General features: G+C 43.3%; 1 protein-coding gene across 2 annotated transcripts; it reads right to left on the bottom strand.

The window, feature by feature from the left end:
• Nucleotides 1-5,940: 5,940 nt before the first annotated feature.
• On the bottom strand, nt 5,941-78,716 carry CD8A (CD8 subunit alpha). 2 transcript variants are annotated; one of them, XM_056554228.1, is made up of 6 exons: nt 78,548-78,716; nt 22,307-22,651; nt 21,537-21,617; nt 20,034-20,153; nt 18,030-18,063; nt 5,941-7,555 (listed from the first exon to the last, which is right to left on the bottom strand). In XM_056554228.1, exons 1-6 carry the CDS (start codon nt 78,618-78,620, stop codon nt 7,504-7,506), a joined length of 705 nt encoding a protein of 234 aa, XP_056410203.1. In that variant the 5' UTR covers nt 78,621-78,716; the 3' UTR covers nt 5,941-7,503. The 2 variants fall into 2 exon arrangements, with proteins under 2 accessions (XP_056410203.1, XP_056410204.1); XM_056554229.1 differs by lacking the exon at nt 78,548-78,716 and adding an exon at nt 28,134-28,227.
• Nucleotides 78,717-102,979: the final 24,263 nt, after the last annotated feature.

The following is a 102,979-nucleotide window of genomic DNA, read 5'->3' as shown; positions in this document are numbered from 1 at the left end:
TCCTTAAATGGGTGATGTCGGAGGGGGACCGCTATTCTGAGGCATCTGGGTCCAAGATAAACCAGGATAAATGCGAGAGTCTCTGACTGGGAGGGGGAGACCCTGCTTTTGATCTTCCAAATGCGCATCTCCAGTTCTTGGGATCGAATTTGGCTAAGGGGATTACCCCAAACAAAGCTGGGACAGCAGGCTTAAGATGGCCACTCAGAAGGTGGATCAGTGGAAGGGTTGGTCTTTCACCCTCCAGGAAAGTGTAAACCTGATGAAAACATTCCTGCTCCCTTTGCTGATATATCTGGGCAGTGTATGCATGTTGCCAGAACCTCTCTGGACCCGGGTCTACAGTGTGTTCTTCCAAATGTTATGGGGGGAATAGACTGAACCTAGTGAAGAGGGAGGTTACTTACCGTATGAGGAGACAAGGGTTGTGTATGGTCAACCCCGTGGTATTTCTAGTGAATACCTTTAAGACCAATATTGCAAACCTCTGGAAAAGGTCTCCTCCTGTAGGGGATGGTTTCGGCCTTTCTTCCAGGAATGGGAGACAGGAGGACAAGTGAAGGATCTTCGCACACCACACGGGCATCTCCCGGCTTATGCTACCCTGGTTCTGAAGGTTATTTGCCGGTGGGGTTTTGGGGATGTGGGAAATTATGACTGTTAAGGAAATTCTTTTGACAAGCGGGTTCTGTGGACTTTTTTTATTTTTTTAAAGGGCATTGGCACTCAAGGATCTGGAGGTTGATGTTGGGCTTTTGAATTCTTTCAGCATCTTAAAGATTTGGGACTTGGCTTATGTCCGATATGCATTGCTGTCTATAGAGAATGGTCCTAGCCTGCTGTCTATCTCTAGCAGTGTGAATGGGCCCTTAGCCTAACAGGTTGTAGACAGCAGATTGCAGGGACCTCGTAGGCAAGATTTTAGAATTTACAGCTGTTTTTCTGGGGTAAGGAGTGATTTTTGGTAAATAAAATTATTTACAAATATTAGGAATTAATTATTTAGGAATTACAACACATAGAGGGAAGCTGTTTGAAACAACTGTTACAATTCAAATCTACTTTAAACTCTTATTGTTGTTAAGCAGTTGCTGTCTCCATTCTCCGATGCTGTCTCCATTCTCCAACAGTGTGCAGACATCAGCTGTGCTGGCTTAAATAGGTGCTGTTTCTTTAAAAAGTTTTGATTGGTCGGGGTCTTGGTGTTCAGGCCCCCCCCCCCCCCCCCCCCCCCCCCCCACTGATTGCTGGAACTAGTGATTGACTCTGCACATCAATCCAGGAGGGGCTGGTAGGTGAGGACAAGCCAGGAAGTGTGCCCGACTGTGGCACTTGAGTAGCTCAGCACCGCCTTCTTGACACTTGGCTGAGAAGTAAAAAGGTGATTTTATGAGTTCGACGACCCCCATATCAGCTCCAGGAAAAGTATAGTTTACATTTATATCCTAACAGCTATCCAGTGGTGTTTACAGCTATTAGCAGCAAATATAGCTGACAGATTTCTTTTAAGTCCAAGCTGTATAAATATACCCACATTATGAGGTGATAGGTACTTATAACCGCAGGTTAACAGTTGTCTTATTTTTAGAAGCAATGTCCTTCCTTTCTGGTATACAGCATAGTTCTGTAGTTATATCAGCTTGTTCACTTCAGTGTCTTACATCAGCTTCTTACATGGTTGGATGGAAAATCAAGAAAGATACGTTTTCTTTCTTCATGGTAGAATTTTCATGTAGAATTCCAATGTAATGCTGCAGCAGAGTCCTATTGAATCTGCAAACTTCTGGTGTGGAAATTCCAATTCCGCTGTCTGTAGGAAGAATGAACATGCCCATTCTTTCTGTGCACTCCACATGAAATGCATAGCAGTCTATGAGATGGTGCATTCCCGTGCAGTCTGCAGAATGTCCACGTGGAGATTTTCCGTGCAGACATTCTGTTGTGTGAACCCGGCCTTTCTCTTACGTTGTACCTCTCTCTCTTCCACTTGTTTTTTCTGGTATTCAGTTTTGGTGTTTTTTCGTTTAGCATTTTTCAACTTTTTTTTTTTTTCATGAAAAGTCATATAATTCTTTTGTCATGTGACTCAAGGATTTTTCTTGAGGGAAATATAATATTTTTTTTTCTATGCCATTTATTCGCTTCCATAGACTTCTATAGTAGAGAAACGTCAAGATTTTGTTCAAAATAACCTGCCATAGTTTTAACATGCTGCGATTTTGGAAAGCTGCTACTGAGACCAAAACCACAGAAAAATGCCAAAAAAAAAAAAAAGGAAAAAACGCAAAGCGGGGTTGATGTTTCATAAATCCCTATTGATTTTCAGCTAACATCTAATCGCAGTTTTTGTAGCAAAAGCAAAACAAGTGGAAACTCAGCCGTAAGAAAGTAAATGAGTTTACTGGGTGGTGAATGTTACCCGCAGCCAATATTTTTAATTCTTACTCGATCTTAAAGGGGTCATGATGTCACTACCTTCTGTAACAACCTTTAAAGGGTTACCCCCTTGTTGGGGAAAACCCTTTACTAGAACCCCCCCTTAAAAACACTTTATTGATTATTATTTAAAATTTCCCCTTATACCACCTAACAGCCCCCCCGACGTTTCGCTGAGCGAAGCAGCTTTGTCAAGGGTAGCGAGGCTACCCTTGACAAAGCTGATTCGCTCAGCGAAACGTCGGGGAGGCTATTCGTTAGGTGGTTTTAACACAGTGACTATATGGGGATCGGTATAAGATAGGAGCCTACCTATGGACCAGTAGCTAAGGTGTGCTGTAAATTAAGCACGCAGTAACAAGTGTATATCTGGACCATAGAGTCTGTGGAAGGAGGCGTGGCATCACTAGGGGCGTGGCAGTGACGTCACAACGCCCGCACCCGCTTCCGAACGCTGGGGCAGTGGAGTCCCCCTTTAAGGGAGCATCAAGCCCAAAGTGTATATCATCCTTTTTTGGTGCAATTCACTACAGTCTGTTCTTTTTTACCGGAAATTTTAATGGAAAGTAAGAAAGTGAGTGAAAGAGGAAAAAAAAATTTTTTTTTTAATCAGGCTGATGAATAACAGGAAATTCTGATGTCTATATTTGGAGGTGTGAATGCAGGAAAAAGCTATAAAAAAAAGTGAGAATTGCAGGGTGACCAGTGACCTACTGACTTCAATGAATTGTTAGAACGTAGCAAGATGCGGCGCTCATCTCTAGCACTACCTTCACCGGAGACCCTTCTATTACCATAACACTGCGCATGATCATTACCAGGCACTACTCCACCTAACAATATGTATGTCCATGCCTCACTCAGAAACAAGAACAGACCATAAGGGACCTTTTAAACATCAGAATAAAGAGAATAGAATCCAAATATCAATGATATGAAGGAGAATAGACAAAGCACTCACCTAATAGCAAGTCAAACGAACATTGGCTTTAATGAATAATTCAAAGTGAACAAAACAGGACGTAAGCCCTGGGCAGGGAGAGGGAGCTATTCCTACTAGTGCATGTCCAAGGGCTTCACCTATGTAATCTGGTTGACTACATGTTTGCCAGCATTCTAGGTGCCAAAATTGGGACATTTAAACCCAGCCAGGGAATGACCAGAAATGCCCCTAAATGGTCACTTTTACAAAAATCAGGACCTAGGGACATTCACTGAAAGGGTCTGTTGAGAAAAGTTAAATTAGAGGCGGGGGTGGTGGACTTTTCAAAAATTTTCTATGGAGCCTAGCATTTTCTAGCTGCAACCCTGGCAGCCACTATTTATTTGACTTGTGTGCCAGTAGAACCCACCTTAGGCTGGGTTCACATACTTTATATATGGCAATCCGGCTCAGTGACCCCAGCCTAATACTGATCCCAAGTGATGTCACCACTGATGACAAAGGTAAATGGTGGCCTCCCGACTCACCGGAGATAACTCTGCTGCCTGCACCTACTGGGGAGGGGGGCTCTAACTCTGCTGCCTGCACCTACTGGGGAGGGGGGCTCTAACTCTGCTGCCTACACCTACTGTGGGGGAACTCTGCTGCCTACACCTACTATGGGGGAACTCTGCTGCTGCCTACACCTAATGTGAGGGAACTCTGCTGCCTACACCTTATGTGACGGACTATCTACTGTGTTCCTGCCTAGCTAATAAGGGGACAAACTACTAAACTAATAGGAGGGCTACCTACTACCTGCATAGAGGGTTTTTATAGTGCCCCTCCCGAGACTAGATTCTGGATCCCCCACTGGGTGGAGGGGGTGCTGGCTACCTACTTGACTAACACCCTTGCTACCTAACTTTGTACCTGGATGCCTAACTACTTACCTACATACCTGGCTGCCTAAATACCTACCTACATATCTTGCTACGTACCTGACTACCTAACTATGTACATACCTGGCCTTCATAAATGACTGCCTAACTACCTAGCTAGCAACCTACCTGGCTAGTCACCTACCTACATATCTGGCTTCCTGATCTACCTACCTACCTGCCCTTTTACTGTGCAGGACACCAAGGAGGGCATTATTACAGTTTGTGGGCCTATGGATGGGCAGATTTTGCAGAGGAGGGGAAGACACTGGAAAAAGTCTGACAAGTTTTTCCTGCAGATGTTAAGAGATGGACATGGCGGTCTGATCCGGACGGAGAAGAAAAGTAGGGGGCCCTACTTATTTTGGTCCGGGGGCCCTGAGTGTTGCCAGTCCGCCCCTGCCGTAGAGGAAACATGAATGTGAGGATTGTTCGTTATTTGTATGAGGACATCAGGAGAGAAAACTGTTGACCAAACAAACATTCGGCTAAAAGTGTATGGCCACCCTAAGGGAGACACTGGATTGACTGTCATCAAAAATGACACAAACTTAAAGGGGTACTCCAGTGCAAACTTTTTTTTTTAATCAACTGGTGCCAGAATGTTAAACAGATTTGTAAATGACTTCTATAAAAAAAAAATCTTTACCCTTCCAGTATTTTTTAGCAGCTGTATGCTACAGAGGAAATTCTTTTCTTTTTGAATTTCTTTTGTCTTTTCCACAATGTTCTCTGCTGACACCTGATGCCCGTATCAGGAACTGTCCAGAGCAGGAGAAAATCTCCATATCAAACCTATCCTGCTCTGGACGGTTCCTCACACTGTGGACAAGACAAAAAAGAAATTCAAAAATAAAAGAATTGCCTCTGTAGCATACAGCTGCTAAAAAGTATTGGAAGGGTAAAGATTTTTTTAATAGAAGTAATTTACAAATCTGTTTAACTTTATGGCACCAGTTGATTTCCACCAGAGTACCCCTTTAAGTGGAGAGGACCACGCTCATATAGGGTCACCTCTCCGATATGTCTCCGATCTCCGATGATGACTCCCATCAAAAGTTTTCCATGGGGCCTCCACTATCCTTAATCTGTGAACCACGTCTGTCACTTATATACATCATTTCAGCCCAGAAAAAAAAACATTAAGAAGAAGAAATAACCAACCAACAATTATAATATCAGCCATTTGGAATATGAAGTGCAGCCTGTACACACAGGTGCAATAGCATGACACAGTTTTATAAGCCACAGCAAGAGGCAGCCGTTACATACACCCGTATAGCATTGTATCACTGGCAAGAAATCTGGTCGAAATTATGTCAACTGATGCAAATGGAAATAAAAAACATAGATACTGAAGGTAAAGTGTAGTTGTTATAGGATGTTTATCATCACGCTTTTAAAACAGTAGTCTTTAAAGGGGTACTCCACTGGCCAGCGTTCAGAAGTAAATGTTCCGAACACTGGTTTAGAGCCACGGGGGGGGGTCGGACACGCCCATTGTGATGTCATGGTCACTCCCCCTCAATGCAAGTCTATGGGAGGGGGCGTGACGGCAGTCACGCCCCCTCCCATAGACTTGCATTGAGGGGGCATGACATCACAAGGGTCATGGCCGCCCCCCCCCCCCCCCGTGGCCCGGAAACTGCGTTCGGAACATTCACTTCCAAATGCTAGAGAGTGGAGTACCCCTTTAAACTGTGGCCAATAGCTGTCCATGCATGCTAGGAGCTGAATACCCCTTTTAAAGGCGTTTGCTGACACTGCATAATCCCTTATTATTAGGAGGGACCACAATGACTATCTGTAGTCTGTGAGAAAACCTCATTCTAAGGCTAGGTTCAGACTACGGAATTTCCGCCTGCAATTCTGCTTTGAAATTGTAGGCGGAAATTCCGCTTGCTAAAATGTACTGTATAGTGAATGGGTTTCCGTTCGCAAATTCACACTTCGGAATTTGTGAACGGAAAATCCTCTTGGAAATTTCCGCCTGAAGAAAGGGGTTGCTCTTTCTTCAGGCGGAAATCGGCGCGGAACACATTGTAGTCTATTAGAGACTGCAGTGTCCGTGCGGTCCTAGCGCCGACTGATTCAGTCAGCGCCGGCCCCACTCAGAATCTACGGGCAGAAATTTTCTGCCCGGAGATTCTGTAGTCTGAACCTAGCCTTAAGTGTTCAGTCTCCCTGCAGCGCCACTAGAGGAGAAACTAAGCATTACACAAGGTCCATTCAAATCAATGAGTTGTCTGTGTGAGGCTTCATTCCCATTCATCTGGAATATTTACCATCCAGCCTGCCGTTGCTGGTGTACTGAAGTTTTCTACATCCCGGCATCTGATTGGCTAAGCCAACGTCACATCAAGGCTGGCCAGGACAAAGAAATGGGCAAGGTGGATGGTCTGGCTGAGAGTGTTCTAAAGCAAGTAGGGATGGCATAGAGTGGGCAGGGAGCTGTTCTGGCCCGGGCAGAGATAATTCAGATTGGGTCAGACTGAGCCGGTAAAGGGTGTACCGCTGATACAGCCAATCAGATGCCGGTGGTCCAATGTTGTGTCCCATTTCAGCCTATGGAGCAACGGGTGGGATGTGGTATACATAAGATCCAGCTTGTGGCATCCAGCCTTGTCACCCATTCCCATTAGGTATCGCCGGACAAATGTGAACCCAGCCTTATGCAGGATAGGATGGGTCTAGTTGGAACCATTCTTAACTTTGACCGAAAGATGAAGAACTTGAACAGAAGAGTTCCCCTTTATTAACTCAGAATTCTCTCAGAGAGGATATAACATGGAGATAATCTTTAAAAAAATTAAGCCTATTTACATATCAATACTTTATGAGACCCACAGGAATACGGGGAGGACGTATTCCATTCATGTAAAAACCAGCTTTAGCCAACAGGGTTGCTGGTTGCACCATGACGGTCTACTAAAGAATAGACCGGTTGTGTCCCTTTCTATCTCAAAAATGTCACCTAGACTTCAAAGAACCCAAGAACAATTCTATAAATAAATCTTTCCATAGGTCGGTGAAATCCTAATGCACGATGCTGCATCCAGAAATAGATATTTGATGCTCTAAGCGGTTTATTCCTAGGTCATGATGTAGAGGCAGCAGTACAAGTCTGTAGAGTACAAGGAGGATCTTCTATGACGTGCTTGTGGCATCAACGGCAAGCAGAAAGTCTACAGAGAAGGCGACACGTTAAATCTGTCTTTTTTGCGCAATCAGATTACCATTATTCTCCTCCATGGACCTGTAAAAACAGAATGGTTACAAATGAGGGTTAAATATCCATCAATGGCACCAATGGGTTCTGCTGCAAATATAGAGGTAGATTGATTAATACAATGTGGTAGGGTGCATTAATTTACAGGATGGCACAAATGGGCAAATTGTGCCAAATTTATTAAAGTAGCGTCCATGATGAGGGCATGGCTGACATACTTTTACATTTATTTATTTTATTTTTTTAAATACCGCATTTTTCGGCGCATAAGGCGACTGAGCGTAGAAGACGACCCCCAACTTTTACAGTTAAAATGTAGAGTTTGGATATACTCGCTGTATAAGACTACCCCTCTACCGCAATGTACGGTACCTTACCAGTGATTGACTGGTTGTTGTATACACAGCCTACTTGGATTGGTCAGCTCTCCCTGTCTGCCCAGCCCTCCCTGTCTCCAAGACGATCAAAGCGGTACATGCCTCTTTCACCCGTCTGGCCCACCCTTGTATCCTATTACCGTACCTCCTTCTCTGCCTCTCAGATCTCACACATGCGCCACCCTTGTATCCCATTAACATACCTCCTTCTCCGCCTCTGATCTCGCAAATGCACACCAGCGCCGCCTGTCAGATTTTGCACATGAGCACCTGCGCCGCCTCTGAGATCTTACACATTCACGCCTGTGCCGCCTCAGATCTCACACATGCACACCGTTTCCCTGCAGTCCTCAGGAGCGAGATCTGAGAGGCAGAGAAAGAGGTACGGTAATAGGATACATACAAGGGCGGGACGGACAGTTGGAAAATGTGTGTTCTTCTGGGCTCAGCGCTGCTCTCTATCCCTACCCCGGGCGTCCCAGCAGACTGCAGCACCCACCCTATAAGATGACAACCAACTTTTGAGAACATTTTTCTGGGTTAAAAAGTAGTCTTATACGCCAGAAAATACAGTACATTTTTTTATTCTGACAGCTATACCTGCATGGTCCTTGTGCTGACCTATTCGGCGCCGGTAGCATTCTGAATCTCCGGACAGAATTTTTCCGTTTTACCGTCTTGATAACGCCCCTACAATGCCTGGGCATGCTCCTGATGAGGTGGTGGATGGTCTCCTGAGGGATGTCCTCCCAGACCTGGACTAAAGCATCCGCCAACTCCTGGACAGTCTGTGGTGCAATGTGGCGTTGGTGGATGGAGCGAGACATGATGTCCCAGATGTGCTCAATCGGATTCAGGTCTGGGGAACGGGCGGGCCAGTCCATAGCATCAATGCCTTCCTCTCGCAGGAACTGCTGATACACTCCAGCTACATGAGGTCTAGCATTGTCTTGCATTAGGAGGAACCCAGGGCCAACCGCACCAGCATATGGTCTCACAAGGGGTCTGAGGATCTCATCTCGGTACCTAATGGCAGCTAGGCTACCTCTGACAAGCACATGGAGGGCTGTACGGCCCCCAAAGAAATGCCACCCCACACCATTACTAACCCACCTCCAAACCGGTCAAGCTGGAGGATGTTGCAGGCAGCAGAACATTCTCCACGGCGTCTCCAGACTCTGGCACATCTGCCACATGTGCTCAGTGTGAACCTGCTTTCATCTGTGAAGAGCACAGGGCGCCAGTGGCGAATTTGCCAATCTTGGTGTTCTCTGGAAAATGCCAAACGTCCTGCACGGTGTTGGGCTGTAAGCACAACCCCCACCTGTGGATGTTGGGCCCTCATACCACCCTCATGGAGTCTGTTTCTGACTGTTTGAGTGGACACATTTGTGGCCTGCTGGAGGTTATTTTGCAGGGCTCTGGCAGTGTTCCTCCTGCTCCTCCTTGCACAAAGGTGGAGGTAACGGTCCTGCTGCTGGGTTGTTGCCCTCCTACGGCCTCCTCCATGTCTCCTGATGTACTGGCCTGTCTCCTGGTAGTGCCTCCATGCTCTGGACACTACGATGGCATCCAAATTGTCCCCATTAACATGTGGTAGCTGTACATGAGCATGACCCTACATCAGTTTATTCCAATTAGGGTACCACCGGCTGTTGCAAAACTACCAGCATGCCCGGACAGCCTTACTTATCAGCTGCTGTATGCTCCAAAGGAAGTTGAGTTGTTCTTTCCAGTCTGACCACAGTGCTCTCTGCTGACACCTCTGTCCATGTCAGGAACTGTCCTGAGCAGGAGAAGTTTGCTATGGGGATTTGTTCCTGACAGGAAAAGAGGTAGCAACAGAATGCACTGTGGTCATACTGGAAGAAAATACACAACTTCCTAGTATACAGCAGCTGGATAAGTACTGGAAGGATTAAGATTTTTATATAGAAGTAATTTACAAATCTGTTCAACTTTGTCACTAGTTGATTTAAAAAAAATAGTAATAATAATTTCTACCCGGGTACCCCTTTAAAAAAAAAAAGTCAACTTTTTTTTTTTACCATAGACGAGCCTTACAAGTTTCCCACAAACGTGACCCCTCACAATGTTGTTGTCTTACATTAAAGGGGTACTCCCGTTGTAAATTACTTCTATTAAAAAATCTTAATCCTTCCAGTACTTATTAGCTGCTGAATACTACAGAGGAAATGGTTTTCTTTTTGGAACACAGAGCTCTCTGCTGAATCACGAGCACAGTGCTCTCTGCTGACATCTCTGTCCATTTTAAGAACTGTCCAAAGTTGGAGAAAATCCCCATAGCAAACATATGCTACTCTGGACAGTTCCTAAAATGGACAGAGATGTCAGCAGAGAGCACTGTGGTCATGATGTCAGCAGAGAGCTCTGTGTTCCAAAAAGAAAACCATTTCCTTTATAGTATACGGACCCTAAAAAGTACTGGAAGGATTAATATTTTATAATAGAAGTAATTTACAAATCTGTTTAACTTTCTGGCACCAGTTGATTAAAAAAAAAAAAAAAAAGTTTTCTTCGGTAGTACCCCTTTAACCCCTTAAGGACCCAGGACGTACTAGAACGTCCTGGCACCCTGGGCTTTAAGGACCCAGGACGTACTAGTACGTCCTGGTGTTTCTCCGGTCTCTGCCGCGCCCCGGGCAGAGATCGGAAGCGGATGCCTGCTGAAATCCTTCAGCAGGCATCCAGGGCAAACGCCGAGGGGGGCCATGTAGGCCCCCCATGTCGGCGATCGCCGAAAATCGCAAGGGAAATCGCCCTTGCGATCTGCGGCGATACCGGGCTGATCGGGTCTCTGGGACCCGACCGCCCGGTAATTTCGCATGATCCCGGCTGTCACAGACAGCCAGGACCATGCTAACGTATAGGAGCGAGGTGGCAAACCTGCCACCTCCTCCTATACCCTGCGATCTGTCGGTTAACTAACCGACCAATCGCAGGAGGGGGGGGCGGTTACTTCCTCCCGTCCTGCCCGGCCCCTGAAAGTCCGGAGAGGACGGGAGGAAGACCGGAGGACGCGGCGGGGGACGGGGGAGTGCTGGGGACCGGCCCCGGTACTTACCTCGTCCCTGAAGACCCGGATCCCGGCGAGGAAGAAGGCGGCGGCGGCGACAGGTGAGTTGATCTTCAGCCGCGGTCGGGCCCTTTACAGCAATGCACGTCGCCGTAAAGCGACATGCATTGCTGTAATGGGACCCTGTAAACTACAACTCCCAGCATGCCCAGACAGCCCTTGGCGTCTGGGCATGCTGGGAGTTGCAGTTTTGCAACATCTGGAGGTCCACAGTTTGGAGACCACTGTGCCCTTCCAGATGTTGCAAAACTACACATCCTCAGCATGCCCTTACTGTCCAGGCATGCTGGGAGTTGTAGTTCTGTAACATCTGGCCCTTCAGATGTTGCAGAACTACAACTCCCAGCATGCCTGGACAGTTTTGGCATACTGGGAGTTGTAGTTTTGCAACATCTGGAGGGCTGCAGCTTGGACACCACTACACAGTGGTCCCCAAACTGTTCTCCTCCAGCTGTTACGTAACCACTACTCCCAATATGCCCTTCGGCTGCCTGGGCATGCTGGGAGTTGTGGTTTTGCAACAACTGGAGGCACACTGGTTGGGAAACATTGTCTGTTTCCTAACTCAGTGTTTCCCAACCCGTGTGCCTCCAGCTGTTGCAAAACTATAACTGCCAGCATGCACTGATAGACTGTGCATGCTGGGAGTTGTAGTTTTGCACCAGCTGGAGGTCCCCCCCCCCTGTGAATGTACAGGGTACATTCACATGGGCAGGGGGCTTACAGTGAGTATCAGGCTTCAAGTTTGCGATGCAGCAAATTTTGCGCGGCAGCTCAAACTCGCTGTAACCCCCCGCCCGCGTGACTGTCCCCTAAAAACACTACACTACACTAACACAAAATAAAATAAAAAGTAAAAAACACTACATATACACATACCCCTACACAGCCCCCCTCCCCTCCCCAATAAAAATGAAAAACGTCTGGTACGCCACTGTTTCCAAAATGGAGCCTCCAGCTGTTGCAAAACAACAACTCCCAGTATTGCCGGACAGCCGTTGACTGTCCAAGCATGCTGGGAGTTTTGCAACAGCTGGAGGCACCCTGTTTGGGAATCACTGGCGTAGAATACCCCTATGTCCACACCTATGCAAATCCCTAATTCAGGCCTCAAATGCGCATGGCGCTCTCACTTCGGAGCCCTGTCGTATTTCAAGGAAACAGTTTAGGGTCACATATGGGGTATCGCCGTACTCGGGAGAAATTGCCTAACAAATTTTGGGGGGCTTTTTCTCCTTTCACCCCTTATGAAAAGGGGAAGTTGGGGTCTACACCAGCATGTTGGTGTAAAAAAAAAAAAATTTTTTACACTAACATGCTGGTGTTGCCCTATACTTTTCATTTTGACAAGAGGTAAAGGGGAAAAAAGCCCCCCAAAATTTGTAATGCAGTTTCTCCTGACTACGGAGATACCACATAAGTGGGCGCAAAGTGCTCTGGGGGCGCACAACAAGGCCCAGAAGGGATAGTGCGCCATGTACATTTGAGGTGATTTGCACAGGGGTGGCTGATTGTTACAGCGGTTTTGACAAACGCAAAAAAGAAAAAAAAAAACACGTGACCCCATTTCGGAAACTACACCCCTCACGGAATGTAATGAGGGGTGCAGTGAGAATTTACACCCCACAGGTGTCTGACGGATCTTTGGAACAATGGGCTGTGCAAATAAAAAATTTTGTACAGCCCACTGTTCCAAAGATCTGACAGACACCAGTGGGGGGTAAATGCTCACTGTACCCCTTGTTACATTCCTCAAGGGGTCTAGTTTCCAAAATAGTATGCCATGTGGGGGTTATTTTGCTGTCCTGGCACCATAGGGGCTTCCTAAATGCGACATGCCCCCGAGCAAAATTTGCTCTCAAAAAGCCAAATATGACTCCTTCTCTTCTGAGCATTGTAGTTCGCCCGTAATGCACTTCATGCCAACTTATGGGATACCTCCATACTCAGAAGAGACGGGGTTACAAATTTTGGGGGGTATTTTCTGCTATTAACCCTTGCAAAAATGTGAAATTTGGGGGGAAACACACATTTTAGTGAAAATTTATTTTTATTTTTTTACATATGCAAAAGTCGTGAAACACCTGTGGGGTATTAAGGCTCACTTAATTCCTTGTTACGTTCCTCATGGGGTCTAGTTTCCAAAATGGTATGGCATGTGTTTTTTTTTGCTGTTCTGGCACCATAGGGGCTTCCTAAATGCAACATGCCCCCCAAAAACCATTTCAGAAAAACGTACTCTCCAAAATCCCCTTGTCGCTCCTTCGCTTCTGAGCCCTCTACTGCGCCCGCCGAACACTTTTCATGGACATATGAGGTATGTCCTTACTCGAGAGAAATTGGGTTTCAAATACAAGTATAAATTTTCTCCTTTTACCCCTTGTAAAAATTCAAAAATTGGGTCTACAAGAAAATGCAAGTGTAAAAAAATGAAGATTGTGAATTTTCTCCTTCACTTTGCTGCTATTCCTGTGAAACACCTAAAGGGTTAAAACGCTGACTGAATGTCATTTTGAATACTTTGGGGGGTGCGGTTTTTATAATGGGGTCATTTGTGGGGTATTTCTAATATGAAGACCCTTCAAATCCACTTCAAACCTGAACTGGTCCCTGAAAAATAGTGAGTTTGAAAATTTTGTGAAAAATTGGAAAATTGCTGCTGAACTTTGAAGCCCTCTGATGTCTTCCAAAAGTAAAAACTTGTCAATTTTATGATGCAAACATAAAGTAGACATATTGTATATGTGAATAAAATAAAATAAATATTTGGAATATCCATTTTCCTTACAAGCAGAGAGCTTCAAAGTTAGAAAAATGCTAAATTTTCAAATTTTTCATCAAATTTTGAGATTTTTCACCAAGAAAGGATGCAAGTTACCACAAAATTTTACCACTATGTTAAAGTAGAATATGTCACGAAAAAACAATCTCGGAATCAGATTGATAAGTAAAAGCATTCCAGAGTTATTAATGTTTAAAGTGACAGTGGTCAGATGTTCAAAAAATGGCCGGGTCCTAAGGTGTAAAATGGCTGGGTCCTTAAGGGGTTAAATTATAATAATGGAGGTCTGTAGATGACAATGGCCATTATGCTACAGTTTCATTTCTCTCCTCTTTGTGAGTCGTCAGGAGGTGCATTATGAAAAGCAATGTCCGAAAAATGTAAAAAGGGAAAAAATGAAACTTTTCTGTAGTTATGTTTTTGAAGGAAATGAAACGTATCTGTGGTTTAGTTGTTTTTTCTTACTGTCTGTGGCGCGGCTAGAATCCACAATGCACAGCGGCCGTGATACTGTACTGACCACAGTGCTCGTGTCGTCATAATGAACTTTCCACTATTGACAAGCTTGTATATTGGTGTTCCCCAACCAGAGCGCCTCCAGCTGTTGCAAAACTACAACTCCCAGCATGCCCGGACAGCCTTCGGCTGTCCGGGCATGCTGGGAGTTGTAGTTTTGCAACAGCTGGAGGCGCTCTGGTTGGGGAACACTGTTTTTATATAATCTCATGTCCCAGCATCTGTTATTTTATAGTTAAATTTTCTCTTTTTAACCTGATATTAGTCTATTACTCTATGTGGACACAATGGGGGAAGTTTATCAAAACCTGTGTTGAGTAAAAGTTGACCAGTTGCCCCTAGCAACCAATCAGATTGCTTCTTTCAGTTTTCTTTTTAAAAGTGAAAGAAGCGACCTGATTGGTTGCTATGGACAACTGGTCAGCTTTTCCTCTGCACAAATTTGATAACTCTTCCCCAATATGGCGCCAAGTTAGCGCTATGCGCCTCTATCTGAGCACTGCATTATGTGGGCAAAGACCCTTGCCGACGCTCTATGGGCATTGTATGGCACTATGTGGACACCTTTTAGCAGTATGCGGGCACAGTGGGGGAGAGTGGTACAGTTGCCCATAGCAACCAATCAGATTACTTCTTTCATTTTGTCACAGGCCTTTATAAAAATGAAAGAAGCGATCTGATTGGTTGCTATGGACAACTGCACCACCCTTCCTCTGCACAGGTTTTGATAAATCTCCCCAAATGTGTGCAATATGCGTGCACTTGCGGGGAAAGCATTGTTCCGGAACTTTCGCCGTACTATATGAAGATATAGGTTGAGTATGCAAAGCCTTAAAGGGGTACTCCGGTGGAAAACTTTTTCTTTTTTTTTAAATCAACTGGTGCCAGAAAGTTAAACAGATTTGTAAATTACTTCTATTAAAAAAAAAAATTCTGAATCCTTCCAGTACTTATTAGCTGCTGAATACTACAGAGGAAATCTCTTTCTTTTTGGAACACAGAGCTCTCTGCTGACATCATGAGCACAGTGCTCTCTGCTGACATCTCTGTCCATTTTAAGAACTGTCCAGAGTAGGAGAAAATCCCCATAGAAAAAACATATACTGCTCTGGACAGTTCCTAAAATGGACAGAGATGTCAGCAGAGAGCACTGAGCTCGTGATGTCAGCAGAGAGCACTGTGTTCCAAAAAGAAAATAATTTCCTCTGTAGTATTCAGCAGCTAATAACTACTGGAAGGATTAAGATTTTTTAATATAAGTAATTTACAAATTTGTTTAACTTTCTGGCACCAGTTGATTTAAAAAAAAAAAAAAAAAAAAAAAAAAGGTTTCCGCCGGAGTACCCCTTTAAATTTCCTTACATAAAATGTCCTGCAGATTGGAAAATGACTACAAATACTATAAGGTCTACCAATATTAACAGATAGCGGACACCCTTTACCTGATATGATAACCCTGCACCTTCATGCAACTTTGTATCAAAGTATAACTCTGTTTTTTTTTTTTTTTACAATGCATAAATGTTTGTGACCTTAATCATTCCGGGTTTTCCGGGCCAGCTCCTGCCTGTTTGCAGCAGCTGGAGGTGGTCGGGAAAGCCGAAAGCAGCTGAGGAGGAAAAGTTACGCAATTTGCGGAAACTCCCACTGACTTTAATGGAAGATACACAAACGGCGTAGCCCCTGCGCCCCACTGTTTACGTATTTTTCAGAGTTAGGTAAACAGTAGGAGTAGCCCGCTTTAAATCAAAGTAGGAGTAGCCCGCTTTAAAGTCAATGGAAGTAACACAAATTGTGTAAATTTCCCGCCTTGGCTCTGTAAAACCCGGAATGAGGTGGGGGCAACCCCTTTAATATGTTAACTAACTAGGAATACACACATACACCTCTAGGCAACTTTGCCTCAAAGTTAATGTTGGGGGGGGGGGGGGTGGACAGTTCTACGTAGGGAGCATAATAGAATTGTATCATGGTCATGTTCAGTGGTCCAGTCATGTTGGGAGGTTATAGTAATTTATGTATAGAGTAGAATAGAGTAATATTATGGTCATGTTTAGCAGTCCAATCATGTTGGGTGTTGTAGTGTTCTACGTATAGCAGTGGTGGATCCAGGGAGATTAATTTGCCCCTTCACATTCAGGACATCCCTGTGTCCCGAGAATGTCCTGGTTACCTTTCTGCGGCCCGCATTAACTTTAAAAACACAGGGGCCGCCAGGAGGTGTCGCACACAGGGACGTCACTGACGTCCCGTGCGTGCGCCCATAGGAACAGAGCAGAGCGGAGCAGCGAGTAGTAGTATAGAATTATATTATGGTCATATCCAGTGGTCCAGTCATGTCGGGTATAGTAGTGTTCTATTTATAGAGTAGTATAGAATTATATTATGGTCATGTCCAGTGGTCCAGTCATGTCGGGGGCAGTAGTGTTCTATGTATAAAGCAGTATAGAATTATATTATGGTAATTTCCAGTGGTCCAGTCATGTCGGGGGCAGTAGTGTTCTATTTATAGAGTAGTATAGAATTATATTATGGCCATGTCCAGTGGTCCAGTCATGTCGGGGGCAGTAGTGTTCTATTTATAGAGTAGTATAGAATTATATTATGGTCATGTCCAGTGGTCCAGTCATGTCGGGGGCAGTAGTGTTCTATTTATAGAGTAGTATAGAATTATATTATGGTAATTTCCAGTGGTCCAGTCATGTCGGGGGCAGTAGTGTTCTATTTATAGAGTAGTATAGAATTATATTATGGCCATGTCCAGTGGTCCAGTCATGTCGGGGGCAGTAGTGTTCTATTTATAGAGTAGTATAGAATTATATTATGGTCATGTCCAGTGGTCCAGTCATGTCGGGGGCAGTAGTGTTCTATTTATAGAGTAGTATAGAATTATATTATGGTAATTTCCAGTGGTCCAGTCATGTCGGGGGCAGTAGTGTTCTATTTATAGAGTAGTATAGAATTATATTATGGTAATTTCCAGTGGTCCAGTCATGTCGGGGGCAGTAGTGTTCTATTTATAGAGTAGTATAGAATTATATTATGGCCATGTCCAGTGGTCCAGTCATGTCGGGGGCAGTAGTGTTCTATTTATAGAGTAGTATAGAATTATATTATGGTCATGTCCAGTGGTCCAGTCATGTTGGGTGCAGTAGTGTTCTATGTATAAAGCAGTATAGAATTATATTATGGTCATGTCCAGTGGTCCAGTCATGTCGGGGGCAGTAGTGTTCTATTTATAGAGTAGTGTAGAATTATATTATGGTAATGTCCAGTGGTCCAGTCATGTTGGGTATAGTAGTGTTCTATTTATAGAGTAGTATAGAATTATATTATGGTCATGTCCAGTGGTCCAGTCATGTTGGGTGGAGTAGTGTTCTATGTAGTGTTCATAAACTAGTGTATCATAATCATGTTTACAAGTCAGGTGGCGTTGGGGTTGTAGTGCTCTATGTAAACTACATAATAGATTGTATCCTCGTTATGTTTAGAGGTCAGGTCATGTTGGGAGATGTGGTTCTTCTATGACTGTAGAATGTTTTATAAAATGAAAAAATTGCTAACAAGAAAGAGCTAACAGGAAGAACCAAAACCCTAGTCTTTCAAGTTTGTTATGTTTATTTTATACCGATTTATATTTAGAATGAATAATTCTGCTGTTGCTATGGTGGTCTGAGGAGCAGTGCCATCTTGAAGCTGAACATTGACCTGTTTATGAGATGATCTTACCTAGGTTTACACCGACATCGCCGTCTTCTTGTTCCTATAACAAAGGAAAAACAGAATATAAATACATGGGCATCTACTATTTGAATCCATGCGGAAAATGAACGATCCGGAAGTTACATGGTTTGTAGGTTCCCTAGTATCCGCAAGTGGCATGATAGAAACTGAGTTATAGGGCTTGGGATGAAGTTTGCTGTAATAGTTTTATCATGTATTATGTGTTTTAGACACTTTTATGTGTGCAGTCTACATACGTAATACTGGATTATTCATGAAGTCTATATATGAAGTCTATACTTTTATTCAAGACTTTTGACTGAGAATTCCTATGTGTTCTATAAGTAAAGTCTGGGAACCCTTAGCTAAAAAAAAAAATAATAATATTAATGAAAAAAATAAATATATGACTATATTACACAATCTGATTCACATAATTTCTCTTTGATGGCACTAGATAAAACTTTCCGAATTTCTCACCCACGGGCTTATAGATGGTCACAAATGTCATAGAAGTCACTAGTTAAAGTTACCCACTGCATGCTAGATGCAAGATTTTAAGTCTATAGAATTATCACACGTTTTCTTACACCCCATCCCGGAAATCTAGACCTATGCTTTTGACCTGATTATATATTTGAGAAGTACGCTGTGTCCTTGTAATATCTTTATCTTTAGTGTATATCTTTATTATACTATTTCTCAAATATTGTGCTTTACATATATAAACGCTTACATGGTCACTGTCATATCAAACAACTTCCCTCCATGTCACAGCCAATGTGATTCCTAACATATTTGTAAATCATTTCATTTTCCTGAAAAAATACTATTTACCCTAGAAAAAAAAAAGCCCTACAGTCTTGTCCACTAGGTGTCTCACTTCTCTGCAATCTGCTGTTCACTGTCTATTGTCAGGAGATTTCTGTCTCTATTATCAGAGAGAACACAGGAAGAAGGTATGGAAATTAGCATGTTCTCTGTGTAGGAAATAGAGAGAGTCTGAGAGAAGGTGGACTGTCTGAACCAGTCTGTCTGCTGAAGATGACCCACAAAGGTAAATAAAGACTTTCCTCTAATCTTTGACCACCCATATAAAGATCAGGGCAGCTTTCCCTTGTGTAAATGACAGGTCACCTGTCCCTGTAATACCCCCCTTTATTTCGCATCTCAGCAGCTGTAGCTTGTGTAACCCTTTCATTGCTATTACTGTTTCTTTTGTTTGTGCTCAGCACCTTGCAAACCCAATAAGTCAGTAACCTTTCTCCTGAAATGTAGAGAATGAGAAAGAGCTGTGAACCACGGAAGGGACTGTCAGGTGCTCAGTAACAGTACTGAGAGCATTAAAATCATCTTGTCACTACTCTGAAGGGTTAATCTAACAATACCAGGTAGGTTTTAAAAAATCTTTTGAAATTACAGTATTATATTACACTATGCTCTCGTGAGACAGCCCAGTTAAATGGCCTCTTATGTTCATGTTTCATTGAGGTGTTTTCAGTGTAAGGCAAATTCCCTGACTGCAAAAAAGTTCCACATTTATTATTGTTTAGCAGAGAATCGGAGGTGAAATGACTGGCCAATGAACTGTTAGCATATAGGAAGCTACAAAATTATCTATTCTAATAGTGCTAAGCAGGAACGGAAACCATAAAAATATTCATGAGCAACAATTTTGATGAAATTCAGGACAGGAGATAGATAGATATGAGATAGATATGAGATAGATAGATAGATAAATAGATAGATATGAGATGGATAAATAGGAAATATGAGATGATAGATGTAAAGAAGATAGACACATGAATAAATAAATAAATACTTAAGAAATAAATATATATCTATAAGATGGATAGGAGATGATAGATAGTTGGATAGATAGATAGAGGATACATAGATAAATACTAAATAGATAGATATAGGATAAATAAATATGAGATATATATATATATATATATATATAGATAGATAGATAGATAGATAGATAGATAGATATGTAAAATATCTTACGGCAGCAGAGCATTATGGAAGTTATCAGAAGACAGATCAGAAAAACCCCACATAGTCCTGCCAGAGGAGCCCATACATACTGGTCGCATGATAAACCCAGTGGTTCAGGGTCTTTATTTGCTAAATAAAAGAAAAAAATATATATAATTAAAAACTCCATTCATATACTAATTGAATTACAGTAGTATCTAGAAATATTTCCACAGAATCCAGAAGGTCAGGTCTGATTTACAATTTACTTAAAAGGCTAAATCAGTGTAAAGAATAGGACAATTTTAGTGACTCAACATACACTTATTGAGGCGAGCTGCATGCCATTTATAACATATGTAGCATCTGGTCTTTGACTGTACATTGTGGTTAATGTATATTTGAAGCTGTCACCTTATATTCAATAAGTTTAACATAGGCATGAAGTTATATATGAATAAACATGGTGCTTGCAGTGTTCTGTAGTCAGGTGCAGGGAGACATCCAGCCCCACAGCTGATGCAACCATACTTAAAGGGAATTATTTAGCTCTATTTTGTATCATGCTTGCATTTCAAGTGCCAATTAGCCACAGCATGCATGCCTTCTCCCTCCTCCACCCCTCTTAGCCTTGAATGATTGACATACAGGGCTCAGTGCTAAAAGCTAAGGTCTGTATCAATCATGCAGGGCAGGGAGGGATGGGGGAGGGAGGATGCTTGCATGATGCAGTTCTACAATGCCTCCTTGACACTTGAGCTCAGAGAATAATATACAGATGTCAAATTATCTTGAGAACTATTCTCATAGTAAACGAAGGGATCAGTTTTGTCACTAGTTTACCTTGTGTGTGTACTAGGCCGAAGGAGATCATAATGAGAGGGCTGAACAGACATGAACGATAACTAACATGGACAGGTCACAAGATCAACGCACTTATATCCTGTAGCTGTCATCATTTCTGTGACCTGATTGAGTTACTTTATGACATTTCTCTTGTTATGTAAGTGGACAGGTCACTGCGTCCCACAACCTCAACACACCCACCCTTGCTTCTCAGAATATCTCATCATTTTTTCCACTCGTTTTAAAGTATATAACACAGGATAAAACAAACTATAACTAAAATTACTTCGGCCTGACACAAATATATCACAAAAGAGGCAAAGTATAAACAACTTACAAAATATAGAAAAACGACTGTATACTAAAGGATTGCTATGGGTTATGCAAAGTATATAGAGCAATGCATACTGTATACAAGTATAATTCATTTTAAATATGCATAATATAGCAATCTCTAATGGAACAAATATTTGATCAGGTCCAAGACTATACTATTCGAAGACGAAAGTCTTCAATTTGCTGCTCAATTTCTTAATACCCTAACCAAGGTAAAGTGGCTTTTTTTTCCCAAACCTCTCCCATGTGCACATCACCCAGGGCACATAGGGAACAAGACCTCCCCCTCCAACCCCCAGCTATGCCCATACCAGTTATATAAAAAAACCAAGAGAACCTTGCAGCACATACCTGGGGGACAATTACAAGGATCTCCTGCATCTGTCGTTCTAGCAGGAGGCGGTTTTGTTAATTTTGGTTTGGGTGATGTCACTTTAAAAAAATAATTAAAAAGTATGTAGGCATAAATTCGCAATAATATTTTTGAAAATAAAATAAAAAGACACTATATGCTGTAAATATAAAAAATGAATGCAAATAAAACCTAAAAATATTTTGGAAAAAAAGCAAAAATATATTCATAAAAAATGTTTAATACATTTAATAATAATAATAATAATAATTATAAGACAAAAAAAACAACAACAACAATAATAATAAAAATATATTATTATTATATTAATAATATTTAATACATTAATTAAATAATTGTCAGTCTACAAAAAGATAATGTTACATTAATAAGGAACAAAAACATTCAAAGTGTCATTTCTAAAAACATTTGACATGTCATGCCGACATGTCAAAAGTTTTGATTGGTTGGGGTCCTGGTGCGGAGACCCCCTGTGATCATAAGATATAGCGGGGAGAAGTGCGTGGCAGTGTGCTTCACTTCTGGCTCGTCGGTCAATCTGTCAGGTTGCAGGTGACGGGCTCCTCAGACCGGCCATATCTAATGACCCGACCATATCTATTAACACTAACGCCTTAACCTATCTTATCTTAACTAATCTTTTTTAATGTATTCATTAGTGATAACTATGTATGTGATACCGGCAGACAAGACAAATCTATGAACTGAGCGAAGGGTCATTACTCTTATAAAAGTCATATAACTTTACCTTCAGGGTAGATGAGCTGAAGACCTGGGCTGATATAAAGCACTGAATTTTTATTGATCATACAGTAGTAAGTTCCTTGGTCCTTCTCACCGAATTTGTTTGTCGTCAGAGTAAAGTGAAATCCTGATATCTCTGCTTTGAAATCTTGGTTGGAATCTCTGTATGTTTCTCTCCCTGTGGAGCTGAGATGTACAATAGATTCTGGAGATGTGGCCCCTTTCTTGTGACGGAACCAGAAGACCCCATAATCTTTGGATTCTCCGGTATCGAGTAGACATTCTATCTTGACAGACCTTGAGCTGCCTCTTTGCAGAGGATTGCTGGTTATCCTCAGCTGATGAGTACCTAAAAAAACACATGAAAAAAAAACAAAAAAAAAAAAAAACATAAAGAATCATAGCGCAATGAAGCACGCAAAATCTATTTATTATTATTATCTGTAGGTTATTGTTTTTTTTTTTGGTTATTATTATTGGCAAGACACATGAAGAGTATGCTTGGTATGAGCGGCAGCCAGTAGCCAAACCACAGCAATGTCTATAGCTTCCTCTAATGGCACGCATGAATGGGGCACCTAAGGTAGAATGGGGGTCTCCATGGCAGCGAATTGAAGGACCACAGTGCTGTCTTAACAATTGTCTCTGTACTACATAGACCGTACGCTAATAGACCAATATAGAATATTGTGAAAAAGTTTTTACCCTCTTCCCAATTTCTTCTCTTTGTTGACCTTGAATGTTTCAGATCATCGCACTACTTTAAAATGAATGGGGTCCCTGCCAGACCTGTGTTGTACCCCATTCATTTTAATGAGCAGAACGGAGTCAGCTAGTTACTCTAGTTGGCTTATTTTTGAACAGTATCAGTTTTTGTTGCCAGATTGAAACTGCAGCAGACCATGGTTTTTAGTCCCGCAACAAAAACTGGTTCGGTCGGTCAAAAAATGAGCCAACTGGAGTCACTAGCTGACTTCATCCGGCTCATTAAAATGAAAAGGGTATGGCACTGGTCCGGCAAGGGTACGGCAGCAGCCGTTTTTTCAATTCTCTTGCCGTATAGGGCTGCCATATGCCTAAAACGTGGTGTGAATAAAGTTATATTAACAATAAGGTTCAGCCACCCCAGGATGATTTCTGCCGGAACTGTTTTATCTATATGTCCCTTATATTGAAGGTGCGTGACAATTTAAAGCAGCAGGACAGTCTCTAAAAGCAGCACATGATGCCATATTCTAAAGAGATTCACATATAAATGCCAAAGAGAGAACACAAAATAACTCAGATAAAGACCTATTAAAATTTTTTTTATTAAAGTATTGGAAATGAAGTAAAATATCATGTTATAACACAACAATTTTGGTTATCAATACAACAGATAAAAAAAAGGCTCCAGTAGAGTGACTTGGCTCAAAGGCCTTTATTGTGAACATTATGGCCAAAAATGAAGGCCTAGAGTGGACAGGGTAGGCACAAAATAAACATAAAAAACATAAGAACAAACAAAAAAGTCATAACATGCAGAAGAGACCAAAGGTCCTAAACAGAACACCATAGTGATATAAACAGTGCAGATAGTAATACAATTAAAGAGGGTTTTAGAATGTATCCCCTATCCATAGGATAGGGGATAAGTGTCTGATCACTGGGTGTCCAACTGCTGGGACCCCCTGCGATCTTCAGAACTGTGCCCTTCTTTTACCTCAAAGCAGCTGCCCGCCATCTTCCAAGACAAACTGATCTCAGGAGTGACAATCAGTCACTCCCAGTCACTAAGCAGGCTGTCACTCCCGAGACCACTGATCAGACATTTATCCCTTTTACTTTGGATAGATAATACGTTTTAATAACCGGTCAACAAAAAACAAAGACATAGCTGTCTTTTCATCTTGTTTGTTTGACAGGGACACCAGGAATCAGGGCATTAACTATTTTTCCTCCTACTACTTCGTTGAAACCTCTTTGAAATGACCACCCAAAATTACAGTGAAAACCTTTATTTTATGGGAATAGTCTTCTCAAAGACAGCCCCAATATGCAAAGTCACAGAAAACGAGGTCTGGATATGGAGTGGTTTTCACAGAGGTGATCTTCCCTGTATATGAAAAAATGGTCAGCTTTGTACAATTGTCTTGCAAAAAAACAAGGGCTCATACAGCTACAGTATGTTGACCGCATATAGTTATGGGTGCCAGAATGTAAAGAGACACAATCACTAAGCGTTGGTCTTCAAGCCAGTATGTCAGGGGTAGGAGACCAAACATATATTTGGCATCATTACTATTGTGGAGATCAGTAAAATTAGTATTACTGTACCATTCACAGAGAAGCGGTAAACCTTGTGCATTTTGCAAATTTTTCGACCAGTGAATTTCCTATTTTGAAGCTGTATTTTTCCCACAGAAGACTAGAGATGGATAACCCTTGTCTTTATGCCCTGTTTAGACATATGTATGACATAGAGGAGGAAACCTCTTCTTATGTGCCTAGATGGATGGAAAGGTGCCTGTACACCTTCAATACCTTCAATTCGTTCAGCCAAATGTTCATGTATGGTAGATGGGGGTAGGGAAAGCATGCTGCTACCAGACAGCTCTTGTGATGGCCTAACTTCCAGAAAACAGAAGGGTAGGGCAGTTGAAATCCAACATGTCTGACCATTCTCTTTCCGCATGTCTGATTCATAAGAGAGTCAGCCAGTCCCACCAAAATTAGTGGGGTCAGATGACTTTTCACTAAAGTATATGGGACATTAATAGCAGCGCCTACTCTTGCAGACCTGACCATGGCATACATAATGTAGCATAACATGACAACCACTTAAAATGTATGGCCAGATGTGAATTTTTCCTGTAATATTAGCAGATCACCATACAAAAGAGAAGTCAGACCCACCAACTCTTCTTTAAAAAGGGGTTGCAGCTCTCGTCATCGTGTCCCTGTTGGCCCTTGTAAAATGGCTTTTAGGTCAACACTGACACATGTTTTTCTTGTGCTATATTATTTCATCAGAATGACCAGATTTTTTAAAAATGTTTTTAAATTAGATTTTTTTCAAAACATTAAAAAACAAAAACAAATCTAACCACTGTGTTCTTGTTCAAAATGTTTAGCGTACAACCATTCATTGCGTACAATTTACTGTAGTTTTATTTTTTTGATTGAGATCATGCATCTCGGGTATTTGGATACCTTTTTTGACATTATATTGAATAATTCTTTATTCCTTATGTACCTGGGAAAAATGCTTCCAAATACCAGAGTTGCATAATCTCAATGGAAAAAAAAAATTGCCAGAAAACGTTTCACAGAGAAGAGAACAAACTTTGGGTTTCCTGGAAGCAATTCGAGAACAAAATAAAGAAACATACGAACTTCACCTCACAGTGCATTAAAACAAACTTTGCATACTGTTATTTTTTCCCCCATGACCTAACTAAAGAATATGATCGAAGATTTGTCAGTGACCAAAACATTTTTCAGTATTTTATCTATTAAATTGTAGTCAATAGTGGGGTGTATTTTTAAACCGTGGGAGGGAATTTCCATTGGGGGAAAGCCTATATCTAAATATCTTATAATTTGATGCACATAAAAACACAAAACTCAAAAACTTCATTATTATTGAGAGGATTTCTTTCTTCCTTTTTTTTTTTTTTTATGTCCAATATTGCCTCAGAATGGTGTAAAAAAAGATCCCAAATGGACTACTACAGACTATAGTACTTAAAGTTGTTACACCTATAATAAGCATAAAAGAAGCATCCACAGTGTCAATATTATACATTCCATAGAGATAACCCATGTAGCTGCTGGTGCTGTTAGACCCCTAGAAAGTCGGGTTGACTGCATCCCTTATAATGGTGGGTGGTGAGAACCTGTGCATGCTCTCTCCACAGTTCCTACAATTATAACATACAAGGATGTGGGGTATTAAATGGGCGCACGTTAAAAGCTTTGAACGGTCTGGGTCTGAGTGTTCAGACCTTGATCGATTGCTAGAATGGGCAAGTAGAAGAGTGTGCTAACCAGACAAATTTACATTGTTGGTCTATGGGATTGTCTCGGTCAGTGCGCGATACTCTCCATACCCATTCTAGTGATCGATGGGGATCTGAGCACCCTGACCGATCAAAACCTTTGATATGCCTCTAGGACATGCGAAAAGTTTTTTTTAAAGTGACAGGTACACTTTTACTCAAAAATCATAGAAAGAAAATTGGGGGCAAACAAACACCAAGACCTCTGGTCCCAAGGGTTTATGTTATGCATCAAAAACTGAACCCCATTATTATATTTGCTCTGGGAACCTCTTATCTTTATGTACACCCTTGACTATGCCAACAGTACCAACCAGTGGAAAGTACATTAAACTGACCATAACAGCAGTTTAGAGATATCCTAAGTAGAAATAGGTAATACTATTTATCATTATATGAGAAATTCAGTGATATACCCATATATTACCAATCCTTCATAGCCATTAACATCTCCCAAGACAACGTTTTGCTGAAGTCGGTCATATTCTTCATATAGCTGTCGGACAATTAGCTATTTGTTCATACCCCACCATTACCAAGCAGGCTTAGTTTGGTTTAGCATGAATTTCTTTTTCACGGTGGAAGGGGACCTAACATGTCTAGTCCATCTTTTCCCCCAATATTTACCATCAGGGGACAGTCATAAACATTATTTAAAGATCAACCACTTCACCTCACAAGCATGGGAATGATGGGCACTGCCAGGATCCGATAGTATATAGATATAAAATGTATTAAATAAATACGTACAACGAGTTTTGGCAGAAACATGGTACGTTTGGCTACTATCTAATGTGTATGACAAGCTTAAATTCTTCATGTAATGCTCTCTTTTGGAACCACACAGTTGTATATTTCTCATGATGAAACTTTTATATGATACATAATTGAAAAACTAATTTAAAAAACAAAGAAAAACTTAAAAAAGGTATAATTTTTTATCATGTTGAACCCTGAAACATATGTCTATAAACCCAATAGGATCAGTAAGCAGTCAAATGTTTCAAGGTTTTCTGACTGTCTCCCTAAGGTTTGTTAGTTTTTTCACTGCTCCACCATTAAGATAAGATGTGATAAAGATCACAAAGATATATCAAATAGTTATATTGACTAATATCAAATATAGAAAAAATATTCATAATCATCATCTTCACGGTTTTGTGGATCCATCGAGTAAATAAGAAATAAAATTATTAAACGATAGATTGAAAAGATGAGCCACTTTTAAAAATGTTCTTTCCTGCAGTAATAGCAATAATAATTTATGTAAATAATAAAAAATAAAAATAATTGCTAAATATTCATATAAAATACATCATTCCCAATGCTGCCTTAAAAATAAAAATAAAGTTCCCGTTGAATTATACCTCTATAATAGATAGTTGAAGGGTAGCTGTACACAGTGGCGTTTTTGGGTTGTGTCTATAACTATATAATATATTTTTTGGTAAAAATATATATAAATATAAAAAAATATATAAGATAAAAATATATATATTTTTTGATATCCACAACAATTGATGATTTTTTGAAGTATGTAATAATGATAGTAGCAATAATAATGACAACAAAATAAAAAAAAATTAGAGAAAATGAAAGTAATTAAAAAAATTTCACAATGTAAAAAAAGATTTAAAAAATGAAAATACAATTAAAAAAATTCCAAAAATAAAAACAGAACGGAACAAAAACCAATTATAAATTACTACAAAATAACTAGGGAACACGAACACTTGTGATAAGAAATAAATTGCATTTAATTATGATTATTATTTGATAATTATAACTTACATAAGAAGAGGCAGAGAAGAATCGTAAGGGAGGAGATGGTGAACATAGTGTGAGAGACCATGACGGGGCTGCAGTCCTCGCTGACTGGCAGCACAGGACGTGAATCACACTCCTGGAGTCTCAACACCAGAAAGGATGTGATGTCAGACTCATATATTAAAAATGCTGAAAAAAAAAGTATAACATAATACAGAGGGTATATAAATAGAATTGTATTAATGACGGTAGACCTGAAGATAATGCAGAGGGGTATAGGCTTCCAAAGAGATGGACCATTCTCATGATCGGTGGGGGTCCTAAAGGTTGGACCAATAACAATCATAATCTGATGGCATATCCTAGAGCAGGGCTGGGAAACCTCTTTTGTGTCGAGGGCCATTTCGAGATCTATTAAATCATTTGCGTTAGCTACTGCTATGTGCAGAGGAGGAGAGCCTGGGCTGTGTACTTGTAATCTGATAGCATGTCTTCCCTTTTCAGAGGGTCCACACTGTCCAGAAAAGGTAAATCAAGGCTTCCCACTCATCTCAGGAGCAGTTTCAGCACCTAAGTCTTTCTTCCTTTCTTTTTTTTTATGTCCAATATTGCCTCAGAATGGTGTAAAAAAAGATCCTAAATGGACTACTACAGACTATAGTAATTAAAGTTGTTACACCTATGATAAGCCATAAAAGAAGCATCCACAGTGTCAATATTATACATTCCATAGAGATAACCCATGTAGCTGCTGGTGCTGTTAGACCCCTAGAAAGTCGGGTTGACTGCATCCCTTATAATGGTGGGTGGTGAGAACCTGTGCATGCTCTCTCCACAGTTCCTACAATTATAGCATGCAAGGATGTGGGGAATTAAATGGGCACACGGTAAAAGCTTTGAACGGTCTGGGTCTGAGTGTTCAGACCCTGATTGATTGCTGGAATAAGCCGGTAGAAGAGTGTGCTAACCAGACAAATTTACATTGTTGGTCTATGGGATTGTCTCGGTCAGTGCGTGCTTCTTTCCATGTCCATTCTAGTGATCGATGGGGATCTGAGCATCCTGACCGATCAAAACCTTTGATATGCCTCTAGGACATGCGAACAGGTACACTTTTACTCAAAAATCATAAAAAGAAAATTGGGGGTAAACAACAAGACCTCTGGTCCCAAGCGTTTATGTTATGCATCAAAAAGTAAACCCCATTATTATATTTGCTCTGGGATCCTCTTATCTTTATGTACACCCTTGACCATGCCAACAGTACCAACCAGTGGAAACTACATTAAAGGGTACCTCTCATCAAATAAACTTTTGATATATTGTAAATTAATGAATGTTGAATAACTTTCCAATAGCATGTTAATGAAAAATATGCTTCTTTCTATTGTATTTTTACCGATCAGTCCTGTCAGCAAGCATTTCTGACTCATGCTGGAGTCCTAAACACTCAGAGCTGCCAGCCTGCTTTGTTCACAGCCAAACAGGCTGTGAACAAAGCAGGCTGGCAGCTCTGAGTGTTCTCCTTTGTGAACAAAGCAGACTGGCAGCTCGTAGTGTTTAGGACTCCAGCAGGAGTCTGAAATGCTTGCTGCCAGGACTGGTAGGGAGACCCCTAGTGGTCAATTCTTCAAAGTGGAAAATTAAATAGAAAGAAGCATATTTTTTAATAACATGCAATTGTAAAGTTATTCTGCATACAATAATCTATAATAAATCAAAAGTTTTTTTTGATGAAAGGTACCCTTTAAACTGACCATAACAGCAGTGTAGAGATGTCCTAAGTAGAAATAGGTAATACTATTTATCATTATACGAGAAATTCTGTGATATTCCCATATATTACCAATCCTTCATAGCCATTAACATCTCCCAGGACAACGTTTTGCTGAAGTCGGTCATATTCTTAATGTAGCTGTCGGACAATTAGCTATTTGTTCATACCTCACCATTACCAAGCAGGCTTAGTTTGGTTTAGCATGAATTTTTATTTCGCGGTGGAAGGGGACCTAGCATGTCTAGTCCATCTTTTCCCCAATATTTACCATCAGGGGACAGTCATAAACATTATTTAAAGATCAACCACTTTGGTCCCGCTGCTTCAGCTTAACGCATAAGGCAGTCAAGGCCACCAAGGCGCAGGAGACTAGCTTTAAAATTCTCTCCCGTTGGTACCGAGTGCCGTCGGTGCTTCACCGTTGGTACCTGCTGGTCCCTGATACGTGTTGGAGGTGTGGAGCCGCCGAGGGCTCGATGTCCCACATCTGGTGGAGTTGCCCGGCCCTATCCCATATCTGGTCTTCTGTCCTCTCCACTATCCGAATGGTGACAAATGTTACTGTCCCTCGTGACCCCGGGGCAGTGTTGTTGTTCATGCTTCCTATGGCCGTTTCTACGTACAAACGCTCCCTGGTGCGCCACTTGATCCAAGCGGCCAAGACAGTTATCCCCAGGCACTGGCGTTCCCCGGACGCCCCCACTGTGGGCGAATGGGTCGCTGAGGTGGCCTTGACTCAGCGTATGGAAGAACTCTTAGCAGTCACTCCGTCCGACCTAACCCGTTATACCTCCACCTGGTTAATCTGGACTAGTTTCTGCTCCTCAGATGCATACCGCTCACTCTCATAACTTTCCCTTGCTGGCCTCTGTGGTATTTCCGTCTTTCTCTACCTTATTCTCTTGTCTGTTCTCCTTGCTAGTCTCCTATTCCCTCCCCCTTCTTTCTCTACCCTTCACCTTTCTGTGTCCCCCCTCTGCCCCCCCCCTCCCCTTGTGGTTTGTCTTGTCTACTACCTGCCCGTGTCTGTCCGTCGTGAATAGTTTTTCCGCCCGTGTATTTTATTCTTTTTGTATTGCTTCCCCACTGGCTCGACTGGGCCCTCCCCTTCTCCTGCCACTACCTCCCTATGTGGCAGTTCTCCAGTCCCTCAGCTTTCTCCTTGTGCCTCCCCTGGCTCTTTCCCCTTGTTTTCCAATTTGATGACTGGTGTGCGATTTGTTTGAGCATTGTATTGGTTATTGAGACCTGACTGGTCGCTTTGTTCTCGCCATTCTCTTCATTTGGAATGCTCTTTGTACCGATTTCTGATGTTTATTTAATAAAAACGTTTGAATAAGAAAAAAAAGATCAACCACTTCACCTCACAAGCATGGGAATGATGGGCACTGCCAGGATCTGATAGTATATAGATATAAAATGTATTACATAAATACATACAACGAGTTTTGGCAGAAACCTGGTACGTTTGGCTTCTATCTAATGTGTTGACAAGCTTAAATTCTTCATGTAATGTTCTTTCTTTACGCGGAACAGTTTCAGCGGCGTAATTGTCCGCCGCTGAAATTCCGCAGTGTGAACGGGTCTCGCGGAGAGCCATTCACACTAATGTTAAGTTCACACCGCGGAATTCTGTAGGCAGTACACTGAGTAATATGACCGGCTGATAAACTGACCTCAGGAAAATATCAACTTTATGGACCACATCTCTGCCTGTATTATCTTCAGTTCTTTGTAATACCATGCTAATACCTAAACCGAAAGCTAAAGGAAGATGAGAGCCTAAATATTATCATTCAGTTCTATCACTGTATGACAAGACTTGGGATTTGGAACTCTATGGGGGAGATTTATCACAACCAGTGTAGAGAAAGAGTGGTGCAGTTTTCCATAGCAACCAATCAGATCGCTTCTTTCATTTTGCAGAGGCCTTTTTAAAAATGAAAGAAGCAATCTTATTGGTTGCTATGGGCAACTGGGCAGCTAAATCTCCCCTATATACTTTGTTAAAGGAGTAGTCCAGTGGTGAACCCAGTGGTGAACAACTTATCCCCTATCCTAAGGATAGGGGATAAGTTTGAGATCGGGGGGGTCCGACCGCTGGGGCCCCCTGCGATCTACTGTACGGAGCCCCGACAGCCCGCGGGAAGGGGGCGTGTCGACCTCCGCACGAAGCGGCGGCCGACACGCCCCCTCAATACAACTCTATGGCAGAGCCGAAGCGCTGCCTTCGGCAATCTCCGGCTCTGCCATAGCAATGTATTGAGGGGGCGTTTCGGTCGCCGCTTCGTGCGGAGGTCGACACCTGCTATCTGGCCGGAGAGCCTGGCCCCCGTACAGAGGGATCGCAGGGGGCCCCAGCGGTCGGACCCCCCCGCGATATCAAACTTATCCCCTATCCTTAGGATAGGGGATAAGTTTTTCACCACTGGACTACCCCTTTAATCTCCAATAAAGACACATACTATACTGTATTGAGCCGGTATTGCTGTGATGTGACTTCCCCAAAATATTATATTATATGATGTAGCAGACTGAGAGTAAGCGTTTTAGCAACACAAAACAATTATTAACATTAATTAATTGTTGGTACAACGAAAAGTTCTATGGGGGAGATTTATCAAAACCCGTCAGGAGGAAAAATTGGTGAGTTGCCCATAGCAACCAATCAGATCACTACTTTCATTTATCAGAGGCCTTTTCAAAAATGAAAGAAGTGATCTGATTGGTTGCTATGGGCAACTCAGTAATATTTCCTCTGGACGGGTTTTGATAAATCTTCCCCTATGACTCTTTATTTTCTGCTGTACATACATATGTGTTTAAAGAATGAATTGTACATGCATGCAAGAATGTTCTCATGTAAAAAGAGCAAAATAAGGATTATTTATACATGTAGATATTGGCCCTGATTTACTAAGAGTGTTGTGTAGGTTTCTTTGTAGGTTTTAATTCCCTACAATTTATTTTCCAGGGTATTTACTAAGGTTTCCCTACATTTTCCACTTTCCCTACATTTTCCTTTTTTTTTATCATGCTCTGATCTGTCTGGTTTTCTTCAGCTCAAATCCACCACATTTTCTGTGGAAACCTTAGTAAATATGTTGTTTTTTGTGAAAATGTCGGGAACACGGCCTTTTCAGGAGACCACACCCCCTTTCCACAGAACCACGCCCCTTTTCAGGTTTTCTTAGCAAAATGGAGAGTTAGTCGGGGTTTTTCATTTCTGGCGTAAATTCTGGCGCAAAATCTGGTGCAGACAGAATTTCTGGAGCAATGCAACAGAATCTGGCGCACAACCCGACAAAACATGTCGGGTTTGCAATAGTAAATGAGGGCCATAATATCTATATTGAATGTAATTTTTGATAAACTTTGACATTTTACTTTCTTATAATATTCTACACATATAAGTTCATTCTTTGCTACTATTTGCTTTATGATATGTTTACATGAAGTTTTCACTGAAATGGCGTATCCCGCACAACATTTTTTCTATTGGTTTCAATAGAAATGCATAAAATAGCTCCATAAAACATATTGATACGTAATTTGATTTAATAGGTAGAATGTCACTTTGTGAAGCAGATTCTGTGCAGAAACTATGATGGGTAACCACATGAAGCACGGCTCAGTTGAATGGGGCTAATTTGCATGCAAATCCACGGCATATCAAACAGCAAAATCTTTTTTTTTTTACTTAATGGGGTACTCCGGTGAAAACCTTTTTTCTTTTAAATCAACTGTTGCCAGAAAGTTAAACATATTTGTAAATTACTTCTATTAAAAAATCTTAATCCTTCCAGTACTTATTAGCTGCTGAATGCAACAGAGGAAATTCCTTTCTTTTTGGAACACTGATGACATCACGAGCACAGCGCTCTCTGCTGACATCTCTGTCCATTTTAGCAACCGTGCATAGCAGATGCATAGCAGATGTATGCTAAGGGCAGCATGGTGGCTCAGTGGTTAGCACTGCTGCCTTGCAGTGCTGGGGCCTTAAGTTCAAATCCCACTAAGGACAACAATAAATAAAGAGTTCTTATTATAATGATGTCAGCAAAGAGCACTGTGTTCGTGATGTCATCAGAGAGAATTGCAAAAAGAAAAGAATTTCCTCTGTAGTATTTAGCAGCTAATAAGTACAGGAAGGATTAAGATTTTTTTAATAGAAGTAATTTACAAATCTGTTTAACTTTCTGGCACCAGTTGATTTAAAAGAAAAAAGGTTTTCACCGGAGTACCCCTTTAACCCCTTCCCGCAGAATGTCATATATAAACGCCGGGTTGTGCAGTGCAGTGCAGTCTGGGCATGCTGGGAGTTGTAGTTTTGCAACATCTGGAGGGCCCCAGTTTGGAGACCATTGTATAATGGTCTCCAATCTGTGCTCTTCCAGCTGTTGCAAAACTACAACTCCCAGTATGCACTGACTGTCCAGGCATGCTGGGAGTTTTAGTTCAGCAACATCGGGCCCTTCAGATGTTGCCGAACTACAACTCCCAGCATGCCCTTCAGCTGTCTGGGCATGCTGGGAGTTGTAGTTTTGCAACAACTGGAGACACACTGGTTGGGAAACATTGTCTGTTTCTAACTCAGTGTTTCCTAACCTGTGTGCCTCCAGCTGTTGCAAAACTATAACTCCCAGCATGCACTAACAGACCATGCATGCTGGGAGTTGTGGTTTTGCAACAGGGTACATTCACATGGGCGAGGCTTTTACAGTGGGTTTCTCGCATTTTGAGATGCAGCAAATTTTGCGCCGGGAAACTCGCTGTAATCCCCCGCCCATGTGACTGTACCCTAAAAACACTACACTACACTACCACAAAATAAAATAAAAAGTTAAAAACATTACATATACACATACCCCTACACAGCCCCCCTCCCCCAAGAAGAACGTCCGGTACGCCACTGTTTCCAAAGCAGAGCCTCCAGCTGTTGAAAAACAACAACTCCCAGTATTGCCGGACAGCCGTTGACTGTCCACGCATGCTGGGAGTTTTGCAACAACTGGAGGCACCCTGTTTGGGAATCACTGGCGTAGAATACCCCTATGTCCACCCCTATGCAAATCCCTAATTTAGGCCTCAAATGCGCACGGCGCTCTCACTTTGGAGCCCTGTCGTATTTCAAGGCAACAGTTTAGGGCGACATATGGGGTATCGCCGTACTCGGGAGAAATTACGTTATAAGGTTTGGGGGGCTTTTTCTTTAACCCTTCATGAAAAGGAAATGTTGGGGTCTACACCAGAATGTTAGTGTAAAAATGTTTTATTTTTTACACTAACATGCTGATGTTGCCCTATACTTTACATTTTCACAAGAGGTAAAAGGGAAAAAAGCCCCCCAAAATTTGTAACGCAATTTTTCCCGACTACAGAGATACCCCATATGTGGGCGCAAAGTGCTCTGGGGGCGCACAACAAGGCCCAGAAGGGAGAGTGCACCATGTACATTTGAGGTGATTTGCACAGGGGTGGCTGATTGTTACAGCGGTTTTGACAAACGCAAAAAAAACAAAACCCCACATGTGACCCCATTTCGGAAACGACACCCCTCACGGAATGTAATGAGGGGTGCAGTGAGAATTTACCCCCCACAGGTGTCTGACGGATCTTTGGAACAGTGGTCCGTGAAAATGAAAACTTGTACAGCCCACTGTTCCAAAGATCTATCAGACACCAGTGGGGGGCAAATGCTCACTGTACCCCTTGTTACGTTCCTCAAGGGGTCTCGTTTCCAAAATGGTATGCCATGTGGAGGTTATTTTGCTGTCCTGGCACCATAGGGGCTTCCTAAATGCGATATGCCCTCCGAGCAAAATTTGCTCTCAAAAAGCCAAATATGACTCCTTCTCTTCTGAGCATTGTAGTTCGCCCATAGTGCACTTCAGGTCAACTTATGGGGTACCTCCATACTCAGAAGAGAAGGGGTTACAAATATTGGGGGTATTTCCTGCTATTAACCCTTGCAAAAATGTGAAATTTGGGGGGAAACACACATTTTAGTGAAAAAAATTTTATTTATTTTTTACATATGCAAAAGTCGTGAAACACCTGTGGGGTATTAAGGCTCACTTTATTCCTTGTTATGTTCCTCAAGGTGTCTAGTTTCCAAAATGGTATGCCATGTGAGTTTTTTTTTGCTGTTCTGGCACCATAGGGGCTTCCTAAATGCATCATGCCCCCCAAAAACCATTTCAGAAAAACTTACTCTCCAAAATCCCCTTGTCGCTCTTTCCCTTCTGAGCCCTCTACTGCGCCCGCCGAACACTTTACATAGACATATGAGGTATGTGCTTACTCAAGAGAAATTGGGCTACAAATATAAGTATGCATTTTCTCCTTTTACCCCTTGTAAAAATTCAAAAATTGGGTCTACAAGAACATGCGAGTGTAAAAAATGAAGATTGTGAATTTTCTCCTTCACTTTGCTTCTATTCCTGTGAAACACCTAAAAGGTTAAAATGATGACTGAATGTCATTTTAAATACTTTGGGGGGTGCAGTTTTTATAATGGGGTCTTTTGTGGGGTATTTCTAATATGAAGACCCTTCAAATCCACTTCAAACCTGAACTGGTCCCTGAAAAATAGTGAGTTTGAAAATTTTGTGAAAAATTGGAAAATTGCTGCTGAACTTTGAAGCCCTCTGGTGTCTTCCAAAAGTAAAAACTCGTCACTTTTATGATGCAAACATAAAGTAGACATATTGTATATGTGAATAAAATTTTTTTTTATTTGTAATATACATTTTCCTTACAAGCAGAGAGCTTCAAAGTTAGAAAAATGCTAAATTTTCAAATTTTTCATCAAATTTTAGGATTTTTCACAAGGAAAGGATGCAAGTTACCATAAAATTTTACCACTAAGTTAAAGTAGAATATGTCACGAAAAAACAGTCTCGGAATCAGAATGATAACTAAAAGCATTCCAGAGTTATTAATTTTTAAAGTGACAGTGGTCAGATGTGCAAAAAACGCTCTGGTCCTTAAGGCCAAAATGGGCTTGGTCCTGAAGGGGTTAAATGGGTATTTCACTGGAAAACATTTTATTTTAAATCAACTGGTGCCAGAAAGTTAAACAGATTTGTAAATTACTTCTATTAAAAGATATTAATACTTCCAGTACTTATCAGCTGCTGTATACTACAGAGGAAGTTATTTTCATTTTCAATTTCTTTTCTCTCTGACCACAGTGCTCTCTGACACCTCTGTCCATGTCAGGAACTATCCAGAGCAATAGAGGTTTGCTATGGGGATTTGCTCCTACTCTGGACAGTTCCTAAAATGGACAGAGGTGTCGGCAGAGAACACTGTGGTCAGACAAAAAGGAAATTCTAAAAGAAAATTACTTCCTCCGTAGTATACAGCAGCTGATAAGTACTGGAAGGATTAAGATTTTTAAATAGACGTAATTTACAAATCTAAAAAAATGCAGTGTAGCCCGGACCTTCTAGGTGAGTATAAAATGGATATACGAGGATCGTGCTTCAATAATAATTATCATTTATTTATAAAAATAAGATTTCATCACTTCTCACAGGGCCCTTGTGAGAAGAACATACATAATAAAAGGCAACCTAACAATGTATTAGGCAATAGTATTAAAATTCTACACTTGGCATAGAGTAATAGAATAAAATAGCAGAGTAAGATCTGTACCATACAAATATATTAGAAAGTTGCTCTTCTAGATGTTTAGGGTAAATATGTCCCTTTTTTTGGATACAGTAGCAAACAGTCTGTATTGATAGCAATTGTTACCGGTCTGTAGATTGTAGCTCAGGCGATGAATATTGCTCCCGCAATAGCTGAGTGTCCGTGGTGTATACAGTCCACTGTGTGGTGCCTCCAATTGTGAGCCTGGTCCAGTAGGGTCTGAGCGTGGTGGCAGTCGCTGTCGGATAAGGCGCTGGCAGGCGCCGAAGATCGTGATGGTGTCCGGGGACTGCTGGCGCTGGCGTGCGCTAGAGTTGATATTCCTCACCGCTTCATTGGTTGGTAAACAGGACCATATACTGGAAGGCTGGAAGTTCACCTCGTGGTGCCGGCGTCTGACGTCAGAGCCGGGATGGTTACAGCAGGATAATTGCACCGGGATGATTGCGCCGGGATGGATCTGAACTGCTGGACCGGGTAGATAGCAAAGCGAGAGCGCAAATGATGGTACAGTTCATAGAGTGTAACTGGCCATAGAGTTTGGGCACAGTTTAAATACTGCTATGCCAGTAGATAAAGACTAGACGCGTTTCAGGGTTGTATGATATAACCCTTTCCTCAGTAGTCATAAGCCTTATGACTACTGAGGAAAGGGTTATATCATACAACCCTGAAACGCGTCTAGTAAGTAAAAAAATCATTAACCCTTTCAATGATCCCTCCCCCTAATAAAAGTTTGAATCACCCGGCATTTCCAAGAATAAAAAAAAACAAAACAGTGTAAATAAAAATAAACATATGTGGTATCGCCGCGTGCGGAAATGTCAGAGTTATAAAAATATACCAATTTTTAAACCGCACATTCAATGGCGTACGCGCAACAAAATTCCAAAGTCCAAAATAGCGTATTTTTGGTCACTTTTTATATCATGAAAAGATGAATAAAAAGCGATCAAAAAGTCCGATCAATGCAAACATGGTACTGCCAAAAACTTCAGATCATGGCACAAAAAATGAGCCCTCAAAGCCCCCTGAACATGGAAAAATAAAAAAAATTATAGGGCTCAGAAAATGACAATTTTAAACATATACATTTTCCTGCATGTATTTGTGATTTTTTTTAAGTAGTAATACAAAATCAAACTTATACAAGTAGGGTATCATTTTAACCGTATGGACCTAGAGAATAAAGATAAGGTGTCATTTTTACTGAAAAATGTACTACGTAGAAACGGAAGCCCCCAAAAGTTCCAAAAGGGCCTTTTTTTCAGTTTTGTCGCACAATGATTTTTATTTCCGTTTCGCCGTAGATTTTTGGGTAAAATGACTGATGTCATTACAAAGTAGAATTGGTGGCGCAAAAAATAAGCCATCATATAGAATTTTAGGTGAAAATTTTAAAGAGTTATGATTTTTTAAAGTTAAGGAGGAAAAATTGAAAATGAAAAAACGAAAAAAGCCCTGGTCCGGGGGTTAAAGGGGTATTCCAGGCCAAAACTTTTTTTTATATATCAACTGGCTCCGGAAATTTAAACAGATTTGTAAATTACTTCTTTTAAAAAATCTTAATCCTTCCAATAGTTATTAGCTTCTGAAGTTGAGTTGCTGTTTTCTGTCTAACTGCTTTCTGATGACTCACGTCCTGGGAGCTGTCCAGCTCCTATGGGGATATTCTCCCACCATGCACAGCTCCTGGGACGTGACATCATCATTGAGCACTTACACAGAAAACTTTAGAAGCTAATAACTATTGGAAGGATTAAGATTTTTTAATAGAAGTAATTTACAAATCTGTTTAACTTCCCGGAGCCAGTTGATATATATAAAAAAGTTTTTGCCTGGAATACCCCTTTAAGTTAAAAAAAAAATTTGCTGTTTGATATGCAGTGAATTTGCATGCAGATTAGCCCAGCGGAGTACCCCTTTAAATACTTTTAGAATTTCTACATTTTTATTTAACAATATTAGATCACCAATCAGTGTGATCTTAAAGGGGTACTCCGGCCCTAAGACATCTTATCTCCTGAAAGGGGATAAGATGTCTGATCGTGGGAGTCCCCCGCAATCTCTCATACAGCACCCATCTGTGTGTGTTCCACGCAGTGCGACCACGGGGCTGGAGTATCATGACGTCACAACTCCGTCACGCCCCCTCCCATAGACATGCATTGAGGGGGCGGGGTGTGACGTCATGAGGGGGCAGGGCTATGACGTCAAGAACTGCCGGCGCCGGCTCCAGCGTTCGGAACAGTTTGTTCCAAACGCTGAGCAGCGGAGTACCCCTTTAAGCTCCCAGTAGCGGAAAAGGGATCAACTGAGGGCCCCACTGATTTTCCAATATAAGTATGTTAAGGGGTGTAGAGTGTTAAAGCCATGTCTAAAAGGATCAATAGAGGTATTACCACATTCTCCTGAAAGATCTCCTGAGTCATGGGCGGAGGAGGGACAGAAGCTGTGTATACAGAGCATTACACGCTACTCATTTTGTGTTCTTAGGGCGGTGAGTTAGACACATCAACTTCACTCCTTACATGTAGCCCGTACATGCAGAAAAGACATGCCCTCCCCCCACCTTGCGAATGTCCATGCACCGAATTACTGTACACATCCTAGAAAGCAAAGACAAAGCTTAATACAAATATTGAGCCCCAATGGAATTCTGGAGATTTTATTAAAATGCTGCTCTGTATATAACAGGCTGTAATTCAGGATTAAAGGAGTAGTCGAGCCCAGAATCGTATCTCCGGCTCTGCCATAGAGTTGTATTGAGCCGGCGTGTGGCCGTCGCTACATGCGGTGGTCAACACGCCCCCTTCCCACGGGCTACCGGGGCCCTGTAAAGGAGATTGTGGGGGGCCCCAGTGGTCAAACTCCCTGCAATCTGAAACTTATCCCCAATCCTTAGGATAGGGGATAGGTTTTTTCAGGACTTGACTACTCCTTTAATAAGATAAGTGATGACGTATCATGTCTGAAAAAGGGGAGGGTGAAATCGATACCGATTCTTGGAAAAAGTCATGTTTTTCTACTGTAGGAAAGATGGTATCTACATGGCATCTGTAAATCCATTGATGTTCTCCGCTCGGCATGTGTGTGCAGCAGATGTGCTCAGCCAGGTGTAGCAGAGTATTTACTTTCTTTCTGAAGAGGAAGTGGCACGCGCTCCTTGGGGGTCTTATAAAACCCACCACTGAAGTCCTGTGGTCCAAGTATCTGGTGTCTCTGCACACGCCTTACTCTGAGTGTAACCACAATTTACTTCCACCCTGCAGAAGGTACCTCATTGTGAGCACTTTAAAGCAGGATTGGTGAACTTTTTAACAAGTCTGCCTAGACCGCAGCGACACTAGAGTTACATGGGAAAAAGCTAGGTGGTCTACTTTCATACATATCCATTGCTGTGTACAGAAACCAATCCTGGGTGAATTTGTACTTTAGTACATGAATGAAACCAAAGTCGTATGAGATTAAAAAATAATATACATTATTTATTTTTAAAAACAGCACTGCTTTTGTCCACAGGCAATGTCTGGTATTGCAATTCAGTCCCATTAACATTGTCATAGATAAGAGTAGAACTGGTTCTGGAAGAAGAAAAAAAAGTAGTACCAAGTGTTGTTCTGCTTTGCTACCAAAGTGGTTGCTGCTTGAAACTCAGTTATCCTTTTTTATTGTAACCAAGAATGGGATCTAGCCAGTTCTTCCCGATTCAGATTAACTAGTTATTAACAGTCCCAACAACATCAGTGGAAATGCAGCGCCTTGTCCTGTGTTGCACATGTCCACCCACCGGCCATGTTGTCGATTAAGAGAGCTGGCCTTTCTTCAGGAGAAAATAAGTCAGAGTAGTGTAGCATTCAGGGGAGAAAGAAGTGATGAGCTGGAGTGTGTTTGACTATGGAGAAGACGTCTGGACTAGGTCAACAGCCACTGGCCTGGCTTAAAGGGGTACTCCACCCCTAGACATCTTATCCCCCATCTAAAGGATAGGAGATAAGATGTCTGATTGCTGCAGTCCCGTCCCTGGGAACCCCCGCGATCTCGGCTGCGGCACCCCAGACATCCGGTGTACGAAGCGAACTTTGCTAAGTGCCGAATGACTGGCAATGCGGGTGGAGGCTCGTGAGATCACGGTCACACCCTGCTCGTGACGTCATGGCCAAGCCCCCTCAATGCAAGTCTATGGGAGGGGGTGTGACAGCCGTCACGCCCCCTCCCATAGACTTGCATTGAGTGGGCATGCACCCGATGTTCTAAACGAACGCCGGGTGCAGCAGAGAGATCGCTGGGGTCCCCAGCGGCAGAACCCCCCACGATCAGACATTCTATCCCCTATCCTTTGGATAGGGGATAAGATGTCTAGGGGTGGAGTACCCCTTTAAAATCCCTGCAGATTACATGCTACACATGCTACATAAGAGCTGCATCTCGCAGCTGGGAACTGCAGTACCAAGGTTAGTGCATCCTGAAGAAGGGCATTGCAGTACCAAAGCTAATGGACCCCACAGTGTGGGAATACAGTATATTAAGACTCAGAAAAGAATCTGCAAACCAAGCAGTTGTCTACCTGCATCTAAGAAAACCTGACTACTGACAGCTAGAAAAAGAAACAGAGTTAGATTTGGACTTAGCAAAGCCCACTTGAAACCTTGTTAAAGGGGTATTCTGCTTTAGAAAAATGAATGGCTAGTAAATTCTAGATAGCAAAAATGCAAATGTGACAGAGGTTTGGTGCAATGTATATGCACTGGCAAGAAGTGTTTAGACATCCCGTCAAGCCCATCCTCTTAATCTCCTACTTGCTCCCCTACAGGCCCCCCCCCCACCGCAGGAAAAGAAGATCATATGTCCTCGGTTGTAAATGTGGGTCTGGCTTGCTACTCCATCTCCTTGCAATCCAGGCCCCATTGTTACATTACGCCGGCAGTCCATCCTCCATAATGTGACATAGTAGCGTCAAGTCACATGGCGAGTGGAGGAGGTGGCATAAAGTTGGGCTGGGTTTAGATTAGTAGGGACTGGCGGGTTCTCGGCAGCCTTTCTGGGTAAGCGAGGTCTGATAAGATCACATTATGGGTAAATGGGAAAAACTGACATTCCAACATTTTCTATTGGAATGTTTTTACACACTTTGCTTCATGGCGCAAATATTAATTACATTATAAGTTTATTTCGATTGCAGCAATACCAAGTGTGTACATTCTGCATTCTCCTTGAGAAAATTAGGAGGAGAACAAAGACAGGAAAGATGGATAGGAACGTTCCAAACACATGCATGCGCTGGGACCCCCGCCATCTTCTATACTGGGGCCTGGCGCTGCCACGCCTCTGCACGGCTAGTGCTTGTGTCGTCGGCCTCACTGAGGTTGTCAGACATGCCCCCTCAATTTATCTCTATGGGGGAGGCACGAACGCTGCATCTTCCTCTCTCGTATAGAGATACGTGGAGGGGTGTGTCTGCCTCGGCGTCATGCTGCGTCTGACATGCATCCTGCACGAGGAGAGTCACTCAGAGCCGGGATCCCCTGCGATCAAACACTTCTCCCCTATCCTGCAGAGAGGGGATAAGTTATATACCCCTGCAGATCTCCTTTAATAATGAGCATAACCTTCCCACCCCAGGCCTCCAGATCCATTTGTGACCTCTATGGCATTGACACCACTTTACACAGTAAAACGTTACAATGCCATCCCTCTACAGGATCATTTAAGGCTAGGTTCAGACTACGGAATCTCCAGGCAGAAAATTTCCGCCCGGAGAATCTGAGTTCCGCCTGCGCCGACTGAATAAGTCGGTGCTAGGACCACGCGGACACTGCAGTCTCCCATAGACTGCAATGTGTTCCGCGAGGAATTCCGCCTGAAGAAAGAGCAACGCCTTTCTTCAGGCGGAAATTTCTAAGCGGATTTTCCGCTTCACAAATTCCAAAGTGTGAATTTGTGAACGGAAAACCATTCACTACACTAGACATTTTAGCAAGCGGAATTTCTGACGGAAATTTTACGACTGAATTTCTGTCGGAAATTCCGTAGTCTGAACCTAGCCTAAGGGTTATTCTTCTTTCTCTTATTTATGACATCCACAGAACCCCTTAATCCTTCTCTTATCTCTAGAACAACTTGGGTGCGGTCCAAATCCTTAAAAATAAAAATAAAAAACGCCCAACTGTTTAATTTTTTTTTTTTACAGTTCTCAGATTGTGGAAACAGCATAGCACATTGAGCTACGCCATTTCAATAATTTGGGAGTTACAGAAATAGGTGCAATGTAACCAGGGCTCAAGTCCTGCAGGAACGTGTGGGAACTGAGTTCCTGCACTTTTTCCCCAGCTGGAGCACTGTTCCCATTAGCAGGAGTCCTGCAGGATCAGCCCTAGAGTAGAAATCTTGGATGAGTGCCCGCTCTTTTCTTCCCGGGACTCGACTGTGTAACTCACTGTGCATCTCTCAGACTTTTATTGAAATATATATGTGAAAATACCATAAATGATGAGAATAACTCCATAAAAGGAATCAGGATTGTTCACAGGCCCATAAGGATGTTGGGGAAGAGTGGACACATAGCTTAGGGAAGCTTGTGGGATATTAAAAAAACTAACCGCCCTGCACTTTCAATACCTAAGACACACCCTATATGTATTTTTATGTTTTACTTTTATTTAATATTTATTGATTTAATTTTTATTTAATATTTATTGATTATATATATATATATGCCAGTAATTCTTTGATAAACAACCAGCAGGAATGGCAACCCTTCATTCTAAGGGATGCCATTTGGGTGACAGAGGGAGTCACATTAGACCATTGGCCATAAGGGCATGCTGGGAGTTGTAGTTTTGCAACAGCCAAAAAGTTTAGGGACCCCTGCATTAGGCTGTCTACTCAGTTTGACACTGTACAGTATACGCCAGTAAATTCTAGTTTTAGTAAACAGAGATAATACACAATATGACAGCGCCACCTACTGATGGGTAAGCTAGTCACATTACAGCATCCAAGTCATACAAACGCCTTATAAAGGATACACAGAGAATATTAGCCACCATGTTCCTCTCAATAACATAAATAATACAACATATTAGACTTTTTCCTTTATTTTCATACCCCTTAACCCAGTGGTCCCCAAACTGTGGCACTCCAGATGTTGCAAAACTACAACTCCCAGCATGCCTGGACAGCCAACGGCTGTCCAGGCATGCTGGGAATTGTAGTTTTGCAACATCTGGAGGGCCACAGTTTGGGGACCACTGCCTTAACCCTTTAAGAATGCAGGGTTTTTCCATTTTTGCATTTTCATTTTTTCCTCATCACCTTCTAAAAATCCTAACGCTTTAAATTTTGCACATAAAATCCATATGATGGCTTATTTTTTGCACCACCAATTCTACTTTGCAGTGACATCAGTCATTTTACAAAAAAATCCACGGCGAAACTGAAAAAAAATTCATTGTGCAACAAAATTGAAGAAAAAATGCCATTTTGTAACTTTTGGGGGCTTACGTTTCTACGCAGTGCATTTTTTGGTAAAAATGACACCTTCACTTTATTCTGTAGGTCCATACGGATAAAATGATCCCCTACTTATATAGGTTGGATATTATCGTACTTCTGAAAAAAATTATAACTACATGCAGGAAAATGTATACGTTAAAAATGATCATCTTCTAACCCCTATAACTTTTTATTTTTCCACATATGGGGCGGTATGAGGACTCATTTTTTGCGCCGTGTTCTGAAGTTTTTATCGGTACCATTTTTGCAATGATCGGACTTTTTGATCGCTTTTTATTCATTTTTTCAGGATATAAAAAGTGACCAAAAGTACACTATTTAGTGAATTTGGAATTTTTTTGCGCATACGCCATTGACTGTGCGGTTTAATTAATGATATATTTTTATAGTTCGGACATTTCTGCACGCGGCGATATCACATATGTTTTTTTTATTTACACAGTTTTATTTTATGGGAAAAAGGGGGTGATTCAAACTTTTATTAGCGAAGGGGTTAAATGACCTTTGTTAACTTTTTTCACTTTTTTTTTGCAGTGTTCTAGCTCCCATAGGAGGCTATAACGCTGCACACACTGATCTTTTACCCTGATCCCTGCAAAACCATAGCTTTGCATAGATCAGCGAGATAGGGGCTCGATTGCTCAAGCCTGCTGTAGCTCAGGCTTGGAGTAATCAAACGCCGATCGGACGCGACGGAGCAAGGTAAGGGGGTCTACGATTTTATTGCGATGTCCCGATCAGCCCGACTGAGCTTCCGGGAAGCATTTACTTTCATTTTTAGACGCAGCAATCAACTTTGATCGCCGCGTCTAAAGGATTAATAGCGCGCGGCACAACAATCGGTGCTGCACGCTACTAGCCCAGGGGTCCCGGCTATAGTTAGCAGCTGGGACTGACCCGGTGTGATGAGGGGGGACGATGTGACCCCGTTTTTAACACCGGAACCAGGCGAGGGGCGTACAGGTACCTGTTGTGCAAATAAAAAAAAAACCTTTTTTGGCTGTTAAATAAAATCAGTCGTCACTGTTAGTTCACCTCACAGTTGCCATTTTTCTTGCCTGCAGGGCAAATTGTGTCACCCTACTGCAAATCATATTAGGTGTGACAGTTGCGCAAATTAAAAAAAAATACCTTTTTTGGCTGTTAAATAAAAATCAGCCGTCACTGTTAGTTCACGTCACAGTTGCCATTTTTCCTGCCTGCAGGGCAAATTGTGTCACCCTAGTGCAAATCACATTAGATGTGACAGTTGCGTAAATTTAACCAAAAAAATGACAGGCAGAGGAAGGCCACCCCGCAGGGGCCATCGTGGTGCTGGGATTCCCTTTAGAAATTCCCCATAAATTACCCCATTATAGATACTGCACCCCTCAAATTATTCAAAATTACATTCAGAAAGTTTGTTAACCATTTAGGTGTTTCACAGGAATAGCAGCAAAGTGAAGGAGAAAATTCAAAATCTTCATTTTTTTCCCGCATGTTCTTGTAGACCCAATTTTTAATTTTTACAAGGGTTAAAAGGAGAAAAAGCCCCCCAAAATTTGTAACCCAATTTTTTTGAGTAAGGAAATACCTCATATGTGGATGTAAAGTGCTCTGTGGATGCAGTAGAGGGCTCAGAAGGGAAGGAGCGACAATGGGATTTTGGAGAGTGAATTTTGCTGAAATGGTTTTTGGGGGGGCATGTCGCATTTAGGAAGCCCTTATGGTGTCAGAAAAGCCAAAAAAAAAAAAAATACATGGCATACCATTTTGGAAACCACACCCCTCAAGGCATGTAACAAAGGGTCCAGTGAGCCTTATAACCCCACAGGTGTTTGACAAATTTTGTTAAAGTCTGATGTATAAATGAAAAAAAAAATTCACTAAAGTGCATTTTTTTCCCAAATTTACAATTTTTACAAAGGGTAATGGGGGAAAATGCCCCGCAAAATTTGTAACCCCGTTTCTTCGGAGTATGGAAATATCCCATGTGTGGACGTAAAATGCTCTGCGGGCACACTACAATGCTCAGAAGAGAAGGAGTCATATTTGGCTTTTGGAAAGCAAATTTAGCTGAAATGGTTTTTGGAGGGCATGTCGCATTTTAGGAAGCCCCTATGGTGCAAGAACAGCAAAACAAACCCCACATGGCATGCTGTTTTGGAAACTACACTCCTCAAGGAATGTAACAAGGGGTACAGTGAGCCTTAACACCCCACAGGTGTTTGATGACTTTCCATTAAAGTCGGATGAGTAAATTAAACTAAAAAAAATTTCACCAAATTTTACTTTTTTTTTTTTTTACAAGGGGTAATAGAAGAAAAAGCCCCGCAAAATTTGTAACACGATTTCTTCTGAGTATAGAAATACCCCATATGTGGATGTAAAGTGCTCTGCGGGCTCATTACAATGCTCAAATGAGATTTTGGAGAAAGAATTTGTTTGGAATGGAAGTCTGGGGACATGTGCATTCACAAAGCCCCCATGGTGCCAGAACAGTGGACCCCCCACATGTGACCCCATTTTGGAAACTACACCCCTCACAGAATATAATAAGGGGTGCAGTGAGCATTTACACCCCACTGGCGTTTAACAGATCTTTGGAACAGTGGGCTGTGCAAATGAAAAATTTCAATTTTTCATTTTCACGGACCACTGTTCCAAAAATCTGTCAGACACCTGTGAGGTGTAAATACTCACTGTACCCCTTATTACATTACGTGAGGGGTGTAGTTTCCAAAATGGGGTCACATGTGGGGGGGGTCTATTGTTCTGGCACCATGGGGGCTTTGTAAACACACGTGGCCTTCAATTCTGGACAAATCTTCTCTCCAAAAGGCGCTCCTTCTCTTCTGGATAAGCGAGAAGAAGTTTAAACAACAACAAAGACGTGGTCTCAAATGGCTGGAGGTGTTCAACCCCAAATGCAGTTGTGCATTTATATTGGGGGGAGCAGATCCTGCCCTTGTGGTCTGTTGCTAGGGGCAATCCCCAGCATAAAAATGCATACAATGGAGGATGCCTGCAGCAAGACTACAAGTGCCACAATAAGATCCTACACCAGATAGACGGTGTGGATGTGTAACAATTAGAACAATACAATAATTTAGGTGCACTGCTGTGGCAGATGTAAACAATGACATTGGCTAACCCTCAACACTGATGTTAAAATTTAGACATTCGCCAGGATATCCTTGTATGAAGGACATACCTGAGCCCGCAAACCAATGCCAAGGTTTCTCAAGTGGCACGGGACCTAACACTAAACCTACCTGTGCGTGGTAAGCAAAAACAGGTGCCAGTGGGCAATTACGGCAGCATTAGGCCCAATTAACAGCCTCCTCCCAGGTACCCTCCAGTGTGGCTGAGCACACATACAATGGGAGGAGGGAGGCAGACGACAAGCCCCACCTATGTTGGCTGATATATTTGCATGGCCTCACAGGTGCACCTTAATGCTGCCTGGAAGATGTTAAAGGGGTACTTCGTTGGTAATGTGGTTTTCTCTCTGCCAGCTCTCAAGCACGTTTGCCTTGCATGATTGGTGGGGTCCTGGTCGTCCGTACTTGTCTTGTGCACCTTTTTGCTTTGTGTTATTTTGCTTTCCCTCTCATTCTTCCTGTTTTGCCCGGCAGGAGAACTACAGTTCCCAGGAGGTCTTGCGCCCGTTATCGTTGCTTATTTCCCTCCTTTTCCATGCCCTTCCTTGGCCATTAGTCTCCGCCTTTTGTGCTGCTTAGAATAGTTTGTTCCGCCCCTTGTTCGACCTTCTGGCTGCATCATTGTGTTTGAACCTTTTCTTTGAAACTTGCTAGCGTCTGATGCAGCCCTGCACTGGCCAATAGCTGACCCTGCACTGCAACCGAACTTCCCTCATTCATCCCTACGCTATTGCGTGCAGTGCAAAGAAGCATCACTCAACATGTAAGGCTTCAGCCAATACACACAGACGCTGCGAGGGCTGCACCCCTAAAAGGAGTGGCTAAACAACTAGAATGAATATTCAAGAGGAGGGTTTGACCAGAATTGGAGCACGGGGAAAGGCAAAGACAGCGTCACGCACACCCACACACATGTCATGAACACAACATGGCCGCAAAAGGAGCAAGAAATGTGGTCGCCAGCAAAGGAGAACCCAAAAAACTACAACATCCTGCCAGAACTAAAGGCAAGTTTTGCCCCAAACAGCTAGCGCTAAGCTCTGCAACACCAGGATGCTCAGATAACACATAGGATCAGGTCACATTGTCCCGAAACTTGCACAGCAGCAGAGTACCCCTTTAAAGGCGCATTACATATGGAGTTTACACACCTCCAAGTATAAAGTTTAAACAACAACAAAGATGTGGTATCAAATGGCTGGAGGTGCACAGGTGTGTCCTTCATACAAGGATATACTGGCTAATGTCTGAATTTTAACATCAGTGTTGAGGATTAGCCAATGTCATTGTTTACATCTACCACAGTAGCCCGCCTACTTTCCTGTATTCTATTCTAATTGTTACACATCCATATTGTTTATCTGGTGTAGGATCTTATTGTGGCACTTATAGTCTGCTGCAGGCATCCTCCATTGTATGCATTTTTATGCTGGGGATCGCCCTTAGCAACAGACTACAAGGGCAGGATCTGCTCCCCCAGTATAAATGCACAACTGCATTTGGGGTTGAGCGCCTCCAGCCATTTGAGACCACGTCTTTGTTGTTGTTTAAACTTTATACTTGGAGGTGTGTAAACTCCATATGTAATGCGCCTTGAACATCTTCCAGGCAGCATTAAGCTGCACCTGTGAGGCTGGCAACTTTATTAGCCAACTTAGGTGGGGATTGTAGTCTGCCTCCCTCCCGTGAGTTTGCCTAATGCTGCCATAATTGCCCACTGGCCCCTGGTTTTGCTTATCACGCACAGGTAGGTTAGTGTTAGGTCCCGTGCCACTTGAGAAACCTTGGCATTGGTGTGCAGGCTCATGTATGTCCTTCATACAAGGATATACTGGCGAATGTCTCAATTTTAACAACAGTGTTGAGGGATAGCCAATGTCATTGTTTACATCTACCACAGCAGTGCAATTAAATTCTTGTATTAAACGAGAAGATCAGCAGATCAGGTTGCTGATCTGAGGAAGGGAGGGTTCCTCCCAAAATACGTCATCTTTATTTTATTTTGGTTATTTATTTGTTATTTATTACAATAAATGATCCTACCCAGGACTGATTTTACACTACTACAGGCTCCTTTCATCCATTCCTGTAAGTCTGCAGCGCCTTGTGACTTCCAAGGGTCTTCTTCTCATTTATCTATTGCTATACAGGACCTGAAGCATATGTTCCTGAGACCCAGCGGCTTAGCAGCGATTTCACGGATTTGGGACCCCATTTATTTGGGGTATTTTGCGATGTAAACCCTTTTCTGAGGTGAGCAGCCGTCTGATAGTGCCGTGGGTTGCCCCCACACTTTTATCGTTTGGTTGACTGAGGGTAATACACGAGGCGCCAGTATCGGTCTCTTCCTTTTTTCTCATTCCTACAGATCCTTCTCTTCTGAGCATTGTAGTGCGCCCGGAGAGCACTTAACATCCACATATTGGGTATGTTTTTACTCAGAAATAATGGGGTTACAAATTTTGGGGGCTTTTTTCCTATTTTCCTTTGTGAAAATGAAAAATTTAGGGTAACACCAGCATTTTTTTCCCTTCCAACTTTAACGAAAATTCGTCAAACACCTGTGGGGTGTTAAGGCTTACTATACCCCTTGTTACGTTTTGTGAGGGGTGTACTTTCCAAAATGGGGTCACACATGGGTATTTTTTTTTTTGCGTTTATGTCAGAACCACTGTAAAATCTGCCACCCCTGTGCAAATCACCAATTTAGGCCTTAAATGTACATAGTGCACTCTCACTCCTGAGCCTTGTTGTGTGTCGGCAGAGCATTTTACTCCCACATATGGGGTATTTTTTTCCTTTTACCTCTTGGTAAACACCAGCATGTTAGTGTAAAATTTTTGGCTGGTGTAGACCCCAGCTTTTCCTTTTCATGAGGGGTAAAAGGAGAAAAAGCCCCCCCAATATTTGTAACGCAATTGCTCCCAAGTATGGAAATACCCCATATGTGGCCCTAAATTGCGCATTTGAGGCCTAAATTAGGGATTTGCATGGGGGTGACTTGGATGCAACTACACTTGCGTTACTTGCCTCCGATACCAAAAATATTCTATGCCAGTGTTTCCCAAACAGGGTCCCTCCAACTGTTGCTAAACTCCCAGCATGCCTGGACAGTCAGTGGCTGTCCGGAAAACCTTCAGTTAGGTTCTGCTACCTAACTCAGTATTTTCCAACCAGTGTGCCTCCAGCTGTTCAAAACTACAGCTCACAGTATCTACTGATCAACGAAGGGCATGCTGGGAGATGTAGTTGTGTGCCTCCAGCTGTTGCATAACTACAACTCCCAGCATGCCGAGACAGCCGTTTGTTCTTCGTGCATGCTGTGAGTTGTAGTTTTGAAAGATTTAGTGGGGCACGGTTTAGAAACCACCACACAGTAATCTCCTAACTGTGGCCCTCTAGCTGTTGCAAAACTACAAATCCCAGGATGCCCAGAGAGCAAACTGCTGTGTGGGCATGCTGGGAGTTGTAGTTTTGCAAGATCTAGAGGGCCAGAGTTTAGAGACCACTGCACAGTGATCTCCAAATGGTAGCCCTCCAAATATTGCAAAACTACAGATCCCAGCATGCCCAAACAGCTGTCTAGGCATGTTGGGAGTTTTAGTTTTGCAACATCTGGAGGGCTACAGTTTAGAGACCACTGTATGGTGGTCTCCAAACTGTAGCCCTTCAGATGTTGCAAGGCAATAACTCACTGGCTTCCGTAGTCAGCAGGATCACCGCACCAGGAAGGGGATCGCCGCCTGGCACCGGTCCCAGCACAGTTCCCTCGCTCTGCCCGGACTACCATGGGTGAACTGAACTTTAACCCGCCCACCCCCGATCGGTTATTAGTCGGTCGCTTTTGACCGACCAATAGCAGGGATAGGAGGGGTGGCACCCCTGCCAACTCACTCCTATCTCTTCAGGGGGATCCGGGGTGTTTTGGATAACCCCAAACCCCTTATTTTCCAGGTCACTGGAGACCGGTAACACCCGGATTCGCCGCAGATCGCCAGTCTGAATTGAGGACCCCCCCAGGCATTGTCACGGGATGCCTGCTGAATGATTTCAGCAGGCATCCTGGTCCGGTCCCTGCCCGGCGAGCATCGGGGACCGGAATTCCCACGGGCGTACAGGTACGCCCTGAGTCCTTAAGTCCCAGGGAGCCAGGACGTACTGGTACACCCTATGTCCTAGATGGGTTAAGCAATCGCCAATCCACCGAGCACCAGGAAGGATGGGTAAGTCCCTGTTCTTCCCCATCAACCCATTACAGCATGCGATTACATCATGGACCTGCTGATGGGTCCCCTAGACCCAGGGATTCCCAGCATTTAAGGTTTAAATGACATGATCGCTATTGATCACAGCATATAATGATTTAAATGATGGACTTCGGAGCCAGCTCCGATGTCCGTCATTTCCAGCAGATGTCACCTGTTATGGGCCGGTTATGATGCGGACCCAACCCGCGGGCCAGCGTCATATTCCCCTCACCCAACCCATTACTTATCGGTACATCATAGATCGGGAAAGGTTTAATGCTAGTTAGTTAATTGGCTGGCAAAGTTGTCAGGTTCATGATGCCAGAAGTAGGGTTGTGATCAGGATGAGTGTAAGATGGTGAGTGTTGAAGTGTCTGGTGGCTAGAGTATAGCAACCCTATAGTTAGATGGCAGCTTCAATAAAGTAGCTATCCATATCAAAGCCTCCATATATCCCATTCAAATAGTCTCTCAATATATGCCATTTAACCTCTTCAGGACACAGGACGTATGGATACGCCCTGCATTCCGAGTCCTTAAGGACCGAGGGCGTATCCACACGCCCGTGGGAAATCCGGTCCCCACCGCTAGCCGGTTGGGAACCGGAGCCGGATGCCTGCTGAAATCATTCAGCAGGACCCCCCCCCCCCCCCCATGTCGGCGAATTGACATGCGATTTTCTCCAATTCCGGGCTGATCGGGTCTCTGGTTTGAAGGTTAATAGAATCAAGGTAATTGGTGCATGGATCCATCCAGATTTAGGGGTAGACCAGGTCCGGTGGTCCCGCAGAGCGTCTGGGGATTGATACACTCTATGTTTGCTAAGGATTGGCCGTTGTTGCGAGGCTTGGACCTAACTCATGGTTTTTAGCAGCGCAGGTTCTATAGAGAGATGTTGCTCGCTTGGCAACCCAGGAACAAAGAGAACTAAAATGGCTGCCGCGTCCCTTATATGGACAGGGGGCGGAGCCTAATTTGATAGGTCCAAGGTCAGCTGTCACTCACCGTCACACAGGCTTCTGGGTGATCATCTGACTTCCTATACAGGTCCTATACACATAATAAAACCAAGAGTGAGGCCTGGAACGCATCCATAGTGAGGCTTGGAACGCACCACATGACCCGAAGGCCCTGCGACGCCATGGAAACAAGTAATTAACCATTTATTTACATATACTATCCTATTTACATTAACCTATGCATAAATTAGACATTCATACACTAGAATAGAGGCAACAAGGGGTAGACTGGCTAAGAGGGATCCCTAAGTCTTGGCTATGGGGATCCATAAATAAACAAGTACCGTATAGAATGCGGTACTGGGACACCACACATATATATGTGATGGTGCCCTTAGAGACTCTGAGCAGACGTATATGGTGATAAGAAATAAGAATCTCTTCTCAAGTTCATGTTTAATCTGCTGCATTTCAGTTATCTATTAGGCTAGGTTCACACTGCGGAATCTCCGGGCAGAACATTTCTGCCCGTAGATTTTGAGTGCAGCCAACGCCGACGGAATCAGTCGGCGCTAGGACCGTGCGGCCACTGCAGTCTCCAATAGACTGCAATGTGTTCCGCAAGGATTTCCGCCTGAAGAATGAGCAACGACATTCTTCAGGCGGAAATTTCCAAGCGGATTTTCCGTTCACAAATTTCGCCTCACAAATTCCGGAGTGTGAATTTGTGAACAGAAACCCATTCACTACACTATACATTTTAGTAAGCAGAATTTCTGCCTGCAATTTCAAAGCGGAATTACAGGTGGAAATTCCGTAGTGTGAACCTAGCCTAAGACTCAACACATTATTTACAGTGCTGTGAAAAAGTAATTGCCCCCCTTGTTAAATCATGAATTTGTTGGCAATATACATTAAGTTTACACAGTGAGATTTCCCAATACATGTGATTGTGGAACAAAGGAACGAAAGAAGAACTATCTTGAGACCAGAAAGTCAGTTTTAGAAATGAGCGAACTTACAGTAAATTCGATTCGTCACGAACTTCTCGGCTCGGCAGTTGATGGCTTTTCCTGCATGAATTAGTTCAGCCTTCAGGTGCTCCGGTGGGCTGGAAAAGGGGGATACATTCCTAGGAAAGAGTCTCCTAGGACTGTATCCACCTTTTCCAGCCCACCGGAGCACCGGAAAGCTGAACTAATTTATGCAGGATAAGTAATCAACTGCCGAGCCGAGAAGTTCGTGACAAATCGAATTTACTGTAAGTTTGCTCATCTCTAGTCAGTTTCTCCAAATCAAAGGAAACTTTCCAAAACCTTTACAGAACCTAATTCATAATAAAAAAAAAAGCTGATATATATTGAAATTAATCTCAGATAATGCTTAGTATAACACATCATTTAAGATGACTGCTATTTCATCGCTTAAAGGGGTATTCCAGTGGAAAACTTTTTTTTTTTTTTTATTAACTGGTGCCAGAAAGTTAAACAGATTTGTAAGTTACTTCTCTTAAAAAATCATTATCCTTCCAGTACTTTTTAGCAGCTGTATGCTACAGAGGAAATTCTTTTTTTTTTTAATTTCTTTTTTGTCCTGTCCACAGTGCTCTCTGCTGACACCTCTGTCCATGTCAGGAACTGTCCAGAGCTATGCTGGTTTGCTATGGGGATTTTCTCCTGCTCTGGACAGTTCCTGATAAGGGCATCGGGTGTCAGCAGAGAGCACTGTGGACAATTCAAAAAGAAAAGAATTTCCCCTGTAGAATACAGCTGCTAAAATGTACTGGAAGGGTAAAGATTTTTTAATAGAAGTAATTTACAAATCTGTTTAACTTTCTGGCACCAGTTGATTTAAAAAAAAAAATGTTTTCCATCGGAGTACCCCTTTAAATAGAATCCAACTGGCAAAGGGAAGTAGGCCAAAAGATCTCAAAACAGCAAGACATCATACCGCGGTTCAAAGAAATTAGGGAACAGATGAGAAACAAAGGAGGTAACATCCATCTTTCTGGAAAGGGTTACAAAGCCATTTCTTAAAGGGGTATTCCAGGGAAAAACTTTATATATATATATATATATATATATATATATATATATATATATATATATTTCAACTGGCTCCAGAAAGTTAAACAGATTTGTAAATTACTTCTATTATAAAAACTTAATCCTTTCAGTACTTATGAGCTTCTGAAGTTAAGGTTGTTCTTTTCTGTCTAAATCCTCTCTGATGACACCTGTCTGATGAAACGCCCAGTTCAGAAGCAAATCCCCATAGCAAACCTCTTCTAAACTGGGCGTTTCCCAAGACAGGTGTCATCAGAGAGGATTTAGACAGAAAAGAACAACCTTAACTTCAGAAGCTCATAAGTACTGAAAGGATTAAGATTTTTTAATAGAAGTAATTTACAAATCTGTTTAACTTTCTGGAGCCAGTTGATATATATAAAAAAGTTTTTTCCTGGAATACCCCTTTAAGTTTTGGGACTTTAGCAAACCATGATGAGAGCCATTATCCACAACTGGAGAAAATGTTGAACAGTGGTCAACCTTCACAGGAGTGGAAGACCTATTGCACTGAAGACTCATCCAATTTGTCAGCAATATTCAATATAAATACTGCTTTTGAAGTCATAAAAGAACCCACAACAACTAAAGAACTGCAGGCTTCATCCTAGAATAAAACCCCTGCACCCTGGAATAAAACCCTGCCACACATTATGCCCCTGAATATAATACTGCCATACACTGTACCCCTAAATAAAACCCTGCCGCACTCTGTGCCCCTAAATACAATGCTGCCATACACCGCACTAGAGGCCTGCATTGGGATTAAGACCCAACCCAAAAGGTGCAGGCGAGGGCGGTCCAGAGGCTGCTGCACCACTACGGCAGCAATCCCGCACCACCACAGCAGCCTCAATATAAGTCTGACTCTCTCAGAGTGCTCCTCCCAGTCCTGTCTCCTCCCTCTGCTGCCGCACTGCCATTTTGTGGAGACCGTGATTAGCCTGCCCTGGAGGATCATCTGTACTCCATCTTAGATGATCCATTATCTTTTCCTGCCGGCCTGGTAGATAGATATGTCCCCCAGTAGGTAAGCAGCTAGGGCTCCTCAGTAGGTAGCTAGGGCCCCTGGTGGGTATGTCCCCACAGTAAGTAGGCAGGTAGGGCTCCCCCAGTAGTTAGATAGGGCCCCTGGTAGGTATGTCCCCCTATCAGGTAGGCAGGTAGGGCTCCCCCAGTAGGTAGATAGGGTTGCTGGTAGGTATTTCCCTACCGTAGGTAGGGCTCCCGAAGAGTTAGGTATGTCCCCACAGTAGGTAGGCAGGTAGGGCTCCCCAGTAGATAGATAGAGCATCTGGTAGCTATGTCCCTACAGTAGGCAGGCAAGTAGTGCTCTCCAGTAGGTAGATAGGGCCCCTGATAGGTGTGTTCCCACAGTAGTTAGGTAGATAGGGTCGTTGGTAGGTATGTCCCCATATAAGGTAAGAAGGTAGGGCTCCCCAGTAGGTAGATATGGTCCCAGGTAGGTATGTAACCACAGTGTGTAGGAAGGTAGGGCTCCCCAGTAGGTAGATAGGGCCCTGGTAGGTATGTCTTCACAGTAGTTAGGCAGGCAGGTAGGGCGACCCTGAGTAGGTAGATAGTGGGCATGTCCCCACAATAAATAGGTATATTGGGTCGCTGGTAGGTCTTATAAAGTAGGCAGGTAGGGCTCCTTATTTAATAGTTATACCTTCTCAGTAAATAGATAAGCCCCATAAGGTAGGCAAAAAATACACTACTTACATCTTCTGCCTCACAGCATAGACTTCCACTTGCTCTGTTCTAGCTGAGACGCCTGCTGATGAGTGATGTCATCGCATGCGCCTATGCTGAGACCCTGACCTCCTGCCTAGCTCCCAACATCCTATAGGCTGCAGCATACAGCTGTAGCATTTACCCCGGAACAAATGTCAGCTGTATGTGCAGAAAGCCGCGCATGCAGCAGATAGTGGTGTCCTGCAGTCCCGGTCTAAAGTCCCATGTCCTGGATTCCCAGGGGCCCCATTGTGGATGGGGGCACCCTGGGCAATTGCCCAGGTTGTCCCCCCCCTAACGCCGGCCCTTAGGACACAACAGTTACCTCAAGCCAGACAGATTGCCTATAAAAGGAGCTCCATTACCAGGACATATGATAAGGGGACAACCCTATGATATATATATATATATATATATATATATATATACTAAAATGAAATTATAAAATAGTAAAAAAAAGTCCTGTATATTGCTGAACAGTGCTGTACGATCTATTAATATGGGAGTGCATAAGAGCTTGACTCAGTAGGTTCATATAGGAACCATTTGTAAAGAAAATAAATACCGTATGTAGATATGTAAAACAGTGCACATAATGTGCACATTAATCCATCTCCTGTGTAGACAGCAGTATAGACAAATATAGAGCCCTATGATCAGTAAAGCGTTTGTAGCGCTAAGAACTGATGCTATGGGGCTTTTCCTGTAGAGATAAAATTGGTAGCGTAAAATGTACAGTGGGAAAGCAAAACCCCTTAAAATGATCAGATTTGCTGTTTTCTTTTCATGTTTTTTCATGTGGCCACCATATACAGCCAAGGGGTTAAAAAGGACCAGTCTAGAATCTTTCAATCTGAAAAAAAGTTTCTCCTCATCTTCCCAGTAGATGTGATGTGACGCCTTCTGCAGTAAATACAAAGAAATGATGTTGCAGTTCTGGCATTCTGTCACTAGGTGGCACTGAATGGTTGGATCCAACTGGTGATACATTGCAGGCGCGCGTTGCAGATTTTGTTTTATACATAACCTCTTGAAGAAGCAGAAATGTATCCACTGTAATGAAGTTGTAGTGCAAAATATAAAAACATAAGCCATACATATCATAAGATAGAAATCAGTGTTCTTCTTTATTTATTTAATTATTTAAGAGATACATACCTTCCTTCACATCCCACATCCCCCATCCCCCCCGTGCCTCAGAAGTCCCGACTCGGCCGGCGATAGGCTGAGCGGCAGTGTGATGTTTACGAAAATAGTCTGTCTGTCTGTAACAGCACACCCCTATACCTACCCATGTGACACTTATACTTGAGTTTTCTTATATAACAAAGGGATTTCAGGCATTAGGGACAGGACTACTCTCATCTCAGCACACCCTGTAGCTCAAATAAAAATAACATAACAATTACAAAATAACACAAATGATCTAAATATAGCAAATACTTCATAAACAAATATACATATGCATAAACAAATATACATATATATATATATATATATATATATATATATATATATGTAGAGGGCATACCCTATAGTAGAAATGGAAAAGAAATGGGGTTGGGTGGGCGCACGAACGTAAGACACGCTCAGAGGAAGGGGATTGTTGGCATTATAAAGGCCCATGCCCCTCCCACAAGCACAGCCCTGCGGGCTTAATCACTTGTGCTCAGGACTTAAAACGTGACAACTTACCTGTAACCACCTTACAATAATACATAAATACCATACACATAATAAGCAGCTGAAGTGTGCCATAACCGTAACGAGGGCACACCTGTCGAGGGCAAAAAGCAAGACAAGTAGGTATAATAAACATTTGATATACCACAATTACATTGCCAAAATTAAACACCAAGCCTAAGATTTGGAACATATCTCGCATAACAAGACAAATTCCATCTACCCATTTATTTGATGATATGCGCTGGAACCTTGTGCTGTGATGCTGCTGAGGCGGAACCAAATCGGAAAGAATGCCCCGAAAGAGAAGTAGGATTATAACCCCATGCTTTAGCTAAGATACGTAAGTGTTTTACGAAATTACTGGTAGTTGGAAAAGCATTGTTAAAGGAAGATTAGAACCTGCACCACAAACCCTTATCTACCTGTGACAAGTTCTTAAGTGATACAGACATGCTCCCATGTGAACCAAAATGCAGCGGGAGCCGAAAGTATTACATCATCCGTGTATTCTGAACACATACCGTAATACTAAACTCAGAGGATTGCAGCTTGTTCCTAGGAGCAACATGACTACAGAAGGAATCTAATGACCTGTAGATGTGACAGGACTTTGCATAATCATCGTGCCTGTAGATGTGACGGTGTTTGTGTAACCGTATTATCAGGAGTCTATCGTGATTAGACAGACATAGTACAATGTGTAACTGCAATAACCTGACTGGGGACATAGAAAGGGGTGACCATAGTTTAATCTGGGTACAAAGAGCACACGCACGAAACCTACATAAACCACAAGCTACTTACTTACCGATACCTGGTCCTTACATTCCTTATGACATAGTGTTGAACATAGATGATCCAAATACCTTCTCTAGAAGTAGATGACTGCTTCACCTCAATAATGTGAAATCTAGGTAGCAAAATACAATTTAGTAGGTAGGTAACATAAAGGCTTCCATGAACACCTGGTGCCATCATGACATACCCTAATTGATAAGAGGGACAGAATGAAACAGATATACTGGGATGAATTGGTTGAGTGTATCCTGGAGGAAAGAATTCTTACACTACTCGATAGTTACTCAAACCCTGTGAAGCCATCTAGCCTGTATACCTGTATACTTAACTATGCTAACATGACCAATGGACGTTGTAGACCTGTAAAACCATTGTGCCCACAAATGCGACAAGTCTTTATGCAACCATCATGCCTGTAGTCGTGGCAGTACATAGCATAACCATTGTTACGCCGAGCGCTCCGGGTCCCCGCTCCTCCCCGGAGCGCTCGCAACATCCTCGCATTTGCAGCGCCCCGGTCAGACCTGCTGACTGGGTGCACTGCAATATCTCTCTCAGCCGGGATGCGATTCGCGATGCGGGAGGCGCCCGCTCGCGATGCACATCCCGGCTCCCGTACCTGACTCGCTCCCTGTCGGTCTTGTCCAGGCGCACGCGGCCCCGCTCCTTAGGGCGCGCGCGCGCCGGGTCTCTGCAATTTAAAGGGCCACTGCGCCACTGATTGGCGCAACAGGCTTAATTAGTGTGTTCACCTGTGCACTCCCTATTTATACCTCACTTCCCCTGCACTCCCTCGCCGGATCTTGTTGCCATTGTGCCAGTGAAAGCGTTTCCTTGTGTGTTCCTAGCCTGTGTTCCAGACCTCCTGCCGTTGCCCCTGACTACGATCCTTGCTGCCTGCCCTGACCTTCTGCTACGTCCGACCTTGCTCTTGTCTACTCCCTTGTACCGCGCCTATCTTCAGCAGTCAGAGCCGTTGCTGGTGGATACGACCTGGTTGCTACCGCCGCTGCAAGACCATCCCGCTTTGCGGCGGGCTCTGGTGAATACCAGTAGCAACTTAGAACCGGTCCACCAACACGGTCCACGCCAATCCCTCTCTGGCACAGAGGATCCACCTCCAGCCAGCCGAATCGTGACAACCATCTTGCCCGTAGTTGTGACAGGACATCGCGTAATCATCGTACCTGTAGTCATGACAGGTCTACCATATTTATCGTGCCTGTAGTCGTGAGAGGACATTGCGTAACCATCATGCCTGTAGTAATGACAGGTCTAGCATAACATCGTGCCTGTAGTTGTGACAGGACATTGCATAACCATCGTGCCTTTAGTCGTGACAGGACATTGGGTAACCATCATGTCTGTAGTCGTGATAGGTCTTGCATAACCATCCTGCCTGTAGCCGTGAGAGGACATTGTGTAACCACCGTGCCTGTAGTCGTGACAGGACATAGCGTAACCATTGCGCCTGTAGTCATCACAGGACTTTGTAAGTATCATACCCGTAGTCATGATAGGTTGCCTAAATATTGTGTAAGGTGCCTATTTACAGCAGTCATATAGTGGCAACTCTATGCATGAAAAGCATTTGTATTTGGAACATATAACTGCTATTGCGAAAGTTAAAGACATTACCTGATTATGAGCAGCGAACCGAACTGACTATGGTTACAGGTTGAAAAGCGTAACAGACCTAAAACGTGCGAAACTTACTAGTGATGATCTTCTTGTGAATCTGAAACACAACCTGTGTACATGAAAAATAGCAGACATGCTACCGTAGCAACCTGAAAAACATGGCCGACCCTAACCCTAGCAGATTCCACCAGACCAGAGTGCACAAAACGTGATAGTACTAGTATCGTGACAGCCTAAGAAAACATGACAACACTGAATACATGAGGAAACATAACCATAGTAATGACGACAGCCTAAACGTAGCAACCTAAACATATGAAATGTATCAGTACCACCTGCCCTGTGCTGCTATATAAAATAAATATATGATAATGTCATCTACCCAGCCTGCATGTGATCTAGCAACGTGTACGTAGATGGTAAAGTGTACATGGTAACTACTAGAGAAGCGTATGCATTGTGTCTCTCCTATAGTGACATATGCTTAGTATTTGAGCTTATAGCGACGTGTATATGGAATGAAGCTATAGTAAGGGAAGCAATGGTATCTATGCTATTGTAAGTATACAGTGGTCCCTCAACATACGATGGTAATCCGTTCCAAATTAACCATCGTTTGTTGAAACCATCGTATGTTGAGGGATCCATGCATTGTAAAGTATAGGAAGCTGTACTCACCTGTCCCCTCCGCTCCGGACCCGTCACCGCTGCCCTGGATGTTGCCCTCCATCTCTGTCGCCGCGTCCCCGACGCTCCGGACGTCTCTGTTTCCCCGGGATCCTCGCTCTCCGCTCTCCGTCGCCGTCATCACGTCACTACGCATGCACGCCACTCCTATTGGATGACGGGAAGGCGTGCGTGCGACGTGATGATGATGAAGGAGAGCGCTAGCGATGGAGGGGATCGTGAAGAGGACGCTCCGGAGCCCTGAGACCATCACCGGAGCACAGGGGGCACCGTAAATGGCTATCCGGTGGCAGCTGAAACAGTCAGCGCTGCCGGATAGCCGTTTATGCGATGGCCCCAACATACAAAAGCATCGTATGTTGATGCTGCCTTCAACATGCGATGGCCTCTGAGAGGCCATCGCATGTTGAAATTATCATATGTTGGGACCATCGTAGGTCGGGGGGGTCACTGTACATAGTGTATGAGCTATGATGACTATAACCAAGCTGTGTACACTCTCCACCCGCGGGCTTGGGAACCCCACTGGGGCCAGCATGAGGTTGTTCCATCAGTAATTGTATAGCTCAGCCTTCATAGCTGTTAACGCAAAAGGAATTCCCCTTCTGCGCAACTCCTGCATGATTTTAGGAATTGTCCACATGCACTATAAGGAGACACTGCCTCTGTCTGAAGCCCTTGACGGAGTCTCTGAAATCAACAAAGCCTCATCAATATCTGAAGCATGAGACATACTGACCTACAACCTGTTTCTGACTTAAGTAAACTCAAAAGCAGCATCACCAAGAGCTATGCCCTGAATGAAATGAACTGAAGATTACTAAGAAATAACAAATTATTGTTGCGTAAAGAAACTACCCTTGTCAGAAATTAGATTAAAACAGGGCTGTGACTGAAGTTGAGAAACGTATGAGTGAAACATGTAATGTTTGCCTGGAACAAGTGTCGAGTAAATATGTTTTATTTATTTTATTTTATTTTATAAATGTTTTCTTTTTTTTTTAATTTACTATGCAAAAGCAATGAACGTGTCGAAACTTGTGAGATATTGCTCTGAAGGCATGTCAGTAACAATATGATGCAAGTAGCTTCCACCTGAAGACGTGTCACGTATGATGGGCAAGTCACTCATGCTACAATTGCGTGAGCGATATTGCTCTGAAGACGTGTCAGTAACAACATGATGCAAATGTGTGAGCGTATATATATATATATATATATATATATATATATATATATATCCAAGAAAAGGCTGCAGCACTCAAGGTTATGAGTGTAAAAAAAGGTGTTTATTCCATATCAATACAAAAAGTGCACTTTTTGTATTGATATGGAATAAACACCTTTTTTTACACTCATAACCTTGAGTGCTGCAGCCTTTTCTTGGATGTGTAACCTACCTTGACCTAGGATTTTTTCATCGCTGCCTGCACCGCACCATCTACTATCTACTTGGGCGCTGCTCTACATTTTTGTTTGCTATATATATATATATATATATTCTCCACAAAAGGACAAAAGGAAGGGGCAGCACTCCAATATAAAGTCAAAGGTGCAAATTTATTCACTTCACATAAAGCAGCTGCACCTTGGACTAGCACCAGCTACAGTCATGGCCGTAAATGTTGGCACCTGAAATTTTTCTAGAAAATGAAGTATTTCTCACAGAAAAATATTGCAGTAACACATGTTTTGCTATACACGTGTTTATTCCCTTTGTGTGTATTGTAACTAAACCAAAAAAGGGAAGAAAATGTCACACCAAACTCAAAAATTGCTGGACAAAATGATTGGCATCCATTCAAAATTGTGGAAAAATAAGATTGTTTCAAGCATGTGATGCTCCTTTAAACTCACCTGGGGCAGGTAACAGGTATGGGCAATATAAAAATCACACCTGAAAGCAGATAAAAAGGAGAGAGGTTCACTTATTCTTTGCATTGTGTGTCTGTGTGTGCCACACTAAGCATGGACAACAGAAAGAGGAGAAGAGAACTGTCTGAGGACTTGAGAACCAAAATTGTGGAAAAATATCAACAATCTCAAGGTTACAAGTCCATCTCCAGGGATCTAGATTTGCCTTTGTCCACAGTGCACAACATTATGAAGAAGTTTGCTACCCATGGCACTGTAGCAAATCTCTCTGGGCGTGGACAGAAGAGAAAAATTGATGAAAGGTGTCAACGCAGGATAGTCTGGATGGTGGATAAGCAGCCCCAAACAAATTCCAAAGATATTCAAGCTGTCCTGCAGGCTCAGGGAGCATCAGTGTCAGCGCGAACTATCCGTCGACATTTAAATGAAATGAAACGCTATGGCAGGAGACCCAGGAGAACCCCACTGCTCACACAGAGACATAAAAAGCTAGACTACATTTTGCCAAAATGAACTTGAGTAAGCCAAAATCCTTCTGGGAAAACATCTTGTGGACAGAGGAGACCAAGATAGAGCTTTTTGGTAACGCACATCATTCTACTGTTTACCCAAAACAGAATGAGGCCTACAAAGAAAAGAACACAGTACCTACAGTGGAATATGGTGGAGGGTCAATGATGTTTTGAGGTTGTTTTGCTGCCTCTGGCACTGGGTGCCTTGAATGTGTACACGGCATCATGAAATCTGAGGATTACTAATGGATTTTGGGTCGCACTGTACAGCTCAGTGTCAGAAAGCCGGGTTTGCATCTGAGATCTTGGGTCTTCCAGCAAGACAATGACCCCAAACATATGTAAAAAAAGCACCCAGAAATGGATAGCAACAAAGTGCTGAAGAGTTCTGAAGTGGCAGCAATGAGTCCAGATCTAAATCCTATTGGACACCTGTGGAGAGACCTTTAAAATTGCTGTGGGGAAAAGCTCCTGGACTGCTGGCCTAGAAACCACAGATTTTTTTTTTTCAGGCACCAAAGGCACGGTATGAGGGGCAGACCTCTTCCTTTCCAGATATTCAAATCTGCTCTGAAATCCTGCCATAGAAGACACCATGGAGCTCATCTTCTGCTGTATTGTACCAATACAATATAAAGAACTTCTTGTGACAAACTGAGAGCTTGTGACTAGTGTTGAGCGCAAATATTCTAATAGCAAATTTTTATTGCGAATATCGGCACTTATTTAGAATATAGCAAAATATATTCGTTATGACTAATATTCATTTTTTTTCACAGTACACATAACAATGAGGTGTACTGTGTAAATAAAAAGGGATCATCCCTCCCTTCTTTTAGCTTGTGGACCAATAAGAAGGATGAAAATACAGTTGTCAGAGGTTAGCAACATCCCTAGCGACCAATAGGAAAGTAGCTAGTTGAAAGATATAATCTGAACTATAAAAATGTATAATTAATTAAACCGCACGGTCAATGGCGTACGCGCAAAAAAATTCCAAAGTCCAAGATAACATATTTTTGGTCACTTTTTATATCATGAAAAAATGAATAAAAGGCGATCAGAAAGTCAGATCAATACAGAAATGGTACCGCTAAAAACTTCAGATCACGGCGCAAAAAATGAGCCCTCATACTGCCCCGTACGCGGTAAAATAGAAAATTTATAGGGGTCAGAAAATGACTATTTTAAACGTATACATTTTCCTGCATGTAGTTATGATTTTTTCCAGAAGTACGACAAAATAAAACCTATATAAGTAGGGGATCATTTTAACTGTATGGACCTAAAGAATAATGATAAGGGGTCATTTTTACTGAAATATGCACTACGTAGAAACGGAAGCCCCCAAAAATTACAAAATGGCCTTTTTCTTTCTTTTCTTTTTTTTCCCCATTTCGCCGTAGATTTTTGGGTAAAATGACTGATGACACTGCAAGTAGAATTGGTTGCACAAAAAATAAGCCCTCATATGGATTTTTAGGTGCAAAATTGGAAGGGTTAGAATTTTTAAAAGGTGAGGAGGAAAAAACGAAAGTGCAAAAAACGGAAAAACCTGTGGTCCTTAAGGGGTTATAGGTACAACACTCTTATATACACTGCTCAAAAAAATAAAGGGAACACTGAGATAACTCATCCTAGATCTGAATGAATGGACTAATCGTATGAAATACTTTCGTCTTTACATAGTTGAATGTGCAGACAACAAAATCACACAAAAATTATCAATGGAAATCAAATGTATCAACCCATGGAGGTCTGGATATGGAGTCACACTCAAAATCACAGGGGAAAACCACACTACAGGCTGATCCAACTTTATGTAATGTCCTTAAAACAAGGCAAAATGCGGCTCAGTAGTGTGTGTGGCCTCCACGTGCCCGTATGACCTCCTTACAATGCCTGGGCATGCTCCTGATGAGGTGGAGGATGGTCTCCTGAGGGATGTCCTCCCAGACCTGGACTAAAGCATCCGCCAACTCCTGGACAGTCTGTGGTGCAATGTGGCGTTGGTGGATGGAGCGAGACATGATGTCCCAGATGTGCTCAATCGGATTCAGGTCTGGGGAATGGGCGGGCCAGTCCATAGCATCAAAGCCTTCCTCTTGCAGGAATTGCTGACAGACTCCAGCCACATAAGGTCTAGCATTGTCTTGTATTAGGAGGAACCCAGGGCCAACGGCACCAGCACATGGTCTCACAAGGGGTCTGAGGATCTCATCTTGGTACCTAATGGCAGTCAGGCTACCTCTCGCAAGCACATGGAGGGCTGTGCGGCGCCCAAAGAAATGCCACCCCACACCATTACTGACCCACCACCACACCGGTCATGCTGGAAGATGTTGCAGGCAGCAGAACGTTCTTCACGTCGTCTCCAGACTCTGTCATGTCTGTCACATGTGCTTAGTCTGAACCTGCTTTCATCTGTGAAGAGCACAGGGCGCCAGTGGCGAATTTGCCAATCTTGGTGTTCTCTGGCAAATGCCAAATGTCCTGCACGGTGTTGGGCTGTAAGCACAACCCCCACCTGTGGACGTTGGGCCCTCATACCACCCTCATGGAGTCTGTTTCTGACTGTTTGAGTGGACACATGCACATTTGTGGTCTGCTGGAGGTCATTTTGCAGGGCTCTGGCAGTGCTCCTCCTGCTCCTCCTTGCACAAAGGCGGAGGTAGCGGTCCTGCTGCTGGGTTGTTGCCCTCCTACGGCCTCCTCCACGATTTACTGGCCTGTCTCCTTGTAGCGCCTCCATGCTCTGGACACTATGCTGACAGACACAGCAAACCTTCTTGCCACAACTCACATTGATGTGCTATCCTGGATTAGCTGCTCTACTTGAGCCACTTGTGTGGGTTGTAGACTCCGTCTCATGCTACCACTAGAGTGAAAGCACTGCCAGCATTCAAAAGTGACCAAAACATCAGCCAGGAAGCATAGGAACTGAGAAGTGGTCTGTGGTCACCACCTGCAGAAGCAGTCCTTTATTGGGGGTGTCTTGCTAATTGCCTATAATTTCCACCTGTTGTCTGTTCCATTTGCACAACAGCATGTGAAATTGATTGTCAATCAGTGTTGCTTCCTGAGTGGACAGTGTGATTTCACAGAAGTGTCATTGACTTGGAGTTACATTGTGTTGTTTAACCCCTTAAGGACCAGGCCATTTTACACCTTAAGGACCAGAGCGTTTTTTGCAATTCTGACCACTGTCACTTTAAACATTAATAACTCTGGAATGCTTTTAGTTATCATTCTGATTCCGAGATTGTTTTTTCGTGACATATTCTACTTTAACTTAGTGGTAAAATTTTATGGTAACTTGCATCCTTTCTTGGTGAAAAATCCCAAAATTTGATGAAAAAAATGAAAATTTTGCATTTTTCTAACTTTGAAGCTCTCTGATTGTAAAGAAAATGGATATTCAAAATAAAACATTTTTGGGTTCACATATACAATATGTCTACTTTATGTTTGCATCATAAAATTTATGAGTATTTACTTTTGGAAGACACCAGAGGGCTTCAAAGTTCAGCAGCAATTTGGAAATTTTTCACAAAATTTTCAAACTCCCTATTTTTCATGGACCAGTTCAGGTTTGAAGTGGATTTGAAGGGTCTTCATATTAGAAATACCCCATAAATTACCCCATTATAAAAACTACACCCCCCAAAGTATTCAAAATGACATTCAATAAGTGTATTAACCCTTTAGGTGTTTCACAGGAATAGCAGAAAAGTGAAGGAGAAAATTCACAATCTTCATTTTTTACACTCGCATGTTCTTGTAAACCCAATTTTTGAATTTTTGCAAGGGGTAAAAAGGAGAAAATTTTTACTTGTATTTGTAGCCCAATTTCTCTCGAGTAAGCACATACCTCATATGTCTATGTTAATTGTTCAGCGGGCGCAGTAGAGGGCTCAGAAGGGAAGGAGCGACAAATGGTTTTTGGGGGGCATGTCACCTTTAGGAAGCCCCTATGGTGCCAGGACAGCAAAAAAAAAACACATGGCATACCATTTTGGAAACTAGACCCCTCGGGGAACATAACAAGGGGTAAAGTGAACCTTAATACCCCACAGGTGATTCACGACTTTTGCATATGTAAAAAATAAAAAAAAATGTTTTACCTAAAATGCTTGGTTTCCCAAAAATGTTACATTTTTAAAAAGGATAATAGCAGAAAATAGCCCCCAAAATTTGAAGCCCAATTTCTCCCGATTCAGAAAACACCCCATATGGGGGTGAAAAGTGCTCTGCTGGCGCACTACAGGTCTCAGAAGAGAAGGAGTCACATTTGGCTTTTTGAAAGCAAATTTTGCTCTGGGGGCATGCCGCATTTAGGAAGCCCCTATGGTGCCAGAACCGCAAAAAAAAACCACATGGCATACCATTTTGGAAACCAGACCCCTCGGGGAACGTAACAAGGGGTAATGTGAACCTTAATACCCTACAGGTGTTTCACGACTTTTGCATCTGTTAAAAAAAAAAAAAATTCTTACCTAAAATGCTTGGTTTCCCAAAATTTTTACATTTTTAAAAAGGGTAATAGCAGAAAATACCCCCCAAAATTTGAAGCCCAATTTCTCCCGCTTCAGAAAACACCCCATATGGGGGTGAGAAGTGCTCTGCTGGCGCACTACAGGTCTCAGAAGAGAAGGAGTCACATTTGGCTTTTTGAAAGCAAATTTTGCTCTGGGGGCATGCCGCATTTAGGAAGCCCCTATGGTGCCAGGACAGCAAAAAAAAAACACATGGCATACCATTTTGGAAACTAGACCCCTCGGGGAACGTAACAAGGGGTAATGTGAACCTTAATACCCCACAGGTGATTCACAACTTTTGCATATGTAAAAAAAAAAAAAAAAATTTTTACCTAAAATGTTGGTTTCCCAAAAATTTTAGATTTTTAAAAAGGGTAATAGCAGAAAATACCCCCCATAATTTGTAACACAATTTCTCCCGAGTACGGCGATACCCCATATGTGACCCTAAACTGTTGCCTTGAAATACGACAGGGCTCCAAAGTGAGAGCGCCATGCGCATTTGAGGCCTAAATTAGGGATTGCATAGGGGTGGACATAGGGGTATTCTACGCCAGTGATTCCCAAATAGGGTGCCTCCAGCTGTTGTAAAAGTCCCAGCATGCCTGGACAGTCAGTGGCTATCTGGCAATACTGGGAGTAGTTGTTTTGCAACAGCTGGAGGCTCCGTTTTGGAAACAGTGGCGTACCAGACGTTTTTCATTTTTATTGGGGAGGGGAGGGGGGCTGTGTAGGGGTATGTGTATATGTAGTGTTTTTTACTTTTTATTTTATTTTTTGTGGTAGTGTAGTGTTTTTAGGGTACAGTCGCACGGGCGGGGGGTTCACAGTAGTTTCTCGCTGGCAGTTTGAGCAGCGGCAGAAAATTTGCCTCAGCTCAAACTTGCAGCCGGATACTTACTGTAATCCTCCGCCCATGTGAGTGTACCCTGTACATTCACATTGGGGGGGGGGGAACATCCAGCTGTTGCAAAACTACAACTCCCAGCATGTACGGTCTATCAGTGCATGTTGGGAGTTGTAGTTTTGCAACAGCTGGAGGCTCCGTTTTGGAAACGGTGGCGTACCAGACGTTTTTCATTTTTATTGGGGAGGGGGGCTGTGTAGGGGTATGTGTATATGTAGTGTTTTTTTACTTTTTATTTTATTGTGTGTTAGTGTAGTGTTTTTAGGGTACAGTCGCACGGGCGGGGGGTTCACAGTAGTTTCTCGCTGGCAGCTTGAGCTGCAGCAGAAAATTTGCTGCAGCTCAAACTTGCAGCCGGATACTTACTGTAATCCTCCGCCCATGTGAGTGTACCCTGTACATTCACATTGGGGGGGGGGGGGAACATCCAGCTGTTGCAAAACTACAACTCCCAGCATGTACGGTCTATCAGTGCATGCTGGGAGTTGTAGTTTTGCAACAGCTGGAGACACACAGGTTGTGAAACACCGAGTTTGGCAACAAACTCAGTCTTTTGCAACCAGTGTGCCTTCAGCTGTTGCAAAAGCTACAACCCCCAGCATGTACGGACAGCGGAAGGGCATGCTGGGTGTTGTAGTTATGCAACAGCGGGAGGCATACTACTTTGGCTGGGGATGCTGGGGATTGTAGTTATGCAACAGCTGGAGACACACTGGTTTGCTACTTAACTCAGTGTGCCTTCAGCTGTTGCAAAACTACAACTCTCAGCAGTCACCGACAGCCAACGGGCATGCTGGGAGTTGTAGTTATGCAACCACCAGATGCACCACTACAACTCCCAGCATGCACTTAAGCTGTTTGTGCAAGCTGGGAGTTGTAGTTACACAACAGCTGAAGGTACATTTTTCCATAGAAAGAATGTGCCTCCAGCTGTTGCAAAACCATAAGTCCCAGCATGCCCATAAGTGCATGCTGGGAGTTGTGGTGGTCTGCCTCCTCCTGTTGCATAACTACAGCTCCCAGCATGCCCTTTTTGCATGCTGGGAGCTGTTGCTAAGCAACAGCAGGAGGCTGTCACTCACCTCCTGCTGCTGCTTGATCGCCGCACAGGTCAGTCCCGCTGCCGCCGCCGTCGTCGCTCCTGGGGCCCCGATCCCAACATTAACGCCGGGGATCGGGGTCCCCAGCACCAGGGGTGCACGTCCCGCACCCGCTCACGTTCTCCGGAAGAGGGGCGGAGCGGGTGCGGGAGTGACACCCGCAGCAGGCGCCCTGATTGGTCGGCCGGTAATCCGGCCGACGAATCAGGGCGATCGTGAGGTGGCACCAGTGCCACCTCACCCCTGCAGGCTCTGGCTGTTCGGGGCCGTCTCTGACGGCCCCGATCAGCCAGTAATTCCGGGTCACCGGGTCACTGGAGACCCGATTGACCCGGAATCGCCGCAGATCGCTGGACTGAATTGTCCAGCGATCTGCGGCCATCGCCGACATGGGGGGGCATAATGACCCCCCTGGGCGATATGCCGCGATGCCTGCTGAACGATTTCAGCAGGCATCGGGCACCGGCTCCCCTCCGGCTAGCGGCAGGGGGCCGGGAAAGGACAGGACGTACTCCTACGTCCTCGGTCCTTAAGGACTCGGAAACGGGGGCGTAGGAGTACGTCCATTGTCCTTAAGGGGTTAAAGGGGTACTCCGGTGGTTAATTTTTTTGACTATATGGCATCTTCTTTGTAAGTTTTGTTTTTTTGCAATATACATGTGTTATATGTTTTGCCAGCATGTATGTGTTTTTCTTACCTGTTTGTTGGGCAGGAAGTTCAGAGGGTTTTCTTTTACTGTTGTCCACAGTTCTGAGTCTGTTGTGGACAAGATCTCACAGCTTTTTTTTTTTTTTATTCCTCTGTCTGTATGAGAAAAATAAGCCACACCCCTTAATCTCATCCAGCTGAGTACACAGCTCCTCACCTCCCCTCCGCCCTGCTCTGTATTCTAAGGACGCAGGTCTGCACAGGAGAAGGACCTCACAGAGAAGATAAGTGTTATCTGAAGGGGAGGATGAGAAGGTGCACGGGCTGGGGGTTTATGGACTGCAGGGGAATAAATCTCATACTGGGAATGATCTCTATATGTGAAGGGGGAGGGGGGGGACTCCTGAATGACACATGCTGGGAGTTGTAGTCCCTGTTGTGTGTGCGTGTGTGTGTGTGCATGCTAGTGTTTAGAAACCAGTGTGCCTCCAGCTGTTGCAAAACTACAACTCCCAGCATGCCCTGACAGACTTTGGGCATGCTGGGAGTTGTAGATTTGCAACAGCTGGAGGTACACTGGTTGGGAAACACTGTTCTAGCCTATTCAGCATACACATCATGTTACACCAGTTTTTCCCAACCAGTGTGCCTCCAGCTGTTGCAAAACTACAACTCCTAGTATGCCCAAAAACTGTCAGGGCATGCTGGGAGTTGTAGTTTTGCAACACCTGGAGGCACCCTGGTTGGGAAACACTGGTGTATGCCCTACAGAGGTGTGGTGAACTACAACCCCCAGGAGACTACAGAGGCAGCATGCTGGTGTTATACTGAAGACTCCTGAATGACACATGCTGGGAGTTGTAGTCCCTTCTGTGTGTGTATGCCAGTGTATCCCAACCAAGGCTGATTATATTAGTGTGCTGTGTATAAGGGGGCCGACCCGGGAAAATAGTAGGGTGGGTAAAGAGCGGAAAAAACAAACAAACAAAAAAAAGGAGCCGCTCCAAACCAGCAAGGCATGTGGCATGCTGGGATTTGTAGTTTTCAGCACAGCAAGAAACAGGAAATAAAAGCAAAGATAGGAAAACAAAGTGGGGGATAAAAAGACAACAAAGAACGGAAATAGAGTAGCATAAACAACAAGAATAGAAATGAAACAAAACAAATAGGGTAAGTCAAAAATGGAAAAATACGTTGACCACCGGAGTACCCCTTTAAGTGTTCCCTTTTTTTTTTTGAGCAGTGTACAATACATAGCATAAAATCAATTGTACAAAGGGAACAGGTGCAGGGGGCCCACGGGACACTGCAGGGAGGCTGCCTGACAGGGCAGCGAGGGTACAGGGGTACAACATCCTATACTGGGCCACCACAGGTACACAGCAAGTGCAGGCTGACCTGCGCTCACAGCGTACCTGCGGCCTGACCCCCTGACGTGCAGGCGCACAACGGTGGCATTGAAACCTCCGCCCACCGCCTCTGGCACACACCAAGCTCCAAACCAACTGCAGCTCCAGTCCCGCTGCAACCCAGAACGGAGCGGAGCTGAAAGAGGGCGGACCCAGTGCCACAGTTGAAGGTAATACCGCAACAGAAGTATAAATGATAATGTAACGTTTGCCTGTGCAGTGTCTAGCCAGCGCTGAATTCCCTGTGTACAGTATACAGTAATGCCACAGTTGGCAGACAAACGCCATGGCAGGCTGAAATAAACCAAGCTGTTACCCCGTTCCTGCACTCAAGAAAGCCCTGTAGGGGACAGAATGGGACCGGAGGGGCCCCATGACAGGGGTATTATGCGGACAGGTAGGGGTTAATGCGAGGTAGGTGAGGGGAGGGGGCTAGGGAGCGCGGGCTTTTAGAAAGGAAGTAGGGAGGAGTTAGGGAAAGCTTTAAAGGCTAGTGGTCACGTGTGGGGGCCACAATCTGCGTGGCTGAAGAAGTGTCCCGTCCGCCCTATTTTATTTTGTCACAGCGGCGGGGTCAGGAGAGGAATCTGGGGAGGCACCAGTGGATGGGCATGGTATGTTGGATGGTGTGGAGGTGGGCTGGGAGCGGTTCCCAGCCCGAAGGTGGAATTCAGGTTGGTGGGCTTCACAAAATGGTGCTCCTGTGCAGGTGAGCTACGGCTAGGAGCAAGTGAAGATCCCATCACCTGTTGGTCTGGTAACGGTGCCCCTCAGGTTCTTCTCCTGCGCTAATAGACATCCTAATGTTAGGACAGGTTATATTGTTATGTATGACGTTCATACATCGGTTTACAATGTTGTAATTGATTATTTATGTTATTTAATAAATGGGCTGCTGTGGCCTTTGTTTAAACCAGTGTTTCTCAATTCCAGTCCTCAGGACCCCCTACAGGTCATGTTTTCAGGATTTCCTTAGTCTTTCACAGGTGATATAATTGTGGTGATCCCTGATTCACTGACCATAACTATGTCACCTGTGAAAGACTTAGGAAATCCTGAAAACACGACCTATAGGGGGTCCTGAGGACTGGAATTGAGGGCCCCCTACGGTCGTATGAACTAGTAGCAGAGAACACCACGAACACAAGACAGGCTCCGAGAAAGTGGATTGTGGGCATTATATAGGCCCACGTCCCTCTCACAAACACAGCCCTGCGGGCTTAATCACAATGGGGAGGATTTATCAAAACCTGTGCAGAGGAAAAGTTGCCCAGTTGCCCATAGCAACCAATCAGCTCGCTTCTTTCATTTTTAACAAGGCCTCTGCAAAATGAAAGAAGCGATCTGATTGGTTGCTATGGGCAACTGGGCAACTTTTCCTCTGCACAGGTTTTGATAAATCTCCCCCAATAAGAGTAATAATACAAGAAAATGACAATAATTACGAAAACTATAAGAAAACTTAAACTATTGTTAAATAATAATAAAAGTGGTAAGAAATGATAGAATATATCAATAATAATATTTAGAAACTCATAGAAATAATAACAAGTAATAAAAAAAAAAGTATTAACAATTATAAGGCAATGGTCACACATTTTATTTCAGGTGGTGAATAAGAACTGGAAAAAAATTTGGAAAAAATAGCAAAAAAAATCGAAGTCATAGAGCTGGTGATAGTGAACAGATGAGGACAAAAAGAAAGAAAATTGACTGGCCACATGGAAAGACGGATTATACACTATTTAGCGTCATTTTAACAACCCAAAGAATTTTAAAGTAAATAATAATTTTTTTCCATAAATATTTTCCATTTTCCCGAATTGGTATCCAAGAAATCTAACTTTGATGATAGAAGATTAATGTTCTTTGTAGAACATTGGGTGACAAAAACTCTACATAGGACAAAAAAAAAATTACAAATTAAAAAAAAATACAAAAATGCTAAAAGGTGGTTAAATTAAATATATTTAATAAAACTTAAATACAGAAGCAAAGCTAAAAAAGATAAGACCATCCTACATGGTTGTTACGCCTAGCGCTCCGGGTCCCCGCTCCTCCCCGGAGCGCTCACGGCGTCTTTCTCCCTGCAGCTCCCCGGTCAGTCCCGCTGACCGGGAGCGCTGCTCTGTCATGGCCGTTGGGGATGCGATTCGCACAGCGGGACGCGCCCGCTCGCGAATCGCATCCCAGGTCACTTACCCGTTCCCGTCCCCTGCTGTCATGTGCTGGCGCGCGCGGCTCCGCTCTCTAGGGCGCGCGCGCGCCAGCTCCCTGAGACTTAAAGGGCCAGTGCACCAATGATTGGTGCCTGGCCCAATTAGCTTAATTGGCTCCCACCTGGTCCCTGACTATATCTAACCTCCTCCCTTGCACTTCCCGGCCGGATCTTGTTGCCCTTGTGCCTAGTGAAAGCGTTTTGTGTGTTTAAACCCTGTGTACCAGAACTTCTGCTATCTCCCCTGACTACGAACCTTGCCGCCTGCCCCCGACCTTCTGCTACGTCCGACTTTGCTTCTGCCTACTCCCTTGTACCTCGCCTTTCTTCAGCAGCCAGAGAGGTGAGCCGTTGCTAGTGGATACGACCTGGTCACTACCGCCGCAGCAAGACCATCCCGCTTTGCGGCGGGCTCTGGTGAAAACCAGTAGTGTCTTAGAACCGGTCCACTAGCACGGTCCTCGCTATCCCTCTCTGGCACAGAGGATCCACCTCCTGCCAGCCGGCATCGTGACAGTAGATCCGGCCATGGATCCCGCTGAAGTTCCTCTGCCAGTTGTCGCTGACCTCCCTACGCTGGTCGCCCAGCAAGCTCGTCAGATCGCCCAGCAGTCGCAACAGATAGCGCAACAAGATCACCAGCTGTCGTACTTGACCACCATGACACAGCAACTCCAGTCACAACTACAGCAAGTACAGTCGCAGCTACAGCAGCAACAACCATCTCCCCCGCCAGCTCCAGCACCCCTTCCGCGGCGAGTGGCCGCTCCTAGCCTCCGCCTGTCCTTGCCGGACAAATTTAATGGGGACTCTAAGTTTTGCCGTGGCTTTCTTTCGCAATGTTCCTTGCACTTAGAGATGATGTCGGATCAGTTTCCTACTGAAAGGTCTAAGGTGGCTTTCGTAGTCAGCCTTCTGTCTGGAAAAGCCCTGTCATGGGCCACACCGCTCTGGGACCGCGATGACCCCGTCACTGCCTCTGTACACTCCTTCTTCTCGGAAATTCGAAGTGTCTTTGAGGAACCTGCCCGAGCCTCTTCTGCTGAGACTGCCCTGCTGAACCTGGTCCAGGGTAATTCCTCTGTTGGCGAGTACGCCATACAATTCCGTACTCTTGCTTCTGAACTATCCTGGAATAATGAGGCTCTCTGCGCGACCTTTAAAAAAGGCCTATCCAGCAACATTAAGGATGTTCTGGCCGCACGAGAGACTCCTGCTAACCTGCATGAACTCATTCATCTAGCCACTCGCATTGACATGCGTTTTTCTGAGAGGCATCAAGAGCTCCGCCAGGAAAAAGACTTAGATCTCTGGACACCTCTCCCACAGTCTCCACTGCAATCTGCGCCTAGGCCTCCCGCCGAGGAGGCCATGCAAGTGGATCGGTCTCGCCTGACCCTGGAAGAGAGGAATCGCCGTAAGGAAGAGAATCTTTGTCTGTACTGTGCCAGTACTGAACATTTTTTGGTGGATTGCCCAATCCGTCCTCCACGTCTGGGAAACGCACGCTCGCACTCAGCTCTCGTGGGTGTGGCGTCTCTTGATGCCAAGTCGGCTTCTCCACGTCTCACGGTACCTGTTCGGATTTCCACTTCAGCCAGCTCTCCCCTCTCAGCCGTGGCCTGCCTGGACTCTGGAGCTTCTGGGAATTTTATTCGGGAGTCCTTTGTGAATAAATTCCGCATTCCGGTGACCCGTCTTGTCAAGCCACTCCACATTTCCGCGGTCAACGGAGCCAGGTTGGATTGCACCGTGCGTTACCGCACGGAGCCCCTCCTAATGTGCATCGGACCTCATCACGAGGAGATTATATTTTTTGTCCTTCCTAATTGCTCTTCTGAAGTTCTCCTTGGACTACCCTGGCTTCAACACCATTCCCCAACCCTGGATTGGTCCACTGGGGAGATCAAGAGTTGGGGTCCCTCTTGTTCCAAGGACTGCCTTCAACCGGTTCCCAGTACTCCCTGCCGTGACCCTGTGGTTCCTCCTGTATCCGGTCCCCCTAAGGTCATTAAGGACTCTGCCTGCCACAGGAAATGCCCCTCCCCCCCTCCCAGTTCCATCAGGCAAGCTTCTGTGTCCCCTCATGGCCCTCGTCCTGGTGTCACACTGCCCCGTGCCAGGTCTCGCCCTCTGCCCTCTCTCCCCATTCCTACTCCTGCGGTCCTGCCTGCCGTTGAGGAATCCCTCCATCCTTTCCCGGTGTCCTCATCCCAGGGGAGGCAGTTACCCGATAAAGAGAAGGGGAGACCTAAGGGGGGGGGTACTGTTACGCCTAGCGCTCTGGGTCCCCGCTCCTCCCCGGAGCGCTCACGGCGTCTTTCTCCCTGCAGCTCCCCGGTCAGTCCCGCTGACCGGGAGCGCTGCTCTGTCATGGCCGTTGGGGATGCGATTCGCACAGCGGGACGCGCCCGCTCGCGAATCGCATCCCAGGTCACTTACCCGTTCCCGTCCCCTGCTGTCATGTGCTGGCGCGCACGCCTCCGCTCTCTAGGGCGCGCGCGTGCCAGCTCCCTGAGACTTAAAGGGCCAGTGCACCAATGATTGGTGCCTGGCCCAATTAGCTTAATTGGCTCCCACCTGGTCCCTGACTATATCTAACCTCCTCCCTTGCACTTCCCGGCCGGATCTTGTTGCCCTTGTGCCTAGTGAAAGCGTTTTGTGTGTTTAAACCCTGTGTACCAGAACTTCTGCTATCTCCCCTGACTACGAACCTTGCCGCCTGCCCCCGACCTTCTGCTACGTCCGACTTTGCTTCTGCCTACTCCCTTGTACCTCGCCTTTCTTCAGCAGCCAGAGAGGTGAGCCGTTGCTAGTGGATACGACCTGGTCACTACCGCCGCAGCAAGACCATCCCGCTTTGCGGCGGGCTCTGGTGAAAACCAGTAGTGTCTTAGAACCGGTCCACTAGCACGGTCCACGCCAATCCCTCTCTGGCACAGAGGATCCACTACCTGCCAGCCGGCATCGTGACAATGGTAACACTGTGTGTGTGGGGGGGGGGGGGGGAGTCAAAGAGCTTTGTGTTAGACTTCTACCTATACATTGACAGAAACCGCATCAAAGAAAAAAAACAAAAACTGGAATGCTGAGATGCAAAAACACAAAAAAAGTTGTATGATACTGAAGCCAAAAAAAATTCTCGACCTCATAGAGATTAATATGAAGATTTGTAAAAATAAATATAAAAGATAAAAAAAACTGATAAAAACATACATATAAGAGATAATAACTAAAATATAAGAGATAAAAACAAATGATACATTACAAGTCTATACAAAAGCATTAACTCTGTACCTATTCCTCAAACCTTACATCTGCAGCCCCCTGAACTCCCAGACCACCAAGCAGCACAGATGATACCCGCCGCGCGCAGTCCCCACCACATCACAGCACCCAGCGCAGGTGTTCAGCACATTCACAGCAGCTGGAGAAAAACTTTCATATTAACTTGGGTTTTTTTTTGCGTAGGATTAAAGAGATCAAGAAACCAAATTGCTTGCCTGGAAGCTGCCCCAGATATCCATCCACAGAAGAAGATCGGGGCCTGAAAAAAGACAATTTCTCCCATGTTGAAAAAAAGTTACAATGTACTAAATAATGCAATAGTCATACACTATCTATCTCATATCTATCTATCTATCTATCTCATATCTATCTATCTATCTCATATCTATCTATCTATCTCATATCTATCTATCTATCTCATATCTATCTATCTATCTCATATCTATTTATCTATCTCATATCTATCTATCTTATATCTATCTATCTCATATCTATCTATCTATATCATATCTATCTATCTATCTCATATCTATCTATCTATCTCATATCTATCTATCTATCTATCTATCTCATATCTATCTATCTATCTCATATCTATCTATCTATCTCATATCTATCTATCTATCTATCTCATATATATCTATCTATCTCATATCTATCTCATATCTATCTATCTATCTATCTCATATCTATCTATCTATCTCATATCTATCTATCTTATATCTATCTATCTATCTATCTATCTATATATCTCATATCTATCTATCTATCTCATATCTATCTATCTATCTTATATATATGTATTTATCATCTATCTATCATCTTTTTATCTCATATCTATCTATCTATCTCATATCTATCTATCTCATATCTATCTATCTATCTATCTTACATATTAATCTATCTATTTACAGTGGGGCAAAAAAGTATTTAGTCAGCCGCCAATTGTGCAAGTTCTCCCACTTAAAAAGATGAGAGGCTGTAATTTTCATCATAGGTTATAACCTCAACTATAAGAGACATAATGAGAAAAAATGTCCATAAAATTCCATTGTCTGATTTTGAATGAATTTATTTACAAACTATGGTGGAAAATAAGTATTTGGTCACCTATAAATAAGAAAGATTTCTGGCTCTCACAGACCTGTAACTTCTTCTTTAAGAGTCTCCTCTGTCCTCCACTCGTTACCTGTATTAATGGCACCTGTTTGAACTTGTTATCAGTATAAAAGACACCTGTCCACAACCTCAAACAGTCACACTCCAAACTCCACTATGGCCAAGACCAAAGAGCTGTCGAAGGACACCAGAAACAAAATTGGAGACCTGCACCAGGCTGGGAAGACTGAATCTGCAATAGGCCAGCAGCTTGGTGTGAAGAAATCAACTGTATATCAACTGTATTAGAAAATGGAAGACAAGACCACTGGTAATCTCCCTCGATCTGGGGCTCCACGCAAGATCTCACCGTGTGGTGTCAAAATGATCACAAGAACGGGGCTGGAGTAACCCTTAATAAAGTTAATGGCCCCGATACAGAAACTGGCAAGGTGAAGAGAAAATCCCCTGATCAGGATAGGATATTATTAGAAAGAAGATAAACCCTGTTATGGCATATGGTCAGATTGGGATAAATAATCAAAATGTTTCATGTTATCTGATGGTGAAATTGTGCAGCGGAAAATAAGGGCAAAGGTGACTCCATAAGACTTATATAAAAGATACAGAGAACTCCAAGGTTTATGTCAGGTAAGGAAAATGGGCATTTGCAGTGGTGTCCAAATGTGAAGGCAAGGTGGGGGGGGGGGGGGGGGCGGCGAAGAGGAAGATGGGTAAATAGTCTTTTAGATGAATAATTTAACTCTGTTGTTAATTGGTAAAGGAGACCTATGGGCCCTAATACATTGGGGCCTTTATGATATTACATGTAGGTTGAAATTTAACAAAAGCATTAGAACCTCTAGAAAAAGGGTTTAGGTGGGAAATTTATCAAAATCTGTGCATAGGAAATGTGGTGCAGATGCCCAAAGAACCAGTTTCTGTATCAGGGCCATTAACTTTATTAAGGGGTACTCCAGCCCACAAACACTTCTCCATAAGATAGAGGATAAGCGTATGGGGGCAGAAATAGCCCTTTAACATAAAGCCGCCATCATGAACTCAATTTCAAAACCCCCTATTTGTTTGGCTCGTCCATTACACTGCAGTTAGTTCTTCTACTACCCGTGTTTCTCCGAAAATAAGACCGGGTCTTATATAAATTTTAGTCACAAAAAACACACTAGGGCTTATTTTCAGGGTAGGGCTTATTTATTTATGGGGGGGGGGGGGGCTGCAGGAGTGTGGAGGATGGGGGTCTGTGGGAGTGTGGAGGATGGGGGGCTGTTCTGGTCTGCATTACTGTCGGCCACGGTCCGGATCTGGACCGTGGGCTGCCAGTTGAGTACCCCTGGCCTAGGTCTTATTTTCGGGGTAGGGCTTATATTGGGGAAACAGGGTATCTCTCTCTCTTTCCTTGCGGCCAGTATTACAATGCTGCATTTTCAGAAACTTGTGCAATAAACCAAATCGGTTGTCTACTCGACATTAATCTAAGTGGAGCTCATGGTTGTGGTAATCGACCTAAATATACCACATATTGCATTGTATCCACACCGGTGCCCATGGCTTTTTTTTTTTTTTTACATTTATATTTTATTGAATTTTATGTAGATAACATATAAACAACAAAAAAACTGGACATACTGTATTTTTCACCATATAAGACGCACTTTTTCTTCCCCAAAACTGGGGGGGGAAAGTTGGTGCGTCTTATACGGCAAATACCTGTCCTATCGTGGCAGTCCCTGCGGCCATCAACGGCCGGGACCCGCGGCTAATACAGGACATCACTGATCGCGGTGATGCCCTGTATTAACCCTTCAGACGCGGCGATCAAAGCTGACCACCGCGTCTGAAGCGAAAATAACACTAACCCGGCTGTTCAGTCGGGCTGTTCGGGACCGCCGCGTCCCGAACAGCTTACAGGACACCGGGAGGGACCCTACCTGCCTCCTCGTTGTCTGCTCCGTGCCGGGATCCCCTGCATGGCCAGCGCTCTCCTTCGTCGTCATCACATTGTTGCACACGCCGTCACGTCATCCAATGGGAGCGGCGTGCGTAGCGACGTGATGGCGGTGACGGAGAGCGAGGATACTGTGCAGCAGAGACGTTCCGGAGCGATGGGGACACCACGGGGACACGGCGACAGCGATGGAGGGCGACATCCAGGGCAGCGGTGACGAGCGATGACGGGTCCGGAGCGGCGGGGACACGAGTGTACTACCTCCTATACCAGTGGTCTTTAACCTGCGGACCTCCAGATGTTGCAAAACTACAACTCCCAGCATGCCCGGACAGCCAACGGCTGTCCGCGCATGCTGGGAGTTGTAGTTTTGCAACATCTGAAGGTCCGCAGGTTGAAGATCACTGTCCTATACTTTACATTGTATTTGGTTCAGAATCTTTATTTTCTAGATTTTTATTCTCTAAAATTAGGGGCGTCTTATATGCCGGAGTGTCTTATATGACGAAAAATACGGTATTATAAAAGGCATTTGTCTAGTTACAGGCAATAACAGGTAGCAAATATTCAATTGAAGAGCATAAAATCAACCTGTAGCTACATTACCAACGGCTACTGCTAGACTGGTAATATAGCTGTAGCTAGCATCCTCAATACCTTACTTTACTAATCTCCTGTCACCATATCAGCACACTTGCTTTGACTTATAAAATTGGACCAAATGGCAACTGTCCCCAACTACACAAAAATACAAAAGCAAAGCAAAACAGATATAGAACAAAGAGTCGCCACCTTCTCTTGGCAGAGCTGGATGATGACCGCTCGTATATATCCCCCAGTTCCAGACAGCAGTGATCCTGAAGAGAAGAAAGCACCATCATGCCCAAAAAAAATAAAATAAAAGGGTCTAAAAAACGTAAAGTGAAAATTAAAAAAAATAATGATTTAGAACGCAAACATGCTGGGAGCTGTAGTACCTGCATTAATAGACAAATCGCAGCAGGTGTCACTTCTGAACGAAAACAAAAAAAAAAAAATTATGAAATGCATTCCTCATTCCACATTAATTTTTAATATTGAGCGCTGAATTTTCTGGTCGCTGCCCACTCCCGAAATTTGAAAGACAAAAATTTAAATAAAAAAAATGAAAAATTTGAATCTTAATTTTTAAACAGGGATTAATTTATGTGGGCGGGCAGGGACCTAAAAATGTAGCCGACAATAATAAAAATCTAGAAAGGGGCCATTTAAATGTAAAAATAATATATTTTTTATAATTAATTTTTTACATTTTTTATTAGTAATGTTCCAGCCACTCACAGCTCTCTGTGGGAAATATGAATAATAGGTATATATACGGCATATACTCATACTACAGTGGGACCAGAGAAGAGCGGCCGCCCGCATCTATACATTATACAGGACGATCGCATCGGGTGTCAGAAGTAACACTCGCTGCGATCTGTCTATGAATGCCGATACTACAGCTCCATGCAGAGTGTGCTCCATGTTGGGAGCAGTAGTACCTGCAGTTGAGGACAGATCACAGCAGGTGTCACTCCTGACACCCAATGCGATCGTCCTATCTATTGCAGAGATGCGAGCGCAGGAGAAAGCCGCCCGCATCTATACACTATACAAGACGATCGCAGACGGTGTCGCTAATGAAGAAATTCTGGATCAAATTTTGGATGAAATTCAGAACAAATTCCACTTCGTCCGATTCGATTCGCTCATCTCTAATCATGGCATCTAAAGCAGCGGCTGTATCGGCTTTGGCTACACTCATCGGATCATCTGCAGTACAATTGCAAGGGTCCAGTGAGTGAAGATGGTGTCTCTGTGGTCTCCTCATCGGCTCTGTGCCACTCTCAGGGGATTTTCTTGTATGGTCTGCTGTCTGGCAGGCTATACATGTAAAATTTGTGCTATGCCAGTGCATAGCACTGAACAGTAATAGCAAGCAAAAGATTTTTATAGTCCCCTATAGGGACTATAAAAAATGTAATACAAACAAGTAATAAAAAGTTTTAAACCCTTCTCTCCCCATGGCGTATGGGTATGTCCGTGGAAGGGCAGAGCAGCTACGGAGTGGGATTATGACATCATTTTTTTGTTTTCAATTTTGCCCCACAAAAAAAAATTTTTTTGGGGGGGGTTTACCATACATTTTGTGGTAAACTGAGTGGTGTCATTACACAATCTATAGGGTTTACGCAAACATGCCCTATAGATGATAAATGGCTGAAAAGTAGGAAGAGTTATGGATTTTAAAAGAAGGAGAAAAAAAATCAAAACGCAAAAAATGAAAAATCGCTGTGTCAAGGCGTTAACATTTTTAAATAAGCCCCTACTACAATAACATTTAATGACCCCCTTTTCCTATTTAACAAATCAGAAAAATAAAATAAATAAAGATATTTGGTACGGACTTGTCTGAAGTATTAAGATATAATGTTAATGACCCATATGGTGAATGGTGTAAAGGAAAATAAAATTAGCCCAATATATATAACATTCAGGAAAAAGTGAAATAAAAAGTGATCAAAAAGTCACATATACGCAAAAGTGATAGCGATGAAAACTGTAGATACAGTCCTGTAAACACAAAAATAAAAAAGCTATAGGGGTCAGAAGAGGGCAATTTTAAGTATACTCACTTTCTTACAAAAAGTAGTACAGTAACAGACAAGAAAACATGGGTATCGTTTCAATCGTATTGACCCACAGATTAAGGAGAACAGTTTGGTTTTCCTGTAAAGGGCTTTGCGTAAAAAGAAAGACAAAAAAAACAATAAGCTGCAAATTTGCGTTTTTTTGTTTAATTTCCACTTACAAATAATTTTTTTTTTTTTGTTGTGCCATAACTTTTTTTTGGGGGGTAAAATGAAAGATGTCATTACAAAGTACACTTGGTCTCGCAAAAAAAAAAAAAAAAAAAAAACCCTCATATGGGTCTGTGGGTGGAAAAAAAAAAAAAAATCATGGTTTTTAAAAGGCGAGGAGGAAAAAACAAAAATGCTAAAATTTTAATTGGCTGTGTCCTCAAGACCTAAACCTGTCGGGTGCTTAAGGAGTTAATTTTGCTGTATACACAAACTTAGTCAAATATTGTGTACAGCACAAACAACATATACAAACAAATTCTATTCCCTGGCCTACAACAGCAGCCATTTTTTGGAACTGTTAACGGATACAATATAAAACGTGTATGTTAAAGTGAAACAAAAATGCAGTGTAATCTCACCCTAGGGTGTTTTTTTTTTGTTTTTTTAAAAAAAATTTCAAAATGAAAGTAATTTTGAAAAAAAAAATTAAATACAAGTAACAAACCTTTCCAATAAGGCTATGTGCACACATCATTTTAGGGCCATTTTTTTTATTTGTTTTTGAATAAAACATCACAAAAAGGACATTTTTTTTTTATACATGTACTTCCATTGAATTTAAAGGTAAACCGCCTGTTTATTCACAATTAGGTGAATTTTAAATTTGTAATTTTTAGGGCAAGGATTTTTAACTGTTTATGTGTTCTTACACATCCCTTTTCAGAACATATATTGGCAAATACAGAATTTGTCTGCTTTACAAATAGCGTTATAGCTTTAGTTGTAGCCGTAAAACATCCAAAAATAAAATAATAATAAAAAAAAGGCGAGAAAACAGTCCAACTAACATAGAGAAAAACTATAATGGACGGAGTTACACCTTAATCTGTGTTTTAGACTTCGAGTTCTCCGAGTTCAGGCTAAATATACTGAACAAAAGATTACATGTGAACCCAGCCTTACCGCATATAATAGTCATAATTCTGGGTATTTCAACATATGACACTTGTTGTCCACAACACCACTTACCTTCGAGCCGGTTAAAGCCAGTGCAGATTCTGCTATGTTATTTTCCAAAATTATAATTTTTTTTCAAAAACATTAAAAAGTGTTTTATTTCTGTGTCCAGCCTGGCAGAGTGTCCTCGGTGATTCCTGCTGATATACTGACCCTAGCCCCCTCATCTGAGACACCTCGTAACTAAACAACATGATTTAGGGTTTACCCTTATGCACAACATTTTCACAATGAATCATGTTCAATGTAGAGAAAATACATTTTACCACAGAAAGGAAAATTCTTAATAATAGTAAATCCTGACACCTTCAGATATCTAACACCCTCAGGACTGCCAGAAGAACAGTGCTGTAGCCCAGGGATCAAGTTCTGCAGGGACGTGTGGGAACTGAGTTCCGGCACTTTTTACAAAGCAGGAACACCGTTTTCATTAGCAGGAGTCCATCAGGACCAGCACTTAATTAGAAATCATGGGTGAGTTCCCCCACTTTTTTCCCCAGGACTTGACCCCTGTTGTAACCTGCAAAGACATTTGGAAATGGTCACGTTTTCACAATAGCCAAATACAGGTTATGTGATGTCGGTATCCAGTGGTTTATTCTAGGTTTTCCAGACTTTAGTGTCCAATGGTTTAGTCTATGTCCTCCAATTCCTGATGATCAGTAGTTTAGTCCTCATTTTCTATTCCTTGGTGTCCATTAGTTTAGTCCACATTCTCCAGTCCATGGTGTCCAATGGTTTAGTCCATGTCCTCTAGTTCCTGGTGACCAATTGTTCAGCCCATGTTCTCTAATCCCTTGTGTAAAGTTGTTTAGTCTATGTTTTCCAGTCCCTGGTATCCAATTGTTTAGTTCATGTTCTTGGTGTCCAGTTGTTTAGTCCATGTTCACCAGTCCCTGGTTTTCACTGGTTTACTATATGTTCTACAGTCCCTGGTGTTCAGTGGGGCTAGGTTTCAGTAGACTAGATCCAATTGTGTCTAGTGGATTAGTTCTTTACTTTCTGGTGCCCGGAGATGCCACAGTCCATTGGATTATTGACCCAGTCATTGATGTCCAATGATAACCACAATCCAGTAGAGCAGTCAACCAGTTCCTTGTAACCAGTAGTTCCATGACACAATCCCTGGTTTCTAGTGGTTTATTACCACAGTCCCTGACATCCAGTAAAGCCATAGCTGAGTAGATTTTTCATTTAACATGTGGTCTCCAATGATGTCCAGTAGTTTCATGCGCCTCTTCTTAACCCCTTAAGGACCGAGGGTTTTTCCGTTTTTGCATTTTCATTTGTTCCTCCTTGCCTTTACAAAATCATAACTCTTTCACTTTTGCACCTAAAAATCCATATGATGGCTTATTTATTGCGCCACCTATTCTACTTTGTAATGACGTCAGTCATTTTGCCCAAAAATTGACGGCGAAACGGAAAAAAAAAATCGTTGTGAGACAAAATCGAAAAAACCCCGCTGTTTTGTAAGTTTTGGGGGCTTCCGTTTCTACATAGTACATTTTTCAGTAAAAATGACACCTTATCTTTATTCTGTAGGTCCATACGATTAAAATGATACTTATATAGGTTTGATTTTGTCGTACTTCTGGAAAAAATCACAACTACATGCAGGAAAATTAATACGTTTAAAATTGTCATCTTCTGACCCCTATAACTTTTTTTATTTTTCCGTGTATGGGGCGGTATGAGGGCTCATTTTTTGTGCCGTGATCTGAAGTTTTTAGAGGTACCATTTTTGCATTGATAGGACTTATTGATCGCTTTTTATTCATTTTTTCATGATATAAAAAGTGACCAAAAATGCACTATTTTGGACTTTGGAATTTTTTTGCGCGTACGCCATTGACCATGCGGTTTAATTAACGATATATTTATAATCCGGACATTTCCGCACGCGGTGATACCATATATGTTTATTTTTATTTACACTATGTTTTTTTTTTATGGGAAAAGGGGGGTGATTCAAACTTTTAATAGGGAAGGGGTTAAATGATCTTTATTCACTTTTTTTTTCCACTTTTTTTTTTTTGCAGTGTTCTAGCTCCCATAGGGACCTATAACACTGCACACACTGATCTTTCACATTGATCACTGGTTTCTCATAGGAAACCAGTGATCGATGATTCCGCCGCTTGACTGCTCATGCCTGGATCTCAGGCACTGAGCAGTCAGTCAGCGATCGGACAGCATGGAGGCAGGTAGGGATCCTCCAGCTGTCCTGTAAGCTGTTCGGGATGCCGCGATTTCGCCGCGGCTATCCCAAACAGCTCCCTGAGCTAATCGGCATGCTTTCACTTTAGACGCGCCGTTAAACTTTGAACGCCGCGTCTAAAGGGTTAATAGCGTGCGGCACCGCGATCAATGCCGCGCTATTAGCCACGGGTCCCGGCCGTTGTTAGAGGCCGTGGCCCCGCGTTATAGATCGGGAGCGGACTCATGACGTACCGGTACGTCATGGGTCCTTAAGGAGTTAAAAGGGTACTCTGCTCCCCAGTCATCTAGTGCATGGAGCGAACTCTTCTCTGTGCCGGATGACTAGCGATCACAGCTGCCACTTCCCCTCCATGGGAAGAGACGTGACGGCTGTGTACTAGATGTCACGCCCCTTCCCATAGACATGAATGGAGGGGGCTTGCGTGACTCTAACGCTGCAGTGCCAGCCCAGGATCGTGGAGGTCCCAGCAGCCTGGCCCCCCGTGATCAGACATGTTATTTCCTATCCTTTGGATAGGGGATAACATGTCTAGGGGCAGAGTACCCTTTTGAATAGGAACTCTTGTTAAAACAAATTTTTGCTATTGCACTCCTTATGGTAAATAAAAAAATCTTTCTAATGTACTTTGTTTTAAAAATAGGAAGTTTTCTATGTTTTATTTGTGTTTAAAAAAGCTGCCACTAGGTGTCTCCCTACTTGTCCAGAGCACATTTTCCCCCATCTTTTGCACAGACTTTGGACTCCTGCTGGCCTGGCAGAAGTCCAAAATCAGGAAATGCTGAGGAGTGTGTGTGCAGCCTTATCCAATCATAGCTCATCTCACACTGAACTGCTCTGGGCTGTGTGTAGCAGAGTGAGTGTAACGCCAAGCGCTCCGGGTCCCGCTTCTCCCCCGGAGCGCTCGCAGCATTACACTCCTGCTTGCAGCGCCCCGGTCAGACTCGCTGACCAGGAGCGCTGCTCTGTGTCTCTCGGCGGGGAGTCGCATCCCGTGTCACTCACCGGCCCCGTCCTCCTGCTCAGTCCCGGCGCACGCGGCCCCGCTCTCTAGGGCGCGCGCGCCGGGTCTCTCAGATTTAAAGGGCCAGTGCACCATTAATTGGTGCCCGGCCCAATTAGTTCCAATCACTCCCTACACTATAAAAACCCCCTTCCCCTTCCTGTCCCTGCCGGATCTTGTTGCCTTGTGCCCTGAGAAAGCGTTATAGTGTGTTCCCTAGCCTGTTGCCCCTGACTACGAACCTTGCCGCCTGCCCTGACCTTCTGCCAGGTCTGACCTCGCCTCTGTCTAGTCCTTGTGTACCGCGCCAGTCTCAGCTGCCAGAGAGGTCGAGTCGCTACTGGGGAACACGACTTGGTAGATACCGCCGCAGCAAGTCCATCCCGCTTTGCGGCGGGCTCTGGTGAACACCAGTAACTACTTAGAACCGATTCCCCAGTATGACCCGCGCCATTGCCTCTCTGGCACAGAGGATCCACCTCCTGTGTCCTCACCAGCGCCAGTCCGGACCCTGACAGTAGATCCGGCCATGGATCCCGCTGAGGTGCCGAGTATTGCTGATCTGACTACCGTTGTTGCCCAGCTGTCCCAGCAGATCGCCCAACAAGGACAACAGCTGACGCAGTTGACCGCCATGCTCCAGTAGCTTCTGCCTGCCCAGCGTCAACCATCTCCTCCACCAGCTCCAGCTTCTCCTCCCCACCGAGTTGCTGCAACCACCCCTAGAGTCCGCTTGTCTCTTTGAAATTTGATGGGGACTCTAAGATGTGCCGGGGATTCCTGTCCCAATGTTCCCTGCACCTTGAATTGATGTCGGACCAGTTCCCCACAGAACGGTCGAAGGTGGCTTTCGTGGTCAGTTTGTTATCTGGAAAGGCCTTGTCCTGGGCCACACCGTTGTGGGACCGCAACGATCCTGCCACTGCTTCAGTCCAGTCCTTCTTTTCCGAAGTACGCAGCGTCTTTGAGGAGCCAGCCAGGGCTTCCTCTGCCGAGACGGCTCTTCTGAATCTCGTCCAAGGGAGCTCTTCAGTGGGCGAATATGCTATCCAGTTCCGCACCCTCACCTCTGAGCTAGCTTGGAACAATGAGGCCCTCTGCGCGACCTTCAAGAAAGGTTTATCCAGCCACATCAAAGATGTTCTGGCGCACAAGGAATTCCTGCTACCTTGCCTGAACTCATCCAGTTGGCCACACGCATAGATATGCTTTTCATGGAAAGACGCCAGGAGCTCCGCCAAGAAAAGGATCTTGTTCACACCAGACGGTTTCCTCGCTTGGGACCTCTCTTCCAGAGTCCTCTGCAACCTACCCCTGTGCCTCCCGCCGAGGAGGCTATTCAAGTGGACTGGTCTCGCCTGACCCAAGAAGAGAGGACTCGCTGCAGAAATGGAAATCTGTGCTTGTATTGTGCCAGTACTGAACATTTCCTTAAAGACTGTCCTATTCGCCCTTCGCGTCAGTGGAAACGCATGCACCTAGTTAACGTGGGAGAGGCGTTACTAGGTGTGAATTCCTCCTCTCCACGCCTGACTATTCCGGTGCGGATTTCTCCATCTGCTAACTCCTCCTTCTCTGTGGTGGCCTTGATCGTAAATAGGGCTTCTATTTGTGGCGTGCGTATTGTCTGCATTAACTTTTATTTCTGACATCTTGGCAATTAATGTTAATATATGTTTTTTTATATTTTGTTCATATATGTAGCTTTTGTTAAGTGTCTGCACTAATGCTTCATAAAGCAAGTGACTGTGCTGTATTCAGTGTTATCATGCATGATTGGCATCTTGCCCTTATCTTTATTATGCATGACTGACATTTTGTTTTTATTAACATCTGTCTGGAAGCTGTGACTCTAACTAAATATCGTTTTTGGGTCTGCTTTATATGTTTATTTTTTTATGTTCTGCATATTTAGTCTTGCATCCTGTCTTTAATATTTATTGTGCATGGCTGAAATTTTTGTCTTTAAAGGGGTACTCCTGTGGAAAACTTTTTTTTTAAATCAACTGGTGCTAGAATGTAAAACAGATTTGTAAATTAATATATAACTATAAAAGAATGCAGCATTCACTCACCGCAACCATGGCATCAACGTTCCCGGCTGAAGGGGATCGCGGATCGGTGTCTTCAGGACTTCAGGAGCGCTCAGAGGCTACAACCGGTTTGTTTCACGCGCTGCTGCGCGCTTCGTCCGGCCTATCCATTGTATAGGCCGGATGAAGCACGCAGCAGCGCGTGAAACAAACCGGTTGTAGCCTCTGAGCACTCCTGAAGTCCCCTCCAGCCGGGAACTTTGATGCCGTTGTTGCGGTGAGTGAATGCTGCATTCTTTTACTGTTATATAATGATACTTTATCTAGTCGCATGCACCCCGCAGGTATTACGGAGTAACTGGACCCTGACAACTGCCGCAGACCCCTAATACTGGTACCACCATTATACAGAGTTGCTCTCCTTCTTTTCCTTTTTCGTTATTGTGTGAGATTTGTAAATTACTTCTATAAAAAAAATCTTAATCCTTCCAGTACTTATTAGCTGCTGAATACTACAGAGGAAATGGTTTTCTTTTTGGAACACAGAGCTCTCTGCTGACATCACGTGCACAGTGCTCTCTGCTGACATCTCTGTCCATTTTAGGAACTGTCCAGAACAGCATATGTTTGCTAGGGGGATTTTCTCCTACTCTGGACAGCACTTAAAATGGACAGAGAGGTCAGCAGAGAGCACTGTGGTCATGACGTCAGCAGAGAGCTCTGTGTTGCAAAAAGAAAATAATTTCCTCTGTAGTATTCAGCAACTAATAAGTACTGGAAGGATTAAGATTTTTAACAGAAGTAATTTACAAATCTGTTTAACTTTCTGGCACCAGTTGATAAAAAAAAAAAAGTGTTTAGACTTTAAGTCTATTCTGCATGGCTGACATCAATACCTGTTTATAGGGTGTGACTATAATTTATATAGCTATATTGAGTCTGCATTACCTGTTTATATATGTTATGTTTTACACATACTGTGTAGTCTCTAATATCTCTTGTATATGGATGCTATATAAATTTGTTGCACCTGTCTGCATGTGCATATTTAGCTTCTAACTGTATCTGTATGCATGTCCTATATTTAGCTCTAACCCTCCTAACACATAGGTGAAGACCCACTGTGTATATACTATATCTAATACATTGTGGGGTGTTTACACTCCTTTCTTAGCCACTATCAATATATCTAGTTGTGGTATTAATATCTCTTTATGATAATTATCGACACCTTTAACTGTGTATTTATCACACTTAGCTTTAGGGATATGCCCGGTTAGATAGTTAGTTGTATGCCTGATGAAGTAGCTCTAAACTACGAAACAGCTGTTGCACCTTCCCGGAGAGAGGTCCCGGCGTCACCGCCCGCTGCGGATTTAGCTGCATAATGCACTTTGTACAGTTTCACGAATAAACCCACGTTTATACAGCAGAAGCCTGGTGAGTGCCATCCTTATTTTACTCTTGGAAGGATTATAATATATGTTTAGTGCTACCCCTCGTTTTATGGGCTCGTATTAAAAAGTTATATTTTAAATTAGTCTATTATTCTGTGATTGATATTTTGGTCGATAGACTCTATACCTGAATCTGTGATATGATTAAAACAATACCCAATTTATAAAGTTTTTCTATTATTACACTACTTTGGGGAAAAAAGTAAAACTTTTCTAACAAAATCAGTTTCAAATTGCCCTATTCTGATCCCTATAACTTTTTTTTTATCTCTGTATATGATGCTTCATGAGGCTCATACATACGCCTTGATCTGTAGTTTTAAGATGATAGGACTTTTTGATCACTTTTTTACGCATGCAGTGATGCCAAATATGTTTATTATTAAAAATGTTGGTGTAAAATGGAAAAGGGGTGGGGAAAGGTATTTGCATTTTTATTAGGAAAGGGGCTTTTAAAAAAAAAATATAAATGTAACTTTTTTTTCATTTTTTATTTTACACTTTTTAAATCCCCATAGGGGACTGTTATATGCAATCATTTGATTGCATTCACTGTACAAATCTATGCTACTGCATAACATTGAACAGTGTGATCGGCGCTCTACTAATACAGCCTGATTCTGCCAGGGTTCATCATTGAAGCAATGATCCGACAGCAGGAGGCTGGTAAAGGTAAGCCGACATTTTAACTCATCAAACGTCATGCTCCAGAGTTGATTGGCACTTGTATAAACAAGGCAATCCAATAAGGCGCTAATCCATTAAAAATATAAATAAAGTGTCTTTGTCAATCCAACACCTCTAAGATTTTTTTTTATACACAGTTCAAAAAAGTGGTCAGAACATAGAATACAACTCCAAAAAAGTACATACAAAGATTGTGCACATGTAGGGCTCTGCAGGGCCCAGCATCCAAGTAGTGCAACACCAATGATATGCTCAAAAAATATCACCAACACTATTATGATTTGAGCATATCATTGGTGTTGCACATATGTTGCAGACAGTGAGGAGCCTAGGAGCGGGCAGTGAGGAGCAGAGGTGCGGGCAGTGAGGAGCAGAGGTGCGGGCAGTGAGGAGCAGAGGTACGGGCAGTGAGGAGCTGCGATGTTAGAGCAGAAAAGTGTGTGAGAGACTTTTGGTAGTCTGCATTTATCAATCACTGACAAAATGGCTCTGGCTAGTGGACTACAGATTCCCATCCCCCGCTCTACTTGCATACAGACACAAGAGCGAGTTGCAGGAAAGCAAGGCCACATTTTACAGCAATTCCTTTCTATTCATCCAATCCCTCATGTTAGCTCCCTCTGCTGGTCAAGAGTGGGAAATATGACAAGTTATTTTTACATTTTTCATATTTTGTCACAAATAAAAACATAAAAAAATATTTGCAAAAATATTTTAAAAATGTGAAAAATGTATTAAACCTCAAAAATTTTTTTACTAAATTTGGTGACACATTCCCTTTAAATAATTAGAAGGCTAGGAGTTGTTTAAAAAATAAGAATAGCAGCCTCCATCATCACTGCGAGCCCTATAGTGAATTTGTAACTTATCATACACAGGATAAACATTTCCATCCAGTGACTCACAGTGACGTCTTCTTGCAGTTATTCTCCTTCCATTCCTTCTCCAGCTGTGTCAGCCAGCCATGAAGACCGGGCCGGGGCTTACTGCAGCATTTACCCCTCAGCCATTTTCATCTCCTCACTTTTGCACAATCTTATGCTCTACATGAAGACAAATATCTTATGATGCTACATACTGTGCCAATAAATAAAAATAATAGTATCCCACACTCCTGAAATAGATAGTGGAGCATGCCTTCCCCTAATTTTTTTTTGCTTTGGAATGGGTTAACTAACATAAAAGCAACACATAGACCATTACATGTAAGTACCCCATAGTATGTCCCCTGAAAAGTGACACACATAGTTTTTTGAAAAATAATACAGCCGCTACATGGTGGGTTGTTGTATGATTTCTTACTCTAACATCCTCATCCATGTGTCAACCAGAACTGTCATTAAATGGGCACTCTCATTAAAGGGGTATTCCAGGCAAAAACTTTTTTATATATATATATATATATATATATATATATCAACTGGCTCCGGAAAGTTAAACAGATTTGTAAATTGCTTCTATTAAAAAATCTTAATCCTTCCAATAGTTATTAGCTCCTGAAGTTTTCGGTCTAACTGCTCAATGATGATGTCACGTCCCGGGAGCTGTGCATGATGGGAGAATATCCCCATAGGAACTGCACAGCTCCCGGGACGTGAGTCATCAGAAAGCAGTTAGACAGAAAACAGCAACTCAACTTCAGAAGCTAATAACTATTGGAAGGATTACGATTTTTTAATAGAAGTAATTTACAAATCTGTTTAACTTTCCGGAGCCAGTTGATATATAAAAAAAAGTTTTTGCCTGGAATACCCCTTTAAAACACATTTTTGCTATTGCACTCCTTATGGTAAATAAAACATATTTCTAATATATTTTGTTTAAAAAAATTGTTTTCTGTTTTATTTGTGCTTAAAAAATCTCAAGAGCACATTTCCCCCCATCTCATACACAGACTTAGGACCGAAGCCCAAACACAGGAAGTGCAGCCTGGAGTGCTGAGGGGGGGGGGGGGTGTCCAACCAACAGCGTATGGCAGTTAAGTGTGAGAGGAGCTATGATTGGATGAGGCTGGACACACCCCCCTCAGCACTCCAGGCTGCACTTCCTGTGTTTGGACCTTGGTCCTAAGTCTGTGTATATGATGGGGGAAAATGTGCTCTTGAGCTTTTTTAGGCACAAATAAAACAGAAAATTTCATAAAAAAATAAAAAAAAAAAGTATATTAGAAATATTTTTTATTTACCATAAGGAGTGCAATAGCAAAAATGTGTTTTAATGAGTGTGACCATTTAACCCCTAAAGAAGAAATACTAAAGACAAAGTTAATATAACACATTGGGGGAGACACCTGTTAGGATCTCTCCTGAAAGAGAAAGAGTCAGGAGACAGGGCTTACCCAGAGGCTTCTCTTAAGTCATATGAATCATCTTGTCTAATAACACAATGCGAGAATGACCACAGAACGGAAAAGTCAGAGACTCAAGACCCTTCGGGGGATCGGCGAGGAAGAAACTGAGTCAGACTAAGAGCTAGAAGTACGTTATATTTACAGCAATGGATGAAATGTGAAACCTGCTACTCCCACCTCTGCCTTCAGTCTTACAGGAGACGCGTTAGAAAAAGTTAATGTCACTTATCGAATTAAGGAGGTGAGATGGAAATTGTGCAATGTTCTTGAGATGTGATGGAATGAAATGGAAAGATATCATTGTTTTCTGCAAGACGGTAACAAAACATGTTCTAGGTAAGTTATTCCAAGGAGCGGAATTCCAGGTTAGTGTGAACATTGTCAAGCTTAGGATGGGTAGACAGGGGGCGCTATGCGACTTTGAAGCCCTATGGCCCCTCATACAGAGCTATGCCTGTCTTAGATCCTGGGGAATATTAGTGTTAATATATTTCATGCTCAAGATAAATAAACTCGGCACTCATATGAATTTGAATAGTGTGAATGTTATTCCGCATCGATAGCAATCTATAGATTTTTTTGACGTTTCGACCCATATAAGGGTCTTCATCAGATATCTTGGATTGCTGCGGGGGCTGGTGCAAAGAAGGACGGCCTTACGATGGGAAAAGTGGAAGGCCGTGTTGCGGTCTGTGACCGCAACACAGCCTTCCACTTTTCCCATCGTAAGGCCGTCCTTCTTTGCTACAAGCATGAGGAGAGCACACTAATAGGTAGGAAAAAACGAGCAACGTATGGCAGGCACTAACTTGTAGACCGTTCCGCAGCTCTGGAGTACCAGGGAGTTCAAAGTGAAGCCGATCTGCGGGGTGCAGAAAACCCATGGCAGAATCATAGAATCAACAACAGAAGAAAAGAACATCTGCACTCACCGCTCAGTATCGGCCGTCGCGTCCGGAGATCCGGGGTTACAGGCGCTGCATGTAGCAGGAAGCGCTCAGAGACTATACCAGTATTTCGCACAACAGTGTGCTTCGTCCAGTCTCCTTATTAGGACCGGACGAAGCACACTGTTGTGCGAAAAACCGGTATAGTCTCTTAGCGCTTCCTGCTACATGCAGCGCCTGTAACCCCGGATCTCCGGACGCGACGGCCGATACTGAGCGGTGAGTGCAGATGTTCTTTTCTTCTGTTGCCGTCCTTCTTTGCACCAGCCCCCGCAAGATACTGATGAAGACCCTTATATGGGTCGAAACGTCAAAAAAAATCTGTCTGGATTGCTATAGATGCGGAATAAAATTCACATTATTCAAATTTATATGAGTGCCGAGTTTATTCATCTTGTACATTGAGGAGTGGGATCCTACTCGAGCACCTTCCATATACCAGAGAGTGCCATATCATTTTCTTACTAATATATTTCATGCTGTCATACTTTAGGTCACAAAGTTCATTAGAAAAAAATTTAGTTTTCTTTTTTCTTTTTTTTGTAGATGGTTTTGAGACTATGACTCTTTGCTTGTTTGCAGAACATTTCTAGGACTACTCTTATTGGTGTACTTTAGTATATACAAGTGTCATTTCCTTACTGTATTGGAAATCACCTCCACGTTTACTAAAGAAGTTTGAAGCGCGAGGTGATAAAGAAGCAACTACAACTAAGTGGCATAAAAGGGTTAATTTCTATCACAGCAAGTTATCAATAAACGTATTAACTTATTCTAGATGACATATCATCATCTGTGTCCAAGTGCACAAAAAAACCTTTGAAATCCTGGCGCTGCCCGTGTGGTCATCAGAATCGGAGAAAGAAGGCTACTAGTAGACCTCAGATGAATATAAAACTTTATTTCTTCAAAATACACATAATAAAAGTGTGGATGACGCGTTTCGAGGGGCGTTCCCCTCTTCCTCAGATGATCTGAGGAAGAGGGGAGCCCCCCTCAAAATGCGTCATCCACACTTTTATTATTTTTATTTTGAAGAAATAAAGTTTTATATTCATCTGAGGTCTACTAGTAGCCTTCTTTCTCCGATTCTGATGACCACACGGGCAGCGCCAGGATTTCAAAGGTTTTTTTCTGCACTTGGACACTTTCTTCTGGACAAGCATCCTGCTTGTTTCCTGGGACCTCCCGACACAGCAGTTCCATGGATTTCAGTGAGTACCCCATTACGGAGTGATATGCGCTTATTTTTATACTATCTGGTGAGCGCCCACCTATATGACCTGTAGGTATCCTCCACATTATTTATCTCCTCATATATAAAGGGTATTACGCAAGGCGCCGCTTTCGACTTTTTGCCCCGCCCCCTTGTGACATCACACCCCACCCCCTCAATGCAAGTTTATGGGAGGGGGTGTGACGGCTGTCACGCCCCCTCCCATAGACTTGCATTGGGGGGGGGGGCGTGATGTTATGAGGGGGCGGGGCTATGACGTCACGAGCTCCCGGCTCCAGCGTATGGAACAGTTTGTTACAAACACTGAGCAGCGGAGTACCTCTTTAAACGGAAACGGTCTCGCGGAAGACCCGTTCAAACTGATGCTAATGTTTACTGTTTTCCACTCGCAGAATTCTGCTCCCGGAATTCTGAGGGAATTACACAGTGTGAACGTACCCTTGGGGTACGTTCACACGAGCGGATTTATTTGCGGGTTTCCCGCTGCGCATTCTAAAGGGGGCGGGATCTTCTCGGCTGTCTGCAGCAGATTTTCCGCGGTGGAATTTACGCTGCGGAAAAAACGCCGCAGACCCTACTGACTTCAATGGGGCTTGCGGCGGATGTTTATGCATGTTTTTGTTATGGAATAAAATATTGTGATATAATTGTAATTTAGTGGTGTGCACTTTATATTCAGTGATTGCTTTTCTGGGATGTGGTTGTACATATTTCGCTGAAAGTAGCACCCCGTTTCAATGTTATGGTTGAGCCACCTATTTCTGTGTATGGTATATTATTAAAAAGTGCAACTCTATTTCCTTGTACCATTATTGTCATATAATGGCAATATAATATATGTCACATGATGTACACGGTAAGTGATGATCCAGTCCACCACAGACCTGTAAACTCAGACCATGAGGTAGAATAATGTAATATATACGTCAGAAAACTCAAGAACTCAGTATGGGTAAAATCATTTAATGCCTATGGATCATGGAAAGAGCACATAAAGGGGTGCCAGTGTGATCTCGGTGGGATAGGAACAGGTAAGTATAACTTTGTGAGATAGGAACAGGTAAGTATAACTTTGTGGGATAGGAACAGGTAAGTATAACTTTGTGGGATAGGAACAGGTAAGTATAACTTTGTGGGATAGGAACAGGTAAGTATAACTTTGTGGGATAGGAACAGGTAAGTATAACTTTGTGGCATAGGAACAGGTAAGTATAATTTTGTGGCATAGGAACAGGTAAGTATAACTTTGTGAGATAGGAACAGGTAAGTATAACTTTGTGGCATAGGAACAGGTAAGTATGACTTTGTGGGATAGGAACAGGTAAGTATACCTTTGTGGCATAGGAACAGGTTAGTATGACTTTGTGGGATAGGAACAGGTAAGTATAACTTTGTGGCATAGGAACAGGTAAGTATAACTTTGTGGGATAGTTACAGGTAAGTATTACTCTGTGGGATAGGAACAGGTAAGTATAACTTTGTGATAATAACTTGGAGGTAAGGACCTGTCCAGAAAAAAAGTTGCTGAGTTGCCCATAGCAACCAATCAGATTGCTGCTTTCATTTATCAGAGGCCTTAAAAAAAATGAAAGAAGCGATCTGATTGGTTGCTATGGACAACTCAGCAACTTTTCCTCTGGACAGGTTTTGATAATTCTCCCCCTACATCGGTACATCTTCTGTACATTTCATTCCCCACCTGTCTAGATCCATATATATGGCAGCGGGTGCTATTTGCAGAAGTATACCAAGGCTGGTTTAGTAAATATCTTCTGCTTCTTCTTATGTTTTAGTTTTGCAGACTGAATGGTAAAAACCACATTTTACTTCCTTTGCAGCTCATACAAAGTGCATTAAATATAAAGTCGGCCTTAGAGGTGTGTGAGCTGGGTGGTGGCATAGGGCGCGCCAGGCATGTCTGAGCTATACAGACACTGTGGGGGAGATTTATCGTTGCTTTTAGAGCATTTTTTTGTCTATGTTTTGGCGCAGTTCAGGCGCAAGCAGCATATTTAGCGACATTTATGCGCCTTTTGATATAGACAGTTTCACTCTTTTTGCCTACCCGTAGAACTTTTTCTTTTTGACCATGCAGTGGTCACGTATTTATTATTTGCGACCTTTGTCAAAAGTCGCTAATTTGTGCGCAAAGGTAGTTTTTTTAGGCACAAAGCTACAGTAGGCGTGAGAATCACTTCTACCTTCCGCAATTCAACCTTTAACCTCTTGTGGACAACAGCGTCCCACTCCCCTTCTAGGACATGCCCTCAGGAGCTGAGCATGGGTCATAGCTGGGTGGTCCTGGCCGCTATCTGCCACCAGGACCCATCTCTAATGCCAGACATCACCGATCACGGTGATGCCCGGCTTTAACCCCTTAGACACCGCAATCAAATTTGATTGTAGCGTCTAAAATGCAAGTAAAAATGTCCCGGCAGCTCTGTGAAAGTAAATAAAAACACCTAACCTGCCAAATTCAGGACCCAGGAAAGTGTCTACTTCCCTCCCTCACAAGTGTATGTGGTAGAGCTTTTCCCACCACAGCAGAACTGCGCAAAATTCATCATCCTGCTGCACCTTCTTGATAAATAAGATGGACGCTAATCAAACCCACCACCCAAATAAACGTGGGAAAATAGCTGTACCGTAGACATTCTTTGATAAATCTGGGCCTGTGTGTCGGCATTATTTGATCACTATATGATAGTTAGCACATTGTATGGCACAGTACAATGTATTATTTATACTATTTATGATGGTGGTGGTGGCACTGTACACCATTGTTTTTTTTTAGAAAAAATGCATGAAAGTGTTAGGCTGGGTTCACACCACGTTTTTGCAATACAGTCAACTTTAAAACCGTACGGAATCATATTGAAAACCGTATGCATTGACTCTCCATTAAAAATGCATCCGGTTGCATCCATTTTGCGTCTTGTACGGTTTTTCAGTTTTTTCCCGTACCCAAAACCGTAGCCTACCACAGTTTTTGGTCTGGGTGAAGAACCGTATAGAAACATATATATATATATTTTTTTTAACATAGGTGTCAATGAGAACCGTATGTGCGTATGGTTCCATCTGGTTTTCCCCATACAGTTTTTTTTCTTGGAATTTCAATCAAACAAGTGAAACTTTATTCATAATGGAGTGAAAAGTTGAAAACCGATGCAACCGGACATAATTTTTCAAACCACATATGGATGAAAATTTGTACACATGTTTTGATACAGTTGGGGAATACGTTTTTTTTTATCAAAAATCGGATACGGGAACTGTATTGCAAAAGCGTGGTGTGAACCCAGCCTTATTTGGCTAATGTATGCTACTATTATTTAGCACTTATAATTATGCTCTGTATGGTTATTTCCCATTATATGACATATGTTTACTCTACGTAATTCCATAGGTGGCGGGGGCCCACAGAAGAAACCGCACAAGGCATCACCCAAGGAGGGAGTGAAATTCAGAATACAGACACAGTATATTGGGCCATTATTTGATTATTGAGTTCTGCGGAGTCCGATGGTAAATCTTCTGGTAAATCACATGTGTTCTATGTTTCCACATTCTTTTTTGAGCCATAAACAGCTGGGGAAAAAACAAACAAACCAAAAGCAAAAAAATGCAGTTTTTAAGGCAGATTTTTTAATTTTATTTTGTGTTTGTGTTTTAGAATTTGTTGGGACCAAAGCTCTAGTAGGCAAGCAAGGTGTAAGGGTATGTTCACACTGCGGAATTCCATCTGGAGGCCGCCGCCGAAAACATTTCGGCGGTAGGACAGCGCGGCACTGCGCCGTCACCATTGGAGGCTATGCAGTGCTCATGGACATCTGCGCAATGTTCTCTCTTTAAAGGGGTACTCAGCGTTTGGAACAAACTGTTCCGAATTCTGTAGCTGGCGCCGGGAGCTCATGATGTCATAGCCCCGCCCCCTTGTGATGTCACAACCCCCCCCTCAATGCAAGTCTATGGGAGGGGGCGTGACGGCCGTCACGCCCCCTCCCATAGACATGCATTGAGGGGGGCAGGGGGTGACATCATGAGGGGGCGGGGCTATGACATCAAGAGCTCCCGGCATCGGCTCCAGCGTACGGCACAGTTTGTTACAAATGCTGAGCAGCGGAGTACCCCTTTAAACGAAACAATTTCAGTGGTGGGTCTCGCGGAAGACCTGTTCACACTGATGCTAATGTTCACTGTGTTCCACTCGCAGAATTCGGCTCCTGGAATTCTGAGGGAATTATGCAGTGTGAACGTACCCTTGGGGTACGTTCACACGGGCGGATTTATCTGCGGATTTCCCGCTGTGCATTTGAAAGTGGGCGGGCTCTTCTCGGCTGTCCACAGCAGATTTTCCGTGGCGGAATTTACGCTGCCGAAAATCCGCCGCAAGCCCCATTGAAGTCAGTAGGGTCTGCGGCGGATTTTCGGCAGCGTAAATTCCGCCGCGGAAAATCTGCTGCGGACAGCCGAGAAGAGCCCGCCCCCTTTCAAATACGCAGCGGGAAACCAACAAATAAATCCGCCTGTAAGGGTACGTTCAGATGAGCGAATTTACAGCATATTTTACGCTGCGGATCCGCCGCCTAAGGACCTCTGTATGCTGCCTTTACATGTGCCTGCTCGGAGCCGCAATACGCTGCTACGTGCAGACACACTGCAGTGATGTGTGCGTCACTGGGCATGCACGTACGTAGTACTCGCACACATCGTGGCAGCTCCCCCTGCTCTGAGCTAGGGTGAAAGCTGCTGTGATGTGGGAGTATCATGCGCATGCGCACAGCGACTCGCACATCGCAGTGTGTCTGCTTGTAGCGGCGTATTGCCGCTCCGAGCAGGCACATGTAAAGGCAGCATACAGTGGTCCTTCAGCGGCGGATCCGCAGTGAAATATGCGCTGTAAATCCGCTTGTCTGAACGTACCCAGAGAGTCAGGGAGGAGGCGTGTCACGACCCAGTGAATTTAAATCACCGGCTCACAGTCCTGTGCTTAAAGGGGTACTACCGTGCTGACAACTTATCTCCCATCTAAAGGATAGGGGATAAGTTGCCTGATCGAGCGGGGTCCCGCCGCAGCACCCCGCTCTCATCAGGCCCCATCCGCTCCGGGTCTGATGACGGGGCCGGTGATTGTGACGTCACAGCTCCGCCCCCTTGTGACGTCACGCTCCGCCCCTCAATGCAAGTCTATGGCAGTCTCTGCCATAGACTTACATTGAGGGGCGGAGCCTTGACTTCCCGCCGTGATCGGCAGTCATCAGACCCGGAGTGGAAGTTCGCTCCGGGGCCTGATGAGAGCCGGGTGCTGCGTGCGAGATCACGGGGGACCCCGCTTGATCAGGCATCTTATCCCCTATCCTTTAGATAGGGGATAAGTTGTCAGCACGGTAGTTCCCCTTTAAAGAGGCTTATAGAGTAAAGGCTGCAGGTCCTTGCAAGTGTGTAGAACAGGGGCAAAAGCTGTGCACTGGAATGTACACAATGTGATCTCTGTATTGCCTGGACCTGAGAATAATTTGTGGTGTAAAGGTCCTGGCTAGAGATGAGTGAACTTACAGTAAATTCGATTCGTCACGAACTTCTCGGCTCGGCAGTTGATGAATTATCCTGCA

Source organism: Hyla sarda, chromosome 1 (assembly GCF_029499605.1).
Source record: "Hyla sarda isolate aHylSar1 chromosome 1, aHylSar1.hap1, whole genome shotgun sequence".
In the NCBI taxonomy this organism is placed as follows: Eukaryota; Metazoa; Chordata; class Amphibia; order Anura; family Hylidae; genus Hyla; species Hyla sarda.
The sequence above is the reverse complement of the archived record's forward strand: the minus strand, read 5'-3'. Positions and strand labels throughout refer to the sequence as shown.

What these genes read in the sequence shown, in the direction of transcription:
- CD8A (XM_056554228.1), bottom strand. Translation starts at nt 78,620, where the DNA reads ATGTGGTGGGGACTGCGCGCGGCGGGTATCATCTGTGCTGCTTGGTGG. An exon ending in TCAGCTCATCTACCCTGAAG is followed by an intron (nt 21,618 to 22,306) that starts GTAAAGTTATAT and finishes ATTTTTTTAAAG; the next exon opens with TGACATCACCCAAACCAAAA. An exon ending in CGATGTCGGTGTAAACCTAG is followed by an intron (nt 7,556 to 18,029) that starts GTAAGATCATCT and finishes CTGTTTTTACAG; the next exon opens with GTCCATGGAGGAGAATAATG.